The sequence below is a fragment of the Gobius niger genome (assembly GCF_951799975.1).
Source record: "Gobius niger genome assembly, chromosome: 1".
In the NCBI taxonomy this organism is placed as follows: domain Eukaryota; kingdom Metazoa; phylum Chordata; class Actinopteri; order Gobiiformes; family Gobiidae; genus Gobius; species Gobius niger.
In genome coordinates, this window is record NC_136852.1 from 22,663,591 (window position 1) to 22,807,769 (window position 144,179).

A 144,179-nucleotide genomic window follows, 5' to 3' on the forward strand; every position below is an offset into this window, starting at 1 on the left:
TACAAAACTGATCATAATTTTTTTTGTCTTGTTTTGATCTTTGTTTTGTCTTGTTTTTTTTTGTCACATTTCTGCCGCTCTTTGTGGCTTTGTGTCAAAATATTTTCGTCCTCGTATTTTGTCGCTGTTTTGACACTTTGTTCAAGAAGCTTTGATTCGGGTAAAGCTAAACTGGAGAAAATGTGCTCGGTTCAGCTGGGGGTTAAGAGGGTTGATATCTATATGATCTAAAATACATCGTTTGAAGTCAGTGCTTTGTCAAAATCCACTAGCACATCTGATTACGGACGTATATAAATACTGACACACAAAACTACTACTACTCTTACTTCCCATTACAGACCAAATGTATTTACACGCGTTATTTTGCTACAATAATAGCTCCACACTCTGGCCAGTATCTAACAAATGTTACTGTAGCTCAAAATTGCTTCACAAATAATAACATTGCCCCTAGCAATAATAAGTAGGGGTTGTTTTGCTGGATTGGTTCACATTTTGGCCCCTGTTACCTGCCTAACAGCACTGCGGCATTAAGTGTCTTCTGATGCTGGGCCGGTTTATTTATGATAATGACCCATGCACACAGAAATCATATTGGAAAGGGAGATCAGAATGGCGAGTGGCACAGAAATAGAGAGATGGCGGCAGGAGGCGTTTTTCTTTCAGCAACCTGATCTGAGGCAGGGGGCAGAGCTGGGCGAGATAAAAGGAGAAAGAAGCGTTGTCCGAGCCCGGCTACAGGAAAAGAGCCATTACAACAGAGGCCGGTATCAGGTATTCAGGCCAGTGTAATCCACCAATCACACCGTGGACCATCAGACAGCAGCTTGACTCCATTGCAGAAACCACTGTGTGCCCTGGCGCGCACCACCTCTGCTACAGCTCGGTGGCCCAATGAAGAACACCCAAAAAAACTGCATCAGGACAGAATGACTAAATGTTACATCTTTAACCTCTTAACACCCACCAGAAACGACCACATTTTGTCCAGTTTGGCATAACCCAAATCTAAAAGCTGCTTGAAACAAAAAGCGTCAAAAATGTGTCAGAATTGCAAAAAGAAGCTACAAGAAATGTGATGAAAATAAGGCCACAAAAAGGCCATTTTTGCCTCCAAAAATAAAGCAATAAAAAAGTGACAAAAATGTGACAAAAAAGCCACAAAAGAGCGACCATAACATGAAGGATCATTATACAATGAAGCAGTAAAGATCATGGACAAAAAGCCAATCCACTACCATCACTGCAATATTCTGGAGAAGCATAACGGCTAAGCTTTGAAAACCTTGTGCGTCCTCAAACTAATATTCAAACGTGTCAATAATCTAGCACCTGTGCCACTCAGTTCATTTATACAGAGACTAAACAACAACAGAGTCACCAGAGGCTCCATCAATCACAACTGTACGATTACACTCTGCAAGACTTCACTTGGACAGTCTGCCATTTCGTCCGAAGGTGTGGAATTCATTACCCTCAGAACAAGCCGTTCAAGCCATATCTGAGTTTACAATGTTCACTTCTAGGGCTTAGTCTTGGCTGAAAACAAACCAAAGCTGTTCCCGTTTGTAAATAGCACTGTCTGTGTGAATGTATGTGTGATCGTATATGTACAGTATGCGATTGAAAAGATTTTATACAAATGTTGTATTCATGTATATTATTATTATTATTATTATTATTATTATTATTATTATTAGCAAGGCCCAACCAGGGACATGAGTAGCACTAGCTTTTTCCTTCAGCTGCAAACATTAACTGTAACTATGTTGACTGCATCGTCCCTGACAAATAAATCAATAAATAAATTCAAATGAGGCGCTCCACTGGCCTATAGGCTGTAGACTCCAGTCAAGAAGCTTTTAGATTTGGGTAAAGACAGACTAGAGGCAGGAGTTTTAAGATTCTTCCGATGCAGAGAGGCTTGACCATATGGCATAATAAAAATCAAATAAATGAAGCTGATTCATGAACTTAGACAAACCTTATAAAGCTCAGCTCAAACTAAACCAAATGTGTTCCACCGGTACCATTTAACTCCAAAACTAGGTGCCGTTTCTGCCAAACAAACCTGACAATTAAAAAGCTCCATGATGATTATTGAGATTGATCAAAGTAGAGATTGCCCAGCCCTACAATGTAGCATGAAAAGGCGTGTTGGCAAAAGGAGGTGCTGTTAAATAAAGCAATAGATAAGTGCCACTTATTAACAAGAAATGACTTGAAGTGGAGGCAGTTTGAGCCCTGAAATTATTAGACGAAAAATTAAATATTTAAATTATTAGTTGAAATATTCATATTGTAAAAAGCCACAATCACAAAATCACAAAGGTCTTCTATCCCAGACTATACAACGGTAAAAAGTATTGCATTGCAGCGTTGTTTGAGCTTTGCTAAATCTATAGAACGGAGGAACTGGGATGCAGCACAGATCCGGGTCCTCCAGATGGTGCTTATATGATGACACCAAATAACAAACTTCAGCTCTGTGCCAATCCTTTCAGCCTGCTCCGTGCGCTCGTACAAGGTGCCAATCTGAAGTCATATGCTCCGGCAGCTTCGGCAAATAAAGGTGGAGTGCACAGACTGCCTATTCAAGTGTCAGTGGGAAAAGCCAACAGAAGGTTTCCATGTGTATCCTTTCATCTAGATCCTATAAGCCTTGAAACTAATCACATCAACTCAAGCTTGATTCATCTGCGCTCAATCTTCCGGTGAGATGTGAGGAGCTGTGAGAACAAAAGGGATGCACTTCTAAACAAATGCTAAAAGTGCAATATAGGGGGGGGGGACATCTATGCATCAATTAAACACAAGTGATAATGAAATGACTTTCTCTGCCTTTGTAGTTAAAATTGAGTTCATAAAATACTGCATTGACAGGGACTGACACAATAGACTACAATATGCCATTAAATGAATAGGCACTTCGGATTTACATGCATGTTGTTGGAGAGCAGGGTGAATCACAACCTGTATAGAATGTACAGATTCCACTCAAAAGGTAGGAGCACTAACCACTCTGCACTCTTTTGTAGCCAGAATAAACCCTTTGTTAAGCGACGTTTAAAGCATCTTAGATAAGCGCATAGTGGTGAACCTGTAAGTTCTGCCTATTCAGTGATCTGCTCATTGATTTATGCTTTACCCTTTTATTCAATGACCTCTGCAAAGCTATTGCACATATCGTACTTAACATAAAGACAGATGGTAAGTAAAAGCACAGAATGTCAGATATGCACAAAACTAGACCATTTCAACTCCCGAGCATTCAGTCCAGCTAAGCATGCTATTTATTCTGCACACGATTAAGCGTTTGCTGCCAATACAATGGCTGGATAAGCTGCGGTCACTGTGCCCCGGTGTGTGCATGCGCTGAATGAACATGTGTGATTTGTGTGTTGTGCGTCGGCCTGTCTGACCGTGTTACGTTCCAGTAATGACATCGGAAGCTGGCAGGGCTGCTCGTCTCTCAGGCTGCATTCAGATGAACCCGGCAGAGTACCTATCCCCGCACTGCTGCTGTGGAGGGGGGGGGGATGGCCAAAGCCTCCAATCTGCAAACAGAGGAGCGGAAACAACCAGGGTGAAGGGGGAGCGGTGGGTAAGAAGTAACTGAGTGACTAAGGCTTGAGAAACTTCAGTGCGCAGCTCGGAAAGAGGCAGTTTTTGCAGGAATGTACGCAAACACCACCTAATGATTTAAGCATCCAGTCATGACAGACATCGCTACAGCATGTTACAGTGGTGCATGCATTCAAATGAGTAAGGCAGTAAAAATAAGTGGCTCAGTGGTTCGATTACTCACCTTGCTTGTGTATGATTGTAATGTGTGAGTGAGTTTTTGGCAGTGGCTGGAGTGTGTAGATTAGTTTCTGCTACTCCACCATATGGCAACCGCGGCTACAGCAGTAGCTCACCACCAAACGAGTGAGGGGGGATGTGAAATAATACTGCTGTGCAAAGCATTACTATATTCAAAATATATCATAAGATAAGATAAGATGGTACTTTATTGATCTCACAAATGGAGAAATTGCATTCGATGAGAGAGCATCCGGCAGCAGCACCCATTCAGTGCGCACCACTCTTTTTTTTTCTTTGGTGAAAGATCGTTGTGTCGCGGCCGCCATCTTCACTGTTTTGGTCACAGGAGGAGCACTGGTTGATGGGAAATCCATAGACGATGACCACGGTGGTGGAGCTCTTGCGTTGTTAAGCTTTGTAATGTTGCAGTACTTCACAAACCTAATAAGGATAGTCTAACAGAGTATATCGTAAGTTGGGGTAAATACTCTATTGTGCGATCCATTAAATAACAATAAATACAAATCAACTTGCAGTGTGACGCAGGGCCGGCCCAGGCTTTCACAGGGCCCTGAGCATAATTTGACTTGGGGCCCCTCAATAAACTTGTGCTGATCGGACACTTCTTCTCGCTTAAGACGGCGTTAACGACTAAGCTCATATCCACACATGAACAGTTCAAAATGAATGTAGGGAACATAAATTAAGCTAGGCTTGACAAAATAAACAGCATTTTATTATTTCGTTAACTATATTTAGCGTTGTACTGCAGTTTTCACATTATTTTGAATATTTTCTGCAATTACTGTGTTGGCACTCTTCGGGGGCCCCTGGTTGCCTCGGGGCTCTAAGCAGCTGCTTAGTCTTGGGCTGGGCTGGCCCTGGTGTGACGGTTGATCTAACCTTTGCCTTCAATTAACACACTGAAAACGTCTAATCATAAACTGAAATGATGGGTCAGGGTCAGTGGGTCATTTCTGAAGTGACCCATTGAGCCTTTGAGTGTCTAATGTAGGTGGAAAATTTGGTTTTCTTGTTGTTTCCATATCTTGCAATAGGACAAAACATTGGCCAGATCCACACCAAAAGTTACAAATGTATTCCCCAGTCGGTATAATTCATTTTTTAAAAATATTTTTCCAATATTTTGCCGATGTGACCAACCACAAAATAATGAACGCAGACCTGGCTTCCTTTTCAACTATAATTGACAATAAGCTCTGTGCTGGTTTTTGTGCCAATCCACAGGCGCCATGGCATTAGGGCAACCAGAGCTGAACCTTTAGAAATGTGGGGTTTGAGGGACACAAATTGAGGACAAATTGTGCTCCCAGTGGGGGGCATGAATTATGTTGACTGAGCGCGAGAGTAGAAGGAGGGAGAGAGAGAGAGAGAGAGAGAGAGAGAGAAAAGAGTGAGAGACAGAGAGAGAGAGAGAGAGTGAAGAAGTGAATAGAGTGTGAGAAATGATGGCGAAGAAAAAAAGCCCCACGGACATGGCGGCAGAGATAAGTTTGGCAGTGGTTCAGGCATTTGGATGGGCAGCAGGGGGGACAACAATGTCAGTGAGACAGAGTAGGGAGTCGGGACAGAGGGTTCGGGCTGGCATTCGGCTGCTGGCTGCTATGACTGGGAGATGATGAGGATCTTGGCTTGGACCAGCTAAACAGTCTGTTATGTTTTCATTAACCGCAGGAGCCCATGGGGGGGGGAGGGGCCGGGGCATGGAGAGGGTCTAAAATTAAATAGATGAGGGTTCATCACTGGGGAGAAGTTCCCCCCATTACGCAGGCAGCGTACACACAACCAGAGTGCACTTGGATGGAGCTTTTGTCCTGAAGCAGCCGTGCCAGGTCAAACAAACCTGCGAAGCATCCACAGCATTCAGTGGGAACAATAGGAACTCTGAGCAAACTGGGAGAAAAATGCAAAAAAAGAAAAGAAAAAATGCTTTCCAAGAATGTCTTAACTCATTCTGCATGTGTAGGGAAAATGTACTATTCATAAGTTCTTGCTGATGTCTTACGAATCACATTCAAAATAATGCATAAAAAAAGAATCGCATGGTGGCTGAGTCTGCATGTTCTCCTCCTACTAATGTTGACTGAGCGTTATAGGTTGTCCCGCGTAACTGCTGCGATTGTGGTTTTGACAAGACAATTGGAAAGTCCAATCCCTAATCCCAAACAAATTCAATGTAATTCATATCAATAAACAAATACATACTGTATAATAAAAATAAAGGAGGGAGCCTTGGCACCTTTATTGATACTTTTCCATTAAATAAATCAAGTGTCTGATTGTTAAGAAGATCAAAAATAAAATAAAGAAATAAAGTGATTTTCTGTCATGTTCAATATATGGCTATTCGAGACTATTAGCTCTACTGACTGAGGGAAAAAATCTAATAAATAACCAATTTTTTCCCCCTTGTATCTAATTCTGTCTCAGTCTCTGTCATTGGCGTTACTCGAACAGCGATAAGGATCAAAGATGAAGCACCTAATGGAGTGAGAGTGCAAGATCAAACAGGTCGAGGCACTTAGCCCGTGTCAAAAAGACGTTTTTACAGTAAGTATCAAGCTTTTTTTTTATCTTTACGGAAAACTCCACAATAAAGAGACACCAAAGGACAAAAGAAAATCACGAAACAGAATATAAACGTAAAGTTGGCAAGAACCATTATTTAAAATATGTAGATACATTCTAAGGTACAGCTAAACCTCAGAACATCCATTGAATAGTGTGAATTCCTTGCATACTTTATGTGGGAACATTTATTGGGAGGAATATTTGGCCCTGCGTTTGACCCCCTCCCTCAACCCACGGGGCGAACTCTTACAGTAAAATGCCCAGTGACCCATCTTCACATTTTGAGCTGGGAACTTGGTCAGAATTACCGTGTAGTGTCTGTGCTCCCGGGTTTGATTCCCAGGCCGGATGGGACCTTTGCGGTGGAGTCTTCTACCACTAAAACATGTACAATAGGCCATGATGAATGAGCTTGTGTTTGCCCCTGCGAGTGAGTGGGTGGTGGTGGAAAAAAAAATATATATATATATATGTATAAATATCGAAGCAAAACATATGATGAACCAGGACATAACTAACATCTAATAGAAATAATAGCTTGTTTACATTTAAATCTAAGACCAACAAAATCTATTAGGAAATATCACTCTCTCACTGTAAACCCGAACAAGTTCAGTAAACTCAAAACTTTTGTGAAAACTATTACAACATACTTTTTTTTTTTTTTTTTTTTTACAATATTTATGTTATATCCAACCTATAAGTGGACTCATCCAATAGACTTGTCACGTATTACTTCTTTTGACAATTTGAACATACTCATTACATCTCATCACAACTTTTTTGTGTCAATATCAACCAAAAATTTCAAAGTTTGGCAGACTTGTCACATTAACTTTTGCGTGTTAATTTCAACTTAAAATTTCCGTCAGTCTACCCCAGGGGCGGCTGTGGCTTCAATAGTAGCTTACCAACACTGAGTATGGCCTAAATGAATAATGACTACACTGTGGCGCTTTGAGAAACTTGGTAAAACAGGCTTGTAAAGCGCAATACAAGTGCAAGCCATTATTTTCATAATTATTAAAGGCTACAGAATGGTTTGAAACTGTCCCCAGCCAAGTCTAAATAAAACCACGTTGGGGCAGGGGTATTTGAATAAAAAAAACAAAAAAACAATGAAAGTCAATATGTAAATCCTTGACCACGAAAGAGATAGCATTGTTGATCCCATAAGGAAAGCTATTGCATATTTCTTATGTGTCCGTTTGCTACAACTATTATTGTGTGTGGCATTAGAGCAACATACAGTAAGTTACAGTTATAGCTATGGAGAATCATCATAATCCAGCACTGATAGTACTAAACCTTTCCAACATTTGGCCAACAGGAACAATATTTTCATCAGAAGCCAATAACCATCTGGATCTGCATCCTTACGCCAAAGCCTTTGCCTCTTTTTGATGTGCCACTTTGTAATCATTTATATTTAACCGAAAGGACCCACCACATTCACTTGACTCATCCTTTGCTAATCCCTTCAGCTGCATCATGCCACTTCCTCCCCACCTTTTGTTTGTTTAATTGTGTCTGCCCCGTCAGGCCCACGCAGCGCCACATCAGACTGATCAATCACCGGGGCAGCCTCACACAGCCGCCATTGTCATCCGCTTTCCCGGACGCAGGCAGCACACTGAAAACCTCTGTTCACATCCTTTTCTCCCGGCCCTGGCATAGCCCTGCCTTTGTCCGACCCCACTCGTATTGATGGAATCTGAAAGTAAGCAGATTTGCAACGGATATTAACAGTAGGCCCGCAGAACAATGGCGCGGAGAAGCATGGTACAAGGATGAGGACAAACGTAGCCTTTATGTCGGACAGCGGCCTTATGGGGGCAGGAGGAGCGAGGGCATAGAGGATGGGAAATGTATAGGGAGGGGTGGATGGTCCGAGCGAGATGCAAAACAGCAGCTACAAGGATGCAACCCGATAACAGTAATGCATCAACATTATACAGTATATATGGGTGAGTGGATGTTTTAAAAGTTTGTCCACCTCTGAACACTCCTATTATGAAGTCTCATCGGTCTTGTTAGTTTCATGAGGTTAGGTTTTCAGCACATTTAGAAATAAACTTTTTTTTTTTTTAATTTTTAATGTCATACAAAGTGTCTGGTACTGCATGAGGCTTGATTAAATAATTGAGATAAGAGCTTTCGGAAACTCTACTGTCTATATTAGTCTCACAGACACCAAACTTTGCCTTTCTGTAACTTTGTTATATTCTAAATAGCTTAACAACAAGAACTTAAACGTCTGTAAAACCCCATACAACGAATCTTCATGTTGTCCACAATACAGCAGTGAGAGAAACAGCAGCTAAATCAAAATCCCAATTTAAATGGTCTCAATAATCAAATTCTAGTTCTCTACTGAGAAGATAGAACTCGTACATGTACTACAAACCTGTTCTTTTTTTAGTTATTAGGCCGGGTACTATTTCATTCAAATAGTTATGTTCTTGTACTGCATCAATCACAGCATAAATGACCTATCAAATCACAATAACAATACTTGTCATAGAAAATGCCCTGAATTGATACAGCCCTAATCCAATTTAAGGCTTCCTTTCAGTTAGTCAGGGACAGTGCATCACTATATGTTATTTTGAAGAAAGTATGCAGGATTTCTCAAGCAGGAGCTGGAAACGAGAGCCTCTGTAGTTCACACAGAAGTCAGACAGAAGCAAGATCTCATATTGACAGTGCGCAGTCTCTGAAGGCCCAACTCGCTGACGGGCATTAAAGCGGGCTGCTCCACACATACACAAAAACACAACTCGCAAACACACACAACCGCCGGTACATCAAAAGTCTACTGCTCCTCCAACGCGCAGCTGGGGAGTTCTGTAGTACGTCTATATCTACTATGCTCCTCACAGCCAATGGGAGGATACTCGTGCCCTCCTCTATTGGTCTGTCCCGCTGTCAGCGCTGTGGGGGGTGCAGACAGACAGACAGATAGGACTAGCCTCAGGTAATCTAACTCCACGCTGGGTCAAAGCAGTGCCATAACCAGGAGTCTTCTTTGTACCATGTCCACTTGGATGGTTTTTATTTACAAAAAAGAATTAAAAGGGGCAGACGTATTATTTGATTATCTATAAAATGTATAATAATGTAGTTTACAATAGCATTCACCTCTCCAATGCATGAACTAAGGGCCAGTGCATCTCCCCACATATGATTTTTGTCTAGTATCTAACAAATATATAAACATGTTTTTCATTTCCTGTTTCCAACATATCTAGGATGCACAAAATAGAGGCCTCGTAATGATTTCTGAGAGCTGTTTCAAAGCAAAAGATGTGTTTTTCTTCAAATGGCAGAATCAAAGCTCCAGCGAAGCGGCTGCTGCTGATGAGACGAGCCTTAGCCAGTTTAATGTCACACTATAAAGCCTGGGAGAGCAGTTTCCAAATGATCTCTCCTCAGGGTACCTCCTAATGGCAAAGCGGAGCAGCGCTGCGGCTTGTTGCTAGGAAAGTCGAACCTCCAGTCTCTTCCATTGGTCACAGTCTTCTCCAATAAAACCTCCCACATGATCATTGTCAGGTTTTGGACATTTGTGTGTTGAAAACTATATGATGGAAAGGTCAAATAGGGCGACCCAGAGGAGATGCAGTGTGGGTTAAAAATGATCTCAACCTGAAGGGCCTGTAGGTGTTGAAGTTCAGGGTATTATTGACTGAAGTAGTGGAAAGTTTCCTGTTCCTATTGACAAGTTAACACCCTTTGGCGTTTTGGTGCACCTTTTCATATTCATCCATGCTTGGGGTCATTGGTTGCATTTATAAACCGTAATCAAAAGTACTTGTGCTCTGTGTGTATCAACAGTTGGTTATTTACAGCATGACAGCTTTTTCAGGACTGTCAAGGCAACCTGTAGTCCAGCGAACTATTCATCTGAATGCGTTTACACAGCACAAGGGACATAGAGGCAGTATGCTCTGCCATTTTACGCTGCTCCCCGGAGGCCTAGAAAGACATGTGGTGGCTCGTTTGAAAGCTTGAAACCTCTAGTTTCCACAACAAAACAGAAAACAGTAAGTCTCTATCATGTTTCCTTCTGAAGTTATGAGCAAAAGTCCGTGAGATTGCGGGTGAAGATGCAGATCACAGATAAAATGAATACAGCTAAAATATTGTGCCCCATAGAAAAGAAATGTACCTACTTTGTGACTTTATATTTTGTTGCAGCCTCTGGTCTGTTTTATTTTGTCTTTCTTCATCTCAGTCAATTCTCAACCCATGCACATCATGAGAGGAAATACTGTATAGACTGTGACTAAAACTGTTCAATAGATCTTTATGTGCATCATTAAACAGTTGTATCTGTTCCGCTCCATTGTTTGTCCCTGTGTATTTCTGGCATCACCTGCTCTTAACCTTGTCCTCAGTCTCTCCCCTGCAAGTTGAACTTTTGACCGCAGCCGACCAGGAAGCACCTCTTGACCAGCTTTTGACCTGTGAAAAGTGAGAGGAGTGTTGCTGTGTGCCTGACCCTGAATGACCTCTGGACTAAAAGGCGTCACGAGCACCAGCAGCCCTCACGGCAGGTCGCTGCATAGGCCCCCCAACTGTTTGTTTTCTGCATCCTGTCAGCACTTAATAAAACTATAGATAGTGGTCTTATTATCTATTTTAGTTGCTGACCTTTCAAGGACAGGGAATTGCACTTACACAAGAAATAATATACCATCCTGAGATAAAGTCCAGTGGTTTGGATTTATGTTGTGTATTTGTCATTACAGTTAAACAAATAAAAGGATTATGTGGTCACACCAGTGTTTCTCGGCACACACTTGTAGCTCTCATTAATATGGTATAGTAATGGAATAATCATTTGTAGAATCAAGTTTGTGTACACTTGAGCTTGTTTAATCATATTAATCATTCATAAGAAGAGATTTCCTGGACTGGGATGAGGACATTTAGCTTCTATCATCAAAAGTGTCTCCCAAAACGTAGAGTCAACTAAACCAAACCCAGTCCAGTCAACCATATCTACAATTATCTACAACAATGGATAAGTCCTGGAAGACTAAGAGCCGACACAAACAAAGCCATTCATGGACTTAATCTGGTAGCATGTGCATAATCATTTATGACCAGGCATGGGGCAAGCTACTTTTGATAGAAGCAAAAATGGTATGTCAAAGGGGCAGATGGGAGCTCTGGGAGACCGACTATTGGTGATCATCGGCTTTATCTTGATTTGTTAGCCTGTTTTAGAAATTAACTACTTTATGTATAATGTTATGTGAATTGTGGTAAGGTGAAGTGAACTAACCTGTATTTTGAACAGCCTTGAACTTGAACTGCAGTAGCACGTGGAAACTTACAGGCCAACATGATTAGAAATAGACCTATCGCAAGGTTTCTAATATCACATATTTTATTAGATCTTGAGGTAGTCTATGTTCTGAACTATGAAAAATATATTGTTGTGTCCTATTCTCAAAAAAAAACAAAAAAAAAACACATGCTCAAAAGGAAGAGAAACTTAAGTCCAACCTGTCAACTTCACTTGAAGAGCAGTGTCGGAGGCGAGCTGCAGCATATACCGCCCACTAGTGGACATGAGGAGAACATGTCTACATTACCGATTACTAAAATAACATACACTTACGTTTATGGTTGCAGTTACATCATGTAAAATAGAGTTAAGGTGTAGGGGTTTCATATACTTTTGTTTCTACTATTGTAACTAACAAATGTAGGCTATAACATACAGAAAATAAATGTAGGCTATAGTATACTGTTCACATTAAAGCAGTAATGTAGGGTAAATTTTGCCACCTTAGTTCACCAAATTTTAGAAGCAGAATCTGAATAAGTGCAATTTATTTTTTGGGGCGGTCTTAAGTGCTATGAAACCTGCATATAATTAATTTGCTTGAACAATTTGGATATGCAGGGATTGGAGAGCCAGGAAAGTAAAACAAAAACAAAAAAAAACAAAAAATCAGCTTTAAGAGAGTCAAATCTCACACTGTATCATAACGTAGATTAATATTGTAAATGTGTAAAAAATGGACCGTAATAACAAAAAGTGAGTCACCCATACTTTCAGTTTTTCAATAAGTTTATTTCAGTATAAGTGGTTTCTTAAAACACCTCTCACTGTATCTCGATCTTTTTCTTGTGACTTCCTGCAAGCAAGACAAATCTTCAAGTCTATCACGACCCAGCTCTGTGCCAAACGACAGTTTGAAGCAAACCATTTGACAATAGTTCACATTAAGACAAATGGGAGTCGAAAAGTCACATCATATCAGAACACAGATTTATATTTTAAACGTGTAAAAATCGGACTAAAATTAGACTAGTGCCTGGCTCACACACACACACACGAGCAGTGATCTGACCAACTCAATGCCCCGACAGTAGTTTTTCCTCTTAAGCTTCTTCATCTGTGTGTAAGCTGTGTGTTTTCTGCATGCGCGCGTGTGCCCTTGGAGTTCATAGATAACATACAGTAGAAACCTAATTTGTGTTTTCTAGTAAGGCATTATGTGGCAAAACACAAACAATATCTGATGAGTAGAAAAAGCATCACTTCCAGAAAACAAGTTAAGGCTTGGAAATCAAAATGTACAGTCGTGAAAGGTAAAACTATTGAAATGGTACATAATGTATGGTGCTGGATTACTGTCAGAAAAAAAGGATCATTTATGATGTAAATAATTGTCATGTTTAGAGGCACTAATTACCAATGTGTCGATCAGTTAAACAAAATGGCACAAAATGAACAGCAAAATTGTAAGTGAACAAACAAAGTTGGAAACAGACCAAAAAGCCAGTGCATGAGCTACCTTTAAATAAATACGATTGCTGTCTTTGATTTTTGTACATACTAGTAGTGACTCTCAAACACACTTCAGTATTTTCTTTGCAATGCTCAAAAATTATGCAAACAGACATCCAACTTTAAGGTTTTTAAAAGTCACTTGCTTGCTAGATATGTTTCTTTTTAAGATTCTTTTTAAGTTGTATGGTTTGGCAAGACTTTTTAGGGCTAACCCCGGCTGTAGTCCAGGGTTATAAATCAAAATTTCAAAAAAATCTCTATTATAAAACAAAACAAAACAAAACAAAAAACCTGAATGTCAGGACAAGACACAACAACATCAAGTGGTGCAAAAAAGGTTTGTGAGGGCGGGCATTGAGTGTACCTTATAATAAACGTGATTAGTCTGCAGAAGCCGGTCTACAGAGCAACATTTAACCTGCCCACAAGAGAACAGGCGCTTTACAAATTCACTTTAGCAATGACAAAAGAGAAAGCATGCACAAACTTCACAGGTGGTACCCTTAAAGTACATATAAAATACATTCATGAAGACATCGTGAACAAACAAAACATGAACAAGATCGTTAGAAAGCAGAACACCATCTGTTTCAGTGGCTAAAGATCACAGGCAGCACTAACCTCAAATTATAAAAAAGGGGGTGAGTCAGCAGAGGTGGACTTATATGAAGACACAACGTTATATTTTGGCGATTGAGAAACACATGTAAACTTTTATGACAGTCGTTATGACAGCATTTGGATGTAAACATGGCCACGAATTCAATTTAATTGTAAATCATAAATGAAATAATTAATATTACTTTAGCCTTACATATAGACAACCTGTTAACAATGGACTGGCGTGAACATGCCGTATGTCATTCCACACGTAGCTGACCCCACACATCTCAATTTTCATTCTTTTTTTAAATCAGTTAATCTTTTTTTTTATCATTTGGATGCTGTTATCTGCTGCCTAAGCCGTGGTGATGGTGCTGCGCTGGTGTCCACTCCAACACAGTTCCCTGAGAACCCCGACCTCACCCTCTGTGACTACAGTTATGGCAAATGCTGGAGGAATCAACAATGGTCCTGAATGAATAAAATACATCGTACACATCACACAAACAACATGGTGCAGCATTACACGGAGAGGACGTTTTAAAAGCCAGTATTTACAGTCTTCCTCCCTCAAAGCCAAAGAATAGTCTGTACATTTACCATGTGCTGGTGGAGGAAATAAAATATCTATGAGGACATTACTTAATTTTACCCGAGCCGCAATGGTCAAACCGTGGAAATGATCTACAGATAATGATATGTTTCATTATTCCAACTGAAGTGACACATCCTGCAATAGCACACATCATACTATGCATCATGTAACTACTCCAATAATATTATTTTTCTAAACAATGTATACAGCATTTTATATTTTATCTGTACCTGCTGCGTTCTGTTCAGTCTCTGAGCGCTTGTTTTGGCTTTAAGCATGTACCGCTCGTATGGATGGTGAGCTTATGTTGCAGAGTGTCTCTTTTTCACTTGCTCAGCAAACTTAGATTCTTCACAGTTGTGTCTCAGATAGAGATGCACCAGCCAGCTTTTTCAATTTCCCATACCGATATTTGGGGTTTGAGTATTTGCCGACACCCGATACCGATACCGGGAGACTTTCCATAGCAGTAGATCATTTGTTGCCCGTGTGGGAAATCAGTTTGCAGTGAGGGCAAAACATTCAAGAAAGATTACTGGATATTCCCATTCAAAATACAGTGGGCTCTACATAAAAATTTGGACAACTTCTAAAATAAGATGAACATAAGATCATTAACTAATAAACAAATGTAGACCTTTAACAGTGGCCAGTAAACATTTTCTTTTGGCAATTGCAGTGACCCAATCGTAACCCCATCCAAACTTTAGTTAAAACTAGCATTAGCGACATTAGCAATGTTGGCGCTGCTAACTGTAGCATTTTGTGACTATCTTAAATGCTAGAGAATAGTTTTCTAATGAGGTACGGCCTGTCTATATTTACTGGGATTAAGTTGTCGAATTTGGTATCAGTTGAGTGTCAGATATTTTGAATCAATACATGATCCAGTATATATTTTCTGGATCGGCATTCATGTTCAATCCAGTATCGGTGTTGGTGCATCCGTACTTTCAGAGTCCAAACTCTTCTTAGTCTTTTCCCTCATATATATATATATATATTTTTTATATATAAAAAATAAGTTATTGCGGATCCAAAAAAGTGCAATGCTTAGTTGAAAAATATCTTTTCTCTCAACTCTCCATATCTCATTCCAAACTGGTTGGTTTCTCTTCCAAAGAATTTTGCAGCCTCTGCAATGTATCCTTTTCTCTCCAGCTGTGCCATGACAGTTATAGGAGTTAAAGGGAAGAGACAAACAGGCCACTTCCTGCTACGCGATCACCATGGGAACATCATCTGAGAAACCGCTTATCATCGGAGCATCTTCATCATCATCACCTGAAAGAATGGAAATGTCTGAAAACATAAAGTATACAAAGATGAAAACATGTACAAAGTACAAGAATTTTACATAAATTATAAACTAATTAAAAGCATGAAAATTAAGTGGAGTCCTCAATCTGACAAACACAAGGTGAATAGGTTGAACTTGGATTGGGTCCACATATTTGCCAACAAAAAATCCTAGCAGTCACTCACCCAGTTCGTCTCCAGAGGAGAAGATGGCTGATCCAAGACGTGAGTTGTAATGTGAGTTTGCAAATGCAGTGAAGCTGTTTTGTAGACGCCGGTGTCTGAAGTACAGAGCCACAAGGCCTCCGCAGACAACCAGCAGCAGCAGAAACAGCACAGGGACCACTACAGCCGCCATGTCACTGCTCGAGCTGCCCCCACCACCACGGGACGCATCATTGGCTCCTAAAAACACAGGGACAGAAACATGAACAACATTCAATATCACTCCAACTATACTTTCACATACATTTGAATGTTTACAAGTATAAAACAAAAACAACAGCAACTGCATTGAATGCAAAAAAAATAACTAAGGGCAGCTTCAATTTGTCTACTACTTACTGCTGTCCCTGCTTACACTGATTTGTTATGTTCTTTCTTCAATTGATTCAGAATTTCTTTGCAAACAGAAGCAGCATTTTGAACCCGTCTAGTTTAGCTCTATTCCTTAATCCTGTGCCAACACTGCATTTCATTCTCAGACACATCCCCACAGTGAGCCACAAGTGCCCTCTGAGCCAGGCTTGGGGCTTGTTGTCTGACACAAAGACAGCCGTGCTGTTTACCTGCAGCGAGCTCATTGTAAAGGAGCAGGGCGGGTTCTCCGCACAGCTGGCCATTTATGAGACACCTCGCCTGGACGTAGAAAGTGTAGTTGTGCCCTAAGAGGAGGCTGCTGATCCTGAAGTACGTCTCCGTGGTGTTCCCCAGGAAAGAGGTTTTATTGGTCACACTGTCGTACACGTGCACCTCGTATCCCTGATGAAGACAAAACGGTTCCCAAAATAGAAAATGAATGATTAGTGAAATAGAAAAATTTCCACACAAAAGTATTTGGATACTATGTTAAGCATGATGTCATGATTTATCAGTTTTTATAATTATATGATATTTTCATTGTAAACAATCAAATCGTATGGTAATTTGACACTAGCCAAAAGTACAACAGAACACAGGGGCAATAACAATAGAAATGTATTATTACAGCTTCTGCATTGTACAGCTGACTCACCCTGCTCTCATTGAACCCTTTTTCTCTGACCGCCAGACTTTTCCATAAGAGGAACACGTGGTCTTTCTCAGTCAAAATTTTCAAAGCCTCTGGAGCTGGGAGCGGCGCTGGGACAGAGAACAACACACTTTATGACCACAATTGTAACTTTCATTGATCACCTAATATTTATGTGACTTGTACCTGTGTTGAGGGTGAAGCTGGCCTCTTTGCTCATGTTGCGGAGTCGGACAGACACGCTGTAGCGGCCGCCGGGCTCCAGGCCTTTCAGCACATACTCCACTGTGTTGTTTTTGGATGTGAGTTTATAGTCTCGCTCCTCCTTCCGGATCGCATCCCTCACATGGATCGCATATGTCTGCAGTGCACGACCACAAGTAAATATATACAAGTCACCAGTACAGTAACATTTGGAAATATGTTTCAGGAATCATTTTTGTTGAAAATAATGCATACAATTAATATAACAAGGCACAAAATCAATCTTAAATGAAAAAAAACATACCAATTTTTAATTATTCAATCCTACAGCTACACACATAAGCAGCACTGTTATTTTGCGTACCAGAGGTGCATTCGGGGCATCATAAGGCGGCTGCCATTTGAGTGTGGCCTGAGTCTTGTCCACTCGAACTCTGTGAAGGTTTCTGGGAGGGAGGCGCTCGTTGGGGATCATTTTGACCACACCATAGTCAGAGGGAGGGCCCAGGTATGGAGACACAACACGCACCTGAGGGAGAAAGGATTTGTTTTCTGGCTGATCAACCAAAATTCACCCAAAACGTAAAATCCCCACTTCTTATGCACTCATTTTATCTCTTCAATGTAATGTGCATTTTCTGGTTCATGTTCAGATTTTATGACATATTTATTCATGTTGCCACACCCCTTGTACTCCCATCTTGACTTTACCCCAGCAACAGGTGGTGTGGAAGCAGCTATGGGGTAAATCACAGCTCCTCTTGGCACCTGCATCTCTCAAAGCTCACACTGAATAATAACCCGTCTAGCAGCAGAAATTTAACCCGTCCAGATGTTCCTACTTTTTTGTTTTCGGCTGAGGAAGATTTGTCTCTGCACGTCTGAAATCACTAAGGAAATGGCAGAGCGGAGTAGATGATGGTTTCAGCTGAGGGCTTAGGGAGTTTAGACATCTGCACAGCAGTCTCTCTTGACTAAAAACTGCAATGGTTCGTCCCAAGCCACAGACTTCATTAAATGAGAAAAATAATCTCACTACTTTTATTTTTAGTCTCACCAAGAAGAGGTACTGCTCATCACTGTCAACAGTCACCGTGAGACTCAGGGAGGCGGTGCGCACCGAACGGGGACTGCGGTACAGGTCCAGGAAGGATGTGGCATAAAACACACCAAACTCCACCTGTGACCAACAAACACAAGATTATCAGATTCATCCGAAACACCACCTGTACATATTTAGTCATGGGGGCCACAAGTGGCCGTAAAAAACAGGAAGATAAAAGTACGAGTTTGTAAAACATAAAGATGCTCTGTGTATGTATTTTATCGCGCCAATTTTAATAACCATTTTCCATGTGAAGTCTATGTAAATTCATTCACATTCCAGAAGGACTGATTCTTGACAGATGCTCATCGGTAAACACGTTTTGGCACAAACACTTGTATGAAATTATTAATATATTCAGAATAAAAATGTCCCAGTTGGATTTTGCATTTGCCTCACTGTAACCAGGTGCATGTTCTGCACAAGGTTAGGCGCTCAGAGAGCAATTTAAATCCCCAATAATTATTTTACATAGAATCTCATTTACATATTATAACAACAGAACAAAATCAACTATAAAGTCAATTATAACTCAGAACGGCACAAAGACATATAGGCAGTATATTGTATAATTATTCTGCTAAAGGGACCTGTGCAGGGGGAGTGCTGACGGTCCAGCTACAGTCCACCGCAGTCTGGTTCAGGGCACGGGCTTTGAGCAGTGGTCTCTCTGGCTGTTTGCCACTGGTCTGCTGAAGGGACAAAGCTGAGGGGCTGTCCCCGATGCTGGTATGGGCCCATACTGTCACCTCATACACTGTCCCAGCAGTGAGATTCATGGCTGTAAAAGGACATACAGTTTATACACTTATCAAACTGTAAGTCACATCTGAAATATGCTTCACTGTACCTTTGAGTATCCTCTCCTGTATAGTGTAGTTTTTACTCTCTTTCATGTGTGTGTCAAACTGCCAGGACAAAACCACCACGTAGTGCTTTGCCTTCTCAAGAAAAAAAAAGACAAGCACGTCTTAAACTCACATGGACTGAGCAGACAAAATCCACTATTTACACACAAATGTATTCAAATAAAGTCTCACCTCATACTGGGAGTTAAAACTAAATGAGAAACTCATTGAGTCGTCTGTGATGGTGTCAGCGATAACAGAAGGTGGTGAAAGAGCTGCGAAAAACATTTTTAATAAATATCCTTCTTAATTTCATTTTTTAACATATTATTATTACAAGCATTTGTCCTCAAAATTAGCCAGTTTCGACATAGTTTGCAATTGCATGGGCACAATCAGCCTCAGTTGTTTCATGACCAACATGCCCAGTAGGGGGCAGCATTGGAAAGCATTACAGTGATATTTTACAATATGCATCCAAATACTGCATAAAACAAGAAGACATACCTTTTTGGGGAGTAACAGATTTAACTTCGGTCCAGTTTCCTGATCCTCGACTGGTCACTGCAGCCACCTGCAGGAAGAAAACTCTAACGTAATAAAGACCTCCCAGATTACGGGGATCTTCATGTGATGTCTATGTATCCTCACCCTGAACTTGTACATGGTGTCGGACCGCAGATCCTTCACTTCAGTGCTGGTGGCCATACACCTCTGTGACGTCCAGTCCTGACCACTTTTCTCACTGTATTCAACCTACAACAACGAAGATTCCCCATCAAAGATTTACATGCACCTTTTAGATGTGCCTTTTCAATATTCAAACAGCTAGACGGGCTTCGCTCACAATGTACTCCCGGATGAGGCCGTGGGATTTATCAGGGGGGTTCCAGGACACCTCCACCGTCCCATCTCTCCCTCTGTTCACACAGGAAAGCTGCAAGTTCCCGGGAGGGTCTGGCACTGCAGTGGACACACAAGATTAAACTATTCTAGTACAACAATTTCACTATTTAGACAAAGGAATATAGTCTTGACCCTATTAGCTTGCATTAGAGTATCAGGAACGAGTTTCAGCACAGACATATCTAAGCAGCACAAAACTAGTCAAACACTCACAGCCCTCTGGTGTCCTCACGGTGATGATTTCATTTGTCTTGTGCAGTTTGCTGAGACACTGAGTGAGAACCTTCACTTGATAAGTTGTGTCTGGTTTCAGCACGGTCAGTTTATAGCTGGTTTTGTTGCTGTGAGTGTCCATGACTGTCCACTGCTGGGCATCCACCAGTCTATGCGAAAGAGACAGGTTACACATGGACAAAATGCTACTGTATTTTTCATTCAAACTAAAGAAATAAACAACAATAATGCCATTCAAATTTGTGTGTCATAACCTTTTTGATAAAACAGAAAAAGCCCCATAATTCTAATCTACAGTATGTACCTGTAGGAGATGAGGAAATTACAAGAATCCACGGGTAGATTTTTGGGCCGGGACCATGTCAAGGTGATGGCACCAAAAAAGTCAGGCGTCCACTGAAGATTCTGAACTTTGTATGCCTGATTCTCTGCTAAAATTCAAGAGTGAAACAGCAAAATGCTACTTTAGTGTCATATTCGCCAAAACCCACAGATGGCAGCAGAGTTCTTTTCATTGGAGACTTGCCAGTGCAGCTGTCCTCATCGCTGTGATCAGAGCAGTCCAGGAAACCATCGCACCTCTCTCCATCCAAAACACAGGCCTCGCCGTCAGCACACCGAGTCCCGTTCACACAGAGCAACGGCCCACGGGTAGCTATAGAGCACATAAACTCAATATTCAATGCAAATAGGGCTGTGACTGTTATTATTACAAGGACCGCATTAAAAGGAAAACATTTATCTGAAATCATTAATAATGTCATGTATAAACCAAGTATGAATCAGGTCTTGAGCTAACCAAAACTACAGCATGCCAATCGAAACCCGTTTGAAACAAATAAAAAAACTAAAGCCACTGTATGGAAATGTAATTGGAATACGATCAGCTGTGCGGTGCTGAGACCTACGGCAGTGTGCTTCATCAGAGCCGTCCTGACAGTTGGCCTGCCCGTCACAGTGCTGCCAGTCTGGGATGCAGGTTGGAGGTCGGTGACAGAGGAACTGACCCCGAGTGCAGCGTCCAGGAGAGGGAGGGTGAGGCGGGGCGGGAGTGGGCTCTGGAGCCATAGTCACATTCACTGTTAATAAAAACGCAGCATGAATATCTTCACAGCAGTACAAACAAGGAAGTTTAAGTAAATAATACACAGAACCTATTAGCATCTTTTAACTGTACTATTGTATAATTTAATAACATTTGATTGGTATGTGTAATTAATTTTTCTTCTACCTGTGGGGCATCCAAGCTCGTCGCTACCATCAGGGCAGTCAGCATAGCCGTCGCAAACCCATGTGTTGATGATACAAGCTCCAGAGCCACAGTGAAAGCGGTTGGGAGCACAGGTGGAGGGTCCGGGGGAAACAGTGTGAGGGGTAACTCCCCCTAAGAGTACAACATGAGGTGTAATCAGTTAATAGTGGTCAATTGTACATGGAATGCAAGCAGCGGTGTTTACCAGTGCACTGAGCCTCATCGGACCAGTCTCCACAGTCGTTCTCCCCGTCACACTTCCACCACGTGGGGATACAGCGGCCATTTTTACACTCATACTGGAAATACCGGGAGCATCCTGGTACCTCAGTGGGAGCGGCTGTGAGAGAAAATAGCAGTTAAACCTTAAACATAATGCCAAGTTTAGAAGAAACCATAACTAGTATTGCCTTTGTATTCTTACCACAATTAGCTTCATCTGAGTAATCCCCGCAGTCGTCCATGCCATCACACTTCCACTCGAGGCTCACACAGACGCCATTGCCGCACTGGAAGGTGTAGGCATCACACACCTTGCCAAACTCTGTTGGTGTGGCTGAATAAAAAATAAAGGAGCAGGCAGAAGTAAAATGCGTAGGACCGTTCCCATTACGATCATTATTCCACAGTGTGTTTTTTCAAATGCTACTCTTCTAAAAAATACTTCTCTAAATGACACACTCCACATCAATAGGTATGACTCACCACAGCCAGCGTACTCGGAGTCCTCGTCAGAGCCATCCTCACAATGCTTGACCCCGTCACAAACCAGAGACTGAAACAGGCACTGGGCTCTGTTCTTACACACAAACTCCATGTAGCGTGTGCACAGGGGATCTGAGAGGAACCGAAGAAATACTTTATTTCAAACATCAATACAAATCATAATAAATAATAATAAAAACTATTGTAAATCTAATTCATCTACACGGTTCTTTATATTCGATAGGTCTACATTCAGTACATTAACAGTTCATTGTTTGGGGAATAAAATGAGAGACTTTCTTCTGTTTCTGGAACGGAAAGCGTTCCTGTGCTGTTTAGGGTGAGGTTTATTTCAAATGGTCTCTCTCGTGAACCATATTCCGTTATTAGTAAAGGCCATGTTTATTTTTGTATATTTTCCATTGATCTTGAATAACACCCACCACAGTTTTGTTCGTCCGCTCCATCTGAGCACTCCTGGATGCCGTTACAGTGGGCCGTCGCTGGTAGGCAGGTACCATTAGAGCAGAGGAAGCCTTTACATTTAGTTCCCTCTAAAAACAAAATCATTCATTTTTAGTTTTGTAATGCTATATTACCAAGTTTAGCCAACAATATTCCAACAATTCAATCCAACATTTACCTTAATTCTATGCAATAGGAATAACAATGAAGCTAAATGAACAGAACTGATTATTAACGTCCAGCCTGTGCTGGATTGTGTTCTTTTAAAATGATGGCCGTAGTGAAAAAAACAGAGAGAAAATTCTGCAGTGCACCACAGATCAGATAAAGCAATATAAAGAAGAAAACAGCAACCACTTGCTTACTCAAAACACACCCCTAAGCCAACTAAAAGCAGTTGCCCTCATATTCGATAAGGTGACTGTAAACAAGATTCTATCTAGTCCACGCTTAAGGCTGGAGAAGCTTATTTGAACCTGGATGAGGCAGTAAAGTGAAACACTGGTCCTACCGCAGTGCTCAGGGTCTTCATCTGAACCGTCCTGACAGTCATCATCGCCGTCACACTTCCACCGCTGAGGGATACAGTGGCCAGTGTGGCACTGGAAACTGCTGCCCTCACAGGTATGGTGGCCCACTAAGAACACACACAAGCAGATTAAGTGATAGAAAAATATAAAACATATGATTTATAATGTCAATTATTTTCCTATCCTACTCTATATTTATCTGGTAATCTATAACTCAACATTCACAATCCTTTGCTTTTTAACGTAATGTGTCCAATAATATTTCACACAACATAGTCCCACAATAACTTAGATTAGGTTGATTGATGATTGATCCAGGGAAGATTAAAAATAGACAACAATGGCAGCCTGTTTGACCACCCCAATCACACCAACATAAGACAGAAGCCCTACCGGTGCAGTTGGCCTCATCTGACCAGTCTCTGCAGTCATTGTCTCCGTCACATCTCCAGGCCTCGCGGATACACACTCCTCTGGCACAAGTGAACTCTCCAGGACCACACTGATGGGATTCTACAGGACAAACAATGAACCCAATAAGCAACCTTTGAACTACAGTGGCACTGGGCACGTATTTAGTGTGATTAAGTGATTATTTTAATTACATAAATATCACTCAGGCTCAGACAGAGGGTGTACCTTTCTGTATAAAGGGCAATGGATGAAAAATACCTCTGACCTTAACTGTTATGAATGCTCGTAAACAAGAGAGCAAAGGAATGGACTTATAGGGTATAAATAATTATGTCACATTGAATGTATCTTTTTGAATGATACTGCTACATAATAACTGTTAATAATAATTGTAAAAAGTTTATAAACTTTCTGAAGCCAAAGTACATATGTATGCAAGCTGAATCTAAAAAAGCTTGGCTATAATATGCTGTTTTCCCCATAAAATAAAGTCCCTTTAGGAGTGAAAAGTTTACGCGTTAGGCTTTGGGAGAACAATAAACCAGACCTGTCTTTGTTTAATAGATAACAAAAGCCAAAAAGCGCTGAGCTTTATAGTACTCAAAATCGCATCTGTTGTTTGTTGATTTACATTTCCAACAGAAAGGTTGGTCATACCGCAGTGCTCTTCATCACTATTGTCTCCACAGTCATCTTCATGGTCGCACTTAAAGGCCAGAGGTATGCAGGATCCTGATGCCACACAGCGGAACTGGTTGGATGGGTCACAGGTAGTAGTTGCTTAAAATGGACAGACAAAAGTAGGAAATATAGTAACTATTTGGATAAAAACACAAACAGGCTCTTGCAAAAGAAATGGTTAATCCCAATGAGTTTTTTATCTAGCTTAGCTAAAGGACAAATAAAAGAAAAAAGTAAAGATGAATATGATGTATACTGTATATGATGTATATGATGTATACTGTAATTATACTTACGACACTCCTGTTCATCGCTCATGTCTCCACAGTCATTGTCACTGTCGCATTTCCAGATGCTATTGATGCAGCGGCCATTGGAGCAGCGGTACTGGTTTGGCAGACAGCTGTGCTCTGGGAAATAACAGCAGTTTTATCAGCAATATAAATAAATTAATAAAAAGAACAATGCGTTCTAATAAAGCTTTCACACGAACAGTAAAAGATTCTACATTTGAGTGTTATTACCATCACACTATTCTGCACGTCAGCAACACTTGCAAAAATATGTTTCCATTTTATATTTTATATTTGCCTAATTTTACAGACTAGTGCAGAGAGATGGATTAGACATTTTATAAATAACCGGGGCCTTACCGGTCTTAACGCAGGTGTTGTTGTGGAGCTGGTAGCCTGTGGGACATTGACACTGCAGCTCTCCACTGGGTAGGGAGATCGTGGGTGCACCATCAGGACAAACACAAGTATGTCTATGTCCAGGCTGAGGCAGACATAGCAGGCTGCATGGCTGATCGGCACAAGCATTATGGCCTATAGAGACCCAGTAATTAGAGATTAATAAAATCTGTAATACAGTAGTGATACTCTGGGCAATAACTTATTTATATTAACATAATTACCTTACCTCTGTTTTTTCCTTTATAAAATATTTTAAGGTCCATTACTCCAGTGAGCCTCCCAACAATCAACTCGTTGTTCTGGGATCCACCTTTTGGAGCTTTAAAGATCCCCATTCTGGACCAGTCATCCCAGTAAAGATCATTCTATGAACATTGGTTACAAGAATGGTCACTAAACAGAGCAAGATCTCAAGCAACTCATGTTGGGAATATGCAAATGAATGTGCAGTCCAGCTCACTTTGAAGACCGCGATGGCGTATGGATGAGGCAGGCCCTCCATTAGGACAGTTCGTTGACCCCCACTGAAGTCAGCCCTCTCGATGCGGTCGCTGTAGGCTTCGGTCCAGTAAAGCCAGTTGTCGTCGGCTGTGATGCCGTTGGGCCAGCGCACACCATCAGACACGATGCACGACACGTTGCTTCCATCCATGTAGCTGCGGTACAAGCCAGCCGCACGGTCCCCCCAGTCCGTCCAAAACATGAGACTGAAACCAGATGCACAATAAGAGTTACTTGAAATGTTGGTTAGTAACAAAATAGATGTTTGAATTATAAGCAAGAAAAGGAGTGCTCAATTGTAGATGTATAGTGTTTTTTGAACCCCTATTCCAACAAACATTACCTTTAATATGACTTTATGGCTTAATATCAAAGACCGTAATAACAGTACAGCACAAATATAAATGGCATAAGCCTCCATAATACACAATTACTAGTGTAAAGGCTCATGCTGACCCAAGGGAAACTTGTATACACATGTAATGATCAGGAAAAGGCGCAACACTGCATGTATAATTTGTACTGTATTATGGTCTCTCTGAGGAATACATTTATGGATTACCTTTCTCCAGGCAGCAGCACCAGCGCTCGGGGGTGTTCCAAGATGGAGGAGTTGAGCAGCGTGTGCCGCATATCACCATCCGGGTTAGAAACCTGAACACAACAGTGCACCAGTAAAAAAAAAAAAAAAGAGGCTCAACAGTAATTAATCCGATAAAGAAGCAGTGGGACGATAATATACCTCAATCTTCTGCGCTCCAGCATCCACCCAGTACAGGAGTCGACTGACGGGATCAAAGGTCAGCGCCTCTACGTTCTGCAAGTCCTTCCTCACAACAATCTCCTGACCCGTGCTTCCGTTCAGACACAGACGCTACCGGGAAATACAAGAAGATGAACGTCTATTCATAGGACAGAGAATCACATGTGGCACATTGGATATATCGCAGGACGAAGCAGACAATAGCCCGGGAGCGCTGCTGCTGCTCACTCACCTGTATAGTGTCCAGTGAGATATCGGCCCAGTAGAGGCAGTTTCGGTCGTAGTCAAAGTCTAGAGCCACGGCCTCCCTGAGACCGGACAGAGGCAATGCCTGATCACTGCCGGTGGCCAAGTCATACCGGTGGATGGAGTTTCTCACAGCATACAAGATGAACTCATTACTCTCTGCATGGTGTTGTACAAATGGTTGTTATTACAGTAAACCAGTACATAAGTCATGTCTGCAGAGCTTGTGCATAATAAAGTGACCAACAAATAAAGTAAAAACTATACAGAATTTTCCATCTAGGGGACGTTTATGTCTAGTGTCAGTGTTCCATGGTTTGGCAGTCATTTTGAGCACCGAAGGTCAAGGCTTTAAATCATTATGATTTAAGTAAATCAGCTAAAAGCTCACCTCCAACAGGACATGGCAACATTTCTCCGTCCAGTCTGGCCTCAACATCTCCTCCACTGCAACTATCGCCAGGCACCTTTCTGTACCTGCAGAGTACAACAAAATCAAAAGTCATACAAAACACATTTTTAATTGTTTAAGTGTAGACTATTATGTGAGAGCTAAAGGTCTCCTGTAGCTAGACCATTGCAAACATGATTAGACAGTCTTGGCGTCAACTCTAGAAACGCCAAAACACTTTCTGTCTCATAAAAATGTAAATTGACGTCTGGCATTGTAGCAGACACTAGCTTTATGCAAATGAAGTCCATAAAAGGAGTCCCAATCTGCACATTTCCGCTGCTCATAATAGCTGCTTACCCTTTGCTGCGGCGGTAAGTGGTGCCGACAGGACATGGGACAGGGGGTGCGTAGAGGTCCCCCGAGAACTCTGGGTCAGGCACGCACACCTGGAGCGACAGGTCCTCACTCAGCTTGAAGCCGTAGTCACTGCATGTAAGAAGACGAGGAAGACAGACGTGAGAGGGAAGAGAAAATTGTGAGAGTGCCCTTTGGCTAATGGAGCGCACATTTAAATACAGATTATTCATTATTTTCTCTGACGAGACCTCACGGAGGAATGACAATATGCAGCAGACTAGCCAAGTACATTTTTTTTATCAGCGAGCATTGAATACACACTAAGATTCAATCTCTCTTTTTGTAAATTGGCCCGTAGGCTTTATTTGACAGGGCAAAAATGGTGAAGAGCAGGGAGAGACATTCAGCAAATATTTGGAGCTGGGACTCAAACCCTATGTCAAGTAGCCTTAACCACTAGACATGCCATCAACTGCACAATCTCTGCCAATTGAATTTTTTTTTTTTGTACAGTAGTAGAGTTATTGAAACATGGTCATACAAACTCATTTATACCAATATCTTCAAGTACCACAAGCAGTAAGAAATGTCCCATCAGTCAGGATGAAGCATAAACACAAATTTTAGAATCATACAAGCTGAATGGCCTTGAATACACTTCTTGAGTAAAACTCAATGTAAAAACAATCATGCAGGATGAAAAGTCATTGGGTTTTTCATGTATCCTTTCTACAGACTTGACCTACATTGCTACATTGATGCACCAAGCTTTAGGAAGTATTAGCCTTCGAATTTTATGAACTAAGCCAAGAATTTGCAAAGGATTGTGTGTATGTGGGTGTTGTCATTGACTGCATATTTGTTTTTTTGGGTTTGTTTTTTTTAGCACTTTGAGTTACATTTTGAATGAAAAGCGGATTATAAACAAAGTTTGACTTGATTTTAAACTTTTATTAATGAGTTCATAATTGTTTTGGGCTCTGCGCAAAGCCCATCTGGTGAAAACATGGAAAAAACACAGTTACATTAATCTGCTGTCTGTTTCAACATAAATAATCTGAAACTAACTGAACATTTATTTTTATCTGTATATAATCACAACAAAAACAGCTTCTCTCCCTCACCACTCATAGTCTTGTCTGTTGCAGGAGCAGTTGGAGATGGTGACTGGACGGTCAAAGTCCTCGCCATTGAAACATGTGGCGTGTGGAGCTCTCCTCTTGTAGGTGATCTCTCTGCCCAGCAAACACTCGTTACCATGTTCATCTGATGGAGACCAGCGCTTATAGTCTGCGTCTAAACAAGGTACGCCTAAACAACAACAGGTGAAACCCATTAACAGTGCATGGTAGGTAAATTACTTTGGCTTTAATCTTGGTAATCAAAATAAGGCTTAAAAGATTTATAAGATGGTATTGTGAATATGACTTATAATGTGACTTGGTTATAAATGTTAACAATTAAGCTTTGTTAAGTTGTTTTATAAAAGAGGGATTTAAAAATGCCATAACAAAATATGATGAACTGAAGGACAACTATTCAAATGTTTCAAATTAATCAAAATTCAGTGAGGACACTGTAGGGCTGTAAAAAAAAAATCTGATTTACAGCCCACGAGAGCATTGAATTGAACCATAAAGTTGCATAAACAGCAGTGCATACGTTTGCTAGGAGTGAAGGTGTTTTTGACCATACCTTCCCACAAGCGTGTGACTTACCGAGCACGTTGGAGGTGTTGACCTGCAGGATGAGCCAGCTGTGCCTCTGGTCGGCATAGGAGCCAAAGATGGTGAAGATGGTGCTCTTCTCCCCAGGTTCAGTGAGCAGCTGGTAAACAAACACCTCCCTGTCTGAGAACTTAAAGTCAGTCCATGTCTCCCCTTCGTTTGTGCTGAACCTGGAAAGACACAAATGACACAGAGTTTCCTATTAACAAACCACAAAGATTGCAACTATTTTTGACAATGCAATACTCGCAAACTAAACTTAAAATCCAGTCCTCATTCATGTCGAAAACCTGACATTGTTGCAGACTTACTTTAGGTTTGTAGTGGAGCCTCCTTGTGGAATAGCCATCAAAATTCCCCCATGGTCTCCCCAGGTGTAGAAGTGGGGACCAGCAAGAGCCTGAAAAAAACAGTCCATGCGTTCACACTTTCCCATAAATTACAATGTATTGTAGTCAAAAATATGGTATTGCACAAAGACTCCACAATTTTAGTTCCACATGGACCAAGTTAGGAGTTCAGTCGCGTATTTTCTCTCCAGCACGTTGAGAAACATCTCACAATTTTGAAGTTTCGTCTCGTTCTTACCTCCTTCCAGCGGGCTCCTGCGCTGCTGGATACATAAACATTGGGCTTGTTAGCCAGATTCTTCCCGACAGATCCTGTAAGGCACAAGAGACAGTTGAATTTATTCACACATTCACACAGTATTCCTCCTTGATCAAAATAAAAGTTTTTGAAGACAGTGCTGTATTGTAGCCAGAGTCACAATATGCAGAGATACCGAGAGTGATGTCCCTACTTTGCTTTCAGCGCAGTTAGAAGAATCTGGAGTCCGGATAATTGCCATTTTACATTTCAGCTGGCAGCTTTCAGTACATGGTTAATTAAACGGGAATTTGACTACATTTTCAGACTGCTTGGACTTCTCGACCAAGGAAAAAACTCATGTGTTGTCGTCCATTATTTATTTCTACTCCAGGCAAATCAGCTATTTGTGCCAGTTGTTCATTATTGCCTAAAACAAGCAGTAATTAACATCCCTGTTACGAGATGTATGATTTGTTGAAGCAAAAAGCCAAAGGGGGATATGCGTCAGTACTAAACATTAAAATCAGATCCAATTGTCAGTCCAAATAGCTTCAAGGTATCCATTTTAATGATCAAATATTTCTGGCAGAACATCATTGCCAAGCACTGATTAGATTAGCTGTCTCTTTGCTGTGCTCTGTAACAACGCATCAAAATGAACTAAACACCACAACAGTTTGAAACCGCCTCTCATTAAATATCATTACACTCTGAGAAATTGCCAGGGACAATAAACAACAAAGCTCAAAAGGCTCCGTCACTGCGCTGCTATGAAACTGGCAAGTATGAACAGGCTGCGGCGGAGAGTAATACTTCTAACACTTTCACTGTTAAGGCATACCAACAATGTATTTATAATACTTCAGCCACTCTTAACAAAAACAGCGTGTTCTGCCAAAACCCCTTCAAAGCTGAGCGCTCTGGAGCCAAAATGGAGCAGTTTATTCCAGGAAACTCACAATAGCACAGCATTGGCTCTACTGTACTTACTGTTCAACAAACATTAACCATTACAGTCACAAGCACAAGCAGCCCCATCTCTTAAAATATATAAATATGATTAAACTGTCCGACAATTCCACATTGTTCCAACGTGCAATAGCTAGTTGTGGTATTGGAAAATTGTCATTATAAATGTGGAGCATGCTGGACCTTTGGGGAGACCCCATGTGCTGCAGCTGTAATTAGTTCATCTGTGAGAGAACGATAACCAAGGACATGGCGCTGCTCAGTGCCAGCTCACACTCTCAGTCCCTCTGCGGCTTTATCCAATAAGGATTTAATTAGAGGCACCAGCTGAGAGAAGGAAGAGGGGCACACTACCCATACACCACAGAGCATCCACAAATATAGGAGTGTGCCAGCAGAGGAGGCACTTCTCACAAGATTAATAGTTTTGAAATGAAATGTCAGGTTTTCATCAGATTTCAGCAAAACAAATACTTATAGAAAACAGCAGGTGATGACAATAAGATCATATTCAGCGTTAAAGCAGTACAAAGTAACTCTTCCCCCTAGAGGCCATAAGCGCAACTGCAGGTGTAGTAGCAAGTTACGATTTTTTAACTTATTAATGGTCTTGGAGAGTAAATACTACGCTGACAGGAAAGGCGAAGGGAGAGAGGGTTACTGTGCATCAAATTATACAATAGAAATATTTTTTTTCACTCAAATTTGGCTGTAAATACTGTTTAAAGTGACGTTATCCCGCAGTTAGCTTTGCCCGTTAGCATGTTAGCTTCCTCTTTGTGATTACATTAGTGTGTATTGCTTTCTCCGGACCGGTGGCAGTCAAGTTGCAAACATGGTTTTCTGTCCAGAGACACCAGGGGGAGATGAAAGACCCTCCAATCATCCCATTAACACTTGTATTACCCCCACAGGTATTACGAAAAGGATTTATTAAGGTAAACAAGTTACTTAGTACTGCTTTAAAGCAATAGTAAGTAACTCATACCCCTAGAGGCCATAAGCGCCACTGCAGGTGTCACTGCATGTTACGTTTTTTTCCTCATTAATTGTAAATAGTAGTAAATACTACGCCGACAGAAAAGACAAAGGGAGAGAGGGATATTGTACATCCAATTACACAATGGAGATCATTTTTCTTCACTCAAACTTGGCTGTAAATAGTGTTTTATGTGGCACAAGCCCGCAGTTAGCTTTGTCCATTAGTCTGCTAGCTTCTTCTTCGTGATTCTAGTGTGTATTGCGCCTCTGACCCATTGCAGGGAAAGTTGCAAGGGTGGTTTTCTGGCCAGAGACACCAGGGGGAGATGAAAGACCCCCCAATCATCCCATTAACACTTGTATTACCCCCACAGGGACTACGAAAAGGATTTATTAAGGTAAACAAGTTACTTAGTACTGTTTTAAGAGAAAATGCACATTGGATAGTCATGGTAGATAGTCATAGTTCATTTGGAGATTGAGCAAGTGCAATCCTTGTCTAACTACAAAGTCATTAGTCTACAGAAAGACAGGACAAAGCATGCATGAGTCACTCCTAATTGGTTTATATCCATCCCTGCATGTTGCACTTCCTCTCATTGGTGATCTGATGAATGTTTATGGTGATGCCGTCCCACCTGTGGCCATAATGAGCCCTGGGGCAGAGTCTTTGGACAGAATGGGCATTCTCCTGAGCTGGATGTTCAGCAGCTGACTCCAGCGTTGAGCCAAGTGCAGTGAGCAGCCTTTATTCAGCTGAAAAGAGAAAGAGAACCGAAGAAATTGAGTCATTACTATATGGAATTGTTAGTCATTTTCACAAAATTCTGAATTGTGTGGGAGACGGCAAATTCTTGTGAAAGTCATATGTTTGTGTGAGTCTATGTGTGAAAATACAGTTCCTGTTCCTGTTCTGTTCTCAAATGTGGCAATGCAAATACAAACCACAGTCTGCAGCTTTGCACTACACAGAGAGATAAAAGGCTTTTACACGCAGTAACAACATCTTCACAATCTCTTTTGCTAAAAGCTGTGAAAATACACACATAATGTTATACCACAGTGTTACACCACAAAACACGCACCCTTTTCTAAACTCCCTCCAATCCCCAGATGAATTAACTTGTATGAAATGTTTTAGTTTTATGAACCTGACAGTCCACAGTGCCTCCTAAGCTGTCAGCAGCAGGTGGCTGGAGCAGCTCCCAGGTCCCTCCTTTGTCAAAGGTGATGACCGACCTCATGTTGTCCTCACTCACAGAACCATTGATGAGTGTCGCGATGAACACTCCACGCAGCCCCTCCACTCGGTGTAGGTCTGCAAACGGCTCATTGGCAAAGTACCTGTAATATTAGGGCAGCACACGTTACAACAGAAATGGGCACGTGCTGAACATTTCGTTTCTAGTGTGTGTGTGTGAATTTACGATTATAACTTAAGGAAACCTATCATAACTTACAAAGTAAACGCTTGGCCAATCATTTGTTTTTCCTACAGAAAAGGTACTCCTTTAATTAAAAAAAATAAAAAATAAAATAGCATTGCAATTTCGACACAAAAGTAGCTTGCTTCTCAATTTATTAAAGCATTTTCCTAGTACATTTGATAACAACTGTCACTTGTCAGAAAAGGAAGAGTTGCTTTAAAACGTTGTGACAGGCCAGACACAGAACATTATTAAGTGAATACTAGTGAAACAATTTCAAGAAGACTCTTGTTTATTGCATCCGATTTTATCATCGGCAGAGCAACACCTGAGCCTCAACAGAGCCCCATCTGCCATCTGCTCACAGGATGTTTATGATGCGATTAACCAAAAGACCAAGTGCAAAAACAACACATACACACAAGTGAGGGTTGTACTGAAACCAGTGTAACATCAAAGAGGAAGCAGCACAACTGATAACACAAAAATGGAACATTTGTATTTCCCTCTTTGTGTGGGCTGGCATCAAGAGCAGTGTTTGGACCCTCAAATTTCAATAGCAATGAAATCTCTGGTTAGTATTTTTGTTGTAAGAACAAGTAAAAGAATAATGTTATTTACATCAATAGGGCAACTGTATGAAAAGTGACTAGTGGACTATTGAAATACAGTAAAAAAATTGACTTTACTCTTTTGTAATCACGATACACAAACTCTAACAGGATTTATCACAGACATTAAGTCGAAATGGCAAAAAAAAAACACACAAAAAACAATCTGTGATCTTTTTGAAAAGCACTCTCCCACTAAAGTAATGTTGCGGCCCCACATATCGCAGCCATACCTGATGAGTGTGTTACTGCCCGATCCTTCCGGACTGTAGTACAGGACATTCTCCAGAGACAGGGAGAAGGACAGGCCCTGTGTATCTGAGATGTAGAGGTGAGTGAGGTTGTTGAGGTGATTCACACACACAAAGACCTGGTCCTCTGATGCGTCAGCGATGTAGTACTCCTGTAAAATGGAGCGGGGGGTTAGGAAGAGCAGTTAAAAAGATGTATCACTCTATGCTAACCTGTAGTAATTATAATTTAAGCAGTACCTTTTCCCATATGGAATAATTATGCCAAATAGAATTCCTTGTCCTAAAGGCCCTACCTACACTTGTAAAAGCAGACATTTGTGGGTTGTGCATCTTATCGTGAAGCATTTTCATTGATCATGAACTTGCAGGTCAGTAGTTATTGTTAACATTACTGTGACTGTAAAACTCATCCTTTACTGTATCTTTTCTATATGAACTGCATAAGAACGTGTGAGATCCTGGGACACTCACTGTGATTGGATGGCGCGTTGTGAACCGCGCTGCTTTCATGGGCTGCCTGTTGTAAGAGACCCAGAGCTGGACAGAGGAGGGCTCGTGGCTGCCAAACAGTTTCTGCAGGAGAAAGAGATTTATTTCATATCCATTTCAAAAACAAGTAATAAAGAGCAAAGCCATGCAACCTCAAAAAAACATAAACAAACTCAACACTCAGCGCAGCACAGTTTTAAGGTTGTTTAATAATTCATTGAGACCCTTGCATACCACAACAAATGCTAATTGGTTCATCATTTATATGCTCAATCTACTGTAGATGCATTTTGGGAAATATGTGCGCATTCCTACAGCTACAGATTGAACCAGTGTTTTAAAATGAAGCAGGATTTACTTTCACCTCATCGACATTCATCATGACGCTAAGCAGAAAAGTTATTCATTCCCCCCTTTACAAAAAACATTCGATCTGCTCTTATTAAGCCAACATACGATATAAACAGACTATTTCCTCGTCCCAGCTGCTCGCCAAACTGTAAATTTACTTAGTGCCTTCATTATTTGAGCTTTAACAGGCCCAAAGAGAGGAAATTAAAAGAAGATGAAGACATTAGCAGCGGAGGAGAGGGGACTCAATTGAGTGTAGCGCCGGGGACACCAAAGCCATAAATTCAGGCTGGTTAAAGTAGGAGTTTTTGAAAGAAGGGCCAAAAGGCAAACAGTCAATTACTCACAAAAGAGGTTTCGTCGACAGTTAAAGTTAGTGCACCATTATTTGACTTTATTACAATTTTCAAACTGCTAATTCTCCATAATACATCAAGACGACAGAGCACATACAGATGAGTTTGCAGTTTTTCCAGACTGGGAGGCTGGCTTTTGCTCCGTCATCTACCACAAGGTGACTTTGCTTAATGACTGGTCCCGACGCTGCACCAGAAATTTACTGTACGTCCACAGCTGTGCCTCTACAGATGACATTTTATTATACAAGGCACAAAATGTCACAGACTGCGGTGCCTCTCCCCGACATCTGTATAATGTTCAGACCGTAAGACTTCCCCCCGTCAGACGCCAGGCCTACTCTTCATACATATTCATGACCACAGTCCATTGCACCTCAGGCTACACTTGAAACAAAGCAAAAAGCCGACATGTCTTTTCTTTAATATGAGAAATCCTTCAGGGACCACAGGGATGTAAAACGCTTTTGTCGACACTCCCAAAGCAAGTCTAACTGATCTAATTCTGCTCAGACATATGCTATGATGAAATGGTTGCAAAATAGCAGATGTAGGTTGTTTCTCATCTGCAGCATTGTGTCTTTGCTAATCTTAAATATTTCTGCTAATAATTTTGCCATTTTATAGCAGTTGACAATCTGGATTTTGACTATTTTTACTCCTCCACACCCTCTACCACAGCAAAATATTATAATACCAATTTCTTACTGATAGTAAATGACACCATGCTTTTTCGTGTATTTATGTGCAGATCTGTGGAAAATAATGCATTCAATTATTTCTGGTGTTGTTCTTATGAAATATCTGGTGCAACCTTTCTATTCCCCACCTCTGTTGTATTTTAAGACTTGCATAAACAAAAGGCTCTGAAAACCACAAGAGCGACGCAGTGCTTTAATGAGAAGAATTCATTCCTTTTCAGACTCGACTTCCTGTTTACCCCTCCCTCTCCCCTCTCTCTTTCTGCCTCTCTCCTTCATAGAGAGTAATCTAAATGGCCAGGAATACAACAGATAACTATGTATTTCGTGTGCTGCTGAGTCACTTATCTGCTCTAGATCTATCCCCCATAGGACCACAAGCCACCGACTTTAAGGTTAATATGTGCACACTTCTCTACACAACATTCTCCTTTTCTGCCTGTTTAATTGGCTTAAACGGCTCAACGTTGCCAAAAGCACTGGAGATATCTAATTATTCTAATCCTATTACACCAAACTGAAGCCAAAAGATGAAAATCTATGAGTTGACAATTTATTTTCCTAGACATTTTAATATGGTTGCTAAAAGACTTTCTGGATGGCTTTCTATAAATCATTTCAGATCGAACTGTCAAAGCCACACATCGGTAAGGAATATCCCCTTTGACTTCAGTCACTGGGAGCTTACGACACAGTAATAGCAGAGTAAAAGCTTAGTATAGATATAGTATTGTTAAATCAAGGTCCTTTTTAAGGAACCGTGCACCTGTCATTCAGCTTTGTTTCCAAATATGGGATAAATAATAACCATTACCCAGTACAAAGACTAAAGGATTCTTTTTTTCTTTTCTGTTATCTCTTTATATTAGTTACTTAGATGGCTTTCATATTATTCCAGTGCATACAGCATGACATATTTCAGTCATGTTGCATTTAAAGGGGGGGGTGTTATGCAAAATCGACTTTTTCAAACTTTACATCATGTTATTATGTCATTCCCTCATTAAAAACATGCCTGGACTGTTGCCTTGGCACATTCACGTATTTTTGAGTAATCTGTAAAAACTCTGATGGCAGCCATTTTAGGGATAGGTTTGCCTGAGTCCTCCTAAGAACGCCCCCACCTCCTGGAGGCGCCTCCGAGCTTTCATCATCAGCCGAGTAACCAATCACTGCTCCTCAGCAGAACCCCCTCCCCACTGATGCCACAGACAGCGTGTGGAGGGGGCGTGTCGGAAAGGGTCAGAGGTTCTTAAAGAGACAGAGGCCTATTTCAAGACATTCACTACAGCCATTTTGAGAGAGCAATTTTATACAAGGCAGTTATTCTAATTTACTGCATTTACAGACCAACAGAAGGTTTGGTCATCATTGTAGTGTGCTATAGACTGGTGCTATGGGATTGACAAAAGCATAATACCCCCTCTTTAAAAGAAACTGTATTGTTATTATTACAGGGATATTGTGCCTATTAAAAGTTTGACGTCTAGAACTTTCTGGGTAACGCAGCTTCGTGTGCCATTTAGTCCTTGCCCCAAGCCCCTGACGCCACTTTACAGGAAACCTTTTCCATTTGTGAGAGTTTAATAGAATCACAAGTCTCATTTCTCTTTTTGAGTTCACTATAAGTACCCTTTAGAGTCTTGGAAACCGAAATAATAGATCAAAATGTTTTTACAAGCATATAAAAATATAATTTGCGATTGAGCACCATAAATCTGTCTACACAAACTTTATTCCTTTCATTGAAATCGTTTTTTCTCTCAGTTAGAGAGTTTGTGTAAGAAAAAGACGACTTCAGTGCCAGACACAAATAATTGGCCAATGTATACAACAATATTTAGCACATGACATTAGTTCATTAGGAAAAACTATGCATCTGAACATTCGATGCTCAGGCCAGGATTTTCACTTGCGGGTTTGTTAACTCAGAGGTAAATGCTATTTACAATGAGTAACATAACTCCTTTAAGATACGGTAATATACCACAGAACATACTTGTTGTTTGGCGTATGAAGTTATTTACTTTATTCATGGACATAATTCCATACAGAGAAAAGGAATGTAAAGACCATGTTTTCGTTGCCTCCTTTACCTAAAAAGATCATTAGCTTTGATGAGCATTTTTAGGTGGTTGCTATTTTTTTCTTCCACACACATAGGCCTATAACACATGAGTAGAAAGTCAGATAGACAGAGCTCATTTTAAAATTCGTATCTGATGCTTCCTTGGCATGCCTGCGAGCTGTCTGGTCTTCTGCACTAACAAATGGCAGATAGCAGTCACATTTCACTATAATCCTTTTCATCTCCACAGAAGCAAACTGCAGCTGCCTTTAGATCAACAGACAAGGCACATCAATAATCATCTCTCATATTTGTGCTTTTTAATCTGTTCTTGAGAAAAGCTAACTCAACAGCCTGTCTCTGCCTCTTATCTCGGCATCAGTTATGTGGTGGGCTTTCCGACTGACTTCCTTCAGCCCTCTCAGCACTGATGAAAAGAAGAAAAACTCCTGAGCAACGTGACTGCATATTCAAGCAGACAAGAGGATACATCCATCTATGTTCGCAAAGCAAATGCATGTTTGTGTTCTCGGGTGATTGACAGATAGGCTAACTGGCTAATGCTACAACCTGCTCAATCAAATTTGCCAATGATTGTATTAGTAGCATAGACTTAGTAGACTGTCATTGGTCACTCCTCCCCATTTACATCAATCACTCTATTCGAGAGAGAGAATCCATGATGGCTGCTCGATCTCCTCCTGTAGCGCATGTTCCAAAAAAGGACAAAAAGGCAGGAGACTTCGCCCCCTGCGAGGTGGTCTGAGCAGCAACAAGCCTCCACAGTGCCCCAGGGCCTGTCAATCCAAACCTCAGGCTAAAACTTTTTAATTCCAGGTAACGTTCTCCAAAAGGTCCCAGCCATCTTTAGAAAACACAAAAAGTCACCAGTGGAATTCATTTTATTTTAATTTCATTTTCTTAGAGTCAGGGGGTGATATTGCAGCCATGTCAACTCCCGGCCATGAGGACCAAAGAGAAGCGCTTTCCTCGCCCTGTGGTTAGTGGCCAACTACTTTTTGTAGCATTACAGCAGGCAGCTTTGATCATGATTATGATTTTGTGGACCGAGCATTAGGGATTTGTTTTCATTGTTACATACAGAACAACATTTTAACCAAGGGAGACAGTAAACCTTTTTCCAAGCATGAGAAATGTGCTTTGTCATTATACAATAAACAAAACTCTCTGTTGTAAAAAGGCGCACACTCAAGACCATTACATAAGGATAACTATACAAGTCTATATTTAAGTATAATTTGGGTAAAGCTGCTGGTTTTAACTGAGCTGTCATAATTGCTAGGTTTCCCGCGGACATAATAATGTTGTACTGTGTTGCTTTGTTGCTGCAGCCTCTACATCTGTGTTTTTTATGTCTGAGCATGTCTTTTACTTCACATTTACTACACCACATAAAAGCTCTTACTCTGTTTTATTGGACCACATGGAAATTACCAAATGAGAATTACACAGTGTTTAACCACAGAAGCCACTGGTAATGATTATACTGCTGCTTCTGTTATTTGGGCCTCATCAAGTGTCTGATGCTTTACATTAGGATGAAACTAGCTGCTGCACCCAAATATTGTTTTGAAAATGCACAATTTGTAAAGGTATTTAGATCTGTGTGGCAAAGTTCTTTCCATCCATCAGTGCATTATGCTGAATTTTAGAAAGCAAAGCAAATTTAAAGCAGTCATTTTTCCCCAGGTAAGATCCATCTATTCTTGAAACAGCAAAAGCTAAAATTACACTGAAGTACAAGATACAAATAGACCACAATTAGTCTGCGTAATTAGTAGCTCAGCACTAAACAGCGAGTTGATGAGCCAGCTGATAACAATGTTAAGATCGGACAAATCTCTCTCAGCAGACCTCATAAAACGCACTGTTTCTGAACACTATGGGCCTCAGTTATCTAAAGCCAAACCAGGCGCGTGACAACAGCGAGCGCAAATCTGTCCCTGCAAAACACATACATCACATCCAAATCATACTCCCATCTGCTTCTCTGTCTGTGCACCCGCTAACGCTACATTAGCAACAGAGTATCACAAGAAAAACACAGCTTTCTAATAGCAAGAGGTACAAAAATAGATCAAGAGGTTTGCTGGAGTCAGTGCCATTGTTTTGAGGCGTTACAAAAGAACAGAAATGTATTAGCAAGATTCAATATGGCTCAACTAATTTTATTACTATTATATTTTTTTTGCAAATATCTGTACAGCTTCAGATTTGTTGAAGGTATACAAAACCATTAAACTTAAACTTGAACTTGAAGGTATATTATATTCGGAAAATATCACTTTATAATATCTATGCAATTCTTTAGGTGTAAATAAACTATTACTAACCATGTTTTACATCCTCCTTACAATAGTTTTATCACCTTTATTTAACCAAGTCCAAATAATTCTGTATTTCAGGGAGTCATGGTCCCACCAGCATCACTGTATTGCCCACAAAAACCTTCAGTTTTTGTTCAAATACCAATACCAATACAAATATTGTTAAGATGCTACAGCTTTACTTGCTCATATAGCCTAAATCAAGCTCCTGGTGTACACTAGGTGTGGTGTTGACTCTGGAAAGATCACTTTTTGTGTGCAGGTGCATGCAGTAGTGTGGTCTACCATTTCAAAATGCATGCGCACTCAGTAATTGCACACTGATTGTGTAAAGTGTGTAATGAGAGATGTAACTGACCCGTGTGGTTGTGGCAAACATGTATTTGTCTCGGAGTTGGAAGCTGTCCACCTGCTCTAGGATGACTCTGCGGTTCTGTTCGCTCTGGAAGAAGTCGGTGCTGCTGAGGATAGTGGACACGCCCTGGGGCTCGTGTCTCTGCACCAGGACAGTTGTGGGGGGGTCGTACGGCTCCACACCCCTAAAGAAAGAGGGAGAAAGAAAGTTACAAAGTTAGAACAGAAAGAAGGCTCATGTGATAACAATGATCATCACATCAAATATGTTCTTATTCAAACATTCGTCTGATGATATGCTCTTCTAAGAGGTCTCAAGACTGTTGTATTTCAGTGTTTATGGCTCTACAATGTTCCGGACAGTGCCATTACAGCTCGGCAGCTTTCATGTGGCACAGCAGAAAGTTGCATGCACAAGGCTAGTTGCCTTGCATGAAGTGTGCGGTATAACTAAATATGCCTTGCCTTGCCTAAGCTGCCATCTGGGAAGAGACAGTGGAGTATCCATGTCAGGTCCAGCTGACTGAAGGACAGCTTCATCTACCAAGCTAAGCTGAACCCTTTTCCTTCATGGCGCCACGAGTTTGAGAGTAACACAATTTAAACTCTATGTATGTATCTTTACATGCAGTAAAATTGGCAAAACTGAAGAGTCTAGCTACAACAACACACGCTTGGCAGAGATTTGAACTGGTTATCCTGTGGTTGGTAGATGAACATTATTACAAAGATCTTTAAAAAAATAATAATAATAATAATAATGATAAAAAATAAAAATAAAAATAAAAATAATACATAAATAAATAAATAAATATATATATATATATACTGTATATATATATATAGATAAATAAATATATATATATATATGCAGCAAAATAAAATATATTAGATCACAAATGCAAGGCCTTGTTCTAATACAATCGAGAGATTAAGGGAATACTACGTAACACTATCAAATGTACTGTATTGAGTTAAAAGCTGGTTTAGCTATGTCACACAGTCCTGTTGATGATTCATGTGCACAATAAAAGTCTCATTTGTGATGGATGCAAAAGTGGCGAGACATTGCCCCGAGGTGCCGTCTGAAAACTGGAACTGTAAAATGGTAACACGTCCAAAAATAACTGCATTACTCATTGTGGAAATGAATACATGACACTGGCGAAGCATATAAGTGATAAACTGAATGCTGAACCAAAATGCTATCAGCATGATCTGAGAAAAAATATCTCCCTATGATGCACTCCCTTTTTTGGACTTTTTTTGTGTCTAGTAGCCAGCGTGTTTTGGAAAGCAGTAAGGGGAGAATGAATAAAAAAAGTCACACAGCGTCTTGTGGCCAGTGGTGTTTGCTCCAGAGAGTGCAGGGCAGAACAGAGGCAGCAGTGTTAAGCTCAGCCGGGACTCTGAAAGGGCCCTGTTCACCCGATGGACACGGTCTGGGTGAAGAGTGCACACAAGGCTACTATTTTTAATTCAAGAGGCTTACTCTAAACAGCTGAGGAACACCCTTCTATTGGTTTGTCAAAACTCAGCAAGACATGAATTAGAAAACATCATCAACATCATCAACATTGAGTATTTTGTCATTTATAATAAGAAAAGGAGTATTGACAACCTTTCCGTGTTTACCTCAGTTTTATTTGCATTTAACTGGAGGAAGTTCTTTTGCATCCACAAACTGACCTGTTTGATACAGTGACACAGTGTATAGTATAGTGCACAGGCCCATGTTCAGCCACTGTCAGTGAAACATAGATCTGAGTATCGTCTGCGTAATTGTGATATGACACGTTGTTACTGGATATTGATTGACCTAATGGAAGCATGTACAGATTGAACAAGAGGGGCCCCAGAATCGACCCCTGGGGAACCCCACAAGTAAAAGTATTAACAAATATTTGGATTGTGTATGCAACTAAGACAGTGACTCGCTATCTAAAGTATAGATAAACGGATTGTAAATTTGGTGAGCTAGTACTTGAACTTTCAATCTTTCAAGCCAAGTTAAAATCCCCAAAAGCGTAGTATCATTGGCCGTCAAACAGTAGAGGAGAATGGCTGTTTTTTGCAGCACACAGAGGATTTGCCTCTCACTCTGTCTCCTAGCAATACGTTCACAAAGGATTAGGAGCCAGCAGCAGCACAGTGCATCAGATTGAGCTGGCTACCTCAGAGATAGACAAGTCTATAGAACCCTGAAAGGAAACACAACAGTTAGTCTGAAGCCGTGAGAAACAGGATTAGACGCACACTGGGGTGAAGACACAAGTGTGGGGATCAATTCTTATTTGTACTGTTTTCCTCAACAATTCATAGCTTCATCAGGCAGCTTTAATGTTTTTTAAATTGTAATACTATACTGTTGTATTTTAGGCATGGCCACCCAACTATTAATTATTAGTTGTGCAATCTGTGTGCAGCTGCCTCTAATCCCAACTAATATCTATCCTGTAACCAGATATTTTGCCACGTTATGACTGAACCAGGTCCGCCCCAGAAACTCCTTTTGCCATGAGGCCAGTGAAAAATCGCTGGTCAGCACTTGAAATTACTTTTATGATAGTTATACAGTTTTTTTTTTTTTTTTAACATGCTGTTATGCAAAGGAGTGCTCTCAAGATTACTTTCGTTATGATTAATTTTGCAATGACAATAAAGACCTATCCTATCCATTTTGCCAGTTCAAAATTGTCAAGTACCTTTGTATAATTTTGATTATAAGTTCAGTTGGACTTGGTTCATGTTTAAAATTGTGACCCTAGAAAGTGAGGCCTTGTCATTTAAATGAAAATGACTGCATGAGGCAACGCTCCACACCCGAATGACTGCATCATGTCGACTATAAAGCATAAATGTATCAATCAGCACAGTTTATTGCTCTCAACTATTATATTTGTTTTTTTTGCCCCACCCGCTCAACTGGACTGTAGAGACTTTAAAAATCGGAATTATTGCAATAGACAATAAATCAAGCATTTAAAGCCAGGTTGCAAACACTCTTGTTAAGGGGATGTTGCTAAAACATATGCAGACAGCTGCTAGAGATGCAGAGAAAGTGGGTTTAGAGTGAGCAATGTTCTGTTGTGGAAAGATAAATTATTCAAAACCTAATTTGTCAGATGACTTCTCAGCTCTATGCGGTTGGTGCTTCGTCTGGGGGGGCGGTGGGGTGGGAGCAAACAGCTAAATTCATCAGTAAAATGACCAATACTGTATGTTTATGAGGTTCTGTGGTAGGAACAAGTCGCACCTTAGAAAACAACTAATTTCTCCATCTAAAGAACAGGGGGAACAGTGTTTTATTCAACCAAGTGCATTTTCTCCAGTTCAACTTCACCCAGATCTAAAATGTTGCAGCCTATAGACCAGTGTGACGCCTCATCTGAAAGCTAAGACCTACAAAACTGATCTAGAAAGATCTTTTTCCTCGCATGGTCGTCACTTTTTTGACATTTCTTTTCAATGTTTTTTTGTTCCATTTTCATCATACATTTTTGTCACTTTTTCATCACTTTTTCGTCTCATTTTTGTCACTGTTTGGACACTTTTTTCAAGAAGCTTTTAGATTTGGGTAGAGCCAAACTGGAGAAAATGTGCTCGGTTCAGGTGGGGGTTAAGAGGTTAAAGGAGCATTTCCGTTTGAAAGTATAGATCTGATGCAAGAAAAAATCATCTTCTTGCCATAGATACCTCAAATACAACGAGGCGGTATAAAAACACAAACAAGTGAGGGCACAGTGAAAGTAAACCATTTCCTGCGTGCGACAGTTCGTGTTCTCAAACTGAGTAATGAATGCCGCGATCCACCCTTCCCATAAGACAAACACTGACTGTTTGAAGAGTAAATAAGATCAGGCCTCTTATAGTCTGCCTTTTGGAGTACTGCATAATTGTAAAGGCGGAAAATAAGTCCAGACTCCAGACACTCACAGAGTTGGTTGAGATGTATTTAGAATAAAGAAAATAGCAAAAACTGTCCTTCCAATACCACGATACTTTAATTTACTTGAATTTCCTCCAAATCGACAGCTTCAGTATTTTTTTTTCAGTAGTCTTTTTTTTCACGTGCCTGATAGAAACGATCTCAAGAAGTAGAAATATTACACAGAAGTATGCAGTAAAGGTTCTACGAGGACAGACAGATCCTATTCTTTGTTCAGTCGTTGTTTGAGCTGCGAGTTGGAGCGGCAAATTGTGAGTGCTTGTAATGTAAAACGTATTCATTGTTTGGTATGTGTTTGGCTTTCTGGGCCGTTGGATTTGACAAACAAATACATATGTAGGAACCAGCAGCCAGTGGAGATGATGGTATGTTTTTGTTTTCTTTCACGCAATTATTGTACATGACATATAGATAGCTACAATATAAACAAGAGACAGTGTGATCGGACACAGTCTTACCAAAAGTATGCCTTCACATGCTCTTGTATCAACACCCAGGTCTCCCCGAAGTCGTCCGATTTCCAGAGCTGAGGAGCAGGAGAGAGAGAGTGTGAGGTGGGGTCTGGGAGAGTGAAAAAGGAGGTAGAAGAAGAAGTAGTAGTAGGGGGGATGGTGCACAGTAAAAATGTAGGTCAGCCTCCTTCCTACATTTTTGCTCCTACACGTGTGACAAAGAGAGGAGTGCGGAGCCGTTTGGAGCTATTGTGTGTGAAATCAGGAGCTGGAAACAATAACAGATTGCGAAACAAAACACAAACGCTCGGCTCAGATGGGCAACTTGGATGTGGCCATTGTTGTGAAGAAAGGATGCCAACACTTTGGTGAAGTTTAAGTGTCGGGGTGATGTTTTTGTGTTGTTCAAGCAACCGGGTTTGTTCCCCACATTTTACCTGTTTGTTTGGGTGGGAGCCGTCATAGCCCAGGGCCAGGTTGGACCTCCGGTTGTGCAGCAGCAGGTCGGTGGGCTTGAAGGGCAGAGAGAAGCCCTGAACCGTCTTACAGAAGTCAAACGTGTTCCACAAGAAGTTGTTTGTAGAGTCCACAAAAAGATACTGTACACATAAATAAACAAGACAAACGGCAAAGGTTCATTACACACACTGTTCCGCGTTGCATGTTATCAAGGCAAACAAAACAACATCTATACGGAAAAATTATCACAGACAAATTAACAGAGATGTGCATTCATTATAGGAAATCATCAGGATGCTTCTTCCCCCTTTATTGCGAGGTCCATTTGTATTCACAGCCCAATCTCATGGCGCCCGCATTTATAAGTTCATTTTGTGCTCCACTGATGGCCATTGCCTCAGAGCAGTGGGGAGAGGGGGCAGACCATAGACACAGCTCTCGGGGACTCACTGTCAGCTCAGCTCATATAAAAAGCAGATGATTTAGTTCATACTTAATTTGGATCACCAAGGCCATGTGACATTACAAGTCAGATGGCAAAATACTCAAAAACATCCTTTTGTAGATTTAGAGCAGTTGTTGAAATTGACTATATCCAATGTTACTTAGTTCATATTTAATGTGAATTTGACACTTTTAGTTTTGTAACACAATGTAATACAAGTAATGGTCAAATTTAAGGTAAGGCTAAAGGGCACCGGGAAAATGTATTTAGTGGATTCCTTTCTATTGTGAGAGAATTTTTGACTCACCTGACAGAGCACTCAAAGAAATGTTCAGATTCTTGGTCAAGCCAACACAATGTACTCAATACTACATTTTTCCTATTGCTACTAACCTCCATATAATAGCGCTAAATTGATCAAATACAGCAGACACAGCGGCTTTACATTTGAGCGACCTAAACTACTTTTGGAAAAAAGAAAGAAAGGTTATTTGTACTGTAGCTGTGGGCCAGCTACCCATCTTTACTGTGTTGTGGAAGTGGAGTTTCGCAATTGCAGCTCCTGGGATTTAGAGCCGGTAAGGGAAAAAAAAACTCCTGGATTGTGTTCAATTTCATTATTTTAGAAGATCATTTGATAAATCAGCACTTTGTAACAGACTGTGCCTTTGGAGAAGTAGCGGGTGGAGGGGAGCTGCTGCTACGCTCTTAAATCAACTCAAAGACAGATCCAGAACTCTAACGTTAATAATTCATCATTCTGCCTGGTGCTACCACTAGCAAAGCCTGAACTAAGGGTGAACAAATTAAGTAAGGAACAACTTCGGAACTTAGTTTGGCAAAGCACGTCAAATGCAAATTATCCCCGTCTTTCATTTAAGAGAGATCATGAATTTTTAACCATCAAAAACAGAAACAGAAAAAAAAGGAATTTAGCGCGAGCAGAATTTTTTATATTGACTTTCATTCTTGATCGAAGTGTGTTTTTTTGCAAGGCAAAAAAGCTGAACAAGCAGTGGGCACATTCTTCCCTAACTAATGTCAACCAGGGTTAATGAATCTCTGAGTTTTATTCAAGAAGTAATTTTTTTTTAACTTAAGGACAGACACAGTTTTTTGATGGGCTGTGATAGAACTGTTTACTTCTACTATGACCAAAGCAAATACCATATCTTGTTTTTGTAAGAGGATTTCAATTCATTTATTAATTTATTTGAATGGGACAATGCATATTCTGCTTGCATAACACCTAGTGCTGTTAAAGGAACAGGCCACCGTTTTTACATACTGAGATATGTTCTTGCCTGAGCTTAGACAAGTTAATGCGTAACTGTCTGGCCCTCAGTCATGCAAAACGACCAAAGATGTTTGATAGCATTTGACTTCTCCTAGTGTATTCCTATAGCTCCAAACGTTGGACGTTCATTTTTAGCATGTCACTTTTCATTACTTAGATTTAGTCCTTACTTAGATCCACTTTTAGTTATCAGTTTATAGTTAGTAGTTAGTTAATAATCCAATAAGAAATGTGAATAACTCAGCAGCCTAATAACTTAATAATGACCTAAACTGCAGACCAAAGTGTTCTGTTCAGTCTAATTTACATTTATCTACAGTATGAGTGCCGCTGCTGCACACTCCGTCTCAGTGAATTGAGCCAGCTGAGGCAGACACGGCTGACCCATTAGCTGCTAGCCCTCAGAAACCAGCACTCCTCTCCACAGAAACACAGTCATGTTTTTGCTGCTGACTCACTCCATCAGCCTTTACTAAGAGACGCTTGTAGCCAGGTAACAAAACACCGGAGAGGCAGCAGCACATTAGCCATCAGCTTTTAAAACAGGACTGACAATGCCCCTTAAAATTGATACGACTTTTGAAAACGCAAGAAAAATAGGTGACCCAGAACCCCTATTACAACTCATTACAACTGCCCCATATAACTTACTTAACATGTCATCAATATTTAGTTGGTGCAAGACAGTTTGTGAACTTTCGTCATTTATTAGGTCATGTCATGGGTCTCAATTTTCACATGGTGCTGCTGTTAGCAAAGCATTAAAACATCAATACCATATTTGTGCTTATGATTCCAAGAGTTCCACTTTGACTAAGCATGGTTACTTTTGCAGTAAATATTGCTCTTCAATGACACAGAATAAAATCAGCTCTTTCAGAACTCTCCTCTGTGAGTTGGCTTTGGTTTTTCCTGGCGTTATTAGATATCAGGTGGTAAATGTGACTCACCCGCCTATTGTCTGATGGGCTGTGATAGAACTGAGAGATGACCTGCTTGCTGCCATTCTTAGCTTTGGCATCCGGCAGTTGAAACTTCTCAGACACCAGTGTGAAAGCTGTCCCGTAGTCATAGGAGACATAAACCTAAAGAAAGATATTAACAGATTACGCTCTATAACAATAACATATGAATAAAACAAGGCGGATGATGTTTGGCCGACTGTACTCACTGAGCTGGTTTTGGGTCCTGTGGCACCAGCACTGTCCCGGGCCAACGCTACGATCACATTGCTCTTCTCTCCGGCCCAGTGGACAACCATCTGGTTATGGGAGTCATTGAGGTTGGCCTGAAAGAGAAAACAAGTTGCTTTTCTTAAAGGGAAACATGGATTTAACAGACCTGTTAAGACATAGCTTTACTTCCGATAAATAATCAAACACCTTTGACAAAACAGTACGGGTAGATGATTAACATTTATTATTTACAATGTAAGTAGCCTAAAAATATAACTTTAGCCATAGACTGTGCCAAGAAAAAATGGTCATGTGATGAGGTATTTGTGCTGCCTATAATGAAATTAGCCAGCCGATGCCACAATTCAGATGAACAGTTTCCTCTTCTGCTGACAGTCACAAAGATAAGCGCCGGGGGCTGCGCATATGGATTCAATGTGAGGCATCAGCAAACACCAGTGACTTCAGATAAAGCAACTGCAATAACGCTCCGCGGATTTGATTTAAATTCAACCACATTATTCTCTTCTGGAAAAGGCTAAAAGTGGATTACGCACACAGCACACACAGACACAATGACCCACTGAGCTTAACTGCTTGAGGCAACAAGACAGACAGAGAACAATGAGGCACTCTTTAACATTCAGCTCTGTGACTCGAGATGACCCTGGCCCTGGTAGGAACCGCAGTCAAATAAGAAGAGCATGAAAGCAGCATTTAATCAAACTGCAATAGCTCTTTTTACACAAAGGTATTTTTGACTTAAGTAGTGCTTCAGGCGGTGCGGGGTCATTGATCTATATTTACGTCTTAGTCCACTTTTGGGTAACTCCTTGTTTAGACTTGATTCAGCCCAAGCTTAGATCTGAAATAAAAATCTAAATGACTGATCATGTTAAATAACTATCGAGGGCACATTGGTGATCACTAGTGACTTAAGAGTAGAGATTTTCAACTATCGGCGACTGGACAGGGTTAATTGAGTACATGACATTTCCCTTCTAACCGCTTTCAGTAGATATTTTTCCTAAAATTCCAATACAATTGAGAGCCTATACCCAAACACAAGCGTGCTGACTAATTTCAGGTTTGTTGCAGCAAATCCACTGTTTGCATGTGCGCTTTGGGGATTGCAGTGACTCCTGGAGCCTTTGTTTCCCGATGCACCTCCCCCTGGGGTAAAACGGATCAATGAAAAGTAATAGGCTATTTCATCTTTCTACTGTCACTGCATCGCCGTCTCATCTCCCTCCCATCTTTTATTGATGGTCTGCGAGAGCCATGGTACTCACTGCGCAGTAAACAACAAATACCTCAGTACCTCGCTGTCAGCCTCAGTACTGCTTTAACTACAGCAACATTGATGTCTGCGACACAGCCAAAGAACTCCAGAGCAGCAAAAGCGTGGATTTCTTAACTCAGCATTCGGGAACATATAGAGCTTTCAATGTAAAACAAGAGTCAAGGGAAACAAAAATCTTCGAGGTACAACCATGCAGCAGCACCTTTTGCAAGTCAAGCAGACAAACGTATATGACTGCACCACGACCCGCAAACCCGTAATACAATCATGTACTGAATTTATTTCGATTTTCTTGTAGCTAAAGTTTCAAATCAGCCAACATAACAAATCTACATCATGTTTACTCTGTCAAAAGAAAATCCTTGTAAATTAGGATTTGAGAAAAGATAAGACCTAGTTTGTCAAGTTATTGTTTTGAAGCAAAAACACAATGTGATGACTGATTGAAAGCATGTACTGTAAGTTGCATGATCAAACTCTTAACTCCAAATTCAACATGCACTATCTATAGTAGTTCCCCAGGCAGCTGCTCCTCCTCCCCATTTCCCTCACATCACGCCCCCCTCAGGGCTTCGGCTTAAGCCAGTAGTGATTCCAAAGCTGAGGTGATGCCGCAGTAAATCTCCGCATTTAAGGCGTCATTGGTCACAGCGGGTGTGGGCCAAAGGGGTGCTGAACGCAGCCTTCCAAAAATCTCAAAGGCAGCTATTACATATAGAACCAAGTAGCAAGAAACAATATTGACTGACTGTAAGGTGATTAATCCAGTGGAAATGAGAAGACCCTAAGCTTAAAGGCTGTCAGTGGTCTGTTTTATGGCGTCAAACACAAAGCATCTCTGTTAAAAGTCCTCCAAAGCTCTCCTCGGCAGAGTCGGTGTGGAACGCTGAGGTTTGGCTCGACGCTCCAGTCTGACAGCTGTGACCTTCCCCTGACCTCTACCACTCACTTTTAAGGGCTTCCACAAGCATTACACTGTCAGGCATGTGCACTTGTGGAAACCAGGCCATGTGGCTCGAGTCTGGTCTCTCTATGGAATAAAAACATGAATGCAACTTGGCTAACTAGCTTAAGCCAAGGAAGCAGTCCCTAGTGAGGTAAGTTCCACTGGCGTTACCTTATTTGACCTGGTAAATAAGGTAACGCCAGTGTACTCTTTCAAAAGAACAGAAATGATTACAGTTATGTTGCCGAAATAATTCTCAACATGACCACCAACATAGGGTCCACTTGGGAGACTATAGGTTGTATCTGAGGACTATGCATGGAAGCCCTAATTCCCTCTCCAATCCCAGCACTGTAGCACAGTCAGTACAGGGGTGTCTAAGTGTCACTGGGTTGTTCCTTCTCTGCTCATGTCCATCCATCTCCGTGACAGCTTTGTGGCCGTAGAGGAGTCAAGGGAGAAGAGGTGGAGCCTGAGCAGCACCGAAAGATGACAACCCCACATTTGCACATGCATAATGCATCACCATTTCAGCAGCTATAGTATCTACTATGACTCCCTCGTGTGACCAAGCAGACAGGAGCACGTTAAGGCAAAAAACAAATGTGAATCTCCATCTTTCTGTACAGCTTTTGTACAGGAGTCAGTGCTTACATTGGCATTGTTCCTGATTGTATCTATACAACAGATTTGATTTTCTTTTACAGGTCACAGGTGAGAACTCCTTATTATGGCAAGGAAACAAATCATGGTGTTATTCCCAAAACAAGGTTGCTGAAGATGTGCGACAAATCTAAAGGGGTAATATGTAGATTTAGCCCTGATCTGTCTCTAAAGCACAAGGAAGAAATGTGGAATTCACTGATTGGCTTTTGTTTATGTTATTTATATTTCCATCCTTTGTTTAGTATTACTCTCAGCACAGTACAGCCACATCGCTAAGAGAAGGCTACAGGTTTCGTACAGAAAGGTTACCGCAAAAGCTGCATTGATTCGATGTCTGACTTTGTTCAAAGGATTGAGGAAGATTAACCTGACCTGGCCTGACTCTGGTGAATGCAGAAGAAAGGTCAATTCCTCCCACAGCCACAGCAACAAACGCAAGACATTTACTTATAAAGCAACATCCTCCTCTGTATGGTACAAACACATTTCAATACAGAAAAAGAAAGTAACTCTGCTAGACTGCTACCCAACAACACAATCCCAGATGAGCAGTAAGAAGTAGATAAATAAATTGATGAATGAATAATGAAATCATGATGAAGCTGGCTCACAAATCTCATTGTCAGACCTACACCCTAGGATTAAATCTGATATAAAAGATACATATTTTTCAAGTTTTTAGTCAACTCTTACTTCTTCTTGCAGCATTATGTACCAAGTCTTACAAATATCTTATACCAGGAATTGTTTGACATGCAACTGATGCCCAAATGTAGGAAGGTATTTTAAGAATTTGAAGTATGTCTTCTTCTTCCATCTGAGATCTAAGATCCGCACATAACACATAGGGGAGAGCAGGGAGTTGGGACGCTCAGTGTTAAAGAGCTAATAAGCGAGACCCGGCTCAACTGAGAGGTCAACGCTCCCCTTGGACTGACCGGGACAAATCATCTGCAATCTTTTAAATTGAATTTATTCAGTTTCTGTTGAAAATTAAAGCCTCATGATTTAAAGGTCTCTACACATGGTTCTGGGGATTGTGCAGTCTTAGTATCGTGCCAAGATGTTGAAAGCCTCGGCAGTAAAGCTAAGAAATGTCTTATGTGGCCCAACCCTCCCCGCTCTCCCCTGCCGGTGATAGGCTGGCTTGTATTGGCAATGTTTTCTGTTGCTGAATTTTTTGACACACCTTATGTTTCCTATTTGGTAAACGTGCTCTAAAACATTTCAACACATAAAGACATACACTAGACCAAGATCGATTATGCCTAAACCAGTGATACGCCCAAATTTTCACTCCTTCAAGTACCATAATTATATATTTGTAACCAGCATTCTTAACAGTTAAACAAGAAAGGCACACATTGGTAAAAACAGAAAGCTAGATGGATAGCTCACTCTTGCCCCTCTCTTTGACTTTTATTTTCACGTCTGCGACTACTAGCAGAACCAAGGAGGATCAACACTTGGTACTGCTATGCCGAGGCAGTATGTTCCCCTCCGTTTCATCAGCTCCCTCTGAGTGTGCCATTATTCAGCAGCAGTAGGGCTGGAGGGCATCACGGCCAGGAGAGCGGTGGCGGCGCGACCCGTATCAAACAATGACATCATCTCTGCAGGACTGGCAGCCAATGAAGACTCCCTCCCAGACTGTTTATGCTGGCATCTGCTACAAGCCATTACTCAAGCCTGTCCATTCACTTCATTTATAAATTACAAGGGTTTAATTCAAATACATGTTGAGTAGATATCTGCGCAACATCTAAAAGGCCCCATTTGATCCTGAACTGACTTTTTGAGCTTTTGTTAGAACATACTGTACCTGCTAGAGGTGGGTTTTGTTTTAAGTTTTATTAGGTCATATTTAATCTGTCTCTTTCAAAACAAACACCATCCCACTCCATGATATCATAAGGTGGTGCTTTTCTGTGCTTTCAAAGACCTTCAAGGAACACAGTCTGATCATTTCAGTGCTTCGTCACCTCCATACAAACCATCAGTTCCAGCAGAGGGGAGCAGTTTGTAATCAGAAATGATGGCATGTAACTTTTACCCGCTCCAAACTATTCTTAGGTTAGAAGTAGAACATATGAATGCTAAACTGGTGTCATGAAGTAAGTGAATATAGTATTAAAACTTTCTTGGATACCAAAAAAAACTATGAAGAACTGACCACTCCTTAGTCTCATGTGAAACAAGCTTCAATGAGCTGCATCAGTGTCTTTTGAAAAGCAAATGCTGTTTTCCTCATGACCACATCAATCTTCGTCTCCATATTGTTGGTTCACACCTCGTTCCTCCTTGGACCACCACAACCAAGAAACACCCAAAAGAGATGCTGCTGTCGAGCCATCACAACCTAAACTCACTCCCGTGAAATCCAATCCTTTTTTCACTATGAAGGTAAAAAGTTAGCAGCATGAGTGAACAAATATAACAGGATAGTTCAACTGTCAGTGGTCATTTATGCTTGATCTCGCAATGTAAATATTATAGCTAGCTTAGAGTTAAATGAAAGGTGGAAAATAAACCAATGCCACCTTCATGGGAGTAAGGTAAGAGTAATTAACCATAAACGTCTCCTAGATTATGGAGCTAAAAGTCAATATATGTCAGAAAGTAAGGTCAGGAGTTTAGAGGAGCAAAGCATCACGGTCAGCAAGTTAACTTTGAAGAACTGGCCTCAGGCATCAGCAGCAAAGATACATTTTGGAGAGCTTTGGGACTCTGTACTTCGGCTCCAAAAATGCTCGCCCCGGACAGGAGGGGAGTCATGTGTGATAGATGGGACAACAAACATCAGTTATTATGAGCTATTTACAGCAACATGTTCAGCTGCAAGACGTCAAGATAAAGTATAGTCAACTGTTGGTGGTTATAAACTCCAGTACAACAGGCCACTTTGCTATTTAAACAATATTGCTCACAAATACTTGGAAACGGGCAGCAGCAGAATACAATGGCTAGTCAGTAGTATCCAGGGTCGGACTCAGAGGTGGGGAAATATCTCTGCCGCAGTAGCTGACTGGCTATAGCACTCTCACCAGGGCTTGGGCTGGAAATTGAATTAACGCCAAACTGCGCTGTGGGATCTGTCTGAGGAGTTTGCATGAGTTTGCATCAGGTAAACCACAACATCCCAGACAGGGGCCACATCAGATAGATTATTTCGCTACTGTCCCCTCTGTCTGCTTGTGTTCATTTGAAGAAAATTGACAGGCAAACAGGTCACTTCCCTTTTGTCGTTGTTGCACCTGTTAGCCCTGTCTGTTTTCCCTACAGAATAAAATGAAGAAAGCTGTGTATGCTCAGGATATAGTAGATCTGTAAAATAAAAAAAAGAGATAATCCAGTGCTGTCAAACCATGCAGAGGAGTGACAGTCATCAGTGAGTCACATTGGGATAACAAACAGTTCTGAATCTCCACAATGACACAGCAAAAAGGATATCTTGGGTTGTTGCACTATTTGTAATGTATGTTTCAAAAACAGCATTTGGTTCACTGTGCATATTTTCAACATGTGCAGAAGCATTAACATTTGAGGGACGACAGTAAAGTAAAAAAAAAAAAAAAAGAATTTCATGCCTTTAACAAATAGAGGACTGAAATAAAGGGCTAGTGGGTTAAAACGGGACCATGGAGACTCAGTCATTTAGTTTTTCCACAAGGATATGATGTAAAACTTAAGAATGACAGTTTTTGTTTGATTGTGATTAATTATGCAACCTTATGTCTTATATTTTGCCTTACAACTATGCATCTGATTAAGTATGCAAACTGTGCTCTCCTCAAACAGGCCTGTTATCAACAATTACCACGTGCTTGGTCTTATTTTCCCTTTCAGACCCTTAGCTGGGATAAGTAAAACACACAAACAAACACTGGACAACTTAAGCACTTAATAACAATAACGACATGAAACCTGATCTGTGTCTCCCAAGGGCCATTTGTGCCGTTTGTTTGGTCAGTGTCATCGCCGTGAGTAGAAAGGGGAGGTGTCTTCTGTCTTCAGGGTAAATGTCCATCTGCATTTATTTACAATTGTGCAGCATTTGCAGGAATTCTAATGGACTGATGGGGTGACACAGTGGCATGTGGCTACAAGATTACCTCTCGATTCCCTTTAATGGTCCTTTTGTGTTGAAATGGCCTATACTTTGTAAGGCTGGACAATTATTCACAATCAAATCACAATTTGAGTGTTCATTGCAAAGATTCTAATGTTTATAATATGTTACATACATTAGAACATACAACAGAAAAGAAAGTTTTTGTTTCATTCGTTTAGCACTCCATAATTCAGTCTTCACACAAATTTCTTAGACATGTGACAAAAAAGTGCACCGTGAGCAGAATATTATTGTAAAACATAAATTACAAATCTAATTACATGGATTAATAAACGTTTAGTCATCGAATTTTAGATGAGTTTTTTCCCATCTTGAATCTGGTCATTTAGGCCTAATCTACAATACTTTGTAAACAGTGTTTGTTATGTGCACCTGGCTCTATTTGCTGGTTTCACAATTTCACTATAGTGAGGGTAATTATCAACTGTGCATGTTTACACCAAGCATATGTGATTGGCTCAGTTCTCTCAAAATCTTAGTAAAACAGCATCAGCATTGTCGTTATTTTGGACAAAATGTTATTTTATTTTATTTCAAAATACTTAAGGTATTGCTCATATAGTGCCTTCTTGTCTATAGGCAAGTAATAACAAGAGAAAGAAACAACAGGGCCATTTGTCTGTCACCTGGCTGTCCTTCATGTGAAAACTGACTGCTCATTGTTGCCTTGTTTGTTTTTAATTCTAATTCTAAAGGTTTTCTCAGAGAATAGAGAAGTTTAGTTTCATCATGGTCCAAGCAAATCTACAGCTGAGTGTTCAAAGGGAGAGAAACCATGCCACTTGGATAACAATGTGGCTTGTATAATTCCTGCACGGCATCCCTCTCAGTGTCCACCATCAGAGCAGGTCAGGCAGAGCTGATGTGCATTGAGCGGGAAGAGCCTGCAGAGTTGCATCACATTACATTACCTGGCCGTACACCTTGGGCATGGTCGAGTCTCCGGTACTCCTCCGAGTCCGATGGTGCGGTAAAGCGTCCGAGACTGAGCCGCCTTCGGTGACACCTCGAGCGGCCAGGCGCAGCGGTGGAGCCGCGGCGCCTCCTCCATCACCGTCCGCTAAATCCACATTTGCGTTTATCCAGTGAAAGCCTCTATTCTGTGGAAGCATGTAGGGCTGCTCTGAGTGAAGATGAAGCGTCGACGCATTTAATCCAACAATCGAGAGGACTAATAGACACAAGCGAAAACAGGACTGCATCTTGTCCGCCCGTAATTTCGCCATGTTTGTGTACGTTTGGCTGCTGTAGATGGTAAGACTGAAGAGCTCCTTCTACCGGTGGCACCGCTGCCCTGCTCTGCTCTTCACAGGCCATGTGAGCGGCGGAACTTTGAATTTTTCCTTTACTAATTCCAATAACATATCTTTAAACTGGATGGGCATTCATAAAATACATTTCTTTGAACACATGACTATTCATTCATTTATAACCATTCGTTTTTTTATATGAATTATTGGATTGAAAATACTAATGGGATGAAAGATAATGTGTGCCTTATCTCTTTATAGTTAACAAGTAAAGAGAAATGCTATAATACAGGTAGCTAATTATTCCACAATATTTCTCTACCGCTTGCTTTTGCGAACCATAGACATAATAATAATAATCCGTCAGCCAGGATGCCAAGTTGTAGACACATTGCCTACGTTTAAAACTCCGACCGCTCCTGAAGGCATCTTCAGTTAACTGATCTGTGGAATTTACTGAGTAACCACATGTTAATGACAAACTTCGATTTATTGACGGCAAATAAGCTTAACTTCTGTGCAAAGTATTATTATTCTTGCAAAACTTCAACAGAGCACACATTGTAAGTATATGACAGCTAATATTTATTGACATCTGAACGTTAATTTTACTGCACATAACGTTAAACGTTAGCTAACGTTAACTAACTGCTTTAACTAACGTACATTTACGAAATGTTACAATGTTTCTTGAATGTTGAACCAAATTGAAACTATTTTGTCTTGAATTAAGACCATTAATATTTATTTTTTTGGCGTTTTCGTGAATCTACAACTATTACTCTACGTTATTCCCTTTTTTTTTATGTGATTTGCAGCAATTTTGAGGCACCAAGCTGAAAGCACCAGGAAGTAGAGGGCTCAAAGAGCATCAAGAGGCAAGTCAACTGTTTAGATCTATGCACAGAACTGAAGTGACAAAGTCATCACAAAGTCACTTGTCACTTTAGATGGAGCCTTCACCGTCTGCTGAAGACAATTCACCCCCTAAAAAGAAAACCTTTATGGAAGCTAAACTGGATCCTGCACGTTTATTCAAAGCTGCTACTGCAGGTCAGTAACACCATTCTCAATGTAAAAGGTAACAACAGACAAACAAGTAGTTTTTCATCTGGCTCAATATTTCCATGTGTTATATGCATCATATATTTCTTTTCCAAAAGGACTTTTGCACTGAGTTATACATGTGTTGTGACTGTGAGCCTTTGTTGAGATGTAAATTCATACTGAAATATAACCCAACTCTTTTTTACTTAGATGCAAGCAGAGAGATCAATGGACTGTTTGCAAAATTTGCTGATGTTTTAAGGTAGGTTGCACAATCTTTTCACAATTTTGGAGCAGATTTTTGGAATAGATTATTAGACGTCATCGCTGACCTGTGTGTGTCTGTGCATTTGCTCATGTTGTGTCTGTGCTGGATGTGTGTTGCATAGTCAATCTTTCTTTCATTCATTTTATTTGGTTGTTTTTTTCTTTCTTTTTTTCATCTTTGCAAATACAGAACAATATATATAATTGTATGCATTGCATATACATATTCACTGCAATGTAGTAATATTCACCAACATTTAAAGAATGATACACAAAGCTACATAAACAAAATGAATAATGAAAAAATACAATACACAGTATTTCATAATACCTACCCATTCCACCCTCCTTCCCCGGGTTTCCCTCCCTCTGCCCTGAACACCAAAACAGTCCCAACCCCCCTCCTATCACACAATCAGACATACCCATGTACACCCACGCATACACTCACATCTGTTGCAACCTTTTCAGGATCAATTTTTGAAATATTTTCACTTTTTTTTTTGTCTTTGGACAAGGCCACATCAAATGAACATATGTACCTGTTACATTACACTTTTTGCAGGTGAACAGTTCCTATCATATTTGCTACGTTGGTACGGAGTTCTTTGCAACTTATGTATTACCTTAAATTGAATTTCTTGTGTTAAGCATGACAGATTTCCATTGTTCATCTGTAGTTTTAGTATTAAGATCATATTCCCATGATCTCCTGCTATTCTGTGTATTTAGACCATCTAATGCATCGTCAATCTCAACATCCTTATTTAATTGCATTGAATACTGCAGTGTTTTGTTTGTTGCAGTGAGAAGGCAGCCACTGACACTTCCATGAACCAGGAGCTGGAGGGCATTTTGAACGAAGCTAGGAACCTGGAGGCTCACCTGCTTCAAAAGAAAAACCACCTTAAGCAGACGCTGGCTCTGATTTCTGATAAACTCAATAGTCATGAAGGGTAGTCTGCAACAAAATTCATCCAAATTTACTTTTCGTTACTGGTGCCATCTTTTTGCATTGTGAAGATATGAATTAATTCATAGATTAATTAATAGATTACATATTTAATTGATATATATGTTTATTACAATTTGACCATCTATTGTAATAAGTAATAAACAGATGCATTATCAGTGTGATTCACTAAGTTCATTTTTATACTTTCTTAGAAAGTATAGTGTATATTGCAATCAGCTGGCATTATACACTACATGCATCTAACAGGACAGCCAGTGGCCAATTCTTTTTGTAGTACAAAGAGAAAGTCCAAATGCCGTCTATAATTGTCTATGCTCTGAAATATATATGTGCTTAAACAAACAAAGTGCTAAAATGATGATTTACCCATGGGTTCATTCATTTATGGCTATCTTCTCAGGAGTAAGGCTCATTTCATAGTTTACACATTCCCTTCATTTTAGTAAAAAAAATAACATTATTACTGCAATACATTACAAAACAACACATACAATATACAATGACTACTAAGAAAAAGAACATTGCTGAATATAATCACATGTTTACATTGCATTGTTTACTTTGCATTTATCTGTGAAACATTTATGCTTTGTTGTTAAATGTGCCATGAAAACCATAGGGGATGTTGACTGGGACCTCCGCTCTGCCCAGCTCCTCGAATGTCTGTGCATCAAGCACCAGAAGGAATGTGCTCTTGTCCTTTAGGAGAAAAAGAACACGCTCGGAAATCAATTACTGTATTCATCCGGATTAAATAGGTCTTTTTACTCTAAACGAACCAATAACTCAAAACCATAAATAATTCCAACTGACCTCATTCGGAGTGATCACTACAGACAGAATGACACCATCGTCCTCCGCCGTGGCATTTGGGGAAGGTACAAAGATTGGTTCAGACGGGTACTGATCGGGTTTCTCCCACACCTTAAAGAAAAAAAAAAGCGTAAGTAATGAACGCAATCTATACATTCCCTTCATTTTAAAACTAGTCAATTTGAAACTACCTTCATCTGCTTCCCCTGCAGGTCCATCTTGATGAGGGTGTCGCCCACTAAGTGCCTGAAGCCACAGCCGTAGAAGTAGCGGTATGGCCGGGTGTTGTATTGGCCATAATTGATCTGAGGGAACTCCAGGCCTCCATACTCATGCAGTTCTTCTCCGTGCAAGTCCTCGTGAGTACAAAACACCTGCATAACACAAATCCAATCTCTTAGGTATGTAGTGTTTCCCATTAATAGAGAGAATGCCCTCTCAATTTGCTGGACCATATTATAAAAGTGGACAATAACAATACCTTTGTTTCATATTGCATTTTTTCCAGTCACTTTTACGGCTTTATGCATTATTCAATTTTCTCACACTGGGGTGGTAAGCTTCTACTGTAGCCACAGCTGCCCTGGGGCAGACTGATGGATGCAAGGCTACCAATCCGTGCTTAACCCCGCCCTCTCTATCAGTCATATCTAATTCATATACAGTTTGTGAGTGTCATGCTGTCTTGTCCAAAAACAGAATGGATTGGTAAGTGCAAAGATCGAACCAACGAGCTTTCGGTCGGTGGACAAATGGTCTAACCATTGAGCCATCGCCGCCCCAACTACAAATAACAAACAATATTGTCACTAAATTAAAGTGAAAAATGTCCTTCTATGGTCAAAATACTGATGAGAGCTATTTGAGTGTAATTACAAAATGATGGCGAAGATTACCTTGTCTTTAGAAGTCCTAATGCAGGTTGCGGTGCTGCCAGGAAGTTTGTTCAAATTCTTGTCATAGGGGGTGTTTTTGTCTATGTTGAGAGGAATAACAATTCTCCTTGGGAAATTTCTGCTAAGTGTATTATATACCTACAGAGAAAGACAGGCTTTTAGCAAGATAAAACGTCAGTGTGTAATCAAATGAGCTATGGGGAAAAGGCCAAACCTCATCGAGGGCCTCTCCACTTTTGCGAAGGTTCTGCACATTATAGTTAGTGATTGCGTTGCCATCGTCGGAAACACACATATCCACAATTAAAAAGCCGTCTTGCTCGTACGCATTGATCTGATGTAAGGTGCACATAGCGTCGGCCAGGTATTTGACGGAGCTGACCTAGAATTTGAAAAACAAGACCTGCTATTATTTGTGTTTTAGATTGAAATATTAAAATATAAACATAACAGCGGGTATAATATTACCTCGCCAGTTTGTTTGTTGATCAAGTGGAAGATGGTGTTGAGCTTTGGGTCCCAGTAAAAGCTGTCACTGATGCTGCTTCCTGTCAGCTTTCCGGTCACTATCGTCATTAGGTCCATCTTCACAGGCTGCTCAATGAACACCACATAGTTCTCTGACATGGCTGTTTTAAAGAGGTAAAGACAAAGTCATATTGTTTTATTCATAGGGCATGATCTGTTATTCTTGTTTGGCAGAATACTGTAAAACTTGACTCACCAAAGCTGTGGTAGTAGGAAGGTCTGCTCTTGTCCTTTGAGGGAATCGAGCATAGGACTGTGGCGCCCTCTAGAGTTTCATCCTCGTTCGTCTTTGTTGGAGGGACTCGGATGATGTTGTAATGTGCTCCTGTAAACGAGCCAAGACACTACTTATGACAGCTGTTCAATCATGTAACAGATTCAGGAGTCTGTGAGAAGACAGTGAAAGAAGTAAAGTAACTACCTTTTGGTGAGTAGGAATTCCCCATGTTGTAAGTGGTGCCATCAGGCTCAGTGTGAGGGTGCGCAGTCGCCCCATTTACAGCAATAAATTTGCTCCAGTCCACCTACAAGAAAACATGACGGAAATATTTCCTGTGATGCACATTTTAAAAATCACATATCGGCTTTGATTGTTCTAAAAGTGAGAGTAATGCTAAGATATACAGTAGCTCTTGCTATCATTCGTGTTTATGAATTTATGTCTACACACGTTGGCCCAACTCCAGTAAACCAAATCCACCTTTACCTTTTTGACGGACTCCAGTGTCTCCGGATCCACCTTGTGCATAAAGTTGGTTTCTGTGCTCACATAATAATCGCCTTTATAGGTCATAAAATTCACATTGCCATTGTCAGTAGCCTCTGTGGAAGTCATAAGACATAGGCAAGTTAAAGATTTGAAATCCAACACCCTTTCTTCTTGATGTAGATGTTAGGTGAGTTGCATACTTGGAAGTTCAAATCGAGACAAGAAGCGCTGGAAGAAGTTTTTACAGGGATCTGGCATAGTCAGAGTCCCAAATTCGGACACTGCTATGCGGCTGGTTTCCTTGTTGACCTGGTAACTGCTACTAGACAAGAATCTGCTTTTGTACATCACTTGGCCATTGGCAATTTTGAACTGATGCAGAAGAGCCATACCATCAAACCAGTGATTAAACCTGATGCAAAAGAGTAATAAGTATATTTTCTTGATTTGTACTCCTTGTTTATGAATATGCCTAGTTTTAAAATGACTTACTTATGGTTCCCAATCTCAAACTTCCCTGGTCCATTTCTGAGGAAGTTTCCATTAACCCAATTTGGTATTTTGCCGATGATGTTGGTTTCAATGGGCTCAGGGGTCTCCTCAACTGAGCGCACAATCTTTTCAATACAGGGCAGGCCATGCACGTCGGTAAAGTGGTGGTTACCCTGTTTTGTAGACTTCGACACTTTATGCTCTGTAGAGAAAATTAGTTTTTATGAATGTTCAAAAATTACTTGAAATCAATACAACAATGCAAATACTTTACCTGCAGCATTCCTTTTTCGTTCCATTATGTCCATGGCTGTTACTATGTCTTGTTGTAAAGATAAGAGACCCTCTTTGCGCTCTGTCTGGTCTGCCGGGCTCGCTCACTGGTTTTATAGTCTCTTGCTTGCTGTACGCCCTAATCCAGCATGATAAGTGCCTTTCATGCTTATGCAACTATTCAAAAAGCAGCACTTTATGAACAAAAGATAAACAAGCGGTAACTTATTCACAGAGATACAGAAATCAGCAAAAGTACAAATCAATAACAACACGCTAATTACTCGGTTTGTGTGGTTTTGGAAAATAAAAAAATAACTTGTTATGGCAAAACATCTAGAGCAGTGGTTCTCAAACTTTTCACACCAGGTTCTACCTCTAAAATATAATATATTATTTGACCTTTCAACTATTACCTCATAGAATGTTTGAGAACCACAAGGTCTAGACCATGATCAAATTAGGCCCAAACCAGGCCTAAATTAGACATTAATTGGACTAAATAATGTCTAAAACATGGGCAACCCATGTCTTAAACAGAAACAACAAAACACCTGACTTACATTTTTTTTCTAAAGTAGAAAGTAGAGATTTTATTTTGTTAACTGGGATTTTTTTAACACAAAAATGTTTTCTCCCTTGATAGTTGTAGTATATTTAGATTAGTTTCAGATAAAAATGTTTACCGCATTTATTAATTTCAAAGTGTGCATTGAATTGGTTTGTAGTTGGTTCTAAACTAAACAATAATATTCAGACGATGAAATGAGGATTGTTTGTGTGATCAGATTCTTTTAACAAGTTGAAAATTTTGCCTTCTGAATTTCCAGTATGCAATCACTTGGGAAGTATGTCATACAATGTACATAACTGACACAAGAACCTGCCTCATCTGCTGTAACGGGTCTTATCAGTCGTATCATAACTGTAGGATACGTGTCATAGGTGGAGATTTGTAGGTCAACTGATTCAGGTAAAGGCCAGAAGTCATGCTCACCTTCAGATGAACTCACTTGCTGATTAAACTGTTAACTGCACCACATTTTGTTACATATAAATAATAATAATAATAAAAAAATATATATATGATAAGAACCGTGTCCTTCCAGAATTTATGCATCAGCTTTAGTCAGTGCTAAGTTGGCTGGTGGTGGCCCCTTAAAAATTAACAAATGACATTGTCAATGAATTCAGCATGGATTGGAAAATCTCTCTGACCCCTCGCCGTACCAGACTACTGATTTGATAAGTTAAGTAAGATGTGTATCTAGTGCCACTTCTTTCTTTTATACACTTCCAAAATACAGTGCAATATTAATAGAAAATAAAAGTTACCAATGTCATTATTATGTAAGATGTTATTTGGAAATTAGAGAAAAAGCCAGTCACTATTGACCATGGATGGTGGTTTCAAAAAATAGTGGTTATTTGACAGGATGAGCTTTAGGCAATGCTTGTCAAAGACTGTTTAACAGAGACTTAAAATGTGGTTTATTGCTCTAATTATTTGTATCTTAGCCCCCAGCGTAGATGGTATCAGCAACTTATGACTTTTTGTAAACAAAGAACCGGCATCTTCTCATTTTCCCATATATATTTTTAGACCGTATGCAAATATACTTAATGAAGTTTGAAGTATAAACTTTTTATTTTTAGTGTGGCATTTAAAGTTGCACATATTTCTACTTGCTCTGATTTATTTAATTGTGTAAACCAATCATCTTTATATATGTTGTAGTCATATAGCTTACTATTGATATCAAGTAATGACAAAGGCAAGGCATAGACATCCAAACTGCCTATGATATGTATTAAATCAGTATGTTCATGAATGTTGTGTAATAAAAATGCCTTGACGTAAGCATTTACTGTGTACACTCGCGGTCCCCCTCCCCTGCTATAACCCATAGGTGTCGTTTTGCTGTACTGCACAAAAATAAAACTCTGCTGTGCTTTTATGGCTTCAGGAAACGATAGGTCTGAGAGCACCGACAGTTCAGCGGCGTGTTCAGCACTGTTTGACTTTTCTGTGACTTGCTTTATGGGCGCCCATATCTAAATAGATATGTATGGTATATAGTAAGCTATTACCACTGTTTGACAGATATGTTACGCAACACATCAATTTAGCACAATACATCTAACTGCACTGTGGACATGCCAAGCCTTTAAGAATTGTGCTTTTTATGGAATGCTTTATGCTAGCCAGTCCCAAAGTGGGGTTCGGGGACCTCAGAGGCACTTCAGGGAAGCCTAGGTTGTCCCCACGTCATTTACATAGAAATGAATGGGTTTGACCTTTATGTGTATTTGTTTTATTATAATGAATTACGTTTTTAATAATATTTGGTATTACATATTTAGCCTCTAATCAGTGTTTGCTAATTATTATGTAAAATAATGAGAAATGTATGATAAAAAAAAAACATTTCATATTCTTTGAAGAGTGAATTCATACTATTGGGGTGCTCTGTGGGATCTTGGGGGTCGCGATGTGCTGTACTTTGGTAAGGGCTGCCCTGTGCCAAATTGCCAGTCCGGAACAGTGCGAGATCATGTTGGTAAAGCAAAGCAGCTATACCAGTCAGTGGTAGTTGTAATTTAAAGTGACAGTCTGTAAGTTTGCAAAGTGAGGAGAGATAGAGTGAATTTGAAAGTAAACAATCAAATCCGTCCTCCAGAAAGCCCTTCTTAGTTCGCAAAATGAGGAGAGCAGGAACCGAAATTTTAAAAAGTCAACAACATATCTGTTACTTACTTACTTAATTACTTACTTTGCATCAAAATGAAAGACCAGGTGGTTCGATTTGGCACATTTTATAAAATTTGTAAAACATTTAGACTTCCAGACTATCACTTTAACATACTGGTATCAATGTACACATTTAAAATACTGAAGTTAACATTTTCAATTTCCTACAAATTATCCGCCTTTTTTTTTTTTTTTTTTTTTTTACAAGAACTGTTTCCTTGTTGAATAGCCTAATCATTGAAGCTGTGGATATGACCATTCTCAGTCATTCTCACTGTCATTTTGGTTGGCAAATCAGCCGTTTGGAACTCCACTTTGCAACTCTCTGTCCACCACTACAGAGTTATTAAAAGTCCATTCATTGGAGGTTCAACTTCCATTTTAATTTATATTTAAATAGGCACAGTTCTAAACAGCTGTTTGCCAACCAAAAGTCACATGTATGGAGTTGGCACAAAAGTTTTGTCTTGAACAAACCGTGAGGGTTTTGGTGCTAAGGGGATCAAAAATAACATTGTAAGTAGATGTTACAATGCAAACAACAAACATCGCAGAATCTTTGGTGTCCCACGTTTGGTTACGGAGCATATCACCAAAATTCATATAAGCATCTTCCTTGCAGGCAGTGTCTTAAAAAAAAACAAGAGCATCAACTTCTCGGTTTTCACTTCCTGTTCATTTTGTCCGGAACGTGGAGGTGTCTGTCTGTTATATTTACTTCAATGGTCTGTCCGCGCTCAAACATCACACGCGCGCTGTCACTTCAATGAGCCAAGCACCAGCGCGGGACTCCTGAAGGAAAGGTTGTATCCTATGGCTTCGTATAAATATGTTAACCATCCACGCGCTTTTATTGGGTTGTTAAACGCGGATTTGACCCGCACAGGAACGCAGTTTGGAGTCGGATCTTCTATCAATTCTAGATGCAAATTTATGTGAATAATCAGAATTATTCACTTAATAATTCTGATTTTTATGTGAATAATTCTGATTATTATGTGAATAATAATCGTTTTTGAACGAACCACAAAACGCGTTAACTTTTGATCGTTCGTTCGTCTATGTCGCCATCACTTGGCGAGGCTCAGTTTGGTGCAGACCGAGCTTAATCCTGATTTAAAGATTTCGCTGAATTGAATGATCGGCAATTGGAAAAAACGAATCCGAACAATTCCCTAATCTTTACTAATCTTTACTGGCCAATTTAAGCGCCCTGTCAGTTGATGCAATGAAAAAGAATAGGTAGCGTTCATGATTTAGAATGTGCTGATGGCATAATGTCAGATGGAGGGCAGGGCCAATATAACTCTATGGGAGAAATACAGTTTTTCTAAGAAATCTCAAAAACTAAAATTGACAAATGTTTTTCCTCTTCAGTGTTTGATCGTGATTGGACTCACAAACCTGTGATATTATTTCTATGTCTGAAAGTCCTTTTTATTGGACAACATCACACTCATGTTTTCGCATATTCTCACCACTTTGTGACGTTTTTCGGAGAAAATAATTGGACATTAGTTCATATGTGCTGACAGAGGAGATAATGAACTTTGTGTCCAGTAATGACTGAGATATGAGCCAAAAAACAAAGACATAAAAATATATGTATTTTGTCAGTTACCACTGTTACCATAGTTACCGTCAGTTGCCCTCCACCCCAATTTTAAACTATAGGCTCTTTAGAATGTTGTGATGTCACGTGAACGCTACCTATTGTCAGTTTGGTTTGGTACTAGGGCTGAAAGATATATCGTTATCATATTGATATCGAGATATGAACATTCAAAATGTTCAAACCGAAAAAGCAAGATACAAACAATATAGATTTTCATCAATAAATCTGCACTCTTTTGTATTGTGATTTGATTTTTCCAGAAAAATGCTTTGTTTTCACCTAACCCGTATCGCATCGATATCTGGCATGCGTCCATATCATTCAGCCCTAGTTGGTACCTCAACATATTCTTGTTGGCCTTTTGTTGACTTGCGGAAACATATGTAATGTTTGTTTTTTCAGTGTTTTTTTGTTTTTGTTTTTTACAGAGTTTTAACTCATGGCTGATGTCTGTTCTGCTCTTACATTTGCGGGAATACATGGTGATGCTTTCTGTTTTGTAGGTAAGACTAAAAATACATTCTGACATATATAATATATATATATACTGATATATAATTATATTTTTTTTAATGTACTTTTTTTGTGTAGGTGAGTTTACTGAAGATGAAGTGGGTAAGCCAAAAGCCAATTGTTTTAGATTGAAGTGGTGATGTAACATTTATTAAATGTTATCCTCTTGTTTATTTTTTTACAGATACGGACACATTTGAATTGTCAAAGACGTGGAAGCGTTTGATCCGGTGTCATAATGATAGTTTTTTGATTTTTAATGAGGCTGAGGCTAAGTTTGATCAGAAAGAACTCACTGAAGCACACACAAGCTCAGGTAGGCATTATTCATGTAACTTCAAATTTAAGAGATACTTTCCATATATTTATATTTCTGTTTTTGTTGTAGACGGATATAAACTGAACCTCAACATTTATAAAGATGTAAGCTCAAATGCACACATTGGTAAGGCTGTGATACTGTATGCTCTCCAAGGTGATAAAAAGTATGCAGCAGTCTGCAAAAATGACACAGAAGTTTGTCCGGAAGAAATACAGGTGAAGTCCCCATACTTTACCAGTCCTACATCCATAAAAAACTTTGATCTGTATCTAGTAAAATTTACTTTTCCTTTGTACAGCTTGATGGGCCTATAGAAGGCAGTGAACATGAAGCTGTGTTTTTCATGATTCATGATAAGTCAACAAACACGTACAAGTTCAAGTCCTCGCGGTACCAACAAAAAGTGCTGGGATTTGGTGGTCCATCAGATTCTGAACTGAAGTTGATGTTATGCCCCGATGATGGAGACAGCGAACAGGAGAATTTTTCTTTTTAAAATTGAATCAAAGAATATCTAAAAATAACTCACTCAAAGAACTAGCTTCAACTTAAAGAAATGAAAAGCAGGAAGTCATATTGGGTATTACATAAACATACTGTAACTGAAGAACTTCAGAATAGGAAGTTAAGGAAAGGACTTTGTTGGTGTAGTGTCTTTCACAGACATGGCCACAAAGTCTGTGAACTGGTATGGCTGCCCCTGGTATTTGTGTGGCACAACCAATGGTCTGGCCAGCACTGTTAATTTTGTCGACTAAAATATTTAGTCAACATATTAAATTAACAGTTTTTCATGAGACAAAATATAAATATAATGTCCAGATATTATCGTTGACTAAGATATAACTAAATAAAAATGAAAAGAAGAAACTAAAATCATCCAAACTTCCAATGACCGTTTGAAAGGGCCTTCGATCATTTAAATTCTCTGCCAAAGGAACAGCTCTGAGCTTTGTTTCTTGTGGGAGAAACTCCATGAAGCAGAGAACCTTGATTAAATATGATCATAATAAATATTATAACTGCAATGTCGACTAAATTTGACTTACATTGAAGAGATTTTTAAATCTCAACTAAAATGAAAGAACAAACATTTTTGTTAAAATTAACCCTGCTGGCCAGCAACGTGGTCTGGTAGAACAGAGCTGCACAAAACAAGTTCAAATTTCAACCAGTTGAGAATTAAGTGAACTTCTCCACAACTTAAGAAACAGTTTTCATTTACAGATAACATGTTATAACCAGGAGGACTAAGGATATCGCGTTATGCCCATAAATGGTTCCCTCTGTGTCCCTAACATCGGTTAAGGACACGGGGTGAAGAGATGGATGCCAAATTGGTTTTGCAAGAAACTGTTTCCTTGTTGGATGTGTCATGATTGGTCTATTGTTCCCCTGTTTTTGTATGTTGTCTTTGGTCTAGTCCTGTTTTATTTTTACATGTGTGATTTTGCTTTGCTTCCCTTGAGTTAATTCTGCCCTGATGTGTTACACCTGTGCCCCTTTTGAGTTTTGTCATCTTTGGATTTTGTTATTTTGGTTTTTGTCCTTTATTAAACATCACCAGTTTTGCTGCAGTCCTGCATTTTGGGTTTTATTTCCTCACCCCACCTCAAACCATGACAGGATAATTCACAGACCTACCTTCTTTGGCAAAGGTTTTGTCTTATACAAACTGTGAGAAGTTTGTGGCTAAGATAACCAAAATCACATTTTAAAGATTGTTACAATGTAAACATCCCAAGTGTAGTAGAATTTGTTTATGTCTTACTTTTCCCACTATTGGCAATGGGAACCTCCCTGCTCTGGAAGAAGTCTACGGAGCATAGGCTTCCCTAAAATATCATAGCCACCTTCCTTCCAGATGGTGTTCTTTGTCTTTCTATTTTTTTTAAGTGCATTAGTTTCAACTTTTTCCCTTCTTGTCTATTTTGTCCAAAACATGGAGGACCGAGAAGACACTGAACATTGAGATTCTCCCAGTAATAACAGAAATATTAGAAGACAAAAAATGTGCAATTTGACAGTTACCAAAGTTACCACCATGGCATTTTCAATTGCCCACCGCCTCAATTTTAAACACATGAAGGCAACCTTTTTGGTCAGTAATGTGCAGTAGTGGAAAGTAAAGTTCAAATTATAAGTACTTTTACTTTACTTAAGTACATTTTATGATGAATACTTTTTTACTTTTACTTCACTACATTTTAGAGCCTGCATCTGTACTTTCTACTCCACTACATTTTTAAAAAGGGTTAAAAGTAAAAGTATTTTATTTTCAAAGTGACCTCTCTACGATGGACTGGTTTAGTCCCAGTTTAGATCTGGTTTTGACCTGGTTTAGTTCCTGTTTTGACCTGAGTTGGTGGTTTACTCATTTAGACCTGGTTTGATTCAAATTATTTTAAAAATCCTGCACATTAAACTCTGAAATACTTTTTACTAATAAGGTACATTTTACAATGCATACTTTTATACGTTGACTTAAGCACAAATTTAAAATTTTATTAAGTACATTTTTGGTCCTGTATCTGCACTTTTACTTAATTAATGAAGAATATTGAGTACTTCTTCTTCCACCGCTGGTACTGTGTATTGTGTCCTTAGGCGAAGATTGCTCTGAATCTTCTCTGGTTACTGCTGATGAGGCAGGAGAAAACTTTGAGACACATTTTGAGTTGAATTACAGAAATAAATGCATAAACTTTTGAACGATATTCTAATTTTCCAAGTTTTATATACTTTTTGAAAATATAGGAATTTAAAACGCATCAGTTTGCAGCATTATTTTATCTTTATTTACCAGATTTCAACCAACGTACAGTAATAAACCCCTTTTTCAGCAGCAGACATCCTTCCACCCTTACTCAAAATATTAAGCTCACCGTTATTCAGAAACATTGTCCCTTTCTCTTTGACAAATTCTAGCCACGACTGAATCAGTGTAATATTATTTAAAGAAAAAAAAAACTTGTCCGGCCACTCATTTTTATTTCTGTAAGCAAAGATGTGGATGGCATCTAATTTCATCACATGAAACACATACCGAGTATTTGACTTGGACACATATGAAGAAAAAACATCAAAACATTTAGGAAATAGAAGCGCTGTGTGCGTCATGCAGAGTTTGTGAATGGACCAAACCGAAATTATATGCAGTTTAATACAAATGGCAAAAAAATATGAGGATAAGTGTGTTGGCTTTGCTTTTCAACATTCTCCCAAGTCATGAAGCCTTGTTCTAAAAACATAGTTGGCCAGAAATACAATTTAAGCAACTGTAACGGGGTAAAGCTTTTGTAATGATAACTCATTTTAAATGCTGCTCTAGTGCTTTTTCACTTGGTAAACAGAAACAATGCTTTCAAGTTGTTATTATTTGTAATAAATTGCCCCTTGGATAGAAATAAAGTCTTCTGAATCTGAATCTGAATAAATCTTTCATGCTTTTTATTCATTTGAATTTGACAGGTACACATACAGCACATTATTAACAGGTATATTCTAGGTTATATCCTGCACTCTGCTGTCACGAGTGTTCAAGAATGACGAGAGTTAAAAAGCTCTGTCTACTGCAAGAAATCAGGGAATTGCCTCAACACTAAAAGATCAAAAGATGTGTAACAGTGGTATGATAGTAGCGCAGGTCGTCTTGTGACCGGAGGTTTGGCAGTTCAAACCCCGCAGGTGCACACTGTCGTTTTGTCCTTAGGCAACACACTTCACCCACCTTGCCTCCAGTGTCTGACACTGGTGTCTGAATGTGAGTGTGAATGGGCGAGCGGCTCCTTCCGTGATGTAAAGCGATTTGAGTCCCTCTTAATCTGGTGGTTCTTGAGTACGGCAGATCTTAAGTCTCAATTTGTCATCGTGATATCGGGTACACACTGTATATCGTTGGTGGCAACAAACATACGTTTATCAAACCCATCACTTTTATAAATTTGGTGCTATGCAAATCATAAATAGCTGTCAATGTTGCATGAGCAGTGCATTGTGCGTTTAAAGTATAATACAGTACTAGTAGTTACAATGTACTGTAGTAACAACACAAAAACAAAGTATTTGTGAATACAGTCAAATTATACCACAATTATGTAAGACCTGAAAGAAATACGCTTTATGAAAAAAGATTAAAACACGAGATAATGCAGCGGCAGTATAAATATTGCTTTTCTTGAACTGAACGATCATTCAAAGGTGGAGGACCACAATCCAAAGTGGAAGCCAGCGCATACATTAGATAGCTGCTCAGCCACATGTAGGAATGAGTTATGTCACCAACCACTACTGAAAATCATGTGTGCAGAGAGCACTAAATGGTATCAGTAATACAATTATACATCTCTGAATCACTGTAATGGTGTCAAAATAATATATTTATAACAATTTACATAGAACCCCTGAATTTACAATGATCCAGGACATGAGGCATCCCCTACTCCCACCTTCCAGTCCAGAGTCTGTCATTTATTTGCTCCATAGCAGGGCGACAGCTTTACAGATGCCTACGTCATGGTAGTTGAAGTAGCAAAGGCCCGCAAAGGTGACAGTGGACAGAAGGAAAAGTCCTGCGTTGGCCATCTTGATCTTTGCCTCTCCATGAACATAGTCTGTTAACACCTGCCCAAGGCCCCTATACAGAAAACACACACTGTAAACAAATCTAATGCATTAGCCTTTTCAACTACGTAAAATATATTTTTTTTATCACAAGGAACTGGTGATTGGACAGTGAAAAAAAATAAAACAAATATCTATAAAGAAACAAGTCTGAAACTAAGTATTAGTTTGATATTGACCTCACACATGATGTGATTAAATGTACTTAAACATACTACAGTACTTGTTACACTTAGAGCTTCACCATTGCAGACCAAAACTTGCATTATTCATTGATATTGCTAAATATTGCTGTAACAAATATAAATAACAAATATTTAAAATAATAAATATTTAAAATTATTTAACTACACCATGTAAAAACGTTTCATTAAATTGGAACAAAAATTGTAAGCTGTTGCTGATTTCAATCTATACATAAAAAAAAATTATGATAAATATTGCAATTTGCTTAAACGGCTAAAATGATGAGTGAAGGAAGATTAAAGGAACTTTTATTTTGCAGCTGAACTGCAAGATAAAAGTTGTTCAGCTGCAACTTTTATCTAATGCAGCTGTACCTGATAGCAAGGCTGCACAAATCTGACTGGTGAACATCTAACACTCTGATTCCGGAAGAAAAAAAATACCCCTCAGCCTCTTGAGGTTAGGTTATAGCAGCCATATAGTACACAAGAGTTACTGGGTAATCATGTCATCTTGCAGATGAGCACTATTTGGTTTAAAGTGAAAGTAACAGATGCAGATTTAGTGATACGATGGCAGAAGAACTAGACTCCCAAGAGAACAAACTGTTTTTAGTGAGGGGAAATAATAATAAATAATGGAGGAACAAAGTGCGTCAGCAATATAAGTGCAGGTTACTACTGACCACACGGACTGAAGGGAGAAACCGACTTGTCTCAAGTGTCAGCAGTATTTGGATGAGTTGAATGTGTTCCAAGTGCATAACTAAGCATCCAAAAATAGTAACTGTTGTTTAAATTCTTACCAGTGACCGTGCAGAGTGAGGGCAGCAGCCAGAGAGTAGTCAATGACTGGACCGGGGCTATAGTAGGCCACGGGGCCCATAGCCAGCAGAACGATGCTCAGGACACGCTCTGCTGTCCAGTGCATAGAGGCAGCTTTAGAAGCAGAGCCCGCTGTGGAGGAGAGGAAACAAAAACAAAAATCAACAATCAACTTGTCTTTAATAGTTGAAAAACTGTAGAGATTTAAACAACGTTTGATAGTTTGATAGAAATTTTATTTGAAATGTTTGTTTACAAATTTTGTTGAGCCAAAATTTACCGTACATGGTTAGATTTCTGGCAGTGAAAGTAGAATTGTATTACATACTATGCATTTTCTCACACTTTAATCTGTTTTTAATGCGTCCCCTTAAGTAAACTTGATATGCTTGTTGACTAAATTATTTCTGATTGCACAACCTAATGTAGAGGTCACACCTGCAGTATTATGCAATAAATGTGTCACTTCTTCAGCAATAAGCTAGATCTTTTCCTCTGGTTTGTGGTTTGAGGTCTACATGTACAGGGTAGGTCACGTTAAACGCCATATTTGGTCCACACATGCCACTCACCGTACAGAGCCTGAGAGGCATGAATCTTTGCTGTGAGCTGGTATGGCTGTTCCTGGTGTTTGTGTGGCACAACCAATGGTCTGGCCAGCAACGTGGTCTGGTAGAACAGAGCTGTACAAACAAGTTCAAATTTCAACAAGTGGGACGTAAATATGAGATCATACACAAGACATGAACCAAATTTGCAAATTAGAAAACCAAAACAACCACATATTAATATTCTAACAAGACATGTTTGTACATGTTTGTCATTGTTACTGAAGGTAGCGTGGCTGAATACTTGTAGCAATTCAATTGAATGTGCATCTTGTCCTCTTATGTAATGCAGTGTTATTTTCACGTTTGTGACAAGTGACTATAAAATACCAAGTCATTGTATCTGCGTTGAGATATGCATGTTTTTAAAGTAATAATCAGGATGTTGTGTGAAGCTATACGTCAACCAAATTCACACAACAAACAGAAGAGGGCGACAGAATGCTGCAGACCTTAAATGAACTTTACTTAGATCATAAAGTAGACACTGTGGCATATATTAAATAAGAACTACATTTATAAAAAGGGACTTCTTTACAAACACATAAACATTTATGGAGCTTAAAATGTCTGATTATGTTTTGAGCGAATGAAATGCAGCTTATGTGTCTCGCCCTGCTTTCTGGCCTATTTATAACGAATCAGTAAAAGAATCATCAGTCAGTAATTGTCATAGTAGTTTCAGTTTATATTAAACCAGTCCCTTGTTTTCACACGAGGGCGGTGAACGTATTATTAAGAGAAAGAAGCCCAAACCACTCCCCGTGATTTTTCAGCTAGCATTGGAACTTCTACAAAACACACCGTATAATAAAAAGATAAACACATCCACATAGAGTAATGACATAAAAAAAACACCGCAAATACGAAAGAGAACTTACGTTTAACTCCCCTACGACACACAGAACTCAACCTGACGATAGACGCCATGATGAACAACACACCAAGGTCACCACGGTGACCCGGATGTGCTTTCCAAAGACTCCTTGAGCCGAAGAGTTTAGGCTGCACAAGATGAGTGACACTAACAAAAACAAGCACACATTCTGTGGGTCTTTTAATATGATTAGAAAGTATTATAGCTTAGAATTTAGTTTTGATGTATGATATCGTACATATTTTGTAATTAGATCAATTACTCAGATATTGACGAGAATGTTAAAAACGATCTTATTAGAACATCGGCGAGCTCTCTAAACGTCATTTCCTATACATTGGCCGTTCGCTGATCTAAAAGTAACCGGATGAGCTAGCTGTTCACTTGCACTGTGCTTCTGCAGAGTAGCAATTTACTATAGATCAGGGGAGTTTGGAGATTGCGGCATTCTCCCGAAAGCCGAAGGTCACTCCAGCATTTGAGCACCTTTTAACTGCATCATTTCACCGGTAACGCGCTTATAAACGTTGTGTAACACCACAATGGACAACTTTGATAACTTGAGTGCTTCGGAAAAGGCAGAGGCAACAGAGCTGCAGCGAATGATTGCCATCGAGCAACAGAAAGCACAGTTTCAGGCACAGGTTTGTATCACAAGCTACAGAAAAGCCTAGCTTAGCTAACACATGTTTACTGAAGAGCTCGGGTTCATTTCATTGACTGTAAATTGCAGACATGTAAACTGTATGCATGCATTATGTTCATCATTTCACAGTTTTCCTCACATTTGTATTGTGCTATACCTACAACATAATCACAGTCCAGTCTATGCTTAATCAGTCTAATGTTGCAGAGTATGTAAACAAACTCACGGTGATAAAAGAACATGGTAGTATGCCTATTACGCTTACTTTACAGTTGGCTTTGACTAATAAAACGAGGGACTTATAGCAGACGCACGCACTTACACACACACTTACACATTCAATCTTGTACTTCTATCTTAGCGAGGACACTCATAGGCATAATGTATAACCCAGCCCCTAACCTTAATCCTAACCCTAAACCTAATCTAAACCCAATTCTAACCCTAACCCTAAAACCATATCTTGACGCTCAAACAGTCCTTCAAACAAAAATGTCCTCACTCTGTTGGTTAAAAATAAAGTTATATGTACAAGTACACACACACGCACACACTACCTAAGAAATCACATCCTTCAGAAGTGTAATAAATCATGTGGATATTTTTGAACTGATGTACAGTTGAACAGTATACTCCTTGCTGTTTCAGGTGCACACTTTCACAGACGTCTGCTGGGACAAGTGCGTGGACACGCCAGGCTCAAAGCTGGACTACAGGACAGAGACGTGTTTGGTGAGCTGCGTGGAGAGATTCATAGACACCACTTTGACCATCACTAACCGCTTCACACAGATGGTGCAGAAGGGAGCACATTAACAATGGACTGTTTTTTGACAACAGACGTTTTGAACATCATGCTTTCATTGTATTGTGCCAAAAGTACTAGTAATTGGCTACAGTGTTCGCAAAAGGCGTATACATGTATAGGAGGAACTTGGAGCAGACTGCAAACTTTCATCTAGTCAGTGTATTTGGGGTGCCAAATACTGTTTATTCCAACTATCATGAAATTATGTATTGAAAGACCATTGAAAATGCTCAAATATCAATAAATCTGTGTCAATTCTTGATTCTTCTTGTTTATGTTTTCTTTTCTTTTTCCCCCTTAAGGTTTGTTCTTCATGGATCTGGTAATGCATTTCAAAAGTACAAAATTGTCCAAAAAACATTTTAATTTAGATATGTTTGAAAACAATACAATATCATTACATAATTGCCTCATTTTGATAAGATGGAGTGCACTTTTTTATATTTATATATAACATAGGGCATTTCTTTTCAAATAAAACAACAAGAACACAAAATGCTCAAAAATGAATGTATGTATTGTATGTATTAATGTATGTAACCAAGGAACTGGCTTTTTCCTGAGTTGTCACCTCTTCCATCTTCTGATGCCATAAACTATACTTAAACAGGCTTTTCATGACATCCCCACTGTGCTTGTAGGTTAAAGTGTCTGGCTGTTAATGTTTTTTGCTGCTCTTAAGGCAGATTTCATTGCTGTTTCAATCCAACCGTGAGGCATAGCTGTGTGCTCCCCTGCAAAATGCACTCTCCCCTCACTCTGGAACAGTTCACTGGCATACTGTCCCTGCTGGTAAGGCGTGAAAAGGGCAAACGCACCAAGACTATATGGATCCAACCCCCACTTTTTCACCAGTCCTCCTGTCCAAAGAGGCCTGATGTACTCTCCATGGATCTTGACCAAGTCTTCCAGCACCTCAGCCATCAGTTGGTCATCATTCATACCTTGGAAAAGTGTGGAGTCATCAGAACAGGTATAGGACGCTAGTAGTGCCCCCGCTGTAGTTTCAGGGAAAGTATGGCTTGGGTAATAAATGAATCGTGATATCTGGTCCGTAATGCTCTTGCCTCCTCTGATGCCCTCGTGTTCCCAGAAACGCTCGCTGAAGCTGAGGATGACTTTAGTGGAGCTGGCGTAGTGCACGGATCGCAGAGCCTCCATCTTGTCTCCAGAAAGAGGAGGCTGGAAGTCAATAAAAAGCGTTGCTTTAGCCGTGGCTGTGACTAGAGCAAAGTCCACTGTGAGGTTGGTGAGGGAGCCCAGTCTGCGCCCGTCCTCATACGTGAGGGCGACGCTGCTGCCCGTCTGCCTTATCGCTTTGACCTTGGAGTTTAGAAGGATGGTGGAGTTGAGAATGTTGAAAAAGGCTCGAGGAAGATTTTCAAAGCCTCCTGTTACTTCATAATACCTGAAAGAGAACAAATACTGATGTCACCTCGTTCTCTGTATTATTATGCTCTTCCAGGATATGTATAAATTTGAAGGAAAAAAAGACTCCTTGTGGAAAAAGTAAAATCAAAAGTCCAAAAGTTTTTAGGGTCTGAAATATTCATATTTGCCAACTACATTATGGTGATGTTGGCACGGCCTTTATGATGTCACCAAACAACATCAAACAAGCCTTTGTGTGAACAAAAAACCCCAGGCACTCCAATGCAATTTGGATCCTTTCCCAAGAGCACCTATACAAACTTTTGGGATACATTTGGACACCTAGAGCAATCAGTCAGACAGCTGTTTCTATAAACCTTTGCATTAAACTGCACCAGAATACTGACATTTAAAGCCAGAATCACCCTCACATAACTGTCCTCGCCATACCACCCCCCCAAAAAAGAAGGAAATAATCAATGGTCTTACTGTATATTGTCACCAATGTCGGACTGTATGTAGAGCATCTCCACCAAGGACATGTAGAAAAGGCTGTTTTCATTTAGGATGTCCCCAATCATCCTCACTGCTCCTCGGCTCAGATTCCCCTCCTTGACCAGGTACTCCTGTCAAAAAGACTGCTGTCTATAATTTAAAATGTAGTCAACAATATAATAATTCAACCATAGTTTTATATTGGAAGAGAAAATTGTTGACTTATGTTTGAGTATGACAATTTGTGACCTGAGTCTACAGTTTTCATTTTAAGGACTCAATAAGCTACTTACCTTCACTGTGTATGCGTCATATTTATTTAGCATGGCTCTGCAGCCCATAGACTTGAGGTCATCCCTCACCTGAGAACAGACAATAATTAAGCTTATGTAGCTTGCTGCAACAGCCTTTGCTCCATTGCACACAATCATGACGGAATATTGTTGAACACCTCAGGGAGCAGCACTTTTCAAAATGTTTGGTCCTTTTCAAGACAAGTCAATTTCTTACCTGTATTTATACCAGTATCTGTCAGTAGATGCTGATCATTTTAGTGGCATGAGCCTGTTGACCGGTCAGTGCTCATAATGTTAAGGCTCATCTGTGTCAATTCCCACTGACCTTCCAAAGAGCCTGTGTGAAGAGCTGAGCTGCAGACTTCCCTCTCTCACTCGCATTCAGTGTGTAGTTGAGGACATTTGGGTCGTTCTCCACAGCATATGTTTTCTGGAGTATGCCGTTTATCAAATAGTAGGTGTTGATGTCATCTTGTATGAAGGGGTTCAAGGAAATTTGTAATTTTGATAAAAAGGTTAGAAGAATTCTGTAAGAGAAATAACATTGATTTAAACAATAAACCAACAAGCAGAATAAAAAAATCTGGGCACAATTGGACTTTTAAAGTGCTCCTTTCTTTTTTATTGTACATAGGTTTGAATATGGTCATTTATATGTGGAATAGTGTCTTACTTGTGAAAGTTGGGGATCCTCATGGCACCCACTTCTGCGTACCAGCCCTCCCTTATGTTTCTGAACGTCTCCACACGACCGCCAATCCGGTTACTGGCCTCGATTATTGTGACCTTAGAAATGTAAAATTAGATTTTTTTTTCTTTCGCAAGTTCCACATTGTGGATTGTTTTTATCGTCAGAAAATGCCACATCATTGATTTATTGATAAGCTCCTGACCCCTATCTGGGGCTGAGAAATCATCACACTTTTGAATTTGAAAACATTTATACCATAAACGTTGTATTGTACCTTATGACCTGCTTGCTCTAAAAATTTGGCTGCAGTGAGTCCAGCCATGCCCCCTCCGATGACAGCAACATGCTGGGGCGTCCTGGAGTGTGGAAGTCCATTCTCTACTATACTCAGGAGCTCATTGTAGTCTGTGTCCAGGAGGCAGTCGAAAAGAGGGTCCCCAAGGTTTCCACTAACAGCAAAGACAACCACCCCCACCACGACCAGTGGGACAGGTACTAGACACAATTGTACATGAAATCTGTGTGAGAAGAGTTATAAAGTCCCTCCTACATATCTAGACCACACCACAAATTAGATTTTCAATTAAATAGAAAGATGAATTATGCTATAGAGAAGTTAATAGACATAGGAGGAGTATTTTTAATATTGTAATACTTACAGAACTTGCAGAGAGTCATCATCTGCAGTGAGCTGCAGAGGGATGCTTTGGACAAGGTGCTGCTGATACTGACACTATTTGAGGAAAACGAAGCCTAACAGAAAACAAAAAGTGTAACGTCAGAGACAGCAAGATGTAACAGTAACAAGCACCACAACTGGAAATTTCTACTTTACAAAATGCAGACAAATACGGCTGGCTACCTGTATCAAAGGTAAAGTCTCATCACTTGTTGCCGATCTATACATGACTAAATATAGAATTTAAAAAATCCCCTAACAAGACTTAAATGTCAGCGCGCCACCATCCTTTGCCACAGTCCTGTAGCAAAGTACATGTGTAAATGAAAATGGTGTCACTAAAAGAAAGGGGCTCCTCAGGTCGTCCAGAAATATTTTCCCACAGCGGCTCCGGCTCACCCATTCTGAACAAATCAGATTAGTGAGACTATACTCTTCAGCACACCCACCACCCTCATCTTCTCGCATTTCAATATCTCTGAGCCAGAAGGGATAAGTAGTCTAATTACAATTTTACTCAATATTTTTTTCACGCATGTACATTTTAAGGATTTTCAGTTTACTTTAGACTTCTCTTTAATATGTAAACGCATTGTTTTAACCCTAAAAGCAAAGCATTTAGTATTGTTAATACGTTTTGCTCTAACCTCTCCACTAAGTGATAAAAAGTTGTTTTTGTTTTTCCTTGATGATGAAGACGGAGCAATATTTTTTATAGCATAATTTGTACAGTTGCAGTTCCAGAAGTTGCAAAACCTTTTTGTGCATATGCTGTGTTAAGACATTAGTTCTCTAAGACGATTTTAAAATTAAAATAAAAAATTAATATATCACAGACGTGTTAGTATTAGTGTGATTTGAAATATACTCACAGTTAAGGTTAAATCAGCTTCCTAAGAACTGCCTCAGCTTTTGGTCAAGTGGAGTACAGACAATGGAGTACAGACACAGCCAGTTTTATATCTGAGAAATTGAAAGTAGACGTTCAACAGAGTTTCAATTTCCATTGCTGATTATCCCAAAAGTCAGCGATGCTCACCACCAACTATATTACATGGTGAAAAATGTGAGATTTAAGAAATTATGGAAAACACCAAAAGGCAAAGACATGTGACTAGGTCTGGCTTCAAAGGCTAGAATAGCTGTGTACATGTCTAGAGTAAACCCAACTGCTAACATGGGCAAAAAATGACTGGCCTACTGTGGCATGATGTTCTTCTTATGAAATGTATTGTGTGTGTAGTTTAGTATTAATTAGGCTGTGGTGAAAGAACTGTAAGTGAATTATTGAACTCTATTCTACATTGAAGTTGAATATGTCCTCCTGATTCTATCCTTCAAAACTTCAAATTTACAGCTTTATTGTCTTAATTTAATGTCAATTTACAAAACCAAATTTTCACTTTGTGGTGATTAATGTTCCAAAAAATCCTACAGTTCTTTAAGCTGTTTTGGCTCTATACAACTGCAAACTACTACTGTACAACAAGTGTAACCATAGGAGCTTAGGTTAACATCATTTCCACCAGCACATGCAAATTTCACCAAATGCCAATATGTTGTAATTTTCCTTTCATTTATTTTCAAAAACCTTACCTGACTTGTGTGTGTAGCTCATGTCCCGCAACTGTTATATAATTTCTGCAGAAAGAGGAGCTGATGCAGCAGAGTGTGGGGTCTAGGGGCAGTATTTATTCCACCCTTTTGTCACAAACCTATAAAACACAAGTCACTGAACTGACACAGGTCAGTAATGTTAATGGATAATATTTCAGCTTCACATGGTAAATCATATGACCTGCCCTATTGAGTGTTTTTTAGCTATAAATCAATTGTATTGCCACATGTAGATATGTTCTATGCAGTACAGTGATCAAGATTGTGTTTTATTAAATATAACACTGTGTATCATATCCATACAAAAACACAGCAGCCTTGTGCCTTTCACTTTTAGCGAATAGAAAGTGTGCTGACGTCATTATACCGGAAGTAAACATTTGAAACGAAGGGGCTGTCAACATCAGAGCTCACGAGACGTTGTTTTAGATCGTCTGGTGCTAGGTTATCTGGTCAAACAGCTGGCGCGTCAGCTGTGTTGACGATAGGCTACCACGCTACATAACGAGACTCAACAACGCTTATATTTCGTCTCAAACAACATATCCGATTGTCTCCTCAGTGCTCACCACTCCAATGCACCCTTACCTTGACATCGATTCAGTTAAATGGACGCTGGCGCTCACAGAGAAGCCATGTGTTCGGTTGAAAGTAGACGAGCATGTCCCAGTTGATTCAGCCAAAGGTCTCAGCTGGTAATGCAAATTAGGAGCAAAACAGCTGTTTGTGGGCGTGTCCTTTTGGGCCACCATGATGAAACCAGTCAATGAAACTAACATTTCTTATGTGATCTGTCTGATCATTCTTCCACATTATGCTTCATTAAGAGTGTAGCTGAGTGGCTGCTTCCTTTAGACCTGTGCAATTTCCATTTTCATTTGCAAAGACAAGAAAAACGACGTGTAGAATAAATGCAATTGAGAAATATTGGTTTTAGCCATATTTGTTCTGTTGTTGGTTGGTGCGACAGCTAAGGTCATGGACTCTGATGCCAGAGGTTGCTGGTTCGATACCAGCAAAGGAAGATCACAAAGATGTATTGATTTCAGATACAGTTCATCGACAATTGGTTTATTTTTCACCAGCTATGCGAATTCTACAAGCACACACGCGCCATTCTATGCAGGACATCCACTGATATTCTTCTTTGTATTCAAATAAAAGTGCATTTCCCTATGTATAAGACAAAAAAGAGGCTCGACCGATCTCTCCCTGCTCTACAAGCATCCACAGCAGGGCACCTGTGGCTGTGTTGCCTAGCCTCCACTCTGACGTGGGTGGGGGTGGGGGTGAGGGGTGCTCTTGGGGATAAGTAAAGACAAATCAATTGTCGATGAACTGTATCTGAAATCAATAAATCTTTGTGATCTTCCTTTGCTGGTATCGAACCAGCAACCTCTGGCATCAGAGTCCATGACCTTAGCTGTCGCACCAACCAACAACAGAACAAATATGGCTAAAACCAATATTTCTCAATTGCATTTATTCTACACGTCGTTTTTCTTGTCTTTGCAAATGAAAATGGAAATTGCACAGGTCTAAAGGAAGCAGCCACTCAGCTACACTCTTAATGAAGCATAATGTGGAAGAATGATCAGACAGATCACATAAGAAATGTTAGTTTCATTGACTGGTTTCATCATGGTGGCCCAAAAGGACACGCCCACAAACAGCTGTTTTGCTCCTAATTTGCATTAGCAGCTGAGACCTTTGGCTGAATCAACTGGGACATGCTCGTCTACTTTCAACCGAACACATGGCTTCTCTGTGAGCGCCAGCGTCCATTTAACTGAATCGATGTCAAGGTAAGGGTGCATTGGAGTGGTGAGCACTGAGGAGACAATCGGATATGTTGTTTGAGACGAAATATAAGCGTTGTTGAGTCTCGTTAGGTAGCGTGGTAGCCTATCGTCAACACAGCTGACGCGCCAGCTGTTTGACCAGATAACCTAGCACCAGACGATCTAAAACAACGTTCTGCTGGATTTGCAGCAAATGCGGTCGGTTAATGTTATTATGTTATGTTATTATTATAAAAACAAAGAAGTAGCTTATTCAATATTACTGTATTTGACATGAATCATGCTTGATTCGCCTCTGTGTTAGCTGCGTACATAGCACGCGCTTGTAAATGTCTATTTGCACTAAACCTTGTTCAATGCCGCTTATTGTTTTACAAACTGTACAGTTGTTTATTTGTTTTTTGTTCAGTTGCAAACATGTATATATGTAATCAAGGTGGATGAATGCTCCATGCACCCTCCGGAATAGAATAGACGGCGATCAAAGACAGCTGAGATAGCGGTTTTCACGTTATTTTAATACGTTATTCGTCCTCATTTGTTCTCCTTTCTTCAGACTAGTAAGCAAGAAAATAGTGCTTTACATGCAGTCCGCCGTCATGACACATGGACATACGTTCCAGAGCTCAAACACACAATGTCCCACTTTCATTTTTCTATCAAATTAATTTTCATGAATCTCACGAATCAAATGTGTTGTTATTTCCAGCGATGGTGATTTTCTATAATCATACTGTTTTGTTTCTAATGCACTTAATGATGATGATCCTTCCAGGTGAGAGGATGTCCTGACCTGTGAGCTCACACGCTAAGGACACCATGGCTGAGGTGTTGGGACAGAAGAGCCTGTTGGGTGTTGGTGTGCTTTTGGCCTGGCTGGTACTGTTCCACCTGCTGGTGAACATCTGGCTGCTTTGTGTCTTCACTAGCCTCTTGGTGGTGCTCGGGGGCTGGCTCGGCTCTCAGGCTGCACTGGATTCCAACACTGTCCTTCATCTGGAGAGGTTTATCTCAGTCGACCAGGTAAATTTGCATCACTCTCTATTTTTATTTTTCAAGTACAGTTTCCATGCAGAGTAGTCTATTGGAAAAAGGCTAGACATACGCTTTTCCTATTCTTTACAAAGACGGGTCCTTCTTTTGAACACATACAAAAAGCAGGAGTGGATGGCTGGCCATGCAAAGATAGACCCACGTGTGTGCTTTTGATCAGCCAATATTATAGATAAACTTTTAGCATTTAACCTGAAACTAGAATATTGAACCCAATTAATGCTTCCTTCAAAAAAATCTGTTCTTTGTCTTCATTTCTAAGGCAATATATGTTTTTCAGATTACTCTATCTGAGGAGGATGAGCAGCAGTTGGACCAGGAAATACACAACACAGTGATTAAAATTATCCGAGACTTTGTGACATCCTGGTACTCCACTGTGTCCACTGAGAAAGGCTTTGAGTCCGATGTACATGACGCCATGATCTCTATGGCCATGGAGCTAAAGAGACGAGCCAGACAGGTGGACAGGAAGGTAGTGCTTTTTGATAAAGTACTTGATACTTTTAATGTTGTTTAAAGTTGAAAGTTGCAGATGTTTCGCAAACAGGTTTGTCAACACTATTGATCTTTGTCTTCTGTGTACATCAGTTTTCTTTGCTCCAATTCAAGACCCCAGTCTCAAAGGCACGGTCGTGCTATTGGGTCTGAGACATTGCCAAAACAAAGATCTTCAGTGCTAACAAAGCTTCTTAGATGAGAGGGAAATTGTCCGATTGTGATCATAATAAGTCAACGTCTTACGTAGATTTTAAGAGATTTGATCATTTTAAACAAAATGTGAGCTAAATGAGCAGCAGCTCTTTTGTTCCCAGTTTGAGATATCTATCACAACAGTCAGATAAAAAAGACAAGTGGACAGGAAGATCATGCTTTTTGTAAAGCCTCAACACTATACAGAATCAGTAAACTTGAAGCTCTCATGTTCCTCTCAAATGAACAATGGAACAGGTGACAGATGATTCACAATACATTTGAAAAATCCCAGAAGAACAGAACTACAGTTTGCCTAAAATGTTATGCTCATTTTTATCAGTGTACAAATGGAAAAATATATATATATATATATATATCTAACATATACATATTTCATTGCAGGAGTTGACCCAGAAAATAATGGATCTTTATGGATGCCACTTGCAAGATTTTTTGAAAGCCAAACAACTTGTGCCTGAACAGCAGCGGCGGGGGAAATGGGACAGCGAGAGGATGTGGCGAGCCTACTCCAGCATCACGCCGCCACACGTTGCTACAACCAGTAAAGGCATGGAGATAAACTACATGAGGGCATTAGTGGATTTGCTGCTGCATGTGCTGGTGCCATCCCCACACTTAGAAACCCGCAGTGGGCGCTTTGTTGTCGGAGAGCTCATAACCTCCAATGTAATGCTCCCGCTGATAGACAGACTGTCTGACCCAGACTGGTTGAACCTCTTTGTGATTACATTATTTGGAAACACCGGCACACAACCGGACGCCACAGACGACAAAATACAAAATACAACATCGCATCTACCGGCTGTTGAATCCACGCCTGCTCTGTGTGACCTGACACAAGAAACACAGAAAAATATTGAGGTAGAGGCAGAGATAGAAAGAGAAGTGCCCAATAATGCGGTGATGCCTGCGCCAGAGCTCACGATGTTTGATGAATTTGACTGTAATGATTTGGACATCCCACAAAACATAGAAGAAGATGAAACAGTTCAACCCTTTTTGCGGCATTACCTGCGTGGAAGTAAATCAAACCCATTTTACCAAGAGACCGACTCGGATTTAGACTCCCCATTGACCGACCATCAACAAAGCTCCCTTGATTCCTTGACTGGTCCAGAGAACGGCATGGGCGACAAGACGAAAGAGGCAGCTAGGAACAATGAGATTGACTTAGAAGACGCTGCAGACGGTCCTTGCCCTAAAGTGTTGGTGAATTCACAGCCTGTAGAAGACAGTAATGGTTGTGTCTTATTGAAAACAGAAGGTACAACAAGCAACAACCAGGATTTAGACAGGGAGGGCCTTATGCCGCCATTTAACCCAAACAGAGATCTCCCTCTGGGGGTAGAGCAAGCCGGACTGACCAGCCCAAATGAGCTGACAGCAGTGAGTCCTTCCCAAATCACCTCTCCCATCGGCTCGTTCAGTTTTGAGCCCCTGATTAGCCCTGAAGGACCAGTCATGATTCAGAACCTGCGCATCACAGGCACAATCACCGCCAAGGAGCACCGCGGCACTGGCTCACACCCCTACACCCTCTACACTATCAAAGTAATGATCTTTTAAAGCCTTATTATGAATTTGAAAAACAAAATGAGGAGCTTGAAATTAAAAGAAAAACTATATGCAAATCTAGTAGAAAGTAATCACATGGTGTATGTCTTGGAAATGGAAAGTATCAGAAGCAAATGTAAAACATCTGTAGACTGTTTTGGATGTATATAGATTTTGTGCAGTGAGTTTAATGACTATCCCATTTTATAGTATGAGACAGCGATGGGTTGTGAAAACCAAGAAAGCATGCAGACAATCTCTGAAGAGGCAGAGGCGCCATCAGGCTCTGACAGTCCCTCAGCGGCTCAACAAATTGCTTACCACATGGTCAACAGACGATACAGCGAGTTTTTGAACCTGCAGACACGACTGGAGGAGAGGTCCGACCTCAGGAAACTCATCAAAGGTTCCAAATTACGTGAAAGTTTGGTTTTATTACATGAATACTTACAAGCACTTCCGTCCATAATTTTAGGGGTGAAGGGTCCTAAGAAAATATTTCCCGACATGCCATTTGGAAACATGGACAGCGACAAGATAGAGGCCAGGAAAGGATTGCTGGAGGCTTTTTTGAAAGTGTGTGCTTTTACAATGTTCGACAGAAATATCAAACATATTGCTAACTTATCAAATGTCATTTTTTTTTCATCTTCCACAGCAACTTTGTATGATTCCTGAAATCGCCAACAGTGAGGAGATGCAGGAGTTTCTGGCTCTAAATACAGATGCCAGGATTGCTTTTGTGAAGAAGCCTTTTATAACATCTCGTATAGACAAGGTTTTTTTATAACAAACATCCCAAATGCTCTGAAGTTCTCGCAAAGCTGTGTGTAACGTATCTATTGTCTGCTTATAGATGATGGTGAATGCTATCGTGGATACACTAAAGACGGCTTTTCCCCGTTCTGAGCCTCAGAGTCCCACAGACGACACAGATGAGGCGGACGGTGTGAGAATGACCACGGACAAGAAAAACAAGTATGACTCCAGACACAAGACCACAGATATTACTTTACAATTTGCTTTTGGCATTTTTTGTGAACAACAATATTCTAGACTAATTTCCGTTCTTTTTCTCAGGTCTCGACTGAAGTTTTCAACCAAAACTGTCCCTTTGATGAATGGCTCAGATGTTAGACCACCACCACCCCTCTTCAGCTTTGACCAGACACGCACTGTAAGTTAGTTTTTGCAGAGAATATAGTTCCATCTAGGGGTTTGAGAGCCTCAGGGAGTGGTCTCTTGCTAGTCCCCAGAGTCTGGACTCAACACTAACAATGTGCCAATCCAGGCTGAAAACGGTTCTGTTTAACTCTGCATGATGCCAACTGAAAGTATTTCACTTGCAGCCTTTGCTTTTAATTTACTTTTAAAATTAATTTTCGGATGTCGTCTTATTTTAATACATTGCTGTTCTCTGGAGCACTTTGAATTACTTTGTGTATGAATTGTGCCCTATAAATTAACTTCCCTTGCCTCTCCTTACCATTTAAATAACTACACTCATCTCCATTTTCCGTTTTTTTTCCGACCTGTTAACTGGAATGTTATTTTACAATCCCCTTTGCAGGTTTTGAACGGCATGACGTTGGGAGATCTGGAAGCCTTTATCTCCGATCGGGAGAGACTGGCCTTAAGACAAGACTCGTACACCGCTGAGAGTCCCGCTGCTTCAGAAACGGCACCTTCTTCAAACAACGGCTCAAGGGAGAAGTCCAGCGAAGAATCTGGTAAGGGCAGAACATCAAGGGTTTTGGTGCAATGGAATGTATCAATGAGGTTTAATTGCAGCCAACTGTGAAAGCAAATCTTAATCTCTCTCGTATTAGCTCTTAATGCTTGTGTAGCTAATCCTGATTTTTTTTTTTTTCTGCCTCGGTTTCCTGTGCCTGACCAATCACATGACTCATGACCCACACTGTCGCCGTACTTCCTCTAAGACTCAAGTCACTTTCTGTTCACGTCCTATCGCCAACCGCGTGACCATGAACAGTTGCTAACATCTTATAAATATAACAATTTAAAACATCAATTAAATAGATTATAAATAAGCAAAACCATTAGAACAGTAGTGATAAATGTTAACCTCTTAACCCCCACCTTAACCAAGAGCACTTTCTCTAGTTCAGCTTTATCCACATTTAAAAGGTGGCTCATTTGAAAGCTAAGACCTACAAAACTCATCTAAACGGATAATTTTCCTCGTGTTATTGCTGCGACACTTTTATTTTCATTGCTTTTGCATGACATTTTTGCGATAATTTCATTGCTTTTTGACATTTTTCTGTTGCTCTTTTGTGGCTTTTGTTGCATTTTCATTCTTGTTTTAATCTCCTTTTGTTGCTCTTTTGACACTTTTTATTTTCAAGAAGCTTGTAAATTTGGGTAAAGCCACACTGGAGGAAAATGTGCTTGGTTCTGGTGGGGGTTAAGAGGTTAATAATCAAATATAGAAATACAAGTAGAACACAGACTCTCCCTGTGATTCTCCCACACACAGTGCAAGGGGTTCTGTCAGAAAGAGAAAGAGATGTGATAATTTACACACATATTCTGACTCCTAATCGTGTAATGTGTGCAGTTGACCACAGGATGGCAGTACTAATGCAACTTTGGCTTGCAGTAATGGCATGATCCCTGTATGACCTCTGTACGTGAGCTGTTGTGCATTTTTTGGACGCAGTGTCCGAGACGGCATTGGCAGAAGTGACGCTGGACATCCTGTGTCTGCTGATGAGAGAGCAATGGAGCTGGCTGTGCACCCAAAACATCCAGAGGACCATCCGACTGCTGTTTGGCACGCTCCTCAACAGGTGACAGTGGCGGGACAATAACATGAAACCAACTCATACAGTAATAGCAGTGTAGACGGGGACGAGCAGACATAACAAGGGCTTGATGTTCCTTTGAAAGCACTTTTGCAATGTGCAAAGTGATTCACAGTCAAGAAAAGGGGTCTTTGTTGACCTTACATTGAGCTAAGTAATGGCACAATGACAAAGAAAATATGTGTTAATGTAGAGATCACATTAAAAGGACAATAAGAAAATAACAAATGACACCTTTGCAATGACGTTGGGTGGTACTTTTTCGCAACAAAAGCCAGACCAGTCTAGAAGAGATCTCCACACAATTGTATCACTTCTCCTTTGGGTTAAGTGGAGTAAAAATCTTCATTACAAATAATTAATATGCCGTTTATAAAATGGCAAAATGTTATTTGGAACTACTACTAATGCATTTAGTGAGTATTTTAGCACATTTCAGCACTTGTGTAATACCATTGCAACTTCCAGTTATTCATCTGTTCAGCCTCATTAAAAAAATAACAACGCAATAGCTGAGTAATGTATTAGCTGTAAAAGGTGCTCCTTGTAAATGCTGACTTGGCTGCTGTGTGTCTGGTCAGTATATTGCTTTGAGAGCTGTCAGTAGACTGTGAAGGACTGTCTCGGCCTCATGGGATGTTTTTAACCTTTGTGCTGTAACTGTGAGTTTGGCCAAAGTCATAAAATGGGGATTCTCTGTCTCGCTCTCTTGAGGAAAGCATTTTGAAAGTTCAGAAACACGCTGCAGTCTTTCTTTTTCTTTTTTTCCTTTTCTTTTTCGTTTTCTTTTCTTTTCTTTTCTTTTCTTTTCTTTTCTTTTCTTTTCTTTTCTAGCACGTAACTCAGATGTGGGCAAACTGCGGCCCATGGGTCGGACCCGGCTCCCTAAGGAATTTTGTCTGGCCCTCGACTCTCTTTCCATGATTTAAATCATTTGTTTGGGCATTTGCCACACTGAAGTGTGTAGTGGTATATCAGAGGCAACATTACCATCCCTTGCCAAAGTGTATTTCTCTTTTCTTTTTTTTCTTTTTTCTTTTTTTAATTCATTGAAAAGTGACATTAAGAGATATACAACAAAACCGCTAAACCAAATGCAGTTTGAATGAAAAGGAGCAGAGAGAAGAGCGTCTGATTTGTAAAGTTAACAAAGGGGCACTTTACATCCATTCTGTTAGTTTGTCTTTTTTTTTTTTTTTACAATATTTACAATTACATTTAAGTTATCGTTGGTGCGGCCCTCTAACTCAATTCAGGTTACTCTTGTGGCCCCTGGTAAAAAATCATCGCTCACCCCTGATTTCTTTCCTTTAGTGATGGTTGTTTGACATGCTGTACTTCTTATGCCAGATGCCCTTACTGACTCATCTCACTCGAGTTAGCCTGTGTGAGAACTGGCTAATTTAAATGAGGTCAAAATGTGTTTTAGTTTGCAGTGAAAGTAGTAAAATATATGGGACTTTTGCTTTTGTTGGTGAATTACAGTAGAATGAGACGCTGAAAAGCTTAGGTTCTGCTTTGGCAACAGCATTGTGAATTACTCACCTTTTTACATAACTTTCAAACAACGCTGGGAGATTTTCTGAGCTAATACTGACTTTTATTGTGAGATTTTCCGCAGCTTCACTCCAGCAACACCACGCATAGTGCAATTTCATAACGTTTTAGTAGTTCCTGAAAGCGCATGAACTTTCTGTCTACTTTCGGTCTCCTAAACACTTTTCATGACACTGTTCAGGTCTACGCTTTAATTATGACATCATTTGACACAATGTTTGTTGCACAGTGTTGCCATACAGTTGCATTACTGCATTTGTTGAGATCACATTTATACTGTAAGTGTTTGCAAAGCTCAGAAAACCATCTGCCATTAACCGAATCAATCCTGTCACAGTGAATTGAACATGCAGAAGATGCTCTTGGGTGTTAGTGTGGTGACCTCACGCTCCCAGGAGTATCACCTCCAATATGATTCTTGGTCCTTTATTTAAAGGTTGGCTAGCCAAGCACCCAAGATGAGATGAGCCTTTGTGTGGCCTCATCTATAAGAGGCAGCAGTCTGTCAACAAGTCTGTGATGGCTCTAAGTGTGGTGTCACCGGTTTTCACTGCACTGGAAATGAGACATCCAGAATGTAAACAGCCCTTTATAGAAAGTGTATTGCATTTACAAGGCTGTAATGGGCCACAGATATTGGGAACCAGAGCAAGCATTTGAGTATTTGTACACTTTTTCTCATTTGCCAAGGCACCAATCTATTTAGTGTTGTGAGGAGTCACCAAGGAGATTGTTGGTAAGATTAGTGCATTTTCTTGTTTTGTGTCGCCACTGCAAATCACTCCCCCATAGTGTGACCAGTGCTTCATTTGTAAAGAAGAAGTTTCAGGAATACTTTTGGTCTGATATGATGGATTCGGGGAACAGGCCAAAACAATTGCCAGAACACTTTTATTAAACACCATTATATCAGATCTAATCTTTCTCTGAGAATTGGGGGAATGGGGGATCAAATTAAGTGTGACTTGCATATCATTTCGCACTGGGCATTACTACCCTTTCCATCTCATCCATCTGCGCTAACAACTGGTAACCTGTGATCTGTTACATTTGTGGGGAAAAATCAAACTATTGCAGCCCTAAAAGGTTACATTGTCATATTTATTTTTAATAATGCATAAAATATGGCACGACGATGATTGAAACTTGCCAAATGCAGTTTCTAGACCTGAATTGCTAAGTCTTTCTGATGTGGTGCTAAATGTATTGTTTTCTACGTCAGTGCAGATGGGGAGGTTATTACATAAACTCACAGGCGTTTCAAAAGTCAAGTGGAAGCTGGAGGCAGTAGAGAAACCTTACCTATGCCTCTGTGAGGCTCAAATGCATTTGTCTCTATTGAATTTGGAAGTGTTTGAGAGACACAGGCCAAATGCAGGTCTCTCTCTGCTGCTATAAATTGGGGCCACGTGAGGCTGACACGTCTGATTTTATAGGCTGGAAAGTGGGACAGTTGAAGATGAATACAGTCTCTTTCTCTTAAAAATGAGTGTATATGGAAACTGCACCAGGAGCCAAACTGTTGTCTGTAGATGTAACAGTGCAGCTGTATTGTCTCAGCTTTTTACTTTTTTTTTGTGGTGAGGTCCAAAGCATTTTTCTTATAGTCATTATTATGGATTATATTTGGTGACAAAGGATTGATATAAACACAAGTTATTCCAATTAGATCAGTATGCTTTAAAGCCTAGATTAAATTAACAGTGTACATTTAAAACATTAGAGAAGACAGAAATCTGCTTCATAACACAAGAATCATGCATTCAGAACATGTTTTTTAGACCAGGTTTTATGTGTTTACGCATTTACCAGTAAAATTGCATGTTTCAAAGTACATCATTGCGACTGTTGTTTCCACACCTGCTCCCCATTGCCCAGTGACACCATTCTTTATTTCTGGTTACTAAATTACATTATTAATACTTCCACAAACAAGAGACAGGCATCAGTAGAGCTCGCTGACAGCTTGATGATGAAGCTGAGGATGAAGGGTGAGCTGCAGGACTTAGGGCTTGTCAGCGGTTGTCACGCAGAAAGGTCTCACTCACTCAATCTTTGTCTCGTGCTTTGCCTGTCACTGACCGTAGTGCACCTTTAATTAATACCAAGGGAGCGGCTCTGACAGACAGTAGCTTGGATTTCACACTGGTGAACAAGGCCTTTTGTCACCTCATCTCACAGTAAACCTCATCTATAATAAGAGATATGATGTCATAATGAAACCTATGAACCTGTATGCTACACCAAAGCTTTCTTGCATAAAATGGCAGAACTTGGGAGGAGTACCCATTGTGTCCATGTTTGCTTTAGCTATCCCTAGATTCCATTTTGGCGTTATCTTCTTCCTCATTGAGTGACACATCCGTAATGTTACTACACAACGCAAGATCTGATGCCTTGTTACTCGATGAAGAGCTCATAAATCACACTGACAGGACTCGTGAGATTAAAGTTTGTAAAGTACATGATGATTAGCCCCAGAACAGGAATACCTTAGCTTTTGGGAAGAGGATTTTTGACACGGGTGCTTGTTTTCACACTCATGGGGCGTTCCTGTCCTGACATATCTGCTTTTTGCGCCAGACACGGAGCAAAAGGCAAAAGCATGTACCTCTGGGCGGCTGGGTGGGCTAAAGAATAATGATAGTCTTGTGCATGGGGGAAGGAAAGCCTGTTGTACGGAAAAGGTGGCTATTACATAACTGTGCACCATCTATAAGCTCTGCTGGAGTGGAGATGGGCCATCCCGCACCAGATGCCGCAGAGATGAGACCCTCTTAGATATCACTGAATCAGGTTTATCCGCCACATTGTTAAAGCTGGATGTAGGCCCTGTGTCATGTCACTATCACGTTTGTTAACAGGCTGCATTTACTTTGAGGTTTTCATATCGATGTTATATCACCTTTCTAAGGTTATACCACTCACAACAAAAACATACTTTTCTTCAGAATTACATTCACTAAAGCCAGTATTAAACAGTATTGTGCAACTGTTGCCGCAGAATTTTGCTTAACTCAACTCTGTCCCATTCCAACTCTGCTGAATCATTTATTTAAATTGAGTGTGGTGAGACGTTAAAAAATCCATGACAAATTTGCTTTCTGTAAGTCACTCTGCTTCTTAATTCCTGTAAAGACAAAACATATTGGAAACCCCAGAAACCCACACAAAGAGGAAGAGGGAATGGTCTGAGATTTTTATGTGGCATAGTCGCTTCCTCGTAATAAACTTATGGTGCAAAATCTCCGTTAACTTATCACCGTGTTTTTGTTTTGTTTTGTTTGCTCATTTCTGTTTTGCTTTTTGAAAATAACTCTCAGATGATATGTCATTCTCGCGCCCGGTGCCACTAGTAAAGCCTCTCCAATTTGTTTCAGTCAGTTGCATCAACACTCTGTTGCTCCTCTGGGATACATCACACGGTTCATTATTGCTCAGGCTTTGATAAACTTAGCTGGAGCCGAGTGATTTGGACTTATTAACAGTTAAATAAGGCAGCAGCCGTAGGATGAAGTCATGTGGTGGCCCTCTTCTCACTGGTGTCTGTTTCACTGCTTCACCTGAGCCGGAGGACACTGTTACCAAAGCATCCCTTTTCTCCAGAGGCATTCCTCTGGCGTGACATCTTATTGGTTGAAAGATTACCTTAAGTTTATTTTGGCTCAGACACAATCCAGTTATACTTTTGTCTGTCAACCTTAAATGGTAAGTTTGAAAACTCCCTCGGGGTCATTACTGGACACCGGGTTGTTTAGGCTGATTTTTATTATACTGTATCTAATATTATTGGTATTCCAACTATTTCCTTTGTAAGATTACAGCAAGTGCATGTTTTAATGAGAAGTAAGTATGTGGTGAGTGTTCATTCCTTCAGCCTTTTCCCATTTAGGGACATGTATGCTTACATGCACACACCATTTTGAGACCATTTTTCAATCACTTCCCACTGTCGATTGTGGTAAACTATGTGGCTGAGTCTGGTCTTTCCTCCTTCAATACATTTGTGTGAAGGTACAAAGACACTCCAGTTTATGAGCTCCTGTCACCATTTATTATTGATGTACAATTGACTAAATAATTCACCTTCCACATGCATAGTTTTGGACGGTGGACGGAGCCTGAATAATTGTTTTTATTAAGCTTGACCTGAGCTGATGAGCTTTTTGCATACCTTAACTTTCCTATGCCTTTTATGGTTATATCACCAAATACATGGAAGTCAATAGATATTCACCCAGACATTATGTTCCCTATTTATACTGTCTTTGTACTCATGTGTCCGCACAAAACCAAATTGAGCCCACATGTCGACAGCTAACCATCACTTGAGTGCTTTCGTCTCAACTTGAAAAATAACAATTTGACCGTATAGCGCTGGAAAACAACTACAGCGGTTTCAATGGTAGCACAAATTTCGTACAGACCGAACCGTTCGCAACCACAATCTCTCATATAGTGTTACTTGGCATTTGTCACCCCTAATTGTTTGAAAGCACTCTTTCTGTGCATGTGTGCGCTTGTTAAAATGTCACAAAACAAATCTGTGAGGTTGCACGCGCCAAAGGGAAAAGTAATCCTGGTGGTTCTGGCCAGAAGGCTGCAGTGGTGATGACAGTAGAGGCGAAGTCTGATAGATGTTTTTGTGGCATAGACTGGTAAATGGATGTCCTGAGTCCTCCCTGCGAGTATGGGATGAGTTCTGTGATATAACAAAATCAGTTCCAGGGTCCAGCACAGTTGCACACATGTCAGGGGCATAGGTATATTATTGTGAAAACATCAAGACCAGAGCTACTAAAGCACTTTTAATCAAATTTACAAGAGAACCATCTGCGTTATGCCATCCTGTCAGGAGCAGCAGGCGACCACACCTTTATTTTTCTGTCTCTTTATACATGATTAAGAAACACTCACAATGATACACCATAAACTCAATATCAACAAAGCTATTCTTTAAATAAGAGCTTAATTTATCCTCAGACATTCCGTTGCCCTCTCGTATGTCCACAAATACTGTCTGGAACATAAACAGATGTAAGATAATCTTAGAAGTGTCTGTCTATTCCCGGTAATGCTTGGGCGTTAAAGCAACACAATTAACACTTCATCAGCTGCACATGGACACTCTAATTTTACTCCTCATCTCCTCACTGACCTGGTTTTACTGGTTTTGCTCAGCACCTGGCCCACACCAAATCTTTACACTTGATCATCACAGACACTCTGCACCTTTTCTTTATCCTTATCATGTAGAGAATGCATAACAATTCGTCTTATAGATCTGCAATTCATGCTTCAAAATCAAGATACAACTCCCTGCGTTTTGCATGTCCAGAAGCGCTAATATTTGAGAGATGACTGAAATAAACTGCTTAACTAAAACTGCATTAGCTGAATATTTTGTTGGGTGCAAAGGGTGCTGTAAATAATTGCAGTCTTTGCTATTTATTTTCAATTCATTGTCCAGTTCTTGCTTGCCTTTTCCTTCTCTGGTTACCTGTACTGTTCTGCTTAGAAATCTCAATCTCAACTATCAGATGCCCTCCCCATTTTTTTTTTATACAGTCCCAATCAAAAGTTTGAAACCAGCTGAAAGATGTAAAACATTCACAAGGTCCTGATGGCAAAAGCAAGCACGCCATCACCGCTGTGGTGGGACGCAGTGAGATGGTCATTTTCAATGTCCTAGCAGATCCTTAGGGTCCTGGAACAAAAAAAAGTCAAGAGGAAACCCAAAAAATGTCACCAGCACTGAGCCAGAGGATTCGATTGGCCGTCCGTCAAGACACTGGACAATCCTCGACCCAAATCTGGGCCCGAAGAGCTTCAAAAACTAAAACAAAAACACATCTTCAAAGGCCTCGTCTCCTTGTGCCACAGAACTGCCTGTGTGGACCTTACAAGAGAGACCAAACATGGGACAGTTCACTGCGCCCACAGAACAAGGGACTTCTTCCAGGAGAATAACATCATTCTTTTGGACCATCCTGCGTGTTCCCCTGATCGTAATCCATTACTGAACCTTGGGGATGGATGGCAAGGGAAGTTTACAAACATGGACAACAGTTCCAGACAGTAGATGCCCTTCATGAGGCTGTCTTAACAACTTGGAGAAATGTTCCCTCTCACCGCCTGGAAACACTGGCATCAAGCATGATTTCTGCAAATAAGTTTTGAAGTGATCAACAATAACAGTGGAGCTACTCAGTACTGAGTTCATTTTGGAACTTTGATATCTGTTTTGAGGGGGTTACATTTTTTTCCTTCTTTTTAGATATGATCCATTGTCTCACGCAAATTTCTTCTTGTTGCATATTAATGTTCAACTTGAAATCTGGTTAAGATCCAACCTTTTGATCGGGACTGTATCATGGCTTTAAAGTACTGGCTACCTACCCCTTGTGGTTTCATGGATATATCCTTAAAAAATTACTCTTGGAGCATCTGGATAAGATTGATGCATAATGATAGCGATAAATACAGAAAAGCTTGCTGGGATTGATTTAACCTTTCAACACAAGACAAGTATTCTTAGCATTGATCTCATTGAGGGGTAGCAGGACGTTCATATGAAGAAACCTTGGTGTCCTTTTACCCCCAGACTCTTTAGTCATGGTGTGTTCTGGAAGTCCATCTCCACACGGGTCTGTCCTGCTGCTTCCTGCTTATTGCAAACAGTCCTTGGATAAATGGTCTCATGTGTGGAGACTGGGGATGTATAAATATGGACTTATTCTTCACTTGTTCTCTCAGGAATCTCTGCTTAACAAAGTTTGCTGCGAGCGGAACCTCTAATAGAAACCAGGATAAACATTTAGATCTAAATGGATGCAGTTCGCTGGTTATATCACACTCTTTGAAACGTCACGTCTTTTATAGGAAGGAAGGACAACAGCGTTCGTTCAAAGCCAGTTCAATATATGTTTAAAGTTTCTATGTTTTACACTATTTGCTCTTACTAAATAGGTCTGAAAAATGTAGGTACTGTTCGTATGTGCAGAAGTCTGGAGCTAAAGCGTGGACTGGTGATGATGATCATTCCAGATCCAACAGCCATTTTAATCTGTTTAAACACTGGCTTTAACTTTGCGTCCTGTCCTGGGCTTTCTCTGTAAACCTGCACAGTTTGTCTCCAAATAAAGATTGAGTCTGGTACATTATACAGACAAACAAAGCAGAGCACTGCAGACACTATTGCACGGAGACTGACATTTTTTCCATACTACACCAGACACTTTGCAAGCTCATAAATACAGCTGCTTCTCGGTCAGTGGAGGCAGTGTTGTTGTGTCCTTGGGCAAGACTTTTCAGGTTTGCCGTAGCATTGTGCTCTGATATCACATTATTTAAGGGAGCATATTCTTTTTATGCATTTGCTTATTGTTGTCTTTTTTTTTTTTTTGCATACAAACCAAACAATATTGAAGTTTAAGCATCACTCATTCATTACATGCTCTTGAATTTTCTAAAGTGGAATCCTGGCCTGTGTGCTCCTGCATTGGCCCTCAGCCTCTGCCAACTCACACAATATTAACAGCTTCAGTCCACATTGACACGGGCCAATGTTTCTGTGGGCTCCTGATTCCTCGCGCCTTGTCACTTTTTCCACTCCAGCTCTTAATTGGACCAGTCGTTTTCCAGCCGGAATATTCTGGACCTAATGAATTTGTTTATTTTTGTCGCTGTGTCAATACGGCCCACACTGCCAAAGGAATTAATATAAGATGACACGGGGGGAGTCGAAGTGCGGCAATAAACAAGTGTTCTGCGGCCTTCAATAAATCCAGAACATTATGCACCAAGTCATTTGTTTTTTGTTCTCCCAAAGCTACGTTCAATCCTGAAGCCCATTAATCATTGTAGGGCATAAAAAAGCCCTTTACTATTTATTATTAAAACCTTATTTCATGCTTCCATAAAAATGTATCATGTATCTGCACAACTTCAAGTCCCTGTTCCCTTTATGGAGATGCCTACTGTATAAAAGGCACTGCACGTACTCCACTGTTGGCACATCCGTTGCTTTCACTGTGACCTCAGCGTATTCACGATGAAACCCTATCCCGGACTGTAAATGAGTCGATAATGTCAGGGGGTCATTGTGTGTTCTGTCGCTTGTGTTGATATGTTGGGTTTACAGGGGCACACTGTGATTCATGGAGCTCTTCTGTGTTTGAAACAAATGTTAAGTGAGACACGTTATAAACTTCATTGTCCACCTGAGTGAAGAACGTCTGTGACCAAAATACCCTTTTTTTTTTCTGTTTCTGAGGACGACACAAAGCTTGATTTCATAGATAAGCAGTTCGGGTAGCATGTTAAATTACAAATGCTGCTTTTATAATGTCCTCCACAGAAATATAAATCCGGTCAGTGCAAACACCACTGCTCTCACTGTCAAATTTAAAGGTACTGAACCTCTTACCCCCAACCTGAGCGGAACACATTATCTCCAGTTCGGCTTTACCCAATTCTAGTAGCTGATGTGGAGAGCTTACAGCTTATTACAGACCAGAGTTTTGAAAGCTAAGATCTACAAAAACTGATCTAAACTGATTGTCACTTTTTTGTTGTTTTTTTGTTGTTTTTTGTCACTTTTTCCATTACTTTTTTGCCGCTTTTTTGTTGTTTTTTGTCACTTTTTTGTCACTTTTTTGTCACTTTTTCCATAACTTTTTTGTTGCTTTTTTGACACTTTTATCACATTTTTGTTGCATTTTTGACGCTTTTTTTGTTGCGTTTTCATCCTCGTTTTCTTCTCGCTTCTGTCGCTAGTTTGACAGGTTTTTTGAAGAGGCTTTTAGATTTGGGTAAAGCTGAACTGGAGAAAATATGCTCCGTGCAGGTGGGGGTTAAGAGTTTAATAACAGTAGCTATTTATTTTTTATTTTTTACCCAGCAATAAAAAAGATCTTGACATTTTATGTGAAGTTGCTGAGACCTAATTTGTGTGAGAGAAATCACGTGTAACATGATGTGCTATTCATTTTGTCCGAGTCTAATACTGGGCTATTATCAGTAATGATGTAATTATTGTCCATTAGCAGTGCAGGGGACAAACACCAGATCATGTTTGAAGACATTTGTGGTCTCACCTTTCACAAACCTATTTATTTAGTCCATAAAAACATCAATCCAGTTCACGATGTCCTGAATGTGCCCCGCTGGTTCCCACCTTCCTCTTGTAGTACACAGCCTAAAGTGTTTGGCCTCTTTCATACTTTCCTATGAGATAACGCTCACAAAGAGTGGAAACTACAAAAAAGCTGCCACATCCAGACCTTTGCGAACATACAGCACAAATGAAATAACTTTATTAGGGGCCACAAGTGAAATAGGAATAACATTAGGCTCAGAAGGATGTCCCTCATACTTAAAGACTGCTGTGAGGTTTGCAGCATTGTTGCATAAGAGCATCTGCGTAGCGTTAAACATCTTACTGTCGGCTGGAAACATCACAGAAATGATGTTTTTGAAGACCATAAAAGGAGAATGCCAGCTCTCTGTCCAAGCTGCTGTTTGGCACGTAGGCCTCCTATAGTATCCCCGGCTTCACATGCCTGACCCATACAATGCTGACATGCTTAAGTTACATCGGGATGTCATTTTTAGCTTTTGCACTCTTTAAATAACCACCCCGCCCCGTCTGGTAGGCGACGGGCGATATTTCCACTCCTCTGGACATCTTGGTGTGAAAAAATGTTTCAAGTTACAACAAAGGGGCAAACTGCACATGGCCCTAAAAAGTCTCAACCGCATGACCCAAAGTCCAATTGGGATGCGGACCAATTCATGGAAAGCGTCCCATCCAGAGTGTTGGCCCCACATGATTTTAAATCCGCATGGGAATGTATGGATTGAGAGGTTTGCCGACAGGATCGTTTGGTGTGGGGCAGGTCAGGCATGCTGACAGGGTCACAACACATTTAAATAACTGTCGCTTTGAGGGATTTTAAGGTTAGGAGGTTAACTAACCTTTGCCAGGATCAGTCCACCTTGAACTAGCAGTGGTTAATGTATGAAGTACGGCTTTAATAGGGCTTGATCTTAAGACCTCCAACTGCCTCATAAAACCCTGCAGAGTGCTATATTTTTATTGTATCTGCTTCATCTCAGGGTAATTTGAAGTTTGAATGTTTGTTGCATAGTATGTTTATTAAAACTTTAATAGATACACCTTTAAAGCCACAATGTGGTCCATTCCAGATTATGTGGTGCCTTAAACCTAAAACAGAAACTAACAGGCCAGCAAAACCAAACTTGCTCATAATGATCAAGCAGACAATGGTATTGTGCAGCGAGTTATCAAAGTAAAGTATAGGACCTAATGTGTTTAAACCTAATGTCTGGCCACTGTTAGTCACATCGAAATGGAGACGAGCTTGGGATGTCCCACTCCCTGTTAAGAGATGAGGTTCACTCACCACAAGGACACATGCTTTTTGAGATATTTTCCACCTGTGAAAACACCCGGGATTAAATTAATGCTCCTGTTTTGTTTTATTTATTGGGTGAAGTTATATACAGTAAAGCTTTTGGATTTTTGGTCAAATTGGTCAAAGCGGTTTATCATCCAACTCTGGCTTTACACACACCAACAAAAGTTGAAATGGGTTGCAACTTGCAAATTACAAACTGAAACCATTAACCTGTCCCTTTTACTGCCCTACGTGTGAAGAATTAAGGCAATCAAAACTCCCTATCCTTTTTACTTTTCACGTCTGAGTCTCTCAAGGCTTAAATCGTGGCCCATTGCTCAGCTTACCTAATAATTCTTACTCGAGCTGAGTTCTAAAGTGGAGTTATGCATTTCTCTGTGTTTGTGTTTCAGATGGCTGGACGTGAGCGTGGCCAACCTGATGTGCACCAGGTACTGGGTGACGTATCTGCAGGTGATACAAGAGGCCGTGTGGCCCGGTGGAACGCTGCCCGTCGCTCCTGAAATTGTCCGCACTCCGCAGCAGAAAGACGCCACCAAACAAGAAGCGTTACAGTGTCTTATGAAACTTTTGCCAGGTAGGATCACTTTCTTCAGAGGTTGTGATTCTACGTACACAAACCTACTTGTAACTGTGCGGGATAGCCAGACATTCATGTAGTAGTGCACCTTCTAGGTTTAATGGTGAATGAATTATGATTATCTACATGTGATGAGAGACTGACTGGCACTAAAATCATGCTTTGTTTTATTTTTGTCTGCTGTTTAGTTTTTACAAAAGTGCAACAATCAGGTAAATAAATAGTTAGTAGTTTTAGTTACTCAGAGACAGCATTATTGAAAAAGACAATTGAACAGGTTACCTAGACATAGATTTTGTGTGTGTAAAGTGACTAGATTATCATTTGTTTCCAGATCTGATCTCTGACATGTTGGGCTCGGACAAGTACAAACTTAGCTGGCAAAATGCCCTGGATTCTCTACAGGACCCCTACATTAACAGGTGCAGTCATTCATAATTTCTGCAGTAGCTTTCGTGCGTGTCTATGAACATTTGCCTGGACAAGTTCCATCTTCATGAGAGGAACACCAAAATTGACATGCAACGTTTTTGTTTTCCCCACACAGACACCTAGTTTACTGTATATTTGACCTGCTGCTGGAGGTCCTGGTTCCTGAAACATCCGAGGAGGATTTCCAGAAGAGCCTGCTGCAAAGTCTGTCCAAAAGCCCTGAGAAGATCCAAACCTAAGCGGCGGATCAGCCATGTTTTACTTATCAAGCCTCTCTTAAAGAGGGTGGGTGAGTGCATGTCTGCCCCACTCTCAAATCTGTCTCCTATTGAGCGTTCCTGATATCAACTGTGGACGGTCTCCATCTGAAGCAGCTTTGGTTACATTGTCAGTGCCTGGTTTGTGTTTGATGTCCTCTCTCATGTAAACACGTGCCACATTCACCCTCTTTATCCGAGTACTTCCGGTTCTCAAAACTGTAGCTTTGGCTAAACTCGCTTCAGATGGCCCTCCACATCTGTTACTACAGTCTGCAGGCTCAACATTTGTTTCCTCTCCTTGTCAAATCTCAACACATCCCAGTGGATCTCTCTCAGCTTTGCCACAAACCACTTTTCAGAATCCCACAGGTCAATAACAGTTGCTTTTGATATTTATTTCATCAATCCATGCTTAGCCAAAGAGGCAAATTGTCTTAACTTGCCCGCACAGCTAAGGCCGACCATAGACAACCACCTTAGGTTTGAATACTTATTACCTGTCTGCACTAGTTGATAATATTCTGAACACTGTTGTAGTGAATAGCGTTATGATGTAATTTCCTGAAGCGCCTCAAGCAAATGTCACTTTCTCGGCTCACTTCAATCTTGGCTGATGAATCATGATAAAAAAGAAATCTCTTCATCTGCCCTTACTCTTGCCTTTGACTTTAGAAGTCAGGTTTAGTGTTAATATTTAGATACTCTAGTAGAGGATTAGCCTTTAGCATTTCCATATGAAGGATTTGATTGTTGTGAATTCTGATCTATACCTACCTACTTTGTTGACAAAAAAACAAAATCTGCCATAGTTTTGTGTTTAGCCACATAAAGCCAGTCCATTGAGTCAAGTTGCACTTGAATTACTGTGTTTGAATTTGAGTGAATGAAGCTCAAGGTACATTATATGTCAGAAAAAAAAATAGATTAACCAATGTCTAGGAATGACCATTTGAGTATTTATTGGTAATACACTTTTTTTTTTTTGCAATGCCCCACTGGCGGACTTTACATTCTTCATTTTCCTGGCATTGGTTGGCGTATCTGTGCACTGAATGTGTGGGCCAGTGTAGAGACTATTTACAGTCCACATTTTTAATTAGCTTATATTGTGGCTCTAGTTTAACATTTGTTTACAGTAAAATGAACATTCATAAATTAAGCTTCAACACACACACACTCACACTAAAACGTGTAAATTTACAAACACATAGACCTACGCTTTTTAACCCTACCGTTCAAAAGTTTGGGGTCACTCAGACAATTTTAGGTTTTCCATGAAATCCTTCATTTCTCAGAACAAGAATAAACCTTTTTCTGGACATTTTGAGAGTATAATCAAACTCACAAATGCTGATGCTCCAGATACTCAACTAGCTTAAAACAAGGCCAGTTTTATAGCTTCTCTGTTCAGCACAACAGTTATGCTGCGCTAACATGAGGGTTTTCTAATAATCCTTTAGCCAAATGAAATGCATGGATGGAAATGCACCTCTGTACGCCCACTGTATGTAGGCATTCCATTAAAAATCATCAGTCATTTACCACATCAACAATGTCTAGACCTTATTTCTGATTAAACTATTATTATCCTCATTGAAAAAAACAGTACTTTTCTTTAAGGGCATTTTAAGTGACCCCAAACTATTATACGGTAATGTCCATACGTAAAGTTTAATGTTGTAAATGATTATCCACCAACTACATGTTTTCTGCCACATACCGATTTTAATATATATTTATTTCCACAAGACGCGGCTAATAGGAAACTGTCATCGCCTGTCGTCACCCTCAAAAGTTGTCACGTTGCTCGCTGTGCACCATTCCCTTCATGTGGGCGGAACCACAGACCAGAAGATATTTGTTTACATTTACGTGAAGGTCGTTGCGTCATTCTCCTTTTGGACAAATGTCTTGTACCTCAACAGCTTATTGTTACGTAGAATGCACTTTGAAAATGTTACTTTATGTTTGTGCATTGTGTCCTATTGAGCGCTTTCTGTTGGATTTTTGCCTTACGGGTGATGAAGTCTGAAATGCCTTATCATTAGCTAAGCAAATTCCAAACAGCTGTAATTGTCTTTAATCCGAGCCAGGTATATTGATGTGACACTTGGATGACTTGCCTACAAATTTTCAAATGTTGAAAGGACCAAGACACTTTAAAATGTTATGGAAAAAAAAATATTTGATGTTATAGGTGAGGAAGTTGTGCATTGTGCCACCCTTTGCATATTGACATACCTTTATTCTGTTCTTTAATGTTGGATTTCATTTTTGCACTTGTGAACCACTAAAGTAACTTTGTTGTTATAAGTAAAACATGACTTATGTGTTGATTATCAGCTCTAGTGAAAACACAATTTATCTGATCATTGTTTCAACTGTTGTCCATTGACACTAAACTCATGTATCCTGTCTTTGACACAAGCCTTGTTCCTGGACATGTGTATGAAATGAAAACAATAAAGTTACCAAACGCGGTTATGTAACATCCTCATGAAATGTTGTGCTCACCCGTTATTTTGGCCAATGTTTTAGATGTTTTTCACGAGAGCTCAGGGAATTTCTCAGTTGCAGTAAGAATGAACAATAGGACGCGTCACAGCTATAGCCAATGGTTTATGGTTAGGTGTATCTGTTGCATGTGACAGAGCAGCACCATCTGAATACATATGAAATTCTGAATTATGTTCCCGTAAATTGAATTTTTGAAAGCTAGTTGTATTTTCATGGTTTTATAAGACAGACTTGGACTCAGAAACCTGAGCCTCATATCTGACTATCTGAGGATAAAAACGTTTCTAGATCTAAATCCACAGTAATACAATATGGAAAGGTATTCATCCAGCCGCTCAACTTGTTATACATCCAACATCATGAACAGCTTAATAGATATCAAAATGACTTCTTGGATGAAACAAAGTATGGCATGGTGTTGCATCAGTAAGAATCTAATTTGGAGGCAGGTTGGACGGCTCAAACACATCTCTTTCGTGGAAACTTGTGTTAGTATCCGTATCAGGTATTGTGCATTGTGAATTTCTGGCAGCTCTGCTCAGCTTTGTAAATCCAGCGTTAATGTGGAGTATTCTGCCAGTAAAACCAGCGTGTCAATGGGCCTCAGTTCCTGGAAAGTTATTCAGGGCTTCAAGTGTTACTGGTTAGTGATGAGTGACAGTGAGGAGGGAGTGATATCTGTTTTTATTGTCATGGGCACAATACAGTTGCCACGGTGGGGCCTCAGTACAACTAAAGTATGTGTGGTGCATGTCAGGCGGAATATGGGGAGAAAAGTGACCAAAAGTCATTGGTTTATTTTGATAGGGGTGCTTACACCTCTAATCAGTGATGGACTTGAACATTATTAGGGCAAAAATATGAACATCGTTGATTTCCAACAATGTGACATACAGTAATGCATCATACTAACAGATGTTTATGCTTTTTTCCAAGCTTGCCGTAACTCGCCTTATTCAAAGTTATGAATGAATCACACTTTGAAGCAATTGTCCTGAAAATCCCTTCCTTTTCTAACCCAAACCCTAAAGAAAGATTTCATCATGTGCGTTTAATTATCAATACTTTCCATTATAATTTATTTGTTACATTCTGTATAATAAAAGTGTATAATTGTACCTGATTCCTCCCCCCATAAAAGCTTGGTTTTACTGGTTGATGTTGTGCCTCAGTGTGTCCATGGTGCTGAGGTGCTGGCCTCTGGACTCTTGTGTTTAGGCTGATCTTTAATGACACCCCACAGACGTACAATGACGTGTGTCTCTATGGTGATTTCACTGAAACAGAGATGAATGGAAAGAGGAACATTTCTGTTGCAACACATGCTTTTTGACATAGTGCAATTCCCCTTATGCAGTCTGTAATATGTAAAAAAAAAAAATGTTATAATTTATAGTACAGAAACTGAAACCCCTTAGTGCAAATAGAAACGTAAGAGTAACAGGTAAAATATCTAGACCTACTCAATCGGATGGACAGAATAAAGTTGTCTTTTAGTCAGCCGGACCTGGCTCTGTCGTTTCCTCCCTGAAGTGTGACATATCACTTCCCTTTGGCGTGACTATGATCAATAATATTATATCAGATTCTCAATGGCATGTATTGTAGCTGGACAGCAGCAGTTCACAATACAGATTAGAGTAATACATATTTCATAGATGAACAGTATTTATGAGTCATTTCAGAACAATGTCCCACCTCAGCATCAGAGTGTGGGTGATTTACATGAAACCACATGGCCTTGGTCTCCGCTGCAGGTTATGCAACAAACTCCTATCACACCGCTCTCTCCACACACACACACACACACACACACACACACACACACACACACACACACACACACACACACACACACACACACACACACACACGCACACACACTCTCTGAGCCAAAATGTCTTTGACAGGCTTTTGGTCACTGTCTCGAGGCACGCATCATTTTTTTTGTGTGTTTAATGGCTGCTTTCGTTTGTGCCTTACATAATCCATGCATACGCTCCAATTCTGGGATTTGGGAAGATACTGAACTTAAGTGCCCCCTCAAGAAACGTCTAATCAAAGTTTTATAAGATGATGACTGATGACTGAATACGCAACTGAACAGCAAGTACTGGAAAAGAGGATAATATAAATAAACACTATTATTTAATCAGCTTTACCCTGGCTCAGTTCTGCATTTTGATTGACTCCAGACCCCTGTGATGATGAAGAGTTGTACAATAGTTGTACTTCAGGGTCTCCAAGGTTTAATACCCCGGGTCCTTCACCAGGATCCATCCAGACTCTCATATATATTGTTGTAGATTACTGCTTTTGATAATTGTATGGCCCAATATCACAGCAGTAGTTGCCTCACAGGGGTTTATACATATTGCTGCACGAAAGGATAAAGGTGAGAATATGGTGAACATAATCGGCAAACTTTAACACAACAAAGAAAATAAATTCCATTGGCTAAACTGTCTGTGGCTGATGCAGTATAGGGAGTATTCTGTAAAAACTATGATGCCCAAATTGCTAATAGGCCCAACATAATGACAAAACTTCCATTGCAATTGAGTTGAGCTGAGTTACTTATGCATTGGCTCGTCTTGTCCTCTAGATGGCGCCACATCTATTGTTTTGGCGTAATGATTATTCTCACAGCGGCCATGGGTTTGCGCTGCAAGATCAACTTTAAGTCCGTCCACCTGTCTCTTCTCTCTGACCCACGGTCGGACTTTTGCAGCTTGTTGTTTTTAGTATGATAGATGCAAATAGGCTCTACTGAGGAAATATTGTGCAGTAATGTTCAAATAGCACATAAATAGAGAGATTTGCTGATCGTGTCTCGCGTGTGCTTGAAATGTGACTGGGCCAAACCAACACACACAGACCACTTCTGTTTGAGTCTCCCATCTGGATAATTGGCTTGTGCTGTTTTTGTTGTGTTTCTCCACGGTGCTGAGGGGAACCACACCAAACTTAGCCGTGTATGTTTTTACAGAGCATTTAGCGCTGCTTTTGCCCCAGTCATTCAGACAGGCTTAAAGTGAGAGACAGTGAAGTCATGCTGCGGGATCATGTGTGCCCCATTACACTAACGACTGAAAATATCAACAAATATCAATTATATCTGCACAAAACATACAACTCTCAGTGTGATATGACAAACTGAAGTCGACAAAGAATTTTGGACTCGTGACATCTCAGAGCGGGCCTGATACTCTCACTGGAACAGTACATTTTTCATGTGTGCATATTAATATTATGTATTTTTTCACACAATATTTAATACATGCATTTGACCTCAGCATGGTAGACCTGGACCAAAGGTTGTGGCTTGTCAGAGGTAGGTGATGTCTTTGAGTATAATCATCATGTTAAATTTCAGAAGGCCCGAATCATATCATCATATGACAAACTTTGTACTTGACTCAATGACTCAATTTAGTCCTTAATAAGTTTAAGCACAGTGCCTCTCGAAAGTATTCATACACCTTGAACCTTTGCACATTTTGTCATGTTTACAACGCTAAACATAAAGATTTTATTTAGATTTTTTTACTGAACGTTCACACACAAGTAACAGACAACTGTGAAGTGAAAGCGAAATGATACATGATTCTGTTATTTTTCAAAAAATAAAAAAGTGAAAAGTGGGGCGTGCATAAGTATTCATACAGCATTTTCTAAGTGCATTAAATTGCCTTTAGAACATTCATAATGACTCCAGAATGTTCACACCTTGGCCTAACCATTAAATAGAGGCACCTGTGTGTAATCTACTCTCAGTATAATTTCAGCTGTTCTTTTAGGCCCTCAGAGCTGTGGTCGGAGTGTCGGTCACAAAACAACATCATGAAGGTCAAGGAGCACCAGAGAGGTCAGGGATAAAGTTGTGGAGAAGTTTAAAGGAGCCTTAAGTTATACAAAGATTTCCCAAGATTTAAACATCTCCCGGAGCACTGTTCAATCCATCATTCAGAAATGGAAAGAGTATAGCACCACTTCCAACTTACCAAGACGTGGTCGTCCACCTAAAATATTGGATCAAACAAGGAGGACACTGGTAAGAAATGCACCCAAGTGCCCCAAGATAACTCTGGAGGAGCTGTGAAGTCCTGCCGCTGAGCTGGGGGAATCTGTACATGGGACAACTATAGGTCGTGCTCTACACAAATCTGGCCTTCATGGACGAGTGGAAGAAGAAAGCCATTATTGAAAGGAGGCCATAAGAAATCCTGTTTGAAGTTTGCTGGAAGTCATATGGAGGACACAGCTCCATGTGGAAGAAGGAGCTTTGGTCAGATGAGACAAAAATGTAACTTTTTGGCCCAAATGCAAAACATTATGTATGGAGCAAACCTAACACGGCTCATCGTCCTGAGTGCACCATCCCCAGTGTCAAATATATAGGGGGGAGCATCATGCTGTGGGGCTGCTTTTCCTCAGCGGGGACTGGGGAGATTGTAAGAATAGTTGGGAACATGGATGGAGCCAAATACAGGGACATTTTGGAGGAAAACCTGCTGGAGTCAGCAAGAGAACTGAGGCTGGGGCGGAGATTCACCTTCAGCAGGACAATGACCCTAAACACAAAGATAAATCTACAATGGAATGGTTCAATAAAAACATATTAATGTGTTAGAATAGCCCAGTCAAAGTCCTGACCTGAATCCTATTGAAAATCTGTGGAATAATGTGAAAACTGCTGTTCACAAACGCTCTCCTTCTAATGTGACAGAGCTGGAGTTGTTTTGTAAAGAGGAGTGGGCTAAAATGTCAGTCTCTACATGTGCAAATCTTGTAGAGTCAGACCCCAAGACTTGCTGCTGTTATTGCAGCAAAAGGGGGTTCCACAAAGTATTCATTCACGCTATATGAATACTTATGCACGCCCCACTTTTCACTTTTCTATTTTTTTAAAAATAACAGAATCATGTATCATTTTGCTTTCACTTCACAGTTGTCTGTTACTTGTGTGTGAACGTTCAGTAAAAAAATCAAAATAAAATCTTTATGTTTAGGGTTGTAAACATGACAAAATGTGCAAAAGTTCAAGGTGTATGAATACTTTCGAAAGCACTGTATATTGTATTTGTTGTATATAATCATCTCCTATTTGATGAAGAGTTTACAATACTGTCTGAGCAGGTACAGCCCTGGCTGCAGTCATAAATATAGCTGACATTATCTAGGTGAAAAGACCTACACTGAAGAGTACAAACCGTGTGTCATTGCCATTTTCCCCTATAATAGAACTATTTCATTTTGGTGTTAATGACTATTGTGTCATAGTTAATTGCCAACTTCTGTCTCTTATTTCTTTACAGCTTGCCTTGTAGCTTCTATATTTAGTCCAAATGAACAGAATACATTGTGTTGTATTAGTGTGTGTCATAGTTGCAGCCGCCAGCAGCATATTTTCTAATAACTTAACAGCTGTACAATGTCTCTTATGTTCCCTAATCCCTCACACTGCAGCTTAGTTCCTTAGTCGTCTATTAGAAGTGATTAATACATGGTGTGAACTGTTGTTAAGTTCATTATCCTAAGCCATGGGCTAAAGGCAAATTTGCGACAGGATTTAGGTGAAAAATAATTAGTTTGCCTCTTTCTGATGTTAAACACAGTTTACGACAATGCAAATTCCCATTCCTTGTGCCAAGTTTTCAGTCACCTCGCTTTAATAAATCCCTTTAGGAAGCATTTTTATGGGCTTTTAAAACCCTGCCCTGTATTCGCCTGTATCAGATTCAGCGCCACTGCTGCAGCTGTCCCCATAGCAGCATGACTCTGAGAGCTGCACATGGCCTCAACACTGTTCGCTTTGTTGCCAGATTTGTCGTTTTCCTGAAGCAAATGGGAGATATAACATTGCAATTGTCAGGCGAATGCTGCGGCCCTGCTGTTTCATAGACCTCTCAACAATGCAGCACGCATCAGGCATAGACCTCATAGTGCGCCGGGAGGCATAAACACACCTACAGAAATATGTGCATGCTGTGTGCGTCGGAAGTGCACTGGGTTTCACTGCACTGTATCTGATAAAGGGATCTACAGATTCAGAAAGTGGCCATGTTTGACTTCTTTCCTCTAGTTCCTGTTTACATAAATAAACATCCTCTGAGTATGTGTTTTCATTCATTCATGCATTTGAGTCATCCTGCACACTCTGACTGTCTCCTTCTGAAGACCTACAGTGTGTGATGACATTCAGATCCAGCTTCTCCTGACTCGTGAGGATTGCCTCTACTACAAATCTTTTGTCGCTAATAGCCTGCAGTCATTTTTTTTTTTTTGGCTTTGCTTAAACTGCTTCTCATCTCCTCTTCGCCAGCCGTGGGGCAGAATACTTGAGAAATCAAGGAGTGTCAGATCCTTGAACTCTTATTGACAAAAAGTGGGAATAAATGAATGAACACGGTCTCATTTACAAATCGAAACTTTCCCCCCTTCTCTCTTCTTTTTCTGGTTGTAGGAGGCTTTTTCCTATTCCAGTAACTTTGAGCCTTAGGCAGCAGAATGCACCCTGATCTCGCAGAGTCATTTTGTGCTTTTCAGTGACAGGAATTTCCACAAACCTCAGTCTGTATGTATCTTAAGGAAAGTGGCCTGGATTCGGTTTATGATCAGGTCTGTTCTATGTTATCCCTGTTCTCATTCTTTGATTTCCTGCCGGAATAACTGACCGAGAAATAACATCTTAAAGATAGGAAGTCATTCCCATTTGTACATTTGCATTAGGGTTCCCCGGTATGTTGTCTCTGCCTCTACAATTTTCATCTGTTTCCCTCACAACTTTTTGGTATTTTTCTATTTATACGTGATCTTAATGCCCTGCCCCATTTCCGAGTGGTTAAATTGGGGTGTGTCCATGATGTGTGCTGTCCCTGCATAGTTTGTACCACTAGTCTATTTCCTTGGTCGGAGTTTATGACAGAATTCAAGAAGTTTAGCAGCTGTGTGGTGGCACATGAGGTAATGTCTCTGCACCAAATAATAGCAAACCTTTACTCTCCTGCTTTTGTTTTCAAGGTTCACTCACCTCCTCGTTACACTTGTTGTCCGTATTGTTACTTCGGTGTCATTTGCATCATTAATCCTGGCTTGCCCAAGAAAAAACAGACCTGCATTGACACTTTTACCTCTGGTCAACCTTTGACGAACTTACCTGTATAGTTTGGGGAAATGCTCTTAGATCTTTGTTGGGACAGGTTCAGAGGAAAGGTGGGTGAGAGGTTAACAGGGAACTTTAAGGCAGACCATAGGCCACTGCAGGTCAAGGTTCATCTTCACAGTGCTATATAGAGGTAACGTCTTACTGCTATGAAGCTACTTTTTTTTCTAATAAAGCTACGATACCTGGTTTGTCCCATGAAAGGAGACTACGTACTTCTGCTTTAGCGATCAATAAAAAAGCGGTCTATTTTTATATTGACAGCAAGTGCAGTTTGTTTTTTGTTTTGTTCGCTTTTACCATATATTCCCAGTTGACTTTTAATCTCTTCTAATCCACACTGACCACCACACTTCATTCTCATGGACTAGATTTGTCAAACTATGGCCTGAACAATGTCATTCTCCCGACTTGGTAGATTGAATTTTATCAGATGAAGCTCTTTGTGCAAACTAAAACCACATCTTATGGTTCGTCCCCCTGCGCTTCGTCACTGGTCTCTGACTTGGAGAGCTGTGCAGTCAGGACTGTCTTCTCCAAAAACCTTAACTCTGTTTTCTGGCTCAGTGAAGGCCTCTGTGGGCGAGGATATTTGAACCAATAGTAGCGCTAACATCTGTTTCAGTCAGCATCTCCTTTTTACAAACCTCAGAAAACATATTGGTATTGCACTTTGAGGGATTTTTAAGTGAAAAATGATTTGTTTCAGGACAGGGCTGCTCAGACTGTGAGCAATGGATCGTTATTTTATTTTGTTTATTTCAACATCAGACAATAGATTGCATTTATTACATTAAAAGCATAATCTGTACATGATCTTTCTGCTGGCTTAGAGTTCTAATTTGACTAGAGTGGCATTGTGACCCCTTCCACTGTATTTGTCTGTCTCCTGTCAGTCTAAATCTTCCGACTCTTTACTGCTTTGGCTATTGCTGCATGATCAAAGGCTTGCACTCAGTTTGACCTGTGACCTTACAGTCTGGTCCCCATTCACTGTGCAGCTGGATGTTTACATGAAGCTCAATAAGTCACTTCAATGGCAAAATCTCAGGTGACCTTCAAAAATGAACGATAATTGAGAAAATGAAACGATGTCATGTTCCAGCGGTGACATGATCAAGGGGTTGACCTTTTATGCACAGAGTAGTGTCCTAGTGTCCTCAGGGATCAGTTGCTATCAAGTAAACCGGGGAAGGTACAGAGAAGAGACTTTTCAGGCTGGTAAGTTTAAGTGCATAGATCAGACACCGCAAAGCTTCGGGAGGAAGAGTGGACCACCCATTCATTTGATGTCCAGTCCTGGCCTGAATGAAAGCAGCTGGTTTTATCTGTGACCGTTGCATCATTAGAACAAGAGCACTTTGGGAAATCTCCGAATGGGAGGTTTGTTTATCCTCTTTCTAAAATTTGATGGTGAGGTTTAGTTTGGTCCGTCCTGGGTTGTAGTGTCCATCCTTAGATAAATGGTCACATTAAATGGTCACATTTATATAGCACCTGTTAGGCACTCGAAGCGCTTTACATCAAGGAACCACTCAGCCATTCACACGCTCATCCATACGCCAGTGTACTGTCTCAGAGCTTTATTTCCTGTTTGTTTAGATGTCCTCGATGTCAATGAGAATAAAGTAATTTCTGATTCTCAAAACCTTGGCTCATTTTACCAAGAGGAGAGAGTTGTGCTACTCCCAACAAATGGTAACTGTTAATTATTTTTCAAAGGGGAATGTGTACAGTGGGGAAAAAGAGTATTTGGCCGAAATCCAATAGATATATTGCCATCTCAAAGCAGTAAAGTTTGTGGTATCTGTTTTGCCGCCCTTTGAACAATTTCAGTAACTGTAACTTTTGGAAATTGTTACATCTCAGTTATACATTTATTACAGAAGTCCAGTGTAGAAATCAGTTTTAAGCTATAAGTTTTGATTTTGTTAGTTTCAGCGGCAGAGTGTTTACTTTTCTTTTAATGAACATAATGTCCACATTTCCGGACATCAGACGTCATTGGGCAGTTAGCGCGTCACTGAGCACACGCTGTTTTATTTCAGACGCTATGACTTGAGCTCCTTGGCATTTTAAAGATTTCGCTGTTCCAGGTGAGAAGAGGTCAAACCCTGTGAATATGAGGCCGGTGTTTGCAGCTGGACCAGTAGTTTCAGAGATGACACTTGCGGTTCTGACTGTTGCCGTCAATAGCATTCTGATGTGTCGTGCGTAGTGGGTTTTACAGCCACTGTGGGTGAATATACGAGCTCCATCAGATGGTAATCGCATCTCTGAGTCACTTTTCATCTCTTCTGGCACACAGCGGCGCAAAACTGGGTTTCTAGTTAGTGAAATGGCACATGTTTATTTTCCAGTTTTTATCTTAAAAGACATTGTCCTCAATAATAACAAGCATCTACACGTTTTTTTCTTTTCTTTCTTTGGGTTCTCTTTGTTTGATCAAATATATTGTGTTGAGTGAATGATCTTAAGGACATTGGACACCATTTGGGCGACTTTTGACCATTAAAAGCCGAGAACAGTGAGGTTTTTAACTGTTTATCACTATGATAACAGTCCAGGTGCTCTTCCTGACACAACCATTCTCTTTAACAAGAGTTGGGACTGGCAGAAACTCAGTTTAAACCAATTTTAGTCTAGTGTGTCTTTGAGGCCCATATTGGAAAGCCATTACACATACTTCACACCAGTCAGATAAGATCATTTAGAAAGCTCAAGGCAAACTTTCTATAGCGGTCAAAACAACATAAACATCCACTATGGACCTTTGTGTCAATAAATCATTGGACTGGTCACTGCAGACATCAGTGTAATGACCGTGTAAAGGCCAGCGGGCAGCAGACAAGTCAAGAGTCAATAACCACTGCATTGACTCAAGCAGCTAATATATGGCTCGGTAATTTTCACTTCAGGCTATGTCCACCAAGGAGTCCATAAAGTCAAATATAGGTTTTAGCTTTAGGTATGCTTATTGTCCCAGTAGGAAAATTTGGCCCATCTTTCAGTGCCACTGGGGCATACTGCAGTACCAAAGTACCACAGTACAGCAGTACCACAGTACAGCAGTACCGCAGTACCGCAATACAGCAGTACCGCAGTACAGCACTACCGCAGTACAGCACTACCACAGTATTGCAGTACGGCACCCAGGGTTGAGCAGGACTACCACGCTGAAGGATCAATCAAAACTTTATTGATAAAGCGTTTTTCATTCACAAGTGCGTCACAAAGTGCTTTACATAGAAAAGACATTAAAAACATTCTCGCCTGTCAACCATCCCACCCTCTCAATAATTTAGCCCATTTAATAATGTAAACCCATTAATAAATTGGGAGAGCATGAAACCGCCACACTGAAAGGCCTCACACCGTTTAGGAATTGAACCAAGGACCTTTTTTGTTGTGATGTGAGAGTGCTACCCACTTAGCCACCTTGATGCATACCAGTATGTGTTTTAGTGTCTCTAAAAACTACAGCTATGTTGTAAAACTGAATTATTTAGGCATAAACTGTAAGAAAATACTCAATACAATTATTAGGCCTTTTCCCAACAGTCTTGGGAGTTAGGGTTCACTATCTAAAAGTATCCTGTCCTGAAAAGCTGACATTTTCTATTCTATTTCTTAAGCTGAACCTCTCAGCAGATCTTCTGAAGCCAATGCCTCTGGGACACTGTGGATATAATACAGGTAGCATGTGTCTAAATGTCAAAGCCAAACGTGGCTGAATGGCCAAAGCAGACGAAAGGCGATAAAACCTTTGAATCGCGGACTTTGATAAAGATGATGTATTAAGCATCAGCTTTTCACACTAACTTAGTTGGAGAAAATGGGGGGAAACTGGAAACTACATACAGTACATTCTCCTCTAGAATTAATTGTACTGTAGCTCTCATTTTAACAGTATGATCAATCCATCTCAAAACATTCTCCTTTTTTCAGGGCTTGGGGTTGCCACAAATACCACAACAAGAAAATACTCTTAGCTTCCCTTTAAAGTTATGCACTGTTATACTGTAGTCATTGCCCAGTTTGTTTCTTTGAATATACTCTATGCATTTAGACCAGTGGCTCTCCAATATAACATAAATGAAAGGCAATATTGAAAATAATCATAAAAAGACATTCATTTCATTTATTTAGATCAGTTGTAATAAGATTTATGTTGAGACACAATCCGTTTTTTAGTCATGTTGTTGTGTTAAAGAGTCAAAATGTGCGTTATCATTAGCTTATTTTATTTTCTCTAAGCTTTACTCACGTACCACATTTTGTAAACCACTGAGTTAGACTGAAAAAAAAAGCAAACATTTCATCTTGGCGTCCTTTCATAAAATGTAGACATGTTGTGAGTTGCTCTTTAATGATCAAAAATACCAGTCAAAACATTTCACCACTAATGTGTCCCAATGTTTTGACTGGTGTCTGATGATGTATCTTGTTAAAATTCAGCCCCGGGGGACGCCAGCATGTTCTCTCCTCGTCATGTGATATACCAACAAAAATCCCATCTGATACTTTTGCTAATGCATCATGCCATTTATCTGGTGCAGCCGCTTTGTGGTGGGAAAGTGCCTTTATCTGATCAGTTTCCAGGCAAATTGAACATATCAACACTGCATATCTTGCCAAGAGGACGACTTCATCATCCCTTGTTTGCCTTGTTATACCCAATCACCATGGAGAAACCATATCTCCACATTAGTGACATAATCTAAAGAGTATGTTCTTATTACCAATCAGGAAGTCTCACTGGCCCCAGCTGTTTTCAGGTACTATCTTAACAGGGGAAGTGCAGCAGGAGGAAGACATGTTATCGCTACGAGAGGGTAAAAAAAACAGCCCCTATAAAGAGCATGCGTTGACATAGTATCATAAATTATTTTCCTCTGCGTCCATTCCCGAGCCCCAGCTTATCACCACAGGCATTCATTTAACTGGTATCTTCTGACCCTTGTTAATCTTACTCCCTGTGTGATGGTTTCTTGTAGCACACACCAGTGTACTCCCATACTCCATACTGGGACATTAGCTTATGTTGTTCTTTATCATTGCCGTTCCCCATTCAGCCATTCAAATGTGGGCCTGGTATATTTTGTAGATTATAGTGTCGACAATTACAATTGGGCACTTCTCCAAATGATACAAAACTGATCCAATGCCTGGGTAAGATTGAGATTTTTGTGAATGGCTTTATGGTTTTTGCAAGCATTAACCCTATATCCCAGAGAAGTTTGGCTATGTGCATAATGGGTGCTGGCTAGAAATGTTCTTGATCAGTCCAAAATATGTTAGATGAAATCCCACGATATGTGTGATTTCAGAAACTCACGGAAAATACATTTTAAAAGAGTCAAATGTCCAACGACTGGCTCGAGTACCCAGGTGTTTTGGACCAATCCTGTGGCGTTATTGCCGGGTTTTATATCGCCGATAACAAGAAGCACTTTTATACTTATTAACATCGCGGCGACAACGGAAAGCAGAGTTACAAACACGTGTAACATTTTCTAAAACGTAATATTTAATTGGTTTAGTCATTGCTGCTTAGCTGGGGTTTGAGACGTCGATGTGATTGGCTAATACGATGTTCACCTGATTGAATCTGCAGTAAATATCCCCCCAAAAGGCTCTTCCAGGATGATTTAAACCAGAGCCTTTCCAGATTGATTATCTGTGCTAATATAGAATAGATAAAATAAAATATTATGTTCAATGTCACTCCAAAAAATGTTAATCCAGATTAGTTTAAATATCTCAAATTGAGCATAATTTGAATTGAGCTGTTTTAACTATTAAAAATTTAGTTGGGTATTTGACCTAGCCAATTAGGCGCCCTCGGCAAGATTGAACTGAATTTTTAAATTTTATCTGGGTGTTTCTTGACCCAAATCGCATGCTACTGTTTTGTTTTTTCTTCTGCTGGGCTCATAATTGCTCCAACGATCAAAAACGTAATCCAGAACTACAAAGCACTGCACACGCAGTTAACAAGATCTTTTTTCCCGATCAACTTTTAAAAATCAATAGATAAAAAGGTACAGATTTAGTTAAGCTTTGGTTTAGTGGAATTGGACATTTTTTTAAGGTGTTTGGAAGATTAATATTAGTCTCTTCGATGACAGTTCCCAACACTATATTGTTTACAGCAGCGAACCCCCCAATTATGGTATTGCGCAAGTAGCAAATCCTTTTGGACACTTTTTGAAAATGGAAAAGGCTAGTTTTATTTTATTTTAGTATTATTATCTATTCATTTAAAAAGAAAATCCGAGCATGTGCATCATGAAACGTGCATAACAGCATTGGAGGAGGAAGCTCTACTTCTGAAGTAAATTTACGAATCTTCATCGCGATGTTATGTGACTCCCCGGAGGTCTAGAAGAACCGGAGAGGATCAGAGAGGGCTCATTTGAAAGCTTGAAATCTCTAGTTCACAAAAGACCACAATCTTTATCACTTCCCCTTCCAAAGTTATGTCTGAAATCGGACGTTCTAAATGGCTTGATATGGGTCACCTATGCCTCGGGCCGGCCCTGTTTATTTCAGATTCATTTATCTGCCAATGGGGTGAGAATATTGCACTTGTCCCATTGGCAGTTTTACCACATTACCTCAGAACCTGTGAGAAATGCCCTCAAACTAGCAAGAGTAAACTTGGTCCGATCAGGAAAAAAGTCTAAATGAGTGAAAACCACCCAAAACAAGATTAATATTGTCAATTCAAGTACTTAACTTTATCTAGTGTTTTTCGGTTAGATTTTTAGACCAGATTAAATATGGTGTACTAGATGTGGTCAAACGTTTTTTTTTTCATGTTATAGTCTAATGATTTGCAGTTGGTTTTGAGTACAATCTACAATGGTTTATTAAGCCTTTTACCAACATATAATTTCACATGTCATCAGCCATCAAACCACTAACACCTCTAATGCTCACCCTGGGAAGCCTTCCTTCACCAGGCTGCTCCGCGTCTCGCCACATGGAACCCCGGGTCCAACAAAAACACTAAAGCAAATCCTTTGTTATGTTTTGCGTGTTTTAAGAGAGTTTAGATAGTGTAAAGCGCCATAAAATTCCCCGAGTGTCGCAATTCTCACAGTTTAATGTGACGCTTTGATAGTCGAGGCTGCACTTAAACCAATTAGGGACCACTTCTTTGGGACTGTCTGCGCCGAACAGCTGAGAGCTCTCTATCCCATCTGGAGCTGGGCCAAATGGACGAAACTCAAATGTTCCCACTGGGGAGATAGGAGCATTTTTTTCCTCTTGCAAAACTTCGAGAAAAGAGGGTGCGTTGGTTAATCAGCCACACCTGTTGCTTCGGTATTCACACATGTAAAAAAAAAAAAGAGAGAGAGAGAGGAGAGAGTGATTTTTTTTGATGGGAACATGTTTTTTGTGTGATTGGTCAGCTTCTCTGGAGGTACAGCAGAGGAGGATGTTGATGTGATGGCAGCTTTCACAACTCCAGAAAGAGAGGGACTTTCCACTTCTGCGCTGGACTCTTGCTCAAAAAAAAAAAAGAAAAGGGGGGGGGGGAAATGGTTGAAGGGCTCATGATGTCATCTTTGAGTGTGTCACTGCACATTTGGAAGGCATTAGCTGTCAAAACGGGCCCGCTTTCAACACATGCATGACATATCTCCGCTGCATTTTTTTATTTATTTTTTTTCACCTGGAAATTCAATGTGATTTTTAACCAAATCCAAGCCACCAAACTGGAGTTTATTCGCAATGGAACCCAGATACAGATGTTGAAAGTGAGAATTTCATGAATTAGTAATGTCATCTTTTGGAGTCAATGCTGCTGCTCCTCAACAACTCTGTCCTATGCTCCCTCTACTGGCTCCTAGTTTCAAGTAGCATCCACAAACTTCTGTCAGTTCTCTTCACGACCTGTGCATTTACTGAGTCTCTGACCCCCTCACAGGCCCACGCTGCAAAAGGGTTACCCATGCTTTTGCTGTGGACAGGTCCAAAACTATGGAACTTCGAGTTAAGTGCCATCATCGATCAAAGAATTCTGTTTGTGTGTGTCCTCAGTTACATGCTCCATACTGGCAAAGGTTTTCACAAAGTATAGTCACCTGATCTTGGTTATTGATGGAGTTCAAGAAGTTTCCCCAGTCGTTAAAAAGGCTTGCGAGACGTCTTCAACTAAAAACAAAAAAAAAAACATGTTCAGATAACTTTATGTTTTGGATTGTTTCTTTGTTACAGAAAAAGAGAAAGCGTCATTATTTCTAGCTCTTGGACAAGAATGCATACGGTAACGAGATCTTGATTGGGGAATTTCAAGGTTCGGGGGATTGATAAACATTGAAGCTTCCTCTTAATCACTGCTGCTCTCAGGTAAACTCTTGTACAGAGTGTTAGCACCTGTAAGGACTCCAGTTATGGAGAAACAGCTTACTCTGGGTTGTGAGACGTCTGCCCAGTTCCAAGGAGAGGAAAAAAATCTATGTTAAACAACCGTCATGTGTTTATCACCACACATTTTGCTATACATGATTTCTCATATATCTATCTCCCCCCCCCCCCCCCCCCCCCCCAATTGTGTTTGTATTAAAAATTGCCTCCAACCATGTGTAACGCTTTAGTTGGCCACATGACAGTAGTCCAGAGGTGCAGAGGTGTAGCGGTCATTGGAGTTTGATGGTAACGTCTCCAAACAGTTGTGCGTTTGTTCAAGCTGGAGCACCAGGCTAATTCGGGCCAACTCTATACTCACCCCTATTAATGCGATTATCTGATTGGTTCGTGCAGTATTGCTCTCATGAGATTAACATTCCTCTTCTGTCTGACTGTGTCACTAAAGATTGTGGTCAAAACTCACACTTTGACAGACAATGTCATCATTAGGAGGTTGAGCAGGCACAGTGCAAATGTACAGTCAGGGCTATTTATCCATGTAATTGCAGGTTTATATAACCAAGTTAGTGTTAGGTGAAATTCTCTATATGGTTGAATATGTACATATGCTGTGAGCCTGAAGGTATTCACATGCTTACTTATGCCACAATGAACACATACCGTATCATAGTGCACAAAGCTTGACCTACATAATCTATGCACACACCATGTAGTGCTTAATTCACTCCAAACACAAAAAAAGATCAACTATAATTATTACATATACAATACAGTTATAAATGAACTATTGAACAAATGTGGGCTGTACCCTTATGTAGAGTGTATTACTTTATAGTATATTCACCTTCATTCTAATGTCTTCTGTTTTGAACGTTATGGCCTGCCCAATGTATTTTCTCTTGTGCAAGAACGAAAATTCAAATGTTGTCAATGTGTGATTTATGTCAAGAAATGTCATGTTTTTTTGTGTGTGTGAAGCCTCAACTTTTACATTTCTCTAAATGTTTTATAATTGTTGTTGGCACTGTACACCTTGCCAAGGGTAAGTTGAAAACTAGTTCTGCAGCTAATACCGACACATTTACAGCAATGTGAATTCAGGTGTACTGTCTCTGTCAAATAAACGACGAATAAATAAATAAATATACATTAACAGACAACAGCTGATAAGGTGTGACAGCGTCAAGGTTTTAGCAGGCCCAGCAGTTGGACGGCACGTTGACGCAGCGCTTAGCACCTGGGCCTCACATCTAGAAGGTCCCGGGTTCGAGTCCCGGCTCCTGCAGGTGCACACTGTCGTTGTTTCACACCCACCTTGCCTCCATTGTCTGTGTACATTGGTGCGTGAAGGAGTGAGTGGTTCCTTTATGTAAAGCGCTTTAGGTCAAAATGCTAGCCTGCATATAAGTTGAGACCATTTACCTTTCTGTGTGGAGTTTGCATGTTCGCCCCGTGCCTGTATAGGTTTCCTCCAGGTACTCCGGTTTCCCCTACCACTAAACACATGTACAAAAGGCTGAGTGAGAATGCTTTTGAGATTGTGAACGGGGGACAACGGGTGGTGAGATGGTCATTGTTGTTTAGCTGCTAAACAACTATCCGTCGTGCCGTGTTTACATGCATGAGTCCCATGTGTGTTCATTAACATGCACTGTCCCGACCAAAAATTTAAATAGTTCCTGCTCACCCGATAAAATTTTACTTGACTTATTTTTTAATGCATAAACCTGAAATCCCCTAAATGCCATAGTTCTGTGCACGTCTGTAACACTTGCTCATGCAAACAGGTTTCATTTTTCTCACGACGCATTCTTTCATTTACAGTAAAAGGTCTTGGTTTTACTCAAATGCCCGTGCAAAATTCGACATGATGAAATTTCAAATGTATGGATGTTTCAGCAACGCTAGTTAACATTGTAACACAGAACATCTGCCTTTGTTCATGTCCTGCACGTACGGCGGACAACACCATGACGTTAGAGAAAATTGTGCAAATGTGGTGTGAGGATTTCGTCTATATTTGGTACCGCAGACCTGTCAGGAGAACTGAGTGCGATGCCAGTACAATACTGGGCCAAGAGAGAGAGAGGCTAACTTCTGGGGCCATGTGTGACTGGTTAGTGCTGTGTTTCCGTGGAGACAGGGGCGAGGGCGGGACACGGGATAGGGGGATTTTTTAGGTTTTGGGGCTTCAGGCGTGTCCCAGGATTGCTCTGTTGAAATGTCCCTATCACGCTAAACACACTTTTTGGAGCTTTTTAAATGTTGCTCCCTAATAAGTTTTATGTGTTTTAAAATATATATAACAAGTATATGTTTGAGCGATCTGCATATTCAGTCTGTCCCTTTCTTAGGGCTCAAACGTTTGCCTCCCACCGACTGATGTCATAAGGGGGTGCTTCTCCAGGCTGCTTCCAATAATGACAAATTATTCCTTGCTAGCCTTCATAGCTGGCAGTTCTTTTCAGCTAAATCTGTTTTTTATATTTGTATATTTCACTGCCCTATCCTCAGTCGGGCCGATCACACACACGTGTGACGCACATGGGGAGCATGAGGCACACGTACACACTTATGGCTAATTATCAACACTGTTTTGTTGTGCTTGGAGAATTAAAGTACTGTAAACATGTGGGAATTATTTGGAAAATGCACACAATAGTATTTGTTTTGGTTCAGTTCGTGATGAAGGATTTTTGGTTCACGTCCACTGTGAGCTGAAAGCAGGGCCCTGCAGGATTCATTGGTAGAAGACTTTTTAACCTCTCTTAACCACCTTCCCATTTGTTATTGATAGTGCTACACTACACAAGGACTTGCTGATGATGTGTTTTTCATTTGTTGCTTTTTGTTTGTACTTTTTATTGTCTATTTCTTGTGTGCCTGTGATGAATGTAAGACCTACTTGGATACTTGAAATGAATAAAGTATCTATCAATGAAGGATGGGTCAGATATGGAGAACACATTTCCCTTCAAGGACAATAAAGTTTGCATTGGAGCCTCTGAATAGTATCTGTCTATTATCGACATAAAGCAACTCAATATTTTCAGTGACATGATCTTTGTTTTCAATTGAAATCACAAAATACTTTCCCGGTGTTTTGCTTCAGAGTCCATCATAACTGGATGCAGGGTAGTAGCTTGGCAGGCTGTAGTTTGACAGCTGGTGGTTGGGACTCTTGGTGACAGCAGCGGTGACGTCTCAGCTCAGTCGGAGGCTCAGTCTTCCACATGTGTCCAGATGTGTCCAGGTTTTCACAGCTGCAAACGGGACAGGGCCATGGACAGCCTCCAGTAACACCCTCCCCAGAGCCCCATAGACGCGAAATAAAGTCTATGTTCAACAACTGTTACGCTCGGCGTGAACAACAATCAAGACTTTGTGTGGTTTTGCAAGGTACAATCAGTACAGTGAACCCGTGCTATGAGGTAAACGCATTATATTCAACCTGCATGTTATTCTGAAAACTATGATGTCATGATTTTAGACCTTGAAAACAGTCACCAGCTGACTCAGTGGTTAAACCTAGGTTTGGTTTTGCGCTGCTGGGGAAACGATGTCATGTTTTTGCAAGTCAGTTATAAATGGTTTTAATTGCTTTTGCACAAGTTCATACTAAATAACAATTTGTACTCCCCACCTAAATGCTTTTTACTTTTTATCTGGATTATTCATTTCCTACTAGGCCTGTGTGCAGGAGGTGGAGGAAGACATGGCTGTTGTACTGTGCCAATGGACTTTTAAACATTCATCTAACTCGCATTTAGTGACTTTGTGCTGCTCTGTCCTTGGGTAAGACACTTCACTCACATCTAAGGGTGGCTGCAATCACTTTTTAATTTTAAAATGTGGAGTTCCCCGGAGTTGTGTTTTGAGCCACTCGCGCTTGTTTGAGTAATCCTTGAATCTTCCTTCCCTGACTACTCTTAGTGCCGTGCTCAGTGCTGGCAGCTTGCCCTGAGCTCGTCCTGTTTACCCCGCACTCCGCACAGGATATGCTGTCGTTACACTCATTACCCTTCGATCTCTTGCAAAGCATTTTCTTAACATTCGTTGATAAAGTCATTGGTGATTGACCCTTATCTAATGCTGCATACGCTGTTCTTTGCAGGTGCAGACTCTCCCAGGACAAACTTTAAATCTCTAAACACTGTTTTCTTCCTCTGGTTAGCAGCGGTGCAGATTTTGTTTATTTGGCTGTGACCGGACTTTAGAAGAGCTGATTGTCGTGTAAACAGTTCACACAATGGCTGATGTTTTTGGTGGGGTTTTTTTTGGCGTAATTCTCCACTCTGTGAACCTGTTGTGTGTGATTTGTGATGTGTTTTTAATCTTGGTGGTGTAAGAGGGTCATGTTTCTCCAATCGACCACACCATTAGGCTGCAGTATTTAGACAGCTGCCTTACCTTAGGCCTCTCTCCTTCTTAAATCCAGCAACATTATGGCATCATGAGTCTCGTGACTGATTGGAGTGAGCACTTGTCACAGCGCATGTTTGCGTGTGGGACGGCTAATCTCAAAACCTTTCATCTTCAGTGCCTGCAAGAACGGTCATTTCTGTAGTCATAATCATTGTGCTAGAACAAAATTTCTGCTTCAAGACGAGGTGAGGAGTTCAGTCAGGGAAGCTCAAAGTAGACCTGCTACTCCACATTAAGAGGAACCAGCTGAGGCGCTTGGGCATCTGCTGGTAATGCCCTTTGGACAGTCCCTGGAGAGGTGCTTTGACTGGAGAGACCTGTAAGAGCTGAAGGAAGTGTGTGTGGAAATAGAAGTCTGGACATGTCTCTGGATTGAGTAATAACATCAGTAGTATTTTTGTTCTTATCAGATCGTATCCCAAAGTGCGTTGGACAGGTTCCACGCAATTAATTAGTGTCTGTGATTATAGGCGTTATTATATTGGTGGTATATTGGGAATCATAGCCACAGAAAACACATGTTCCAAAAACAAGCCTGTCATCATTACATTTATTTCAGTTGTTAAAATGATGTTTTGTCATAAAACATTTACTGTGCTGGTTGGAGTACAAAATTGCACATAAGTAAAATAATGAGCATAATAATCAAGCTGTTCAAAATGAATATTGGGTTTCATGTGTTCTGATATGTTTTGGACGGGAATCACGGGACCGTAGGGCTGACATAAGTTTTGATAACTCCTGCTGCGATGACGAACGGTCAGCTTAACATTACTCACACGTGGACCAGCACAATGTGTACTCAGCGCCTTCCTGTCAATCTACTGTACACCAATGCCTCGTCAGTGACGTAATAATATTAGCTTTCTGCTGTTCCTTTGGGGCATGTCAGCTCTCCTATTAACGTCTCTTCAAAACATTTACACAATGTTTCACAAGGATCAAGTGACGAGAGGTTTTCGGTCATTCGTTGACTCAAGGTGGGCTCCTGCATCATACCAAAAACATGAACATACCTCGCGCATGAGGCAAAAGGCATGCGTTTTGTTTTTCAAGGAGAGAAAATGAGTTCCTTTCATCTTTACCGGTGACATGTCATCATTACTACCTGTATGAACCAACAACATGCAGGATGTAAGGGCGGCGAAAGTGCAGCCATGATTTAAAGTTGGTACTAGTGAGACAATATGACCATACCGAGACTGTAAGGATCTCTGCCAAGGAGCGAATTGTCTTGTCTTGCCATGGCCACTTGTTGCTTTATTGCAGGAATACAATAAATAAACTAAAATAATGAAGTAACGCGTAAGTACACTCTCATGTGGGGTCTTCCGGAGTTGTCATAATCTCCCTGTGGAGCTACTGTTGGTTTGGAGTAATTTGTTGCATATAATGAATGTGTCCTAAAAAGCATTTCAATAAGTGCATGTCTATCACAGTTACACAACGTTAGATTGACGAGGCCTCGCTCACAGTACAGACTAAACATGTTCAGGCCTATGGTTGGCATTATGTTCAGCCCCGCAGGCAAACGACAGGAGGCCATGTGTTTATGCAACATCCAGGACATCCATCTTAGCGGCTTGTACTCAGCTGACCCTCAACCAGCACAATACACTTACTTTATCACCCTGCCCGACTCCAAATATCTCAGTGAGTACAGTAAGTACAGCAAACTATGCCTTGTGCATTTTTACTAACAAGCTAAAACAAAATAAATTCAACTATTTGATTCCATGTTAGCCTGGTTTTGGTCCAGATTTAGTCATTTTAAGTCTTTTCTTTTTTTTAACTATCAGAAGTAAAAAGAAAACAGAAAAATTCAATCAAACATGGTGTTCTTGAATCTGTTTTTGATAAATTATGCAAAATTCAACAACGTTTTTTAATTTGATTAAAAAAAATATATATTTTTACTTTTTTAGGTCCCAGCCCGTATCTGCACCTTGTCTCCTTCAGCCGCACCATTTCTGCGCATATGCCACCCTTGGTCTCTTCGACATTATGATCCAGGTGAGCTTCACACAGAAAACCTTTGACCTGGAAGTCCGTGGCCTGGGGCCTTCAGGTGGTTCTGCATGAGTTACAACAGGTACTAACAGGAAAATACTTAACTTCACTTAATCAAAAACTAAGTTATAGGATGGCAAAAGGACATGCTTGCTGCTTTTATGTAAGTTGGAACATGTTTTTGATTCTTAAAAAGTCATTACAAAATGGCCAAATTTCAAGTCACATTCAAAGGTTGGTGCTTGGATGGGAGACTGTTTGGGAACACCAGGAAGGCTCGGTGAATGTAGTGTGTGAGTGAATGGTTGGTGCTATTATTTTAGTCATTATGTGTCAACAAAACATGATGGAAATATTTCTCACTGGACAAAGTGTAAACTGTTGTGTGACCTGTCACTTGCCTTTACTTCCGTTTTCAACCTTATTTTAATTAAAACGTTAGTTTGCCCTGTGGCAGGTTCCAGATTGGTGCCCTCATTCTTGCACAACAGCCTTTGTCAGTTCATTCATTAAGTCTTTGAAAGAGTGAAGAAGGGACAGAAACCCATTGAACACTGTTCATAGTTTGACAGCATCAGTGTGAAGCTTTGGATACAAGGCAGGCAGGTGCTTGTCCTCTGACTGTTTGACTTCCAGTGTGTATTAAGCTCCACTTGATGCCCCGTCCCGTTCAAGACAGTGTCTGTCAGCAGAAAAGCCCCCCTCTCTGCTGTGTGCACCCCTATAAAGGTAACCATGACAACCAGGTATATCTGACTTAAACAGTAATGGTGTTCCTTCAGCCCGGTGTTTGCTCATTCCTCTCCAACTTCATCCAGGTCCAGGGATTTCATTGAGTCAATACCATAGACTAAACTCAGCTCCCGCAACTCTGTTTAGTTTGAGTGTCAGCACATTTTGATTTTAACCGTTACATAAACAGTTCAAAATGTTTATGTAACATTTTTGACACCAACATGTTACGTTCACATAAACATTTTAACAGTTAAAAATGCAACAACAAAAATTTGAATTCTAGAATTCTAATTCTAAATTCTAGATTCTAGAAACAGGTCATTTTTTGTACAAAACAAATGAAACAAGGAGTTTTCCTTCACTGAAACTTGAGGGAGTGCACTTAAGTCAACCATAACAAGCACATAATCAAACGTTGTCCATTGATTACTGGGCATGCAAAAAGTATTTCACACATCACTTTTTTGCCAACATTATAAAACGGAGCTGTGTACTGATAAGGTCAATGGGACTGGGTTGTTGGATAAATTCCCGATTAGCTCTGGGCAAGACTTCTTTCATCCGATCATTAAAGTGTCCTCAATTATCCTGCAATTTTCAGAGACATGGCCCTGTGTTGTCATCAGTAAAAAATGCTGTGGACTTGAGGAATCCGGAGAAAGACAGATCACATGCTCCTGTATCAGTCATTAATTAAGGTGTCTCCACAGGCATTGGTTATTATTTATTACCGGAGGCGGCAAATTCTTCAATCCAAACACATCGCTTTGTTCGGGCTGTGAAATATTGTTGCAGGTGTTGAAAAAAAAAAAAATTGATGTCGATGTACAGGACACAACATTGGTTTGAGCCTGAAGTCAAGACTCCGTGAAACAATGTTGAACACACATGCAAGTCCCGACACATCACATACATGACGCATCACGCGTGCACTCTCTGTCAATATCTGTCCTCTCCGAAGCTACAGGCAATGGGCTAATGATCGGGAAGTTTCAAATGCATCAATATTGTAGGTTTTATCTGTTGCAAACCCATGACGCTGAAGAGAAGACGGTGTTACAGCATAATGTGCAGCATCCGTAACCACTACACCATCAGCTGCACGTGTATCCAATCCTCTCCTGTGAGGACCAGAATGAGAAAGTTGAATGTGCCGTGTTAACCTTGGCCTGATTTTCTGACATATGTAGGTTTGACGTGTTCAACAGCTGCCGCTTCAAAATGCCTCGATGTGGGATATAGAAAAAATGGCTACATCTGCTCAAAGTATCAAATCGCAGCTTGAACCTCTGATACTCGTGTTGGTAGTAAAAACATGGGAGAGGAATCACCAGAAAAACAAAATATAAACACTGGTCTCACGGTGGTTCGGATGCCCCAAATTATCTTAGGAAAGTTCAGACGTCACAAATGACTTCACAGAGAGATTTTCAAAGTCTGGTTTTGTGTTTATTTGAGCTCCACTGTTGCTGTTAGAAATTGTCTTGTGGTATCTGCTTTGGGCCATTTGGCATTAAAAAAAAATGTTCTCATGATCTTATTCAAACTAGCCACATGTTACTGTAAGATGGTGACGTTTGACTCTGATGTTATGCAATGGCTGCTCCTCTGGCTGGTTGCATTGGCTGCAGATTATATTAGGGGCTTTTTGGAATAGTCCTCCCAGTGTTTAGCTCACATTAAAAGGGTGTGAAAGCCCCTGCTCACTCCGAGGCATATATTTGTTCTATAACATATGTTTATTAGTTGTACCAAGCTCTAACCAATCCATCTGTTTTTTCATGAGAAAAATCTGAGAGATGCCAGTGCTAAATTAATAACAGACCAGCCTGATACTGTAATGTGTAACCAGGAGAAGCATAGCAAATGTTCAGTCCATACTGTTTGTTTTGAGCGTGTTTGTATGAAACTACTCGACATGACAAAATAAGTGATGACTGCCTTTGAAACAGATCCAAGATGTATGTAATTCTACACTTCAACTTGTACAAACTATTTATTTTTCTGAAGCCGCTGATCCACATTGAATAATTTAATAATCTACATGTCATTTATTTCATTTTTGTTTGTTGGTCTCTTTGCCATCTCTTTGTCACTACTCTGTTTACTGTTCTACGTTGTGGGGAGGTCTTTGCAGCAATGTGACAATGTGCTCTGACTTGCACAGATTTGGCCAAAGGTTTACGTCACAACTCTCTCCATTTATGCTGGCCTGGGACTGCCCAAAAGAATGATAACACATAACATGGTAAATCGATGCGTTGTTGATGTAGCGGAGTAAAAGTAAAGAGTTCTCAACAAAAATGCTGTAAAGTATTGATCCGTTAAAGCTCTACTTAACCTCTTAACCCCCACCTTAACTAAGCACATTTTCTCCAGTTCGGCTTAAAAAACAGAGGCGAAAATGAGAAGTAAACAAAGATTGAAACAAAAACATAACCAAATCGTGACAAAAAGCGAAAAGGAGTCAAAAAAAAGTTATGAAAAGGCAACAAAAAGACGTCAAAAGCAAAAAGTTTAACCAAAAAAGTGATGACAACTTGCCATCTGTTTGATAATCTGTAAGATTGCAAAATGAAGAGAGAGAGAGAGATATAAAAAAAAAAATTAAAAGAAAAAAAGAATCAAGCCCCAGCATCAGTTCTTAGCTCCTCCCCTTCCCCTCCTGATTGGACCTTACAGGCCGCTTCACAGGAAAGCTCATCTCATTGGTCAAAGCGATGGCACCAGGGATTCTGATTAGTGTCTGAGATCAGCAAAGTTTAATATTACTTGCACTACGTCAAATTGCAGGCCCAGGCGGTCAATTATATGAATTCTATCAAACCTGTATAACACTTAAACCTACAGACTTTTGTACTACTACACAGTAATTCATGTATATTTTGATGCACTAGAAGTACTACTCGTCCAAAATCCTCTCTGTTGTGGAGGAATGTTTGAGAGTGGATTTTGGCAGCACCAGGAGCAGCTGTGGAGCCCTGTGCCAACGCCTCTGTTACCCATCCGTCATGCACTGACCATACGCCATGCACCGTACCCTGCACTCTCACACTTACAGAGCAGAAAGCATGAGGTCATCCAATTTGAGCATAAGCGCAGCCTTACTCCAAATGCCCTGAAACGTATCCCTATAATACTAGAAGAAAATAAACCCGACCTGCCCTCTACCTTTGCTTCTTGCTCTTCTATCCACTCCCTTTCTGTCCAGCTCGGCTCCTCTGCTGTGCGTCATAATAATTGAAAAAGTCACATGATGTATTGAAAACAGCACAATAAAATCCATGTAATAACAGGAAATCAGTAGAAGGTGTAGTGTGTAAAGTTTGACAGAAAATGGGAAAACATCACATCTCTGCGACTTGGGAACGAGTGCATCTATATAATGTTTTCCATATGCCACCATAAATTTAGCATTTACCAAGTTGACAATTTTGTTTTTCTGAGTATTTTTAAATGAATCATTATGTGTGATTGATTTGTTGTTATTTTTCCAAAGTATGTTACATTTCTTTCCAGTAAGAAAAAGCTTTTTTTATTACAATGTTTTATGACTTGATTTGGAGTTACTGAAGTTGACAGTCAGGTGAAGCGTCTGTGTTGGCAGTCCGGCACATATGAGCATCAGGTAAACAGTCTGTGCACCATGTGAGAATGTTTACAAGGTGCAGCTCACAGACGGTCCCAGCTGGTGCTGTCGTTGTTGTTTTAGCTTCTCACCCAATTCACCTGATTATCCAGAGATCACACGCAACCCATCAGTTAAAGATACCATATAAAACTATAAAACAAATTGTTCTATAACAGTAAACACGTGCCCACTCCGTAACATTGATGCTTCAGCCACACAAGGCGTTAAAGTTCAAAGTTATTTGTTCATTGCATTGGGATTTTTTTCTTGTTGGCCTTATCTTGCAATCATAAGCTTTAACCTCTTAACCCCACCTGACCTGGCTTTACCCAAATCTAAAAGCTAGTTGAAAATAAGCGTGAAAAGCGTGACAAAAACAAGAAGGAAGCGCAACACAAAAGTGTAAAAAACAAAACGAGGAAGTGACGAAAGAGCAAAGAAAAAGTGGCAAAAGTGCAACTAAAAAGTGGCCAAAATATGGCCAAAAGGCAATAAAAAAAAGCCACACAAAAGCAAGAAAACAACAACATAAAAGTGACAAAATGAGATGACAAAGAACGTGAAAAAAGAGACGACAACACGGCAACAACACAAGGCAAAAGATCAGTTTAGGTCAGTTTTGTAGGTCTTAGCTTTCAAATGAGGCGTTACACTGGCCTATATAAGCTCTCCAAGAAAAGTTTATGTTTGGGCAATGCCGAACTGGAGGAAATGTGTAAGAGGAATAAACAATGTCCAGAGCTGGACAAGAGTGATGTGTGAGTGCAACTCTCTGCTTTGGTTTCTCCTGCTGTAGTGTAAGTCTCTATAGCACAACAATCTCCAGTGTCGCTTCAGGATATCATCACTCAACTGCACCTCACATTTACGGGAACATAGTTGCAGGTTTTCAAAGTGACAAAGTGAGTGTTGTGGTTTAGACTCTGCCTTCACACTGATAACAAATACCCTTCAGTCAACCCAGTTCATAGCAAACCAAATGCAATTTGTCTTTTTGTCTGACAAAGGATCCTCAGTTCAGAGCCTTTATGGACTGGGGTTGCTGTAGGTGTTAAATGTAAAACTGTGAACAGATGCGGAAACTGCGGCAAAGCGTCCTGTGTCTACTTTCAAAAATACAAATATTTCAGTTCAGTTTATATATTTATGAACCCACGTATGATTGAGCCTCATTGTTATTTGCAGACATGCTCTCCACAGTGCGTTTCCATGTCTCTCTCTGTCCACAATAATGACTGCATTGTCTCTTAAGTAGGTCCTTAAGACGGGAGTTTTCTCACAGTCAGATCAGTAACACAAAACGCCGGTGAAGTGACGAGCTCTCTCCCCACGGCGCCTTCACTGACTCCGTAAAAGTCTGTGCATGTCACACGACCACGGCTCTCACTATTGGCTGTGTTATACTGTGTTTACAACTGGTCACTCCGTCAGCACCGACTCTGATGGACTTTAGAAACCAAAGCCGAGCGGGATTATCTTCCAGTGTTGTGAACGGATGGGATGATGTGAGATGTTTGGGCCTGTTGCTATGATCACTGCTGTTTGAAGCCTCTCCGTCAGTGAGCCGTCACTCTTATGAAGCGATGGCCTTAAGCTGTGTTTTCTACTCTCCCACCCACTAAGGGGAGAGGGGAATGAATGAAACACTCTGATCTTCAAAATCAACTTTTGTTTAATGCTTTATTTCATAACTACGATCACCTTCTTGACGATTAATAAGAAACAAAACAGTTTGATGACAACCTTTTTATTTATTTTTTACTGCAAAGAGTCCATAATGGTCCTGAAGAAAGCAGCACAAAAAAAGGGACAAATGAGGAGGTATGCAGGTAAGACTCCCAGCGAAGCCACACATGCCTTCTATTGTTCTGGCTAATGGACGTTAACTGGAGAGTAAAACAGATTAACTGCTAAGCTCTTCCCAGAAGAAGGTGAAAGACTGTTGTGGAGCGGAGGGAGCTGCGCAGGAGGAACAGGAAGGAGGAGGTGGAGGAGCTGACCAGTGCAGGACACCACGCTCTGAAACAGGGACAAACCCGGGAGGCGCTGCACCGTTTTTAGTGGATCAGAGGAGACTGAAGGCAGCCAGCAAGGTTTCCTCCTGGTGCTACGGTTTCCCCTAGCTCCGGGTCAGGTTGGCCCACAATGGCAGCACGGCTCAGTCGCAGCGGCTCAGGACGAACACCTGAACACTATTTCGTTCCGTACGCTTGTAGACAATGACGCATAAAGCACTTACTTCCTTACTTCCTTATTAAAGGACAATAACCCATTGATAAATGTAGTTATAAGTCTCCAAGTGGGGTTTGGTTTTAAGACATTTGATCATCCGAATCCAGGACTTGCGTGCAGTTCTTAAATATGTACATAAACGTGCCTATGGTTTTGAAATCCCTCCCGTCTCGGCCCAGTTACAACCTTTAATGGCCGTGATGACAGCATGTATTAAGAATGCAAGGGTGTAGTTGGTGGCTCTCATTCTTTAGGTTAATTGTGCAGTTGCAGAACAGTATAGCGCTGGCCTATACAGGGCAGGTGTAAGCTGTAAAAGCTCACCCCTGCTGTTTACAAGCCCCACGACCCGGGACAGAGCATTGCACCGGGCTAATTGTGGATCAATGGGTGACTCCACTGCAGGTAATGTGTCCCAGGTGCTGTCAGACGGGCACACGTGAGAGCACCAAGCTGCTAAATAGACGTGAACTTGTCCAGAGACATGGAGATGATTTCATTATAGGGTTACAGTCGGTATTAAATTAGGGTAAGATAGACTTAGATTGTACATGTAACAGATTTACAGACGGCCACATCTCCTCCATGCGCATAAACTTTCATCACTTTTTTCCGAGCAACTTCTGACAGCAACTTGAATGATTTTGAACAACTTCAATTGGAGATATGGCTGTATTTTGCACAAATATTATCTTATTGACCTCATAGCCTGGACTGGAAATATAATAACAAATATTTAACAACTGAAAAAGGAACGACAAAAGGTGAAAAGTGTGTGGATCAGCATTTTCAGTAAATATCCTCTGGAGAGATCTCTTTGTGCCAAAATGATGTTTATTAATGAACAATAACAGTTGTTTTTACTTTGTGAGAGAGACAAGAGCCACAGCTGGAGACTGACCTTTCCGCTGTATTACATCAGGTCTAACTGAGTCACACTGTACACAACAATGAGAGATGTTTAGGGCAAACCAAGAGAAGGAGAGGAAGCTATAGACGACAGTGATTAGAACAGAGTCGGTGCAGCACTCCCTTATAAAGGCTTTGGACTGGTACAAAGAGAGCACACTCGCCTGGAATGATTCATTAAACCTTCTAAATTGTATGTGTCGTATTGAAATGTACAGTAACTAAAGTGGAGGCACTGTTGATGAAATGTCTTTTCTGGAATGGATACTCTGAAAGTGTGAGATGAGTTACAACAGACCTGAATGGAGGATCCATGTCGTCCAACTCGGTCAGAGGAGAATGACATGAGAAGACCTTTAAGTGCCCTGTATCTCCTCCAATCTTCCTTGGGTGGACAGATATGTGGCTATTCAGACTGGTCCAAAGAAGGAAAGGCCAATGATCACACATAAGTCAACAGGTCGTACTTTCTGGAATGAGCTACATGGAAAGAAAGGGAGTGACAAAATGTTTTAATACGAGTATGTAGTCATGAAAGCAACAATCCGCCATAAGGATGCTCACTTTCCTTCTCAGACTCCTGAAATCATTTTATGAACCCTCTCTTTAAAGTTGATTATAAAGTTTGTGATTGACGTCACTCTAATTTGGCCCCATAGTTACTGTACAGGTCTTGTAAACATAACAGGTATTCGAGATGGCGCTGTGGAGACTGGGGGCTGCTGCATGTTTCCTGTCACTTTGATTTAAATGTATGACTCAGGCCTATAATGACACCTCTGCAGCAGCATTACAGAGAAGGGCCTTATTAAAAGTTATGTTGGAATACACTGGATCCATTTGCTTATGCAGACGCACAACTTTAAACATGTTGCTTGGTTCTTTCAGTGAGCGGGTCAATTGTAAACAGTGTCTATATTGTAAGAAACACCCTAAATGTACCAACAAGAAGCATGATATTCCGATCACATTGATTTGATTTCTGCAGATTTTAGCAGAGCTTATTTATTCCAATTCTTAATAAAAATCCTAATTCAAATGACAAATTCTTAAATTATTTTATGTAACCTTTTTTAAAAGGTCTGAACATCTTTGCTTTATTTTCAGTTTGCACTGATTTTTGTGCTGGTTTTATGCTGTCTAATTCATACCTGATCAATCAATCAATAAATAAATCAATAAATCAAACTTTATTTTTAAATGCTGTTTATTCTTCTGTATGTAGTAAGCATCACAAAGTACTTTACAGATTACAACATTTAAAACCATCTCGCTTATCAGCTAAAAGCTGAACTAAAAACACTTTGCAGTGCAAGCTTATGCCAGCTGTGAGTTTTTGAGTTGAGGACGTTTCGCTTCTAGTCACAGAAGCATCGTCTTAGCTCTTTAGGTCAATACAAGAGCCAAGTCTTATACTAAATGTCTAAAATGAAGAAAGATGGGGCTTACCAATCAGTTATGCACTAATACTTCGGTATTCAATGATGTTGCGAATATAAATATTTTCCTCCATACCTGATCTGTTCCCACTTTTCTCTGAGTTCACCATTTGCCAGAAGCTTCATAAATGCAATAGATTCTTGTGATTTTCCAGAGCTGTCACAGGTCCGGACTCCTGTTGGATAACTAAAGTGGTGCGCAGAGACTGCCTTTTGTCTTTTGGAGGAAGTTTTATTAGAAATCGTGTGGAGTGCGCGGGTTATCCATGTGCTGCGGCCTGCCCTCCTTCTGAAGCTCTCACACTGTACTGTACAAGTGCAATCTGAGCATGATGAATGAGCTGGAAACAGTGAGGCACCTCGGCACTGTCCTGTCACAAAAGACTAATAATCTCAGCATTGCGTCCTGATGGAGTTGCTCTCTGGTTCAGTGGCTATAATATCGTTTTCCTTTGTCTTTATTCTTCCTTCCTTGTGTTTATTTATTTATTTAGGGATCATAATGTACATTAAATATGAGTACAATGCAATTTACAAAGTTTGTCCCTTGAAAGGTCTGAAATTCACGTAGCTCAAAGGCAAATCAATTTAAGCTATGGTAACATGCCTGATTTCTCATGAAAACACAGTTACATTTGTATTTAAAACCACCTTCATCCAGTTTAAGCTCAGTACAGGATTTCTCTATACAAGAGGTCTATTTGGCTTTTGGAAAACAGCACAAAGCGAACAGTTCCTCAGGTACTTTGCTGCTATCTCGGCAGTGTAGATTAGTCCAGGACCTCTTGTTCTTCTTGAATCATCGCTCATGCCTGTCCCCTCATCACAAGTGGTCTTCATGGAGGTCCCTCTACATCACACCCAGAGGGTCTGATGGATTAGTAGCTTAAGCTGTCAATGCACAGCTCCTGATTGATGCTGCAGAAGCCACTGGTCCTGTGCGAATAGATGGAAACTGCAGTCGATAATGATTGGTGAGGTGGCTCTGCTGTTGTTGTTGTTTCCAGGTCTGTAATCTCTTATGGATTAGTTATGTAATCAATTTCCTCATTATTAATAGTTCTTCTTTGACCCTTGAACTCTTGAAAGTTTTTCATGATGTTATGATGACAGTGGACACAAATACCTCACAGTGTCCTGGTTTCTTAGTTGGGATTTCAGGTCTAAACACACAATGAATAGTAAGATGTCATCCTATTGATTGATAAATCTGACTCAATGTGTATACCACAAAACAGTTGAATTGAATTAAATAAAATAATAATTTAAAAAGAGCAGTTTGAAAATGCAATTGGATTTAGTGGTTCTGGATGTTCATGTAGAAGCTTTGAGCTGGGATGGTCTTGATCTTTAAAAGGTTCTTGTAAACAGGTGTAATACCATCACGCTTTAATGAAGAATGAATCCTTGTCTTGATTGCTCTTTTGATTGATCTTCCTTTCTTCAAGCAGTCATCTTGTTTTTGCTCCCTTTGAAAGGTCTCGAAATGCTTAATGCATCTGTAAACATTTGCAAAGAATGTTCTTTATTCTGAAAAGTAAATTGGTGAACAGTTTGTACTTAAGGATAATTAGTACATAAAAGAATAAAATGAGGTTGTTTGTGTCCTTTAATGGCAGACCAAGTCGAAAAGAGTTTGGTAGTTTGTAGTGTTCCTTAAATGGAGGGCTACAGAATGATATCATAGGACCTCTTGGCGCCAGATGTTAGCATGGCATCTGCTCCTGCATTTCTGTGGGTTTCTCCTTTCTTTTTTTCTTTTTTTTTTTTACATTTAAACAAATAATGGCTTGGCTCTGGCCTTTGTCTCCAGACCGAGAGGTGGGCACCATCCAGTTGTCTCCACAAAACCTGTTGCAGATGTCCTCCAGTGGAGTTTCATATATTCCATTTATTTTGAAGGTTTGAAGTGAAACATTGACGTGATTGAGGTCCTGAAATACCGTGTGGCCAATGATTTAAGTTATTCCATCCATCTATCCATCCATCCATCCATCCATCCATCCATCCATCCATCCATCAGCAGAGATGTCCAGACTCCCCTATCCATGCACACTTCCTCCAGCTGTTCTGGGGGGATCCCATGCCGTTTCCAGGACACTTTACAGACACAAGGCCCGATCTTCCGCCTGGTGCAAACACAGTGTTGCTCAAGGCAGAGTTGGTATCTAGCACATAAACAGCGGTGTGCTAGTGCTTCCGCTGGTAACCTGGGGGCATCGCTTAGGAAAAACATCACGCAAAGCCTTGCACGTCTTAAAAAGGACAAACCATTTCTCCCACTGTGAGTTAAACACTGTCCATGTCCTTGAGTGCGAGGCTCTCCACGCTGCAGAAAAATGATCAAAACACGAGCACGCGTGCATTCCCCCCACATCCACAGTGTAGTTAAAGATTGGGGAGGGACCACTGGAGTATGGCGATCGCCACAGGTGTCTGTCCAGCCACTTATTGCGGCAGTTATGAAGCTGAAGATTGCACATAGCGTCACCCGTCTGCGCAAAAGTGTAGTCTGTAGCCTGCGTTTAGAAACACAAGATCGGGCTCATAGTCCTTCCAGCATGTTCTTGGTCTTCCTGCTGGCCTCCTTCGAGTAGGACCCGGTCAGGCCAACAGCACCGTCTGGTCATGCCCAGGACACGGCTCAAAACCATGGGCGACAGGGCCTTTGAAGCCGCTGCTCCCTGCCTGTGGAACGCCCTCCCAGATCACCTCAGGGCCCCACAGACGGTGGACGCATTTAAAAAAGGACTTAAAACCCACCTTTTTACAAAAGCTTATTTTAACAGCTAATGCTTTGGTTTTTTAGTCCTGTCTTTTAATATATGTTGTGTTGTATTTTATAATGTTTTGTTTTTAACTATGCTGTCCACTGTAGCACTTTGAGATTTGGTGTCAAATGTAAAGTGCATTATAAATAAAATGTATTATTATTAGGCCCGAGCGGCCTGGCAGGGCTCGGGCCTATTGTAATTGTACGGCAGTGCGCGGAGCGCACTGATGAAAGACGTGCGCGTAGCGCACGTCCCGAAAAGAGCGCGCAGCGCTCAAGAAACAGAGCGCGGAGCGCTCCCCATGCATTAGACAGTAATAGGGGGGACTCCCAGCACCACGCCCTGTCCGGTGAAATAGGCGTGTGCCGCGAAAGCGGCACGTTTGTAACTGCTCGTGTGAAAAAAGGTGAAAAATCCAGGCAAGGCGCAACCTTGACAAGAAAGCAGTCGATGACGAGCGCAACGCGCTCGTCATCGACCATGGCCACTTCCCAATGCCCAAAACACCACTAGAGTGACTCAGGGCATTAAGGCCTATCCAATGATATAGGTGTTTGCCGCGAAAGCGGCATATTTGTTGTTGCTCGCACAAAAATCTGAAAAAAAAACGCATTAAGAAATATTGACAAAGAAGTGGTAAAATACGAGCGCAACGCGCTCGTATTTGACAATGAACCTTACGGGTGGGTTACTGGACGTGAGACCTTTCCGACGATATAAATATGGGCCGCCGCAGGCGGCGCTATATTGTTATTGTAAGGGTTTTTCTTATTAGGCCCGAGCGGCCTGCAGGGCTCGGGCCTATTGTAATTGTACGGCAGTGCGCGGAGCGCACTGATGAAAGACGTGCGCGTAGCGCACGTCCCGAAAAGAGCGCGCAGCGCTCAAGAAACAGAGCGCGGAGCGCTCCCCATGCATTAGACAGTAATGGGGGGACTCCCGGCACCACGCCCTGTCCGGTGAAATAGGCGTGTGCCGCGAAAGCGGCACATTTGTAACTGCTCGTGTGAAAAAAGGTGAAAAATCCAGTGAAGGCGCAACATTGACAAGAAAGTAGTCGATGACGAGCGCAACGCGCTCGTCATCGACCATGGCCACTTCCCAATGCCCAAAACACTACTAGAGTGACTCAGGGCATCGAGGCCTATCCAATGATATAGGTGTTTGCCGCGAAAGCGGCATATTTGTTGTTGCTCGCAAAAAAATCTGGAAAAAAAACGCATTAAGAAATATTGACAAAGAAGTAGTAAAATACGAGCGCAACGCGCTCGTATTTGACAATGAACCTCACGGGTGGGTTACTGGACGTGAGACCTTTCCGACGATATAAATATGGGCCGCCGGAGGCGGCGCTATATTGTTATTGTAAGGGTTTTTCTTATTAGGCCCGAGCGGCCTGGCAGGGCTCGGGCCTATTGTAATTGTACGGCAGTGCGCGGAGCGCACTGAAGAAAGACGTGCGCGTAGCGCACGTCCCGAAAAGAGCGCGCAGCGCTCAAGAAACAGAGCGCGGAGCGCTCCCCATGCATTAGACAGTAATAGGGGGGACTCCCGGCACCACGCCCTGTCCGGTGAAATAGGCGTGTGCCGCGAAAGCGGCACATTTGTAACTGCTCGTGTGAAAAAAGGTGAAAAATCCAGTGAAGGCGCAACATTGACAAGAAAGTAGTCGATGACGAGCGCAACGCGCTCGTCATCGACCATGGCCACTCCCCAGTGCCCAAAACACTACTAGAGTGACTCAGGGCATCGAGGCCTATCCAATGATATAGGTGTTTGCCGCGAAAGCGGCATATTTGTTGTTGCTCACAAAAAAATCTGAAAAAAAAAGCATTAAGAAATATTGACAAAGAAGTGGTAAAATACGAGCGCAACGCGCTCGTATTTGACAATGAACCTCACGGGTGGGTTACTGGACGTGAGACCTTTCCGACGATATAAATATGGGCCGCCGGAGGCGGCGCTATATTGTTATTGTAAGGGTTTTTCTTATTAGGCCCGAGCGGCCTGGCAGGGCTCGGGCCTATTGTAATTGTACGGCAGTGCGCGGAGCGCACTGAAGAAAGACGTGCGCGTAGCGCACGTCCCGAAAAGAGCGCGCAGCGCTCAAGAAACAGAGCGCGGAGCGCTCCCCATGCATTAGACAGTAATGGGGGGACTCCCGGCACCACGCCCTGTCCGGTGAAATAGGCGTGTGCCGCGAAAGCGGCACATTTGTAACTGCTCGCATGAAAAAAGGTGAAAAATCCAGGCCTGGCGCAACATTGACAAGAAAGTAGTCGATGACGAGCGCAACGCGCTCGTCATTGACCATGGCCACTCCCCAATGCCCAAAACACTACTAGAGTGACTCAGGGCATTAAGGCCTATCCAATGATATAGGTGTTTGCCGCGAAAGCGGCATATTTGTTGTTGCTCGCAAAAAAATCTGAAAAAAAAATGCATTAAGAAATATTGACAAAGAAGTGGTAAAATACGAGCGCAACGCGCTCGTATTTGACAATGAACTTGACGGGTGGGTTACTGGACGTGAGACCTTTCCGACGATATAAATATGGGCCGCCGGAGGCGGCGCTATATTGTTATTGTAAGAGTTTTTCTTATTATTAGGCCCGAGCGGCCTGGCAGGGCTCGGGCCTATTGTAATTGTACGGCAGTGCGCGGAGCGCACTGAAGAAAGACGTGCGCGTAGCGCACGTCCCGAAAAGAGCGCGCAGCGCTCAAGAAACAGAGCGCGGAGCGCTCCCCATGCATCAGACAGTAATGGGGTGACTCCCGGCACCACGCCCTGTCCGGTGAAATAGGCGTGTGCCGCGAAAGCGGCACATTTGTAACTGCTCGTGTGAAAAAAGGTGAAAAATCCAGTGAAGGCGCAACATTGACAAGAAAGTAGTCGATGACGAGCGCAACGCGCTCGTCATCGACCATGGCCACTTCCCAATGCCCAAAACACTACTAGAGTGACTCAGGGCATTAAGGCCTATCCAATGATATAGGTGTTTGCCGCGAAAGCGGCATATTTGTTGTTGCTCGCACAAAAATCTGGAAAAAAAACGCATTAAGAAATATTGACAAAGAAGTGGTAAAATACGAGCGCAACGCGCTCGTATTTGACAATGAACCTCACGGGTGGGTTACTGGACGTGAGACCTTTCCGACGATATAAATATGGGCCGCCGCAGGCGGCGCTATATTGTTATTGTAAGGGTTTTTCTTATTATTATTATTATTTTTCTTCTCCCCCCCAAAATCCACTTTCCCACCGACGAAAAGTCCTGAATTTTTGCCCAAAATTCAATTAGGTGAAAAAAAAAACTTTCACATCTCCAAATTTCAAAAATTCAAAAAAATGGCGCGTCAGCGCCCCCTGGAAAAACGGCGTTAACATTGCGGCCTATGGCCAGACCCCCCAAAATCCCGAAAACCCCGAAAATTTTAGTTCGTCGTAGACGAAAAAAATTCGGCACAGTGATTGGTCACGTGAAGCCAGAAAAAAAAAGATATTACGCGGTTGCTAGGCAACCAACTATACGGCGGCCATATTGGCCAGAAGAGCGACTTGGCGCCGAAGGCGCCTTTTCGTGCCCTCGCATTTGAACGAACTCGTCCTAGGGCGTTGAGCGCAGCGACTCCCCGGTCGCTCCAGATCATCTACACATGTGGGGCATTAAAAGTTATTAAAAACTTTCTAATAGGATTTCCGGTTTTGTCATGGCAACGCCATGAATTTGGCGTTCGTTTTTGGTGTTCGCCGTCGCCTTCGGAGAGTCATAACTCGCACAAACTGTGGCCGATTTTACTGTAACTTGAATCGTTGGTCGAGTCGTCGGCCCCGGATGTTTTGATATAGGAATTTTGAAAATGGGCGCAATAGCGCCCCCTGCAGAGCACCAAATAAAAATGAATGGAGAAAAAAAGTAAACTTTGTCGTAGACAAATAAAATTTGGCACAGACATCCGTCACGTGACCCCGACCAAAAAGTAAATTATGGCCACGCCCATTTTCCCACCGTGTTGCCATGGCAACGACCCGATATAAAGTTTGGCGTAGCCAAACCAAAATTGGTACACACGTGTGTCGTGACTGTCCGAACAAAAAAGTACATTACGTGGTTGCTAGGCAACCCACACAAAGTCGGCCATTTTGGGAAATATCGCGTAATCTGGCGCCAAAGGCGCATTTCTTGCCTTTGCTCTTTTATAAACTCGACCGAGGGTGGTGGCGTCATTTTAACCACGTACGGCGCGGCAGCGCCCCCCGGTTGTTGCGGTTGCGTGCGACGGCGTGCGCCAACCGGCCAACGCTGCTCGCGAGGGCCTCTAAATGCCGCTTGCGGCTTTAATTAGGCCCGAGCGGCCTGGCAGGGCTCGGGCCTATTGTAATTGTACGGCAGTGCGCGGAGCGCACTGAAGAAAGACGTGCGCGTAGCGCACGTCCCGAAAAGAGCGCGCAGCGCTCAAGAAACAGAGCGCGGAGCGCTCCCCATGCATTAGACAGTAATGGGGGACTCCCGGCACCACGCCCTGTCCGGTGAAATAGGCGTGTGCCGCGAAAGCGGCACATTTGTAACTGCTCGTGTGAAAAAAGGTGAAAAATCCAGTGAAGGCGCAACATTGACAAGAAAGTAGTCGATGACGAGCGCAACGCGCTCGTCATCGACCATGGCCACTTCCCAATGCCCAAAACACTACTAGAGTGACTCAGGGCATCGAGGCCTATCCAATGATATAGGTGTTTGCCGCGAAAGCGGCATATTTGTTGTTGCTCGCAAAAAAATCTGAAAAAAAAACGCATTAAGAAATATTGACAAAGAAGTGGTAAAATACGAGCGCAACGCGCTCGTATTTGACAATGAACCTTACGGGTGGGTTACTGGACGTGAGACCTTTCCGACGATATAAAGATGGGCCGCCGGAGGCGGCGCTATATTGTTATTGTAAGGGTTTTTCTTATTATTATTATTATTATTATTTTTTTTTTTCTTCTCCCCCCCCGGAGGCCGTTTCGGCCACTTCCCACTGATGAAAAGTCCTGAATTTTTGCCCAAAATTCAATTAGGTGAAAAAAAAAACCTCCACATCTCCAAATTTCAAAAATTCAAAAAAATGGCGCGTCAGCGCCCCCTGGAAAAACGACGTTAACATTGCGGCCTATGGCCAGACCCCCCAAAATCCCGAAAACCCCGAAAATTTTAGTTCGTCGTAGACGAAAAAAATTCGGCACAGTGATTGGTCACATGGAACCAAAAAAAAAAAGATATTACGC

General features: G+C 40.7%; 6 protein-coding genes and 1 long non-coding RNA gene across 11 annotated transcripts; 3 read left to right on the plus strand and 4 right to left on the minus strand.

Moving 5' to 3' along the window:
- Positions 1-15,036: 15,036 nt before the first annotated feature.
- Positions 15,037-56,543, minus strand: sorl1 (sortilin-related receptor, L(DLR class) A repeats containing). 4 transcript variants are annotated; one of them, XM_079579034.1, is made up of 48 exons: positions 56,207-56,543; positions 48,245-48,361; positions 48,024-48,158; positions 45,310-45,471; positions 44,879-44,946; positions 40,476-40,656; positions 34,276-34,377; positions 33,784-33,953; positions 32,664-32,856; positions 32,151-32,268; positions 29,560-29,633; positions 29,283-29,371; positions 28,963-29,141; positions 28,369-28,555; positions 27,245-27,373; positions 26,885-26,970; positions 26,480-26,652; positions 26,227-26,358; positions 26,047-26,138; positions 25,444-25,690; positions 25,210-25,348; positions 24,942-25,115; positions 24,585-24,698; positions 24,265-24,387; positions 23,587-23,706; positions 23,175-23,300; positions 22,642-22,752; positions 22,199-22,330; positions 21,918-22,049; positions 21,699-21,833; positions 21,473-21,625; positions 21,150-21,320; positions 20,768-20,896; positions 20,546-20,672; positions 20,221-20,390; positions 19,949-20,064; positions 19,753-19,857; positions 19,609-19,675; positions 19,294-19,376; positions 19,104-19,194; positions 18,844-19,034; positions 18,206-18,328; positions 17,513-17,677; positions 17,131-17,305; positions 16,948-17,054; positions 16,502-16,694; positions 15,900-16,118; positions 15,037-15,698 (listed from the first exon to the last, which is right to left on the minus strand). In XM_079579034.1, exons 1-48 carry the CDS (start codon positions 56,519-56,521, stop codon positions 15,631-15,633), a joined length of 6,708 nt encoding a protein of 2,235 aa, XP_079435160.1. In that variant the 5' UTR covers positions 56,522-56,543; the 3' UTR covers positions 15,037-15,630. The 4 variants fall into 4 exon arrangements, with proteins under 4 accessions (XP_079435160.1, XP_079435158.1, XP_079435159.1 ...); XM_079579032.1 differs by having other exon boundaries at positions 15,037-15,716; XM_079579033.1 differs by having other exon boundaries at positions 19,104-19,197.
- LOC306979910 lies at positions 56,408-58,883 on the plus strand. Its single transcript, XR_013793971.1, has 4 exons — positions 56,408-56,549; positions 57,496-57,598; positions 57,803-57,854; positions 58,666-58,883. It is a non-coding gene; the product is annotated as an uncharacterized lncRNA (long non-coding RNA).
- A 534-nt stretch (positions 58,884-59,417) lies between these two features.
- LOC306967498 (carotenoid-cleaving dioxygenase, mitochondrial-like) lies at positions 59,418-62,081 on the minus strand (the record flags this gene model as incomplete). The annotated part of the gene is made up of 10 exons (XM_079562573.1): positions 61,982-62,081; positions 61,779-61,894; positions 61,494-61,596; positions 61,269-61,397; positions 61,013-61,173; positions 60,759-60,926; positions 60,545-60,682; positions 59,840-60,022; positions 59,649-59,759; positions 59,418-59,534 (listed from the first exon to the last, which is right to left on the minus strand). The coding sequence occupies exons 1-10, from the start codon at positions 62,037-62,039 to the stop codon at positions 59,418-59,420; spliced, it is 1,284 nt and encodes a 427-aa protein (XP_079418699.1). The 5' UTR covers positions 62,040-62,081.
- Positions 62,082-70,532: 8,451 nt separating this feature from the next.
- sdhdb (succinate dehydrogenase complex, subunit D, integral membrane protein b) lies at positions 70,533-74,971 on the minus strand. The gene is made up of 4 exons (XM_079572258.1): positions 74,871-74,971; positions 73,954-74,064; positions 73,363-73,513; positions 70,533-72,384 (listed from the first exon to the last, which is right to left on the minus strand). The coding sequence occupies exons 1-4, from the start codon at positions 74,917-74,919 to the stop codon at positions 72,219-72,221; spliced, it is 477 nt and encodes a 158-aa protein (XP_079428384.1). The 5' UTR covers positions 74,920-74,971; the 3' UTR covers positions 70,533-72,218.
- Positions 74,972-75,236: 265 nt separating this feature from the next.
- timm8b (translocase of inner mitochondrial membrane 8 homolog B (yeast)) lies at positions 75,237-76,557 on the plus strand. Its single transcript, XM_079572370.1, has 2 exons — positions 75,237-75,510; positions 76,161-76,557. Exons 1-2 carry the CDS (start codon positions 75,409-75,411, stop codon positions 76,326-76,328), a joined length of 270 nt encoding a protein of 89 aa, XP_079428496.1. The 5' UTR covers positions 75,237-75,408; the 3' UTR covers positions 76,329-76,557.
- A 320-nt stretch (positions 76,558-76,877) lies between these two features.
- On the minus strand, positions 76,878-80,773 carry il4i1 (interleukin 4 induced 1). The gene is made up of 8 exons (XM_079563273.1): positions 80,725-80,773; positions 79,833-79,926; positions 79,448-79,668; positions 79,156-79,268; positions 78,808-79,009; positions 78,480-78,548; positions 78,181-78,317; positions 76,878-77,728 (listed from the first exon to the last, which is right to left on the minus strand). Exons 2-8 carry the CDS (start codon positions 79,852-79,854, stop codon positions 76,963-76,965), a joined length of 1,530 nt encoding a protein of 509 aa, XP_079419399.1. The 5' UTR covers positions 79,855-79,926; positions 80,725-80,773; the 3' UTR covers positions 76,878-76,962.
- Positions 80,774-81,822: 1,049 nt separating this feature from the next.
- On the plus strand, positions 81,823-103,533 carry snx19b (sorting nexin 19b). Of its 2 annotated transcripts, XM_079572381.1 has the most exons (16): positions 81,823-81,886; positions 83,442-83,469; positions 84,047-84,294; positions 84,605-84,799; positions 85,423-86,592; positions 86,806-87,001; positions 87,071-87,171; positions 87,254-87,373; positions 87,452-87,573; positions 87,676-87,772; positions 88,166-88,325; positions 89,279-89,408; positions 101,815-101,999; positions 102,191-102,214; positions 102,337-102,424; positions 102,550-103,533. In XM_079572381.1, the coding sequence occupies exons 3-16, from the start codon at positions 84,091-84,093 to the stop codon at positions 102,671-102,673; spliced, it is 2,916 nt and encodes a 971-aa protein (XP_079428507.1). In that variant the 5' UTR covers positions 81,823-81,886; positions 83,442-83,469; positions 84,047-84,090; the 3' UTR covers positions 102,674-103,533. The 2 variants fall into 2 exon arrangements, with proteins under 2 accessions (XP_079428507.1, XP_079428508.1); XM_079572382.1 differs by lacking the exon at positions 102,191-102,214.
- Positions 103,534-144,179: the final 40,646 nt, after the last annotated feature.

Bases quoted from the DNA above. Each gene is read 5' to 3' on its own strand.
- sorl1 (XM_079579031.1), bottom strand. From the start codon at position 56,521: ATGGCGAAATTACGGGCGGACAAGATGCAGTCCTGTTTTCGCTTGTGT. The intron at 23,301-23,586 runs GTAGGGCTTCTG...GTGTGTTCTTAG, and splicing joins AGATGAGGCCAACTGCACCG to TGGGCCACCATACCTGTGAG. The intron at 19,035-19,103 runs GTACAGTGAAGC...GTCCTTTTACAG, and splicing joins ACAGGAGAGGATACTCAAAG to CCATGAATCTCACTGCTGGG.
- sdhdb (XM_079572258.1), bottom strand. From the start codon at position 74,919: ATGGCGTCTATCGTCAGGTTGAGTTCTGTGTGTCGTAGGGGAGTTAAA. The intron at 74,065-74,870 runs GTAAGTTCTCTT...TTGTTTGTACAG, and splicing joins GTGTCGTAGGGGAGTTAAAC to CTCTGTTCTACCAGACCACG. The intron at 73,514-73,953 runs GTGAGTGGCATG...TCTCCTCCACAG, and splicing joins TGCCTCTCAGGCTCTGTACG to CGGGCTCTGCTTCTAAAGCT.
- timm8b (XM_079572370.1), top strand. From the start codon at position 75,409: ATGGACAACTTTGATAACTTGAGTGCTTCGGAAAAGGCAGAGGCAACA. The intron at 75,511-76,160 runs GTTTGTATCACA...TTGCTGTTTCAG, and splicing joins AAGCACAGTTTCAGGCACAG to GTGCACACTTTCACAGACGT.
- il4i1 (XM_079563273.1), bottom strand. From the start codon at position 79,854: ATGATGACTCTCTGCAAGTTCT. The intron at 79,010-79,155 runs GTAAGACACTAT...TTTCTCTTACAG, and splicing joins AGGATCCCCAACTTTCACAA to AATTCTTCTAACCTTTTTAT. The intron at 77,729-78,180 runs GTAAGACCATTG...GTTCTCTTTCAG, and splicing joins GACATTGGTGACAATATACA to GTATTATGAAGTAACAGGAG.
- snx19b (XM_079572381.1), top strand. From the start codon at position 84,091: ATGGCTGAGGTGTTGGGACAGAAGAGCCTGTTGGGTGTTGGTGTGCTT. The intron at 89,409-101,814 runs GTGACAGTGGCG...TTTGTGTTTCAG, and splicing joins TTTGGCACGCTCCTCAACAG to ATGGCTGGACGTGAGCGTGG. The intron at 102,215-102,336 runs GTAAATAAATAG...ATTTGTTTCCAG, and splicing joins TACAAAAGTGCAACAATCAG to ATCTGATCTCTGACATGTTG.